At 43.8% G+C, this 139,168-nt stretch overlaps 2 protein-coding genes across 2 annotated transcripts in view; one reads left to right on the top strand and one right to left on the bottom strand.

Moving 5' to 3' along the window:
* Nucleotides 1-30,280, bottom strand: part of LRRC49 (leucine rich repeat containing 49) — a 208,775-nt gene extending 178,495 nt beyond the window's left edge. The window contains exons 1-4 of the mRNA XM_073650816.1: nucleotides 30,066-30,280; nucleotides 23,984-24,046; nucleotides 12,643-12,727; nucleotides 7,678-7,902 (exon numbers count right to left, since the gene is read on the bottom strand). Of these exons, the coding sequence (XP_073506917.1) occupies nucleotides 7,678-7,902; nucleotides 12,643-12,727; nucleotides 23,984-24,046; nucleotides 30,066-30,104 (412 nt within the window). The 5' untranslated portion in view covers nucleotides 30,105-30,280. The remainder of the gene's footprint in view (nucleotides 1-7,677; nucleotides 7,903-12,642; nucleotides 12,728-23,983; nucleotides 24,047-30,065) is intronic.
* Nucleotides 30,281-48,691: 18,411 nt separating this feature from the next.
* On the top strand, nucleotides 48,692-115,967 carry LARP6 (La ribonucleoprotein 6, translational regulator). Its single transcript, XM_073652946.1, has 3 exons — nucleotides 48,692-49,183; nucleotides 110,914-111,124; nucleotides 114,435-115,967. Exons 1-3 carry the CDS (start codon nucleotides 48,933-48,935, stop codon nucleotides 115,473-115,475), a joined length of 1,503 nt encoding a protein of 500 aa, XP_073509047.1. The 5' UTR covers nucleotides 48,692-48,932; the 3' UTR covers nucleotides 115,476-115,967.
* Nucleotides 115,968-139,168: the final 23,201 nt, after the last annotated feature.

Below are 139,168 nucleotides of genomic sequence, written 5' to 3'. Positions count from 1 at the left end.
TTTAAAAACTGCATATTTTGTTTACTTGTGTTATCTTTGTCTAATATTTAAATTTGTTTTGTGATCTGAAACATTTAGGCGTGACAAACATGCAAAAGAATAAGAAATCAGGAAGGAGGCAAATACTTTTTCACATTTTTTATTTTTTAGAGACAGGGTACTCACTGAGAAGTCGCACACAGACCTAGGGAAAAAACAAGTGATTAATTTGTCATCTTATACCCTTAAGCAGGCAGAATTGTCAATTCTAACCAAGGGCCTATTTTTTGTCCTGTCATCGGACTTTAATTTTAACCTTTAATCTTAACTTGTTTTCTAGAAAACTCAAGTGGCGCCAACATTTTTTTAAAAAAGATACAATGACGAGTAATGAACTAGGAATTCCCAGTGATACGTTATCAGATGTTAAACCGTTGAATAGTCTGGCAGAAGGGGGTCCAAACCTTACTGGGGAGGGTCCATATACTGAATTAAAAAAGAAAAGTACAAAAATACCTTAACCTTAGAGTTAAACATCATTGGTGGAGATTTTTGCGAACCTGGTCTCTGCGGATCTTGAGAGATTGGAAGGGTTACATTTATATTCTCCATATCATTGTTCTAAGGAGGAAGTCCGTGCAATTGAGGATCTTGAGCGAAACCACAACGCTGTCATCAAGCCCTCGGATAAGGGGGGCAACGGGGTGGTTTTGGACACAGATCACTATAGTAATATGTGTATGGAGCTTCTGAAAGGTAGAGAAGGATATGGCATTCTCTCCAACAACCCCATGCAGAAGTTTCACTCTGAACTAAAAGCCATTTTGGATGTTGGAATGGATGAGAGACTTATCAGTAAAACTGAATACGAATATCTCCTTCCCCAAAACCGGGTACTGGCTACCTTTTATAGTCTCCCTAAACTACACAAAGGGACTAAACCCCTAAGAGAGAGACCGATAGTATCAGGGGTGGAAAGTCTATATCAAAACATTGGGCAGTATCTGGATAGGGTGTTAAGACCGTTTGTCTCGTCTCTGCCCTCGTATACAAGAGATACTAAGGCTCTTTTACGTAAAATTGATAACATCTAAATGAACGAAGAAAGTATTTTGGCCAGTATTGACGTAGAAGCGTCATATTCTTCCATACCGCATAAAAAGGGATTACTAGCGGTAAGACATTTTTTATCCACGAGAGGTGTACAATTTGAAGTTCATAACTTCATAATGAGGCTGATGGAATTTTGTCTTACGAGAGGTTTTTTTTGTGTTTGACCATTTCTTTTACCACCAGGTCAGGGGCACAGCGATGGGGAGCCCGTGTGCCCCCACGTATGCGAATTTGCTCCTGGGCTGGTGGGAAGAAATAATGGTCTTCACTGGAGATGAGGATGGAGAATGTATGACTGAGAAAATTGAAATGTGGGCCCGATATTTGGATGACATTCATCACATGGCGGGGAACCACAGAAGAGTTTGCCATCTTTGTTAACAATTTGAATAAGAATACAATTGGACTACATTTTATCTATGAATTTGATCCTGTACAATTGGCCTTGTTGGACCTGTTAATTAGGAGAAATGAGGATGATGGATTAGACACGTGCATCTATAGAAAACCCACCTCGACAAATTCCATTTTGAGTTGGGATAGCAGTCATCTGGTTCCCCTGAAAAGCGGTATACCGAAGAGTCAATACATGAGACTCAGATGAAATTTTTCAAATGATGTATTATATAGACAACAGGCTGATGAGATGCTGCTTAGATTCCAACAAAGAGGGTATCCAGATGGGGTGTTGAGAAAAGCTTATCAAAATACGAGGTCCCTGTCCAGATCAGAGATGCTATGCCCAAGAAATGACGATGGAATAATTAAAAGTGATGTGATGAGATTCATTACTACTTTTTCTAATGGCTCGAATGAGGTGAGGAATATTCTATCTAGGCACTGGTCAGTCCTTATATTGGATTATGATTTGAGAAATGCCCTAAGGTGATCGTCCACAAATAACATACTGTAGGGGTAAATCCTAAAGGATAGACTTAAGAGCCACTTCACGATGAAAAAAGAACTGACCAGGCTTAATCATAATGCCCAAGGGTGCTATAGATGTGGAGGAAACTGTATTGCATGCCCACATCTTGTACAAACTAAAAAACATTTAGATTTAGAGAATCCGAGGAAGAATTTCTGATCAAAAGCCTCATCAATTGTAAGACACAAGGAGTGGTGCCCATGGCCGTATGTGATTGTGGACTCCAATATATAGGGAAAACAAGAAGAGAGCTTAGACGGAGAGTGGGTGATCACCTAGGTGACATTGAGTACCAAAGAGATAGCCCTATAGCCAAGCATATCAATGGGGTACACAGTGGCTCCAAGAAAGCAATAAAATTCCTCGTGATTGATAAGGTGGAAAGGCCAGTGAGAGGGGATACTGGGAACGGTTGATCCTTCAAAGAGAGACAAGGTGGATATATCGCCTTAAAACGGTTTCCCCCCCTTAAGTCTGAACGAGCAGTTGAATTTTGGATGTTTTATATGAGTGTCTTCCTAAATATACCCTTTGATCTATTGTTTGGATTATTCTGTAATTAAACCCAATGACTCTCCAACAAGTTAGAATCTTTCAACTTATAATATTGATAATTTTATGGATATTTGTTTTGGTAAAAATATCAGTGGTTAAAGCATTTCTTGGTGTTATTGATCTCCATTTTTAATTTTTTAATTGTCCAGTCTCTTTTGGGAATAGATGAGAAATAACCTTTAATTGGTGCTGTTCCTGGTAAATACACATGTGGTCAAAATTGTAGGTACCCCTCGTTTAATGAAAGAAAAACCCACAATGGTCACAGAAATAACTTGAATCTGACAAAAGTAATAATAAATTAAAAATCTATGAAAATGAACTAATGAAAGTCAGACATTGCTTTCCAACCCTGCATCAACAGAATTTTTAAAAAAATTAAACTCATGAAATAGGCCTGGACAGAAATGATGGTACCCCTGAAAATAGTGTGACAAAAGGGACATGTTAAATCAAGTTGTGTCCACTAATTAGCAGCACAGGTGTCTACAATCTTGTAATCAGTCAGTGAGCCTGTATATAGGGCTACAGATACTCACTGTGCTATTTGGTGACATGCTGTGTACCACATTCAACATGGACCAGAGGAAGCAAAGGAAAGAGTTGTCTCAGGAGATTAGAAAGAAAACTATAGACAAGCATGTAAAAGGTAAAAGGTTATAAGACCATCTCCAAGCAGCTTTATGTTACTGTGACTACAGTTGCACATATTATTCAGAAATTTAAGATCCATGGGACTGTAGCCAACCCCCCTGGACGTGGCCGCAGGAGGAAAATTGATGACAAATCAAAGAGACGGATAATACAAATGGTAAAAAAAGAGCCCAGGATAACTTCTAAAGAGATTAAAAGGTGAACTTTAAGCTCAAGGAACATCAATGTCAGATCGCACCATCCGTCGTTGTTTGATCCAAAGTGGACTTCACGGGAGACGACCAAGGAGAACACCATTGTTGATAAAAAAATCATGAAAAAGTCAGACTGGAATTTGCCAAACTACATGTTGACAAGCGACAAAACTTCTAGGAGAATGTTCTATGGATAGATGAGACAAAAATGGAAGTTTTTGGAAAGGCACATCAGCTCTATGTTCACAGACGGAAAAATGAAGCATGCCAAGAAAAGAACACTGTCCCTATTGTGAAACATGGAGGAGGCTTTGTTATGGTATGGGGCTGCTTTGCTGCATCTGGAACAGGGTGTCTTGAATCCGTGCAGGGTACAATGAAATCTCAAGACTATCAAGGGATTCTAGAGAGAAATGTGCTGTCCAGTATCAGAAAGCTTGGCCTCAGTCGCAGGTCATGGGTCTTGCAACAGGATAATGACCCAAAACATACAGCTAAACACACCAAAGAATGGCTAAGAGGAAAACACTGGACTATTCTGAAGTGGCCTTCTATGAGCCCTGACCTAAATCCTATTGAGCATCTTTGGAAAGAGATGAAACATGCCGTCTGGAAAAGGCAACCTTCAAACACGAGACAACTGGAGCAGTTTGCTCATGAGGAGTGGGCCAAAATACCTGTCAAGAGGTGCAGAAGTCTCATTGACAGTTACAGGAATTGTTTCATTGCCTCAAAAGGTTGTTCACCAAAATATTAAGTTAAGGGTACGATCATTTCTGTCCAGGCCTATTTCATGAATTTAATTTCTGTGGAAGCAGGGTTGAAAAGCAATGTCTGACTTTCATTTGTTCATTTTCAAAGATGTTTATTATATTACTTTTGTCAGATTCAAGTTATTTCTGTGACCATTGTGGGTTTTTCTTTCATTAAACAAGGGGTACCAACAATTTTGACCACCCATGTGTGTATATATAGGATAATTTGATGTATTAAAAGGAACCTGTCACATCCTAGTTGCTATGTACACTGCCCCCATTGCTTTGTTAGTGATGCAGTGTGCATCACTAATAAGCTTTTTTCATTAAAATCGGTGGTAGTATAATGATTTTATAGCATTATATACACTTTGTCCTACCTGCTCGTATTCAGTCATAGGGGTGTGATTCTCTCATTCAGTCACTGCTGGCGCCGCCCATGTATTTGAATACTGCTCCCGGCAAGGTTGCGTCTAGATCGGAGGTGATTTTTTTGTGCTCCTCACTTTACCCTCCGATCTAGATGCTTCACCGCTGAGGAGACTGCATCGGAGTTGCTGGAGTGAGGGCCTCAGTAATCCCCTCCGCTGTAGACAGTTCAGCACTGACACCACTAGATCAGAGTGGATTCCAGGATCCTCATACTCACTGCTGTCTAGTCGCCTCTACTGGCTTTTTATTGTTTTTCAGTGTAAAAATACATAAATTATATAACAGTGTAAAAAAAAATCATTTTTTGACTTGTAATGTTTACTCCATTAAAAACATGAGCAATTGCATAAAAAAGCATAAGAAAAACAATAAAAAGCCAGATGAGGAGACTAGACAGCAGTGAGTATGAGGATCCTGGAATCCACTCTGATCTAGTGGTGTCAGTGCTGAACTGTCTACAGCGGAGGGGATTACTGAGACCCTCACTCCAGCAACTCCGATCCAGTCTCCTCAGCGGTGAAGCATCTAGATCGGAGGCTAAAGTGAGGAGCACAAAAAATCACCTCCGATCTAGACGCAACCTTGCCGGGAGCAGTATTCAAATACATGGGAGGCACCAGCAGTGACTGAATGAGAGAATCACACCCCTATGACTGAATACGAGCAGGTAGGACAAAGTGTATATAATGCTATAAAATCATTATACTACCACCAATTTTAATGAAAAAAGCTTATTAGTGATGCACACTGCATCACTAACAAAGCAATGGGGGCACTGTACATAGCAACTAGGACGTGACAGGTTCCTTTTAAGTATATTGAGAAGGATGATGGTACTAGTCCTCAATAGGACTGGAATATAACTCTGGATGAATATTGATTAGTGTGCACTAGTTCTTCAGGTGTGATGTAAAAAATGGCCACTTGAATATTAGGCTTGATATATAAATTTGACGGTGAATCTCTAATAGCTATTTAAGAATAACTGAACCTGCCAATAATGCGGAAAACACAATTGAATAGGTTACATTAATGAAGAGTGGGACCGTGAGAAAAGCACGGCAGTCTATGTAAATCCTCCTCGGCAATACAAGGTGTCACCAGTGTATGTTCACGAGCGTTGCAGTCCAATAGACCGGATGTGACACGTAGGATGTGAGGTAAGAAGGAGGGGCTTTTTGGACTTCCGAAACCGTAAGTGGTGAATGTGCTCCATGTATGCATTGGGAATGAATGCCGTGCGTTCCAGCTGCATGAATGCACGTGGAGTGGACGCAGGAAGCACAAGGTAATACCTGGACACACTGATTGGGACGAAAGGTATTTAAGACATGTGTTGTTAACATTTGATTACAGCCAGTAACATGTCACAATTACCGCCGGCAAGTGGGGCAATTTTTCTGAATAATTATACAATGTGCTTTATAGCTCCCCTGAAGAACCGAAATGGGAAACGCGTCAGGCGACGCACGGTGTTATGTTTTAGGGCTGTTCACAGAAAAGGGCTAGCTGTGGACTCCCTTGCCAGCAGGGCTATGGAGTCGGAGTCATGGATTCGGTGCCCATTTTGGTGGAGTCGGAGTTGAAGTCGGTATAAAATGGGCCGACTCCTAAAATATATAATAAATTGGGTACAGTAGTTCAATGCAGTTTGTGAGGAATATTTTTTCATAAGAATTTGGGAAAGTTATGAAATGTCCTATAAATGTCTGTCCTATTCCTGATCTAAGGGTCTAGACTTTTAGCTGAGATGAATCTGTGTTACAGTAAATTTATCACTTAAACATGAGCCAAGTATGAGGGAGTCAGAGTCATGGAAATTGAGGAGTCGGGAGTCGAAAGTTTGGCTTACCAACTCCACAGCCCTGCTTGTCAGGGCGGGAGATCTGGGGTTGAGGGACATATTAGCACTCATAGGGCCTTATAGGGTCTTCCCGTATGTTCCACCTGACTATAATCCTGCTGGCAATAAGAAATTGTATATAGGATGCTTGGACTGTTGCTCCCCTCTGCAATACTACTGAAGACTATGGGTGAGATTAATTATTTATTATATACACACACATATTGTATGTATGTATGTATGTATGTATGTATGTATGTATGTATGTATATGTATATATATATATATATATATATATATATATATATATATATATATATATATATATATATATATATATATATATATATATATATATACACTGGTTGCAGAATTATTAGGCAAGTTGGATTATTTTTTATTATTGATCAACAACTATGATCTCAATCAACCCAAAAGACTCATAAATATCCAAGCTTAATATTTTTGGAAGTTAGAGTGTTTTTTTTTTTTTTAGATTTGGCTATCTTAGGAGGATATCTCTTTGTGCAGGTAACTATTACTGTGCAGAATTATTAGGCAACTTAATAAAAACCAAATATAATCCCATCTAACTTGTTTATTTTCACCAGGTAAACCAATATAAGTGCACAAAATTTAGAAATAAACATTCTGACATGCAAAAACAAAAACCAAAAAAATTAGTTATCAATATAGCCACCTTTCTTTATGATGACACTCAACAGCCTTCCATCCATAGATTCTGTCAGTTGCTTGATCTGTTTTCATATATACTGACCGCTGTCATTTTGCATCTTTTTTGGAGGATTTCTGGTACTAGTCGTTATCCATATTGGGGTAGCAAAAAAATGTTTTTACCTGAATAGGTCGATTGCTTTTATATCTATTTGTGTCCATGTTGTTGGTATGCATGGATTTTAGTAATACCAATTTTAAATAAGTACTCTTAAAAGTTATATTTTAGGTTCTCATTCTATGTTGCTTTTGTCTAATTAAAATTGAGAATTGGAGGAAGTGAGTGGCATTCTACTGGACATTTTTTGTTGCTGGCTGGCAAGTATACTAGCATCAGGTTACTTCGATTAGTAGTACCTCTCCAATGCTGAAATAAAATTTAAAAAAAACAACAAACAAAAAAAAAAGGCTGGAGTGGTGCTTTAATAATCACATATACTTCAAAGCTTTTTTCCCCTTGTATAGAAGCACCAGGTACTCTTCACCTACCTTTTGATTGATGCACATCCTCATTGTTGTTATTGGGACTTGTACAATGGGGGACAGATCTGGATCTGCTTTTTCTGACTACATGGCCTGAAAGCTCTCCTAACGCTCCCACTGATACAGGGTCCCTGCCATATCTTGATGCAGAGCCAAAAACATCAGTGATATTAGAAGATAAAGGAATATATGGCTGCTTATTCCGACTCAGGGGACTTGAAAGTCTTCCATCTAGTAGGGAAAGAAAAAACATTACAGTAATTAGTGTACAGGTATTGAGAAAACAACTATACGGAAAAACGCAATGGCAGATGAAAAAACGCACATTGCACTTTTTCCCGCCGCAAAAAAAAAAAAAAAGCTTGAACATCACAAGGTAAATTTATCTATAAAATAAAGTGTGTAACGAAAACACTTCTACTAAATCATCAGAAAACAAAGACCAAAGACCAACCCTATGGGATAACACCAACATATTAGTGAAGACGTTTACTTATTAACTTAAATATTAATCTTACAAAATGTTTTGTTTGAAAGGGCGATGTGTTGTGGGGACAGGGACAGAATAGGGACTGGGTCCCTTCTTTGGTTGGGTCGTTTTATTTGTTTCGCTGTTGTGTTACAAAAAAAGTATTAACAATAAAAAAATATTTGATTTAAAAAAAAATATTAATCTTAAATATAGTTTAAGGGGTCTTCCTATCATCTGCATGTATTATCACTGCACCGTCCAAATTCCTCCTTACCATAATCTTGTAGGAGAGAGGGAACAGGGGACATTCATGTGACTGATGAATGTCCCAAAGTTGGAGTCACCATTGATCAAACATGTGCTTGTTAACAGATATAATTAGGAAAATTCTTACTTCTGAGAAAGTTAAAAAGTGTGAGGGGAAATATTCGTTTGAAGATGCAGTACAAAAATGAAGCACTATAAATAAGATACTGCCCACAGGCAGCAATATAGCTAAAATAAATATATACTCACCCTCTCTACAAGCCATTACAGTGCCGGCCGCATCCTCAATGCTTCCCACTCAGCTTCTATTTATCATGGTTGCAGATCTCATATCCTGTATATCCCTTGTGACTGTTGCAGGCAGCAAAGGGCTCAGCAGTATTTGGCCTAGTGGTTAGCTGCAGGGTTAGGTGGGGAATACAGACTATCAGCAGCAGCCAAGGTAAACAGAAGACAAGCAAGAAGCATCAGGGTGGCAGTGCTAGAACAGCAGGGAGTACAAGGGATAGTATATGTTCTTTAATCATGTTGGATTTATTGTTGCCTGCGGGCAACTTTTTTTTTTTTTTTTTTTTTTTTATAATGTAATGGAAAAAAAATCAGGAGATGGATCTTTAAAAGAGGTTGCCATATAAAATAAATAAAAAAAAAAAAAAAAACACACAAACCTCCTGGACCAGCAGCAGTCTGCTGATTGGCTGCTCCCTTCACACTTCCACTAGACAGAAATATTCTGTGTGATAAAAAGTGTGAAGGATATAGCCTAGTGTGATATACAGTGCCTACAAGTAGTATTCAACCCCCTGCAGATTTAGCTGGTTGACACATGCGGAATTAACTTGCCATTGTGACATTTGTACTGTAGATCAGCCTGGAAGTGGGAAATGCACTGCAGCAAATTTTTTTTTTTTTTTTTTTAAAACGTTAAAAGTTAATTCAGAGTGTCATTTATTATTCAACCCCTCAAACCACAAGAATTCTGTTTGGTCCCCCTAAAGTATTAAGAAGTAGTTCAGGCACCAAGAATAATGAGCTTCACATGTGTGGATTAAAGATCTCTTTTGCCAGCCTTTTCTGACTATTTAAGACCCTCCCCAAACTTGTGAACAGCACTCAGACATGGTCACCATGGGAAAGACAAAGGAGCATTCCTAGGCCATCAGAGACAAGATCGTGGAGGGTCACAAGGCTGGCAAGGGGTACAAAACCCTTTCCAAGGAGTTGGGCCTACCTGTCTCCACTGTTGGGAGCATCATCCGTAAGTGGAAGGCTTATGGAACTACTGTTAGCCTTCCACGGCCAGGACAGCCTTTGAAAGTGTCCTCCCGTGCCAAGGCCAGGCTTGTCCGAAGAGTCAAGGCTAACCCAAGGACAACAAGGAAGGAGCTCCGGGAAGATCTCATGGCATTGGGGACATTGGTTTCAGTCAATACAATAAGTAACGTACTCCACCGCAATGGTCTCCGTTCCAGACGAGCCCGTAAGGTACCTTTACTTTCAAAGCGTCATGTCAAGGCTCGTCTACAGTTTGCTCATGATCACTTGGAGGACTCTGAGACAGACTGGTTCAAGGTTCTATGGTCTGATGAGACCAAGATCGAGATCTTTGGTGCCAACCACACAAGTGACGTTTGGAGACTGGATGGCACTGCATACGACCCCAAGAATACCATCCCTACAGTCAAGCATGGTGGTGGCAGCATCATGCTGTGGGGCTGTTTCTCTGCCAAGGGGCCTGGCCATCTGGTCCGCATCCATGGGAAGATGGATAGCACGGCCTACCTGGAGATTTTGGCCAAGAACCTCCGCTCCTCCATCAAGGATCTTAAGATGGGTCGTAATTTAATCTTCCAACAAGACAACGACCCAAAGCACACAGCCAAGAAAACCAAGGCCTGGTTCAAGAGGGAAAAAGTCAAGGTGTTGGAGTGGCCTAGTCAGTCTCCTGACCTTAACCCAATTGAAAACTTGTGGAAGGAGCTCAAGAATAAAGTCCACATGAGACACCCAAAGAACCTAGATAACTTGGAGAAGATCTGCATGGAGGAGTGGGCCAAGATAACTCCACAGACCTGTGCCAGCCTGATCAGGTCTTATAAAAGACGATTATTAGCTGTAATTGCAAACAAGGGTTATTCCACAAAATATTAAACATAGGGGTTGCATAATAATTGACCCACACTTTTATGTTTAAAATTTAATAAAATTCAACTGAGCAACATAACTTTTTGGTTTGTAAGATTTATGCTTCTGTTCATAAAACCTACTCTCGTTTGCAGTTTGAAGGCTCTAACTTATTTGCATCTTATCAAACCAGCTAAATCTGCAGGGGGTTGAATACTACTTGTAGGCACTGTATCTGCTGGGAGACATGGCGCCAACATCACTGGAAGGTGTTGGTCCCTGGGACACCGTCATGTTATCTTGTGACGGCCTCTTCATGGCATTGCCCATGTGGTCTCCAGCCCAATTTTCTGCTATCACTGCATGTAGGACAAAAGCAAAACTTAGCTCTGAAGAGGACAGACCTCTATTCCATCCCCCAATGCCACCTTGCTCGGCACCATGATAGCCTTTGAGAGCAGTGGTTTGAGGTCAATGGAACATCTATAGGTGGACATCTGGCTCGTAGCTCAGTGTCTTGCAAACACCTTTCCATTATGCTTGATGTTTTAGGTCTAGTATGTGATGTCTAATTTCACTAGCAGTACAGAATTGACAAGACCACGTGGACAACACCATGTAAAGGGTCACGGGGATACCGTGACAGAGTGGGGTCAGACAATTGCAGCGTCTGGTGACACATACACCTGCTTTAGTTAGAGCGCCTTTAGCGTCCTATTAGCAGTTCTGGCTTTCTTTGCTCTGGTGCTACAAGGTTTAAACTGCTGAATTGGACTCCTGGAGTTCTCTGTCTTCGGTTGTATCAGCTGTTCTGAAATAGTTACTCCCAGCAGGTATAAGAACCCTCCTCCTTGCTTCTGACCTTGCCAGTGATAGTTACCACTACCTGGTTTGGAGATGAGGGAGAGAGTTCAGTGTTTGGAGTAGGCGGTTGGAGAGTTTTTCAAGAGATTGCTGTGAGGAGTTGATTTGCATGTTTATCCTTATCCTCTCCCATTTGGTTTCTTCCTTCCTATTCCTCCCATTTCCCACTCTGTTGTTTTGTGAGTATTTGTATGGTTGTAGTTTTCTTTTATCCCTTAATGTTTACACCTGTCTATCTGGTTAGTGTTTGCCTATACACTTCGGACCCACACCTCCCTGGGTTGGGGAGGGAACAGATAAGGGTACGATAGGAGCATAGCAAGGTACGAGACCCCGGCATCTCAACCATCCAGTGTTATCCAGGGGACAGGATAGCCTAGGGTGCCCCTGGTTTGAGGGATCGGGTAGGTGCCCACAGTCCCTTGTCAATAAGTGACAGAAAGGTTCATAAAGGGAATGTTACACTAGTCCTTTCTCCCAGGATTATGGTGTGGAGGGGCATAATCTAGGGTCACCAAACCTCTCTAGTCTTCATTCCAGGTACACTAACACCTCAGCGTTGAATCAATTTTGCAGTGGAACCAGAGGTAAAGCAATTACTCCAAAGTGTCTCAGTAGCAGTTTTTCAACACGACAATGCCAGGCAGCATGTTGTTTGTGCCTCTTTGAGAAGCCTGAATGACCTAAATGTGATTCCATGGCCTGCTGTGTCTCCGGACGTGTCTCCGGACTTGTCTCCAATCAAGCACATCTAGGACGTCATTGGTCGGCAAATGCAAAGTGAGCTGTCAATATCAGATCCTGATGATTTGCGCGCCAAGTGCATTCAGTGTGGCAGAGCATTCCTCAGACCTTTAATAACCACACTGATAACACGCCAAGACAAATAAGTTTGTGAATTTCTGCACATGGAGCTCATACTCGATACTGAATAAATCAAGATCTTTTGAAATTTTGGTTTACTTTTTTAATCATCATATCATTAACAAGGATGAGAGGACAATTTTGGGGTGAGATGGAGGTCTTGGCACACTGCAGTTGCGACATTGCAGCGTAATGCAGGTGAATGGGGAGTCCCTAGAGTACCGTGACAAGTGAAAAAAAAAAAAAAATGGTTCCAACTTTTTGCTACTTGCTTGCAATCTGCAGTAACACAGAGACTGCAGAAATTTGTATACAGTACCGAAAAGCCCTTTGGAAGAGTTCGAATATCAGCAATCCAATCCATTTGTAGCTCCTCATACCTTGCCTTCCAGTAACGTTCCTTTCCAGGTCATGCTGAGGTCTGTTATTCAGGGGCGCTGTATCCTTACTTAACCTGAAATCAAACTGCAAAGAGCAGAAGAGTTTTATGAAAACCACACAACATCAGAGCATTGGCTGACGTCTTATTCCAGCTCATGGACACCTTTTGTTCCCATGTTTGAACATAATGTATTGTTAATTTTGTTAGGAAATGCTTATTATATGCAATACCATGCAAGAAGCCAAAATGTTATCCTCTATTCAGGGAATGCTCCTTATCTACGGCACGTCTACATAATACATGAACAATGGCTGTATATGCAGCAATCATAAATTCATATATAGATGCATGAATATTTTATTCACATTATCCTTTAATGGACAAAATAGAAAATCTATCGCCCTGGAAACTCCATTTTGTCATTACAATATCTGGAATGAATTAGTTTAGCAAAAGGTCCTTAAAAGGTATCGCCTATATTATTTTGTAATAATTAAAGAGGTTGTAGACATTGATGACCTATCCTTAGGATCAGATGAAGTGAAACTCTCAGCACCCCCGCCAATCAGCTATTCTCCATGCCGACGGCGGCCGGAGGAGCTCAGTTACGGAACGGTTGTCTACTGATGGTGGTCGCGATCGGGTACTATTGATTTGAATAGGGGGTGGATGTGCACGACCACTATCAGTAGACAGAGCAGCTCTGTAACTGAGAACTTCCAGCCGCAGCCAGCACCAAGAAACAGCTAATTGGCAAGGGTGCTGGGTATCGCACCACATCGGATAACACATTGATGACCTATCCTAAAAGGAGTGGTCATCAATGTTAAAACCATCGTTAATAAGTTTCATTGTATATTTTTTATCTTTTGGCAGTGTATAATTATGGGGGGCTGACATCTTGCCTGAGCTTCTTTTAACTGCATGTAGAGATAAGGCAGATGGATCATAAACAGCAACAATATGATCTGACTGATAGATTTCTGGGGAAAGTGTTCTAGGCATGCTCTATGATCTGTGCAGATGTCACTGTGCAGGGAGGGGGAGAAGATGTGACCATGGTGTATTGTGAATAGTGGATCCTTAGTTATTTATATACGGTTAGGTCCATATATATTTGGACAGAAACAACATTTTTCAAATTTTGGTTCTAGACATTACCACAATGAATTTTAAACAAAACAATTCAGATGCAGTTGAAGTTCAGACTTTCAGCTTTCATTTGAGGGTATCCACATTAAAATTGGATGAAGGGTTTAGGAGTTTCAGCTCCTTAACATGTGCCACCCTGTTTTTAAAGGGACCAAAAGTAATTGGACAGATTAAATAATTGTAAATAAAATGTTCATTTCTAGTACTTGGTTGAAAACCCTTTGCTGGCAATGACTGCCTGAAGTCTTGAACTCATGGACATCACCAGACGCTCTGTTTCCTCCTTTTTGATGCTCTGCCAGGCCTTCACTGCGGTGGTTTTCAGTTGCTGTTTGTTTGTGGGCCTTTCTGTCTGAAGTTTAGTCTTTAACAAGTGAAATGCATGCTCAATTGGGTTGAGATCAGGTGACTGACTTGGCCATTCAAGAATATTTCACTTCTTTGCTTTAATAAACTCCTGGGTTGCTTTGGCTTTATGTTTTGGGTCATTGTCCATCTGTAGTATGAAACGACGACCAATCAGTTTGGCTGCATTTGGCTGGATCTGAGCACACAGTATGGCTCTGAATACATCAGAATTCATTCGGCTGCTTCTGTCCTGTGTCACATCATCAATAAACACTAGTGACCCAGTGCCACTGGCAGCCATCACACTGCCTACGCCGTGTTTTACAGATGATGTGGTATGCTTTGGATCATGAGCTGTACCACGCCTTCGCCATACTTTTCTCTTTCCATCATTCTGGTAGAGGTTGATCTTGGTTTCATCTGTCCAAAGAATGTTCTTCCAGAACGGTGCTGGCGTTTTTAGATGTCTTTTAGGAAAGTCCAGTCTAGCCTTTTTATTCTTGATGCTTATGAGTGGCTTGCACCGTGCAGTGAACCCTCTGTATTTACTTTCATGCAGTCTTCTCTTTATGGTAGATTTGGATATTGATACGCCTACCTCCTGGAGAGTGTTATTCACTTGGTTGGCTGTTGTGAAGGGGTTTCTCTTCACCATTGGAGATTATTCTGCGATCATCCACCACTGTAGTCTTCCGTGGGCGCCCAGGTCTTTTTGCATTGATGAGTTCACTAGTGCTTTCTTTCTTTCTCAGGATGTACCAAACTGTAGATTTTGCCACTCCTAATATTGTAGCAATTTCTCGGATGGTTTTTTCTGTTTTTGCAGCTTAAGGATGGCTTGTTTCAGCTGCATGGAGAGCTCCTTTGACAGCATGTTTACTTCACAGCAAAACCTTCCAAATGCAAGCACCACACCTCAAATCAAGTCCAGGCCTTTTATCTGCTTAATTGAGAATGACATAACGAAGGGATTACCTGTCCATGAAATAGCCTTGGAGTCAATTGTCCAATTACTTTTGGTCCCTTTAAAAACAGGGTGGCACATGTTAAGGAGCTGAAACTCCTAAACCCTTCATCCAATTTTAATGTGGATACACTCAAAAGAAAGCTGAAAGTCTGAACTTCAACTGCATCTGAATTGTTTTGTTTAAAATTCATTGTGGTAATGTCTAGAACCAAAATTAGAAAAATGTTGTCTCTGTCCAAATATTTATGGACCTAACTGTATAGGTGTTACAATTCATTGTAATCCCTCCTGTGTTGATAAAATGAATACTGAAAGAGCAAGCACCCCAACATTAAACTTAGGGGTTAAAGTAATAATAGCAGAACTGCAAAATATCAGGGTTTTTTTTAAATATAGAGGATATGAAAAAAAAAAAAAAAACTCCAACATTTGTACTTTATTTCATTTATACAATTGGTCATTTTCAAAACACACTTTACCTTTAAGAGTGCTGCTGTAAACAATATGTAAATCATGCTTACAGAGGCTCAGGCAAGATGGCTGCCCTAATAAGTATGTACATAAAGTGAAATAGAAAGAATCTACAAATCAGAAAATAAAAACAGAATTCTGGCTTGAATTGTTAAAAACAAAAAATATGTCTCGCTGGATTTATAGGAAAAAGATATATGCATAAACTGCCCCACATTCATGTTTCAAAACCAATTCATACTGTCAGTGGCATAACTAGAGTCCGATGGGATCTGATGCAAAAGATGGACTTGGCCCCTCCCGCTTGCATGTTGGTCAGATGTAAGGGCCCTTGTAGCGTTCTAAATTCTATAAGAACATGCGTATTGCCCCCCTCCCCAACTATGTAGTAATGTCCCCCGTCCTGTACTAATGTACCCCATCCTGGGCCCCTTCCAGGTATATAGAGTGGGGAAAAGTATTTGATACTCTGCTGATTCTGCAAGTTTTCCCACCTACAAAGAATGGAGAGGTCTGTAATTTTTATCATAGGTACACTTCAACAGACCTTAATATTTGGTACAGAAACCTTTGTTTGCAATTACAGAGGTCAGACGTTTCCTGTAGTTCTTGACCAAGTTTGCACACATTGCAGCAGGGATTTTAGCCCACTCCTCCATACTCACTCCAAAGATTTTCTATTGGGTTCAGGTCTGGAGACTGGCTAGGCCACTCCAGGACCTTGAAATGCTTCTTACAGAGCCACTCCTTAGTTGCCCTGGCTGTGTCGCGTCATTGTTATGCTGGGAGATCCAGCCATGACCCATCTTCAATGCTCTTACTGAGGGAAGGAGGTTGTTGGCCAAAATCTCACAATACATGACCCCATCCATCCTCCCTTTAATACGTTGCAGTCGTCCTGTCCCCTTTGCAGAAAAGCACCCCCAAAGTATGATGTTTCCCCCACCATGCTTCATTGTTGGGATGGTGTTGTTGGGGTTGTACTCATCCTTCATCTTCCTCCAAACACGGTGTGTGGAGTTGAGACCAAAAATTTATATTTTGGTCTCATCTGACTACATGACCTTCTCCCATGCTTCCTCTGGATCATCCAGATGGTCATTGGTGAACTGCAAACGGGTCTGGACAAGTGCTGGCGTGAGCATGGGGACCTTGTGTGCCCTGTAGGATTTTAATCCGTGATGGCGTAGTGTGTTACTAATGATAATGTTTGAGACTGTGGTCTCAGCTCTCTTCATGTCATTGACCAGGTCCTCCTGTGTAGTTATGGGCTGATTCCTGACCTTTCTCAGGAGCATCCTTACCCCACGAAGCAAGATCTTGCATGGAGCCCCAGACCAAGGAAGATTGACAGTCATTTTGTGCTTAATCCATTTTCTAATAATTTTGTCAACAGTCCTTGCCGTCTCACCAGGTAGCTTGTCAAACAAAGAATGCAGAGGACGAGCAGATGATATACATTTCAATTTATACACATTGTTGTTGGTAGGAATTACCCACTTAGTGAAGATGTACAGTACAGACCAAAAGTTTGGACACACCTTCTCATTTAAAGATTTTTCTGTATTTTCATGACTATGAAAATTGTACATTCACACTGAAGGCATCAAAACTATGAATTAACAAATGTGGAATTATATACTTAAAAAAGTGTGAAACAACTGAAAATATGTCTTATATTCTAGGTTCTTCAAAGTAGCCACCTTTAGCTTTGATGACTGCTTTGCACACTCTTGGCATTCTCTTGAAGAGCTTCAAGAGGTAATCACTGGAAATGGTCTTCCAACAATCTTGAAGGAGTTCCTAGAGATGCTTAGCACTTGTTGGCCCTTTTGCCTTCACTCTGCGTTCCAGCTCACCCCAAACCATCTCGATTGGGTTCAGGTCTGGCGACTGTGGAGGCCAGGTCATGTGGCGTAGCACCCCATCACTCTCCTTCTTGGTCAAATAGCCCTTAAACAGCCTGGAGGTGTGTTTGGGGTCATTGTCCTGTTGAAAAATAGACGATGGTCCAACTAAACGCAAACCGGATGGAATAGCATGCCGCTGCAAGATGCTGTGGTAGCCATGCTGGTTCAGTATGCCTTCAATTTTGAATAAATCCCCAACAGTGTCACCAGCAAAGCACCCCCAAACCATCACACCACCTCCTCCATGCTTCACGGTGGGAACCAGGCATGTAGAGTCCATCCGTTCACCTTTTCTGCATCGCTCAAAGACACGGTGGTTGGAACCAAAGATCTCAAATTTGGACTCATCAGACCAAAGCACAGATTTCCACTGGTCTAATGTCCATTCCTTGTGTTCTTTAGCCAAACAAGTCTCTTCTGCTTGTTGCCTGTCCTTAACAGTGGTTTCCTAGCAGCTATTTTACCATGTAGGCCAGCTGCAGAAAGTCTCCTCTTAACATTTGTTGAAGAGATGTGTCTGCTGCTAGAACTCTGTGTGGCATTGACCTGGTCTCTAATCTGAGCTGCTGTTAACCTGTGATTTCTGAGGCTGGTGACTCGGATAAACTTATCCTCAGAAGCAGAGGTGACTCTTGGTCTTCCTTTCCTGGGGCGGTCCTCATGTGAGCCAGTTGCTTTGTAGCGCTTGATGGTTTTTGCAACTGCTCTTGGGGACACTTTCAAAGCTTTCCCAATTTTTCGGACTGACTGACCTTCATTTTTTAAAGTAATGATGGCCACTCGTTTTTCTTTACTTAGCTGCTTTTTTCTTGCCATAATACAAATTCTAACAGTCTATTCAGTAGGACTATCAGCTGTGTATCCACCAGACTTCTGCACAACACAACTGATGGTCCCAACCCCATTTATGATGCAAGAAATCCCACTTATTAAACCTGACAGGGCACACCTGTGAAGTGAAAACCATTTCCGGTGACTACCTCTTGAAGCTCATCAAGAGAATGCCAAGAGTGTGCAAAGCAGTCATCAAAGCAAAAGGTGGCTACTTTGAAGAACCTAGAATATAAGACATATTTTCAGTTGTTTCACACTTTTTTGTTAAGTATATAATTCCACATGTGTTAATTCATGGTTTTGATGCCTTCAGTGTGAATGTACAATTTTCATAGTCATGAAAATACAGAAAAATCTTTAAATGAGAAGGTGTGTCCAAACTTTTGGTCTGTACTGTATATCTGCTAATTAGATTGAATATACCAATCAGAAAGAAGCAACAACCAATAAAAAATGATCCGATAGATAGGTCAGATGTGATTCACAATAAAACACCTTTATTTATACAATAGGGTACGTGGTGGCAAAGAAAAGGACAGCACACACACATGGTAAAACAGTAACAAATATCAGTAAGAAAAAATAATTACATATATCAAATATAGGGAGGATAACAGGGATAGGTAAAAACAACCGGTAGTAAGGGTAATATTGGTATGGATGTCAATAATTAGATTCAAATTAGTACACACACACACACACACTAGACTTAAACATCAATCTAAAATTGTAAAGGAGCATCAGGTAAAGAAAAAGGCCATATATGTAAGTATATGAGTAAAAGAATGGTAACTGTAAAAATATACACATATCCCTAGGCCGATTTTAAACCAATTTATCAAAGATTGTAAATATATGTGACAGTAGAATCTATAATCGTCACTACTCATGCTGTAGGCTCACTATACATGTATATACAGTGGGTACGGAAAGTATTCAGACCCCTTTAAATATTTCACTCTTTGTTTCATTGCAGCTGTAGCGTCCCGAGGGTTCGGTTGCTACAGGGGTATTGCACCTCAACCAGAGGTGTGATATTCCACTCCCAGGTAAGGATGGAGTGTGGACCAGGGCTCAGTTAGCTGCATACACACACTCACCCCATTTCGGGGGACAGCTCGACGGTGCTTCCATTTATGCAGGCACAACTGACCATGTCCCTGGCTGGAGTGGGGAGGGGGGAGAGAACCCAGTGATGTAAGAGCAGAAGGGGACGGTTTCTGGAGCATAAGAAGGAGCTCATTGGGTGCAGGTCACCTGAGCTCAGCACAGAGAAGCAGATAAAAGGTGGGAGCCATCTTAGGAGTTCAGTTCAGTGGAGAAAGGAGAGAGAGCCGACAGGGAGCTGCGGCTCAGCCTGAGCTCAGCTCCACGAGGCAGGCCTAGAGAGAAGGCCGGGGCCAGAGAGGAGAAGAGAAGAAGGAGAAGGAAGGAAGGAGAAGAGACAGAGGAGTAGAAAGGCTCCAGAAACAAGAAGGCAGAAGGGACCCTAAGAGAGAAGAAAGGACAGCAACCGTTGCAAACCCGCGTTATAACGGGTGAAGGGTCAGGCAATAGAAGGGTACCGGATTCCCAAGTTGGTGGAGGTAAATCATCCCTCAGCCAAGAACCGGAGGTCGTGATCATTTATTGGTGCGACCCCCCCCGCCAAACCTGCTAGGAAGGCGCCATATAGGATAGTGGGAAGCGGAGGCCAACGCTTGCCCGACACGGTCCGCGGTAGTGGGACAGAAGTTGGTCACTGGTGGGGCACGAGAGGCCAGAGAAAGGACAGAAGGGGGTCCTGTGCCATACTCCTGAATTGTCTGGGGGTTGACCGAGCTCCTCACCTGGTGGACGCAGCACGGCTCGGGCAGTCCTTGCAGACGGAAGTGACTTGGAAAGCAACTGTGAGTAAAAGACCTTGGACTGCATCATTGGACTCTGTGTGATTTCTGCTGCGCCTGCACCATCACCCCCAGCATCCATATACACTGCCCTGAGGCTACACTCTTCCTGTGGGGAGTTATCCCATCCCTGCGCTGCGCATCAACACCAGCCTCAGTGGTCTGCCTTGCAGCGGCGGTTATCTCTGACCGCAATCCACGGGTGGCGTAGTCGGACATTCAAAACACTGATAAATAGACTGCCACAATTTGGTCTGACCCCCCTGAGCCACGGGATCGGGTTGCCACTACTACCCCCATGAGCAGCGTACATAAGAAGGCCCGGTTCCGGGTACCCCACGGCCCAGGGGGCGAGTCACAGCCATTTGGCAAATTCTAAAAAGTTCATTTTTTTTTCTCTTTAACCCCTTTCCGACGTGGTACATAATAATACGCATCACATCTGACCTATCCGATCATTTTTTATTGGTTGTCACCAAGTAGCTTGCCTATTGTCCGGTAGCTCATCCCTTCCTTGTGCAGGTCTACAATTTTGTCCGTGGTGTTCATAGACAGCTCTTTGGTCTTGGCCATGTTGGAGAGGTTGGAGTGTGATTGACATGAGTGTGTAGACAGGTGCAATTAATGCAGGTAATGAGTACAGAGGAGGAGAGCTTCTTAAAGAAAAACTAAAAGGTCTGTAAAAGCCAGAATTCTTGCTGGTTGGTAGGTGATGAAGTACTAATTTCATGCAATAAAATGCAATTTTATTATTTAAAAAACATACAATGTGATTTCCTGGTTTTTATTTTTAGATTCTGGTTCTCACAGTTGAAGTTACCTACGATACAAATTACAGACCTCTCCATTCTTTGTAGTTGGGAAAACTTGCAAAATCAGCAGTGTATCAAATACTTATTTTCCCCACTGTATGTCCCCCATCCAGGGCCCCTTCCTGGTATAAACGTCCCCTATCCCGGTATATATGTCCCGCATCCGAGGCCTCTTCATGGTAAAATGTCCCCCATCCCGGGCCCCTTCCTTGTATGCCTCCCATCCTGGGCTCATCCTTGTATAAATGCCCCCATCCTACGCCTCTTCCTGGTATATATGTCCCCCATCCAGGGTCCCTTCCTAGTATAAATGTCCCCTATGCCGGTATATATATGTCCCCCATCCTACGCCTCTTCCTGGTATACATGTCCCCCATCCTGAGCCCCTTCCTTGGAGGTCTCCCATCCTGGGCTCATCCTAGTATATATGCCCCCATCCTGGTATATATTTCCCCCGTCCTACACCTCTTCCTGGTATACATGTACCCCATCCTGGACCCCTTCCTTGTATGTTCCCCATCCTGGGCCCATCTTGATATACAGTACAGACCAAAAGTTTGGACACACCTTCTCATTTAAAGATTTTTCTGTATTTTCATGACTAATAAAATTGTACATTCACACTTAAGGCATCAAAACTATGAATTAACACATGTGGAATTATATACTTAACAAAAAAGTGTGAAACAACTGAAAATATGTCTTATATTCTAGGTTCTTCAAAGTAGCCACCTTTTGCTTTGATGACTGCTTTGCACACTCTTGGCATTCTCTTGATGAGCTTCAAGAGGTAGTCACCGGAAATGGTCTTCCAACAATCTTGAAGGAGTGTCCAGAGATGCTTAGCACTTGTTGGCCCTTTTGCCTTCACTCTGCGGTCCAGCTCACCCCAAACCATCTCGATTGGGTTCAGGTCTGGTGACTGTGGAGGCCAGGTCATCTGGCGTAACACCCCATCACTCTCCTTCTTGGTCAAATAGCCCTTACACAGCCTGGAGGTGTGTTTGGGGTCATTGTCCTGTTGAAAAATAAATGATGGTCCAACTAAACCCAAACCGGATGGAATAGCATGCCGCTGCAAGATGCTGTGGTAGCCATGCTGGTTCAGTATGCTTTCAATTTTGAATAAATCCCCAACAGTGTCACCAGCAAAGCACCCCCACACCATCACACCTCCTCCTCCATGCTTCACGGTGGGAACCAGGCATGTAGAGTCCATCCATTCACCTTTTCTGCGTCGCACAAAGACACGGTGGTTGGAACCAAAGGTCTCAAATTTGGACTTATCAGACCAAAGCACAGATTTCCACTGGTCTAATGTCCATTCCTTGTGTTCTTTAGCCCAAACAAGTCTCTTCTGCTTGTTGCCTGTCATTAGCAGTGGTTTCCTAGCAGCTATTTTACCATGTAGGCCTGCTGCAGAAAATCTCCTCTTAACAGTTGTTGAAGAGATGTGTCTGCTGCTAGAACTCTGTGTGGCATTGACCTGGTCTCTAATCTGAGCTGCTGTTAACCTGCGATTTCTGAGGCTGGTGACTCAGATAAACTTATCCTCAGAAGCAGAGGTGACTCTTGGTCTTCCTGTCCTGGGGCGGTCCTCATGTGAGCCAGTTTCTTTGTAGCGCTTGATGGTTTTTGCAACTGCACTTGGGGACACTTTCAAAGTTTGCCCAATTTTTCGCACTGACTGACCTTCATTTCTTAAAGTAATGATGGCCACTCGTTTTTCTTTACTTAGAATTTGTATTATGGCAAGAAAAAAGCAGCTAACAGTCTATTCAGTATGACTATCAGCTGTGTATCCACCAGACTTCTGCACAACACAACTGATGGTCCCAACCCCATTTATAAGGCAAGAAATCCCACTTATTAAACCTGACAGGGCACACCTGTGAAGTGAAAACCATTTCCGGTGACTACCTCTTGAAGCTCATCAAGAGAATGCCAAGAGTGTGCAAAGCAGTCATCAAAGCAAAAGGTGGCTACTTTGAAGAACCTAGAATATAAGACATATTTTCAGTTGTTTCACACTTTTTTGTTAAGTATATAACATGTGTTAATTCATAGTTTTGATGCCTTCAGTGTGAATGTACAATTTTCATAGTCATGAAAATACAGAAAAATCTTTAAATGAGAAGGTGTGTCCAAACTTTTGGTCTGTACTGTATATGACTTCCATCCTGCTGCTGTTCTTTAATGCATAAAAAATAAACAATTCTACTCACCTTCCCCCACTCCCAAGATGCGGGGTGTCCTCTTCTGTAGCTGGCGCAGAAGCTGGCAGCTGACTTCAGTGGGCAAGTGACAGACAGCGCATGACTTGCACGCAGACGTAAGTTGCCAGCCTCTGATTGGCGAGCAAGCTTGTATTGCGGGGGAGGGACCAGGCGAGTCACTGAACCGCAATGCTACAGCTGAGATAGAGGCTGGTGTCGACAGGACCCTCTCCCGCACAGGCCCAGAAACAGTCTCACTTTTTGCAACCTGGATTGTTACGCCCCTGCATACTGTAATTCATAAAAAAAAAAAAAAACACGAACAGAGGACAACAGTGTTTGCCATGTGGAGCCGGTGATGCTCTGTACAATGAGGTTTGTTAATGTGGAGCCGGTGATGCTTTGTACAATGAGGTTTGTTAATGTGGAGCCGGTGATGCTTTGTACAATGAGGTTTGTTAATGTGGAGCCGGTGATGCTTTGTATGATAATGTTTCTGCGTGTTCGGTGTGTGCCGTGTGGAGCCGGGGATGCTCGCGAGTGTGGAGCCGGGGGACGCTCGCGGGCGTGGAGCCGGGGGACGCTCGCGGGCGTGGAGCCGGGGATGCTTTGTTCGATGATGGTTGTGGGTGTGCAGCTGGTGATGCTATGTGTTATGATGTTGTTGGCGGTAAATTTATAAATACCAATGGATAGATGGATGAATGAGAAATAAGTACTTTAGCCATACTCGCTGGTTTTACCTGTTTATTTTTTTCTGTTACAGGGGAAGCTTGTAAGACCAAGTGAAGGCCGCAGTTATTGACCTGCAGAAGGGAACAGAAGTATAGTATTAATGTGTCCAAAGGTAAATTAAACTGGGATCATATAGTTGCTGCTCACACTGTGACTATGATGCTGCTGTAATCTACTTTTCAGTACCAGAGTTATAAGACAGATACAACTGTAATAAAACATAGATGGGGTCAATCTGAACTAACAGCAGTCTATGGCTAAGATGGGTCCATCTGAACGCCGTTTTTTGGGGGAATTGAGACAGACTGCATATATATGCACAGTGAACAGGACCTTAGAGACATTTTCGGTTGGAGATGCTTTCAGATAGTCACACTGATAGAGGATGGACCGCCATAGTCAGCAGTTTGCTGGGGCCTGCAACTCCAATCATTGACCTGAAAATTGACGTTTCTTACAATGTAATGGATAGGAGAAGCTGGGCAATTTATTTAATTTTTCATATGATAAAATCACAGGTGTGACACTGATGGTAATATTGACCCTTTGACTTTTAGGATTGCTACTTCCTGTAGGTGGCACTAGAGTTCTAGTCCTCTTCCTCTCTGAAGAGACAATTTACACTGATGGTAAAAACAGACACGCTGACCAAACTCTGTTGACACTTGGCCCTTTTATGTTTGTGTATGTAAAAAATCTCTGACATCAGAGAGAGCCACAAGAGACATCCTAGAAAGGGGTCTTACTACTTCCTAGTATCCCACCATTATAGCTCATCATACACATTTATGGCTTATAGTATGGATTTATAAAGAATAATGTCACATCGGTGAATATCTGACCACAGGCGCTGATAGAGGAGAGAATGCAGCACATCATCCATCTACCAATGTTCTGCCATTACTGACGGACCCTGTACCGATGACCATAGAGTACACATTGCTCTACCGCAACCAAACGTTATTAACGATATGCTGCCAGGTAGGCCCGGCAACAGCACCTGGCGCACCCGGGCAAGTGCCGGGGCCCTGAGCAGGCGGGGGGGCCCACTCGTCGTCGGGCACCCCGGCGCGCTATGGGACCCGTGAGCGGAGGAGAGTGGTGCCAGGGCCCGCGCTCCCCGTCTGCTTGCTCAGGACCCCGGCCAGTACAATATTTACCTCTCCCCGCGACTCCACAGCAGCTCCAGTCTCCTCTGCGGCTGCTGCCTCCGACGTCTCAGGTCAGAGGGCGCGGTGACTTCTTTACACCGCGCCCTCTCCTGAGCCGTCACAGGCAGCGCAGAGCGGGAAGACGCTGGCGACGGGGAGGGGGCGGGGGGGAGTGACATCCTGCATGGGGCATTATAAGGGGAGGGGGGGATGACATCCTGCATGGGACATTATATGGGGGAAGAGCGGTTATCCTGCATGGGGCATTATATGGGGGGGGGGAGAGGGGTGACATCCTGCATGGGGCATTATATAGGGGAAGAGCGGACATCCTGCATGGGGCATTATATGGGGGGAGAGGTGACATCCTGCATGGGGCATTATATGCGGGGAAAGGTGACATCCTGCATGGGGCATTATAAGGGGGAAGAGTGGTCATCCTGTATGGGGCATTATATGGGGGGAGAGGTGACATCCTGCATGGGACATTATATTGGGGAAGAGCGGACATCCTGCATGGGGCATTATATGAAGGGGGGGGGGGGGGAGGTGACATCCTGCATGGGGCATTATATTGGGGAAGAGCGGACATCCTGCATGGGGCATTATATGGGGGAAGAGCGGATATCCTGCATGGGGCATTATAAGGGGGGAGAGGTGACATCCTGCATGGGGCATTATATGGGGGGAAAGGTGACATCCTGCATGGGGCATTATAAGGGGGAAGAGGTGACATCCTGCATGGGGCATTATAGGGGGGGGGGAGGTGACATCCTGCATGGGGCATTATATTGGGAAGAGCGGACATCCTGCATGGGGCATTATATGGGGGGGGGGGGAGAGGTGACATCCTGCATGGGGCATTATATTGGGGAAGAGCGGACATCCTGCATGGTGCATTATATGGGGGAAGATCGGATATCCTGCATGGGGCATTATAAGGGGGGAGAGGTGACATCCTGCATGGAGCATTATAGGAGGGAAAGGCAACATCCTGCATGGGGCATTATAAGGGGGGTGACATCCTGCATGGGGCATTATAAGGGGGGTGACATCCTGCATGGGGCATTATAAGGGGGGGGTGACATCCTGCATGGGGCATTATAAGGGGGGGTGACATCCTGCATGGGGAATTATAAGGGGGGGTGACATCCTGCATGGGGCATTATAAGGGGGGTGACATCCTGCATGGGGCATTATAAGGGGGGGTGACATCCTGCATGGGGCATTATAAGGGGGGGTGACATCCTGCATGGGGCAGTATATGGGGGGAGAGGTGACATCCTGCATGGGGCATTATATGGGGGGAGAGGTGACATCCTGCATGGGGCATTATATGGGGGAAGAGTGGTCATCCTGTATGGGGCATTATATGGGGGCGAGAGGTGACATCCTGCATGGGGCATTATATTGGGGAAGAGCGGACATCCTGCATGGAGCATTATATGGGGAGGGGGGGGGAGGTGACATCCTGCATGGGGCATTATATTGGGGAAGAGCGGACATCCTGCATGGGGCATTATATGGGGGAAGAGCGGATATCCTGCATGGGGCATTATAAGGGGGGAGAGGTGACATCCTGCATGGGGCATTATATGGGGGGAAAGGTGACATCCTGCATGGGGCATTATAAGGGGGAAGAGTGGTCATCCTGTATGGGGCATTATGGGGGGGGGGGAGGTGAAATCCTGCATGGGGCATTATATTGGGAAGAGCGGACATCCTGCATGGGGCATTATATGGGGGGGGAGAGGTGACATCCTGCATGGGGCATTATATTGGGGAAGAGCGGACATCCTGCATGGGGCATTATATGGGAGAAGAGCGGATATCCTGCATGGGGCATTATAAGGGGGGAGAGGTGACATCCTGCATGGGGCATTATAGGGGGGGAAAGGCAACATCCTGCATGGGGCATTATAGGGGGGGAGAGGTGACATCCTGCATGGGGCATTATGTGGGGGGAGAGGTGGCATCCTGCATGGGGCATTATGTGGGGGGAGAGGTGACATCCTGCATGGGGCATTATGTGGGGGGAGAGGTGACATCCTGCATGGGGCATTATAAGGGGGGGTGACATCCTGCATGGGGCATTATAAGGGGGGGTGACATCCTGCATGGGGCATTATAAGGGGGGTGACATCCTGCATGGGGCATTATAAGGGGGGTGACATCCTGCATGGGGCATTATAAGGGGGGGTGACATCCTGCATGGGGCATTATAAGGGGGGGAGAGGTGACATCCTGCATGGGGCATTATATGGGGGAAGAGTGGTCATCCTGTATGGGGCATTATATGGGGGCGAGTGGTGACATCCTGCATGGGGCATTATATTGGGGAAGAGCGGACATCCTGCATGGGGCATTATATGGGGGGGGGGGGAGAGGTGACATCCTGCATGGGGCATTATATTGGGGAAGAGCGGACATCCTGCATGGGGCATTATATGGGGGAAGAGCGGATATCCTGCATGGGGCATTATAAGGGGGGAGAGGTGACATACTGCATGGGGCATTATATGGGGGGAAAGGTGACATCCTGCATGGGGCATTATGTGGGGGAAGAGTGGTCATCCTGTATGGGGCATTATATAGGGGGGGGGAGAGGTGACATCCTGCATGGGGCATCATATTGGGAAGAGCGGACATCCTGCATGGGGCATTATATGGGGGGGGGGGGGGAGAGGTGACATCCTGCATGGGGCATTATATTGGGGAAGAGCGGACATCCTGCATGGGGCATTATATGGGGGAAGAGCGGATATCCAGCATGGGGCATTATAAGGGGGGAGAGGTGACATCCTGCATGGGGCATTATATGGGGGGAAAGGTGACATCCTGCAAGGGGCATTATGTGGGGGGAGAGGTGACATCCTGCATGGGGCATTATGTGGGGGGAGAGGTGACATCCTGCATGGGGCATTATGTGGGGGGAGAGGTGACATCCTGCATGGGGCATTATAAGGGGGGGTGACATCCTGCATGGGGCATTATAAGGGGGGGTGACATCCTGCATGGGGCATTAATTATAAGGGGGGGGTGACATCCTGCATGGGGCATTATAAGGGGGGGAGAGGTGACATCCTGCATGGGGCATTATATGGGGGAAGAGTGGTCATCCTGTATGGGGCATTATATGGGGGCGAGAGGTGACATCCTGCATGGGGCATTATATTGGGGAAGAGCGGACATCCTGCATGGGGCATTATATGGGGGGGGGGGGGGAGAGGTGACATCCTGCATGGTGCATTAAAAGGGGGGGGTGACATCCTGCATGGGGCATTAAAGGGGGGGGGTGACATCCTGCATGGGGCATTAAAAGGGGGGGTGACATCCTGCATGGGGCATTAAAAGGGGGGGTGACATCCTGCATGGGGCATTAAAGGGGGGGTGACATCCTGCATGGGGCATTAAAAGGGGGGGTGACATCCTGCATGGGGCATTAAAAGGGGGGGTGACATCCTGCATGGGGCATTAAAAGGGGGGGTGACATCCTGCATGGGGCATTAAAAGGGGGGGTGACATCCTGCATGGGGCATTAAAAGGGGGGGTGACATCCTGCATGGGGCATTAAAAGGGGGGGTGACATCCTGCATGGGGCATTAAAAGGGGGGGTGACATCCTGCATGGGGCATTAAAGGAGGGGGGGTGACATCCTGCATGGGGCATTATGTGGGGGGATGACAGCCTGCATGACGCATTATGTGTATGGGGAGGGGGGGGGGGGGCAGCCGGCATGGGGCATTATATGGGGGCCAGTATTCTGTATGGAGCGTTATATGGGGGCAAGTATTCTGTATGGAGCATTTTATGGGGGCCAGTATTCTGTATGGAGCATTTTATGGGGGGCAGTATTCTGTATGGAGCGATTCGCCGGTTTCTGAGCTATTGTGGAATTTACAATAGATATCGGTCATGTAATGTAAGAAGTGAAATCTTTGTGTATATTATATATATATATATATATATTATATCTGCTGCATCTGTGCATCATGAATCGTGGTATGTGTTAAAGGGGCCACTGAGACTCTTTCGCCTAGGGCTCACAAAAACCTGGAGCCGGCCCTGCTGCCAGGTATACCCTCCACCATATAATAATAATTATACATCATATACTCTATCATATAGTAATAATTATACATCATATACTCCGCCATATAATAATTATGGTATACATTATACCCTCCGTCATAATAATAGTAATAATTATGCATCATACCCTCCGCCATAGTATACACTACCAATCCACCATAACTGCCCGGTGTGGCACGTTACACCTGAGCGCAGGTGCCTGCCATACAGCACAGCACCCCCCCACCATACAGCGCAGCACCACCCCCCACCATACAGCGCAGCACCTCCCCACCATACAGCGCAGCACCTCCCCACCACCATACAGCACAGCACCACCCCCACCACCATACAGCACAGCACCACCCCCACCATACAGCACAGCACCACCCCCTACCATACAGCACAGCACCACCACCACCATACAGCACAGCCTCACCCCCTACCATACAGCACAGCACCCCCCACCATACAGCACAGCATCCCCCCACCATACAGCGCAGCACCACCCACCATACAGCACAACATCCCCCCCCACCATACAGCACAGCATCCCCCCCACCATACAGCACAGCATCCCCCCCACCATACAGCGCAGCAACCCCCCACCATACAGCGCAGCATCCCCCCACCATACAGCACAGCATCCCCCCCCACCATACAGCATCCCCCCACCATACAGCACAGCATCCCCCCCCACCATACAGCACAGCACCACCCCCACCATACAGCACCCTCCCCCAATAGAGCACAGCATCCCCCCCACCACCATACAGCGCAGTCACATCCATGTCCACAGCTCTGCCCACTGATGCACAGATCCACTAGTGTCCCCGGTGATCAGTGCACACACACGGCCAGCACTCACATTAGTCACCACCTGTCCCCGGTACTTGCTGGGCAGCATGTCGTCCTCTCCCCGGTAGTGCACGGCCGGCACTGCAGGACTCCGGTCACAATGGCATACAATCACTGTGCCTCCCCTTACCGATGACTGGCAAAGCTAAAACCCCTCACAGACAATACGAAGATGGTCTCTCCCACATGTCAGGCGGCGCTATTTGTTACCATAGAAACCGCCGGCCCCCAGTTCCCCTTCACACCAAAAGCCAATGAGTCGGCTGCTTGCCGGTCGCTATGGCAACTGTGTGTCGCTTACAAAGCGGCCATATTGAGAGAGAAGTGTGCGCATGCGCGTCAGTGTAGCGTGCACTAGTGTACCAGTGCTGATATAATGTGTAGGCAGTAGTGAGGGGAGCAGTCAGGTCACACAGTGCGGTATAAGGACCGACTTATCTGTCCTGTCACCACCTAATGGAGGACTCTGCAATACTACTGGAAACAGTCCTATCTACAAGGAACCAAGAGGTGATGGCGAGTTCCCCACCTGCTGCCAGTGGTGCAGCGGCTTCACTCCCCTGTGGAAGACATACCGTATATGGCCAGGCCTATCCACACCGCTCTGAGTGGGCATTATGGCGTGGATCTGCCTCTGGTGGGTCTCGTGTTTTATAAGAGGATCCACAGAAGAAATCGAAGGCGGACACTGGTGGATGAGCCGTCTACGCACCGCGGCCGGGCATGAGGATTGGCCCAATGTCATCCATTGGTTCTAATCAGCGGCTTTTCTGTCACACAAAAAAGTTATTTTTTGCAGCTTGGAGAAATATCCTACATTTTTCCAAAATCTGTAAATGGGGTTACACGCCGTTCCCCTGCATTGATGTTAGAGCTTTAAGGCTAAGTGCCCACGATGCAGAAATGCTGCATATTTTTTCCGCTTCTCCTTGGCAGGAAAAACGCATGCGGATTTTACATGCGTTTTTCCCGCCAGGTAGAAGCGTTTTTGCATGTGTCTTCGCATGCGGGTTATCAAGCGCTTTTCCAAGCGATTTTAGCATCACTTGGAAAGTGCATGACAACTTGGTCACACTATATAAATCCATGCAACCGGCATGGATTTATATAGTGTGACCAAGTAATAGTAAAAAAAAAATAAGGCTGTGTGCCCATGATGCGTTTTCTAAGCGTTTCCGCAGCGGCAGAAACGCTTAAAAAACGCATGGTAGAAGGCCTGCCATGTTCCCCAATGATAATCGGCATGTGCTGTGCACATGCTGCGGAAATTTCCACTGTGGATTATCATTGCAGTAAAAAACGCAGCACTACAAATTATTTTGCGGAAGTGCTGCGTTTTCGCTGCCATTGACTTGCATTAGATCGTATGGATTACGTATCACTGTATATGTAGATGCGCCTTCCATGCGTTCTAATGTGCGGATGGTACCCGGGTTTAGAGAAGAGGAGACTCTCCTCCGGACCCGGGTACCATAGAAAACTGTAAAAAAAAGAATAAAATAAAAACTAAATATGATACTTACCTTCTGACGGCCCCCGCTGCGCTCGTCCTCCCTTGCCAGCAAATCGCGATGGACTGAAGGACCTGCGCTGACGTCATAGTCATGTGACGGGTCACGCCACGCTGACGTCGGCAGGTCCTTCAGTGCAGTGTACCGCGATCTGCTGGCAGTCAGCACCGAGCGAAACAAGACTGCCGGGGCCATCGGAAGGTAAGTATAGATTTATTTTTTGACATTCTCTCGGGTCATACTATATAAATCCATGCCGGTTGCATGGATTTATATAGTGTGACCAAGTTGACAAGCACTTTCCAGGTGATGCTAAAAATCGCTTGGAAAGCGCTTGACAACCCGCATGCGGAAATGCATGTGAAGAACGCTTCACTTCCGCTTGTCCCTGGCAGGAAAAACGCATGTACAATCCGCATGCATTTTTTCTGCCAGGGAGATGCAGAAACGTTCAGGAAAAATCCGGAGCATTTCTGCATCGTGGGCACATAGCCTTAGAATGGTAAAAAATAAAGATTATACTCACCTTCCGATGTCCTCCCGGTGTTTTCTCCACTCCGTCCGGTGTCTTGGGCGGCTCGCGGTGGTGCGAAGGACCTGCGGTGACGACTCAATGACGTCATGGCAGGTCCTTCACAACACCGCGACCCATACAGCAGACCAGATGGAGAGGAGAAAACACCGGGAGGACATCGGAAGGCAAGTATAATCTTTATTTTAAAATCTTTTTTTTTTTTACAGGTACTATGGTACCCGGGTTTGGATGAGAGTCTCATCTTCTCCAAACCTGGGTACCATCCGCACATTGAATTGCTTAATATCCGCATGTGCTGACACTGATATTAAGCAATTCAATGCAAGTCAATGGCGGAAATTACGCTGCGTGTCCCCAATATTAATGGACATGCTGCGTATTTTTCTGCAATGATAATCCGCAGCGGAAATTTCTGCAGCATGTGCATAGCACATGCGGATTATCATTGGGGAACATGGGGCACGTATTATCAAGCGTTTTTTAAGCATTTTCGCTGCGGAAATTCCGCGGCAAAAACGCTTGAAAAACGCATAGTGGGCACGCAGCCTTAGTTAGGGTATGTGGGGTATCAGTGAGGTGTGAGAGGGAACTAAACATCTCCACGGAAAATACACAGTTATAATAATGCATCAAAAACTGACAGAACCAATTGTTTTACTGAAATTTACAAATGTAAATCGCACCCAGAGAATTAACACAACCTTTTTTTTTTTACCACAAATGGAAAAAAACAGCCCCATATGCACGATAGCCGTGTTTTCCGATTGAAACATATGACACTTATTAAAAGATTAAGTATTTTTTATGTGGATTTTGGAGCAGAATCTGCTCCAAAATCCTCATAAAAAAACATGAAAATACTCTTGTATTACACCCAGATCCCTATCAATTCCCCGATATGTGGACCTACAGTATTGTGCATATATTTATCCGACCTTCATATACAGCAGTGTTTCCCAAACTCCATTCCTCGCGGCCCCCAACACACCATTTTTTCAGGGTTTCCTTAGTATTGCACATGTGATGGAATTAATATCAAGGCATCAGAAATTGCAACAGGTTCTCTCACCTCTGCGACACTAAGGAAACCCGGAAAATCTGATGTGTTGGGGTCTGCAAGGACGGAGTTTGGGAAACTGATATACAGGATGTGATAGAGTGGAGAACTAGGTGTTCATATACACTGCCAATTCTGAAAGTTTCCCCACTTACAAAGAATGGACATGTCTGTATTTTTTTCTCGTAGGTACACATCACCTGTGAGAGACAAAATCTTAAAAAAAAAAAAATCACATTGTATGATTTTTACATAATTAAATTTGCATTTTATTGCATGAAGTAAGTATTTAATACAATAGAAAAACAGAACTTAATATTTGGTCCAGAAACCTTTGTTTGCAATTACAGAGGTCAGACGTTTCCTGTAGTTCTTGACCAAGTTTGCACACACTGCAGCAGGGATTTTGACCCACTCCTCCATACAGATCTTCTCCAGATGTTTCAGGTTTCGGGGTCGTCACTGGGCAACATTGAGTTTCAGCTCCCTCCAAAGATTTTCTATTGCGTTCAGGTCTGGAGATTGGCTAGGCCACTCCAGGCACCTTGAAATGCTTCTTACAGAGCCACTCCACAGTTGCCCTGGCTGTGTGTTTTGGGTCATTGTCATGCTGGAAGACTCAGTCACGACCCATCTTCAATGCTCTTACTGAGGGAAGGAGGTTGTTGGCCAAAATCTCGCAATACATGACGCCATCCATCCTCCCTTCAATACGGAGTCGTCCTGTCCCCTTTGCAGAAAAACACCCTCAAAAGTATCAGGGCTGTGGAGTCGGTAAGCCAAGCCTCCGACTCCTCAATTTCCATGACACCAACTTCGACTCCACGACTCCCTCATACATGGCTTATGTTTAAGTGATGAATTTACTGTAGCACAGATTCATCTCAGCTAAAAGTCTAGACCCTTAGATCAGGAATAGAACAGACATTTATAGGACATTTCATAACTTTCCCAAATTATGAAAAAAATATTCCCCACAAACTGCATTGAGTTGGTCCATTTTATACAGATTCCGACTCCATCAAAATGGACACAGACTGACTCCACAGCCCTGCAAAATATGATGTTTCCCCCACTATGCTTCAAGGTTGGGACGGTGTTCTTGGGGTTGTACTCATTCTCCTTCTTCCTCCAAACACGGCGAGTGGAGTTGATACCAAAAAGTTGTATTTTGGTGTCATTTGACCACATGACCTTCTCCCATGCCTCCTCTGGATCATCCAGATGGTAATTGGCGAAGTTAACACGGGCCTGGAAATGTACTGGCATGAGCATGGGATCCATGATGGTGTAGTGTGTTAGTAACAGTAATGTTTGACACTGTGGTCCCAGCTTTCTTCAGATCATTGACCAGGTCCTCCAGTTTAGTTCTGGGCCGATTCCTGACCTCTCTCAGAATCATCCTTAACCCACGAGGCAGGATCTTGTATGGAGCCCAAGACCGACGAAAATTGACAGTCATCTTGTGTTTCTTCCATTTTCTAATAATTGCGCCAACAGTTGTTGCCTTCTCACAAAGCTGCTTGCATATTGTCCTGTAGCCCATCCCAGCCTTGTGCAGGTCTACAATTTTGTCCCCGGCGTCCATAGACAGCTCTTTGGTCTTGGCCATGGTGGAGAGGTTGGAGTGTGATTGAGTGTGTGGACACGTGTCTTTTATACAGGTAACGAGCTCAAACAGGTGCAGTTAGTACAGGTAATGAGTGAAGAGTAGGAGGGCTTCTTAAAGAAAAACCAACAGGTCTGTGAGAGCCAGAATTCTTGCAGTAAAATGCAATTTAATCATACAATGTGATTTCCTGGATTTTTTTTAGATTCTGACTCTCAGGCTGTGTGCCCACGTAGCGTTTTTCAAGCGTTTATGCTGCGGAATTTCCGCAGCTGAAACGCTAGGTAATCCGCACCCCATGGTCCCCAAGGGGATTCCGCATGTTCTATGCACATGCTGCGGATTTTTCCGCAGCGTTTATGCTGCGTACAAAAATCCGCAGCATGTCATTTAATTTTGCGGAAGTGCAGCGGAACTCAAGCCATTGACTTGCATTGAGACGCACAGAAACCGCGACTGTACATTTTTACAAGCGGCTTCTATGCGTCTCTATGTGCGGATGGTACCCAGTTCTGGAGGAGAGGAGACTCTCATCCAGACCTGGGTACCATTGTACCTGTAAAAAAAGAATAAAATAACAAATAAAGTTTATACTCACCTGTCCGGCGTCTTCTCTCTGAATGCCAGCAGCGCTGAAGGACCTTCGGTGACGTCACAGTCATGTGACCGCAGGCCCTTCACCGCTCTGTCTCGCGATATGCCGGCAGCCGGGAACCAGCCAGGAAGCAGCGCTGCAGCCACGCCGGGGCCTCGGGGGTGAGTATAGCTTTATTTGTTTTAATTTTTACGGTTCACACTGTATAAATCCATGCTGTTTGCATGGATTTATACAGTGTGACCTAGTTGTCAAGCACTTTCCAAGTGATGCTATCGCCTGGAAAGTGCTTGTCAATCTGCATGCGGAAACGCATGTGAACCCGCATGTGGATCCGCATGTATTCTGCAGCAAAAACGCATGCACAATCTGCATGCGTTTTTTTCTGCCAGGGAGATGCAGAAATGCTGCAGAAATTTTCTGCTTCATTTCTGCATCGTTGGCACATAGCCTCACGATGCAGATTTGAAGCAGAAATTTCCTGAGCGGTTTTTCCTCTCCCTGGCAGAAAAAAACGCATGCGGATTTTACATGCGTTTTTTTAAGCGTTTTTACATGCGTTTTTTCAAGCGGTTTTCCCAAGCGGTTTTGAGCATCACTCAAATGCATTTGGAAAAGGACTTGACCATAAGTTGGTCACACAATATAAATCCATGCAACTGGCATGGATTTATATTGTGTGACCAACTTATGAGGAGAGTTCTGCTTTCAAATGGTGCATCTATACAAAAAAAAGAATTAAAAAAGTAAAAAGAAAAACCCTATACTCACCTCTCCAGCTGCCCCAGGTCTCCTCCCGGCGGCGATCCGCTTTCCTCTGCGGCCCGCGGTGTACTGGCAGGACCTGCGGTGACGTCATTTAATCAGCTGATGGTCACGCGACTATCACCTGACCTCTGACGTCAACACTGCCAGAGAGCGAAGTATGAATTTTTTTATTTTTTACTTTATATTCTTTTTTTTTTTATAACTTGCGGGCTGGTACATGGTACACGGGTTGGAGGAGAGTCTCCTCTTCTCCAGACCCGGGTACCATCCGTGCATTGAACCGCATAAAGTCCGTATGTATAAAGCTATACATGCAGATTTTATGCGGTTCAATGCAAGTCAATAGGCGCGATTGAGCCGCGAAATCGTGCCCAAATTGGTTGTGCTGTGGATTTTTCCGCAATGATAATTGGGAAACATGGCAGACATCTTAACAAGAGATTTTAATGCATCTTCACGGCGGAAATACCGCTGCGGAAAAGCATTAAATCCGCATTGTGGGCACACAGCCTCACAGTTGTGTACCTATGATAAAATTTACAGACCTCTCCCTACTTTGTAGGTTGGAAAACGTGCAAAATCGGCAGTGTATCAAATACTTATTTTTCCCACTGTACGTACCAGGAATACTCCTAATAGGTCTCGGTCCCGTTCTAATAATCCATGTGTCCTTTTGGCACATCTTTGGTGGTAACCAGCTGCACAGCATTTTGGATTTGTAAGTGTAGTAGACTTTTTACTAATGCAACCTACAAAGAAACATATGTTGTATAATACGTGATCCTATTGGAATTGTGTAGGATGTACAGTTGCACACATCACTATATGTTTGGTACACGCTGGCTCTATGCTGAGCATAAGCCAGAATTGTGATGCGCACAGAGCTCAACACAATGCTGTTCAGAGGGGTCCTCCAAATAATACTGCTTGGATTCTGGCTTAAAGAGAACCTGTCAGCATGATTTTGTAAAGTAAAAGAAAGACATGGCTGTAATGGCGCTGTACAGTAATACTGATTACAATTACCATATACCCTTAGTGAAGAAATCCACCTTGTTGTTCTTCTGTAATCAGAATTTGAAGTTTTCTGCCAATTAGATTTTGGTGCACAGGGGCTGGACTGTATTCTGGGTCTTTTCCTCCTCCCTTTCTATAATTCCCTGGCCCCTCCGCCTGTCTCCGGTCTCTGAATGACAGATTACTGCTGAGATTTCTAACATTGAAGGTAGATCATTCACAGACCGGAGGCAAACAGGGGGGCCGGGGAATCACAGACAGGGAGGAGAAGACCCAGAGTACAGTAAGGCCCCTGTGCACCGAAATCTGATGAGCAGAAAACTTGAAATGGTGATTGAAGAAGAACAAGGTGGATTTGCTCAGTAAGTGTATCAATATACACTGTGTTCCAAATTATTATGCAAATAATATTTTCTCAGATTTTCCCAAATTACCTATATGAATTGCAGTCATTGTAATTTTCCAGTCAAATAACTATTAGAGTACAATTGAAAGGTTTTTGTACAAGCTGCCTATGATAACAGTATATTTTTAAAAAAATAAAAAACTCAAACTGCACTCAAAATGCATGTTCCAAATTATTATGACAGCAGAGTTTTCAACCTTTTCATTTTAATAAAGAACAAAAAAATGGTCATTTTTGAAATTATAAGCATTAGCAGGTTATTAGAAACTGAAATCAAACAGTTTTCAACTCAAAACTTTATTCTAGGTGATGTTACATTTGCACATAGGACCCCTTGTTGGAAAGGAGCTTCTGAACTCTCTCGTCCATTGAATTTGTCAGGTTTTGGATGGTTTCTGCTTTAATTGTTTTGCATGAGGACAGAATACCCTCCCAGAGCTGTTGCTTAGATGTGCACTGCCTCCCGCCATCATAGACACTCCTTTCGATGATGCTCCAGAGGTTCTCAATGGGGTTGAGGTCAGGGGAGCATGGGTGCCACACCATAAGTTTGTCCCCTTTTATGCCCATAGCAGCCAGAGATGCAGATGTGTTATGTGCAGCATGAGACGGGGCATTATCATGCATGAAAATGATCTTGCTGCGGAATACACGGTTCTTCTTCTTGAACCATGGCAGGAAGTTCTGTTTGAGAAACTCAACATACATTATGGAGTTCATCTTTACCCCTTCAGGGATCCTAAAGGGGCCGACAATCTCTCTCCCAATGATTCCAGCCCAAAACATTACTCCACCTCCTCCTTGTTGGCGCCGTAGCCGTGTTTGCATGGGGTGTCCATCAACCAGCCATCCTCCACTCCATCCATCTGGACCATCGAGCGTTGCACGGCACTCATCGGTGAACAAAACAGTTTTGAAGTCAGTCTTCATGTATTGTTTGGCCCACTGGAGCCGTTTCTGCTTGTGTACAGTGGATAGTGGAGGTCGACAGGATGGCTTACGCACAGCTGCAAACCTCTGAAGGACCCTGCATCTTGTTGTTCGGGGGACGTTGGAGGCACCAGCTGCTTCAAAAACTTTTCTGCTGCTATGACAAGGCTTTTTTGCCGCTGCTCTTTTAACCTGGCGTAATTGCCTGTAGGAAAGAGTCCTCAATTTTCCCTTATCAGCACGCACACGTGTGTACTGTGAATCAGCTACATACTTCTTGATTGTGCGATGATCAGGATGAAGTGTCATGGCAATGTTGATTGTAGTCATGCCTTGACCTAAACACTCCACAATTTGTTGCTTCTCAGCAGCCGACACATCCTTTTTCTTTCGCATTTTGGCAGAAAATGTAGGCTGCTTAATAATGTGGGACAGCCTTCTTAAGTAGTCTTGCCTTTCATTGGACACACCTGCCAAACTAATTAGCACAGGTGTCTGCAATTGCTTACAGTGATATAAAGAGCCCTGACACACATCACCATCAATGAGTTTAACTGACAAACAAACAAATTCTTCCCTTATCACTCCTAAACACTTTTTGCATAATAATTTGGAACACAGTGTAATCAGTATTAGGCCACGTTCACACATGCCGTATTTGGTCAGTATGTTACCTTAGTTTTTGTAAGTTAAAACCAGGAGTGGGTGAGAAATACAGAAGTGGGGACGTGTTTCTATTATACTTTTCCTCTGATTTTTCCACTCCTGGTTTTGGCTTACAAATACGGATGTAAAATACTGACCAAATACCGAACGTGGCCTAACACCACCATTATAGCCATGTCTCTCTCTGGTGCTGACTGGTTCTCTTTAAAGCGAACCTGAAAGCTGATTCATGCACTCCAATCAACGGGCACTATGTATCAGATGCCATACACTGCATGATGGGTTTGTGAGTTAAAGATCCATGGAAAAAAAACAATGTGCACTATAGGTACATTTTCCTATTCAAATGAATGGCAACTTTATTGCAAGTGGATTTGAAGAACTTTTTTTTCTATGTGGAATTTGACGCAGTTTTTTTTTTTTAAATGATGATTTTGATAAAGATCTGAATGAAAATCCATATAAAAACTGCTTTAAATAATAATCTTTGAATAATCTTCCTATTGATCTTAAATGGGAAATCCACATTTTTTTGTTAATGTGGATTTTTCTTTTTTCAGATGAGGTTTTGAAAACCTCAAAAGAAAAAAAAGAAGTGACATTTACTTGCAACCGGACACTGCTGAGTTAAAGGGTTGCAGAAAAAAATGCTTTAAAAACGTCTTCAAAACCACATCAGAGCCAAAACCCCTCGTCAAAAACCACATGAATTACTTACAACCACGTCAAATTTATCCTCCTCAAAAAAAAGAAAACCTGAATAAACCTTAAATGTACTAGCATAAATGGGACAAAGTGGCCCGACTCAAAGACTGGCACTTTGTATGCCAGACTTGATGTAGGGTGCGCTGGAGTAGGATGCGCCAAATACCTTATAATGAATGTGGGGCATCTTTCAGCTGCTGTGTCGCTACTAAGGGACTAGCATGAATTTCTGTTGTAATTTACACCACTTTTACATTTGAAGCAGATTTTTTAGCCAACAGTAGTTTTTAAGGGTTTCTTTGAGCATTTTTGTGCAGTCTTTTTAATGGCATTTTCCAAACTTTGTTTTGTTTTAACTCCATTCATCAATGAAGAAACCGCTAGTAGATTTTCAAGCAAAAACTCTGGTTAAAACGATCAAAAAGACATGTGGGCATCTTTTGAACCTTAACGTTGACTTGTATTGTAAACTACAGAACATCTCCAGGGCTGAAACCACCATAAGAATGGTCAGCCACCACGATAACAGCTGATCGGCGGGTTGCCGGACCCCCGACCAGACATTGATGGCCTATCCTAAAGATAGGCCATCAATATAAAAGTAGTGGTCAACCTTTATGGGGATCTGTATAAAACGTATGAAAGACAGAAGACATACCTTGTACTTTTGAATTTCATCCATTCCCAAGAGTCAATGGATAAAAAGTTCAGACATTTTTTCACTGAAGCAGGTAGACTATAACAGATGCAACTAGGATGACATCTGAGAATGAAGGCGCTGCGTTCCTCTAGCATGATAACACTCAGACGGATGAGTGAATGTAGGCCAAGTATTAGGATGGGGTCAAATATAGCCTAAATCCCTTACTGAACGTGGTTGCAAAATGTTAACATGGATTCACAAGGTAAATTCCACAACAAACATTCAATGTGTGAAAGCGTATTGTAAGAGCCGCATGGATCCAGTGTGCTTCTGTACAGACGGATATACATGGTCCTGCTAGGTGCATCAGACCTGAGGGCGAATACAGACGTCCATGACTCATTGGCGTGTTAGGACAGTGATGCACAGACCGGCCGTGGGTCTACTGACCCAAACTTGACAGGCTCAATAGCATATACAAGGCGGTCAGTTTCGGGCCAGGAGACACACAACCAGTCCATGCGTTGCAGTCAAACCCTGATACACGGATGTCTGACTGGTGCCTAAAGGTAGGGCTCCACAGAGCGGCATTGACGTGGCCAAAGCCACCATGTGCCACCGCGTGTTTTAAACTAAATGTTCAATGGCTGCACAATTATGCAGTTAAATAGCAGATTTACCAGCAAAACTGTGCGGCCATTTAACAATACATTTAAAAAATGCAACAGCCACGTGTTGCAATGGTTTTTGGACATATTAATGACACTCCATGTGGCGTGTCCCTTAAGGCTTCATTTAACACTTCATTAATGTCATAGGGCCCTTTTACCTTGACATGTTTGTATGTAAATATTGCATCTTTCCACACATTAGGCACTTTAATAATGCACACATCTTTTTTTTTCTCATTTCACCATGGTGATTGATGGGGAGCAGATATCTAGACCACGCAGACTGGTGAGCATAAAGCAGATGCTAGAAGAAGTATTTGCTCAGAGGTGACTAATGCCAAGTACACATATTACTTACAATACACCGAGCAGAACAAGCACATACTCCGCCAAGGCTGCTGCTGCCGATGGCGTCTCTAAGGCAAGTAACGCACAGAAGAACGTCACCCGTGTCAGGCGCAATATGGAATGACATGGGCTCGTCACAGCACAAGAAGTCATTCGGTGCTCATTTAGCGTCCCACTCACAGAGCCAATGCAAACTGTATAGGGACAAACTACAATTGCTCGGTCCCTATACAGTTTGTATGTAGTTGGCATGAGAAAATACAGTGGCGTGCGAAAGTATTAACCCCCTTAGCATTTTTCATATTTTTCTACCTCTCAACCTGGAGTTTCACGTTTGTTTGTTTTTTTTGAGGGTTTGCATCAGTTCATATAAAGATCATGCCTGCAACTGTGAGCATTTAGTTTTCTTTTTATTTCAAAGCAAATAACAAAATAGGATAAAATCACTGAAAACTTCAGTGTGCATAAATATTTACCCCCCTAAAGTCAGTACTTTGTATTGCCTGTTTGTGCTGCAATTACAGCTGTAAGTCACTCTTGCCCCTGCGATTTTTCCCCAGTCCTCAAGGCAAAACTGCTCCAGCTTCAAGTTAGATGGTTTCCTCTGGTGAACAACTATCTTCAAGTCTGATCACAGATTCTCAATTGGATTAAGGTCTGGGCTTTGACTCGCCCACTCCAAAACATTTACACGTTTCCCCTTAAACCACTTGAGTGTTTCTTTAGCAGTATGCTTTGGGTCATTGTCTTGTTGGAAGGTGAACCTCCGTCCCAGTTTTCAATCACTGAGACTAAAACAGGGTTTTGCTCAGGAATCTCTCTGTATTTTGCATCATCCATCTTCCCCTCGAATTGGATCATTTTCCCTGTCCCTGCTGCCGAAAAACATCCCCACACCATGATGCTGCCTCCACCATGTTTCACTGTGGGGATGGTGTTCTTGGGGTGATGAGTTGTGTTGGTTTGGCACCAGACATACCGTTTACCTTGGTGGCTAATAAGTTCAATTTTGGCCTCCTCTGACCACAGCACCTTCCTCCATACATTTGGGGAGTCTCCCACATGTGTTTTGGCAAACTCAAAACAAGTCTTACAATTTTTGTGTGTAAGTAAAGGCTTTTTTCTGCCCATTCTTCCTTAAAAAGGCCACCTCTATGGAGTGTACGTCTTATTGTGGTCCTATGGACAGATATTCCAGTCTCTACTTGGGAACTCTGCAGCTCCTTCAGGGTTACCTTTGGTCTCTGTGCTGCCTCTCTAATGCCCCCCTTGCCCGGGCTGGGAGTTTTAGTGGGCGGTCCTCTCTTGGCAGGTTTGTTGTGGTACCTTGTTCTTTTCATTTGATGATAATGGATTTGATAGTGCCCCGGGGATCATCAAGAGATTGGGATATTTTTTTTTTTTTATAACCGAACCCTGACTTGTACTTCTCAACAACTTTGTCCCTGACTTGTTTGGAGATCTCCTTGGTCTTCATGGTGTTGTTTGTTTAGTGGTGCCTCTTGCTTAATGGTGTTGCAGCCTCTGTGGCCTTTCAGAAAAGGTGTGAATATATTGACAGACCATATGACACTTTGATTGCACACAGGTGGACTTCCTTTCACCAAACATGTGACTTATGAAGGTAATTGCTTGCACCAGAAATTTTTAGGGTCTTCATAGCAAAAGGGGTGAATATATATACACATGCCATAAATTTAAGTTTATGCCTATATTGTTCTCACTTCACTTCAACAACTTAAACTATTTAGTGCTGATGCATCACACACAAATTGGAGTATAAAAATATTTAAACAGGTTGTAATGTAGCAAAATAGATAAAAAGGCAAGAGGGTGACAACTTTCGCAAGCCACTGCATGCTTCCACTAATGACAATATCTAGGGCCCACATCTAAGATGGGATCATAAAATGATGGAGCAGTTGCTTGTTTGTCACTGATCATGGCCATGTTTGCTTATGCCATTGATGGAGGATGCTCGCTCAGCTGATTAAGGCCTTTAGACCGGCTTGTCCTGGCCAGGTGACTACCCATGCTACTGTAAAAGTCAGCCTTCTACAGATATTTTACTTTAGTTTAGCCAAAGGCCCACTGTTAAGGCCACAGCTTACCTATTCCCATACCTCGCTCCGATATACTTTATCACCGGAAAGTTACAAGTATGTTTCTTCATCAATGGTAGCCAATAGAAGAGATTTTTTGCACATGTTTTACTTGACATTAATACTAATGGGGATACTAGGCCTGGGAGACAAAATACCGCATGTCACATTCTTCATCCAGGGTGCGGCAGGCAGTCTCATGACAGAAGGATTGTAAAAAAAAAGCTCCAAGGTAAAGCTTCTGAGGATAACACAGAGCTGTGGAGGGATGGTAATAGGAACCGTATGTGAAGGAGATTCCTGCCCCAGCCTAATAAATCCACAAACACGTGCACTCGCTCATCCAGACAGCCACGTTCCTGAAGGCTCATGAAGGTCACAGAGTTCTGACTGTAAAGTTCATGAAATGTATGTTTTTTGTAAAATGGGCCTATATGAGGGCAAACTATCCTGTCAGGTGCACAGAACTTTAGGACACCTTTGACTGTACTTTACTGATTTACATTTGGTGAATGTATCAGACACGGCAGCGGGCTAGCGCCAAGTGCCAGACACGACAGCGGGCTAGCGCCAAGTGCCAGACACGGCAGCGGGCTAGCGCCAAGTGCCAGACACGGCAGCGGGTAGTACTAAGTCTCAGTGCACTATGTTTATGCCCCGCCCTTACAGAGTCACCGAGAGTAACTTGAATGTTACATACAGCCAGCAACCTGATGTGATGGCCGGGATTTGAGCCAACTCAGATTCTGGCCTTTTTACTCCTTAGATACCTCTGGGAAAAATGACCACACAATCAAAAGGGTTTAGCTGATAGAGTAACAGGGGAACCCCCGTCCATCAGTACCCTTTGACTTGTACACGCGGAGAGGCTGATAATGGATTATCATGGCAACCATCTGTCTGCCATCTTTATTTGCCTATTAAACTCAGCGCTTAATAAGTTAACAGTAACTTGTAGGAATACACTGCAGTACAGGAGTATTGCACTTCGTTACTGCAGATTACACCGTCATGTCCCATAGTGTGGAAAAAAAATCCCCATGTAGCACTAATATAGTACTATAGACATAAATATACACTGCTCAAAAAAATAAAGGGAACACTTAAACAACAGAATATAACTCCAAGTAGATCAAACTTCTGTGAAATCAAACTGTCCACTTAGGAAGCAACACTGATTGACAATCAATTTCACATGCTGTTGTGCAAATGAAATAGACAATAGATGGAAATTATTGGCAATTATCAAGACACACTCAATAAAGGAGTGGTTCTGCAGGTGGGGACCACAGACCACATCTCAGTACCAATGCTTTCTGGCTGATGTTTTGGTCACTTTTGAATGTTGGTTGTGCTTTCACATTCGTGGTAGCATGAGACGGACTCTACAACCCACAGAAGTTGCTCAGGTAGTGCAGCTCATCCACATCAATGCGAGCTGTGGCAAGAAGGTTTGCTGTGTCTGTCAGCGTAGTGTCCAGAGTCTGGAGGCGCTACCAGGAGACAGGCCAGTACACCAGGAGACGTGGAGGGGGCCGTAGGAGGGCAACAACCCAGCAGCAGGACCGCTACCTCTGCCTTTGTGCAAGGAGGAACAGGAGGAGCACTGCCAGAGCCCTGCAAAATGACCTCCAGCAGGCCACAAATGTGCATGTATCTGCACAAACGGTTAGAAACCGACTCCATGAGAGTGGTATAAGGGCCCGACGTCCACAGATGGGGGTTGTGCTCACATCCCAACACCGTGCAGGACGCTTGGCATTTGCCACAGAACACCAGGATTGGCAAAGTCGCCACTGGCGCCCTGTGCTCTTCACAGATGAAAGCAGGTTCACACTGAGCACATGTGACAGACGTGACAGAGTCTGGAGACGCCGTGGAGAGCGATCTGCTGCCTGCAACATCCTTCAGCATGACCGGTTTGGCAGGGGGTCAGTAATGGTGTGGGGTGGCATTTCTTTGGAGGGCCGCACAGCCCTCCATGTGCTCGCCAGAGGTAGCCTGACTGCCATTAGGTACCGAGGTGAGATCCTCAGACCCCTTGTGAGACCATATGCTGGTGCGTTTGGCCCTGGGTTCCTCCTAATGCAGGACAATGCCAGACCTCATGTGGCTGGAGTGTGTCAGCAGTTCCTGCAAGATGAAGGCATTGAAGCTATGGACTGGCTCGCCCGTTCCCCAGACCTGAATCCGATTGAGCACATCTGGGACATCATGTCTCGCTCCATCCACTATCGCCTCATCCATATTAACATGAATAATAAACCTAAAATGTTAGTTATACTGCTCAGTGAGTGGCGAAAAAAAAAGGAACAAAAAATAGCAGGATTTTTTTTCTCATTAATCCCTTTTCATACAAAATTAAAGAGGTTTTCTTATCGTCTAAAACGGGTACATTTGCAAATTGACTGTAAAAACTTGCAGATATGCAAATTTACATATTAAAATGTGTCCCTGTTCTCCCCGACTGTTTAATTTTATTGTTTTTGGCAACAAGTAGAAGGTACATGGCAGGTGGCCAAAAATGCTCCGTGCTCCCAGAATCTTTCACAGTGAGCTTGTAAGCACTGCAAAGCTTAATGCGTGATCCAGGAGGAGAGAGCAGGTTATTTTGTTTTGTGCTAGGCTGGCACCGGTGTGTGCGGACACGGCTCTGTACCAGGCTGGCACCGGTGTGTGCGGACAAGGCTCTGTACCAGGCTGGCACCGGAGTGTGCGGACACGGCTCTGTACCAGGCTGGCACCGGAGTGTGCGGACACGGCTCTGTACCAGGCTGGTACCGGTGTGTGCGCGGACACGGCTCTGTACCAGGCTGGTACCGGTGTGTGCGCGGACACGGCTCTGTACCAGGCTAGCATCGGTGAGTACGGACACGGCTCTGTACCAGGCTGGCACCGGTGTGTGTGCGGACACGGCTCTGTACCAGGCTGGCACCGGTGTGTGTGCGGACACGGCTCTGTACCAGGCTGGCACCGGTGTGTGTGCGGACACGGCTCTGTACCAGGCTGGCACCGGTGTGTGTGCGGACACGGCTCTGTACCAGGCTGGCACGGCTCTGTACCAGGCTGGTACCGGTGTGTGTACGGACACTGCTCTGTACCAGGCTGGCACCGGTGTGTGCGCGGACACGGCTCTGTACCAGACTGGCACCGGAGTGTGTGCGGACACGGCTCTGTACCAGGCTGGTACCGGTGTGTGTACGGACACTGCTCTGTACCAGGCTGGTACCGGTGTGTGCGCGGACACGGCTCTGTACCAGGCTGGTACCGGTGTGTGTGCAGACACGGCTCTGTACCAGGCTAGCATCGGTGAGTACGGACACGGCTCTGTACCAGGCTGGCACCGGTGTGTGTGCGGACACGGCTCTGTACCAGGCTGGCACCGGTGTGTGTGCGGACACGGCTCTGTACCAGGCTGGCACCGGTGTGTGTGCGGACACGGCTCTGTACCAGGCTGGCACCGGTGTGTGTGCGGACACGGCTCTGTACCAGGCTGGCACCGGTGTGTGTGCGGACACGGCTCTGTACCAGGCTGGCACCGGTGTGTGTGCGGACACGGCTCTGTACCAGGCTGGCACGGCTCTGTACCAGGCTGGTACCGGTGTGTGTACGAACACTGCTCTGTACCAGGCTGGCACCGGTGTGTGCGCGGACACGGCTCTGTACCAGACTGGCACCGGAGTGTGTGCGGACACGGCTCTGTACCAGGCTGGTACCGGTGTGTGTACGGACACTGCTCTGTACCAGGCTGGCACCGGTGTGTGTACGGACACTGCTCTGTACCAGGCTGGCACCGGTGTGTGTACGGACACTGCTCTGTACCAGGCTGGCACCGGTGTGTGTACGGACACTGCTCTGTACCAGGCTGGCACCGGTGTGTGTACGGACACTGCTCTGTACCAGGCTGGCACCGGTGTGTGTACGGACACTGCTCTGTACCAGGCTGGCACCGGTGTGTGTACGGACACGGCTCTGTACCAGGCTGGCACCGGTGTGTGTACGGACACGGCTCTGTACCAGGCTGGCACCGGTGTGTGTACGGACACGGCTCTGTACCAGGCTGGCACCGGTGTGTGTACGGACACGGCTCTGTACCAGGATGGCACCGGTGTGTGTGCGGACACGGCTCTGTACCAGGCTGGCACGGCTCTGTACCAGGCTGGTACCGGTGTGTGTACGGACACTGCTCTGTACCAGGCTGGCACCGGTGTGTGCGCGGACACGGCTCTGTACCAGGCTGGCACCGGAGTGTGTGCGGACACGGCTCTGTACCAGGCTGGTACCGGTGTGTGTACGGACACTGCTCTGTACCAGGCTGGCACCGGTGTGTATACTACACTGCTCTGTACCAGGCTGGTACCGGTGTGTGTACTACACGGCTCTGTACCAGGCTGGCACCGGTGTGTGTACGGACACTGCTCTGTACCAGGCTGGCACCGGTGTGTGTACGGACACTGCTCTGTACCAGGCTGGCACCGGTGTGTGTACGGACACGGCTCTGTACCAGGCTGGCACCGGTGTGTGTACGGACACGGCTCTGTACCAGGCTGGCACCGGTGTGTGTACGGACACGGCTCTGTACCAGGCTGGCACCGGTGTGTGTACGGACACTGCTCTGTACCAGGCTGGCACCGGTGTGTATACTACACTGCTCTGTACCAGGCTGGTACCGGTGTGTGTACTACACGGCTCTGTACCAGGCTGGCACCGGTGTGTGTACGGACACTGCTCTGTACCAGGCTGGCACCGGTGTGTGTACGGACACTGCTCTGTACCAGGCTGGCACCGGTGTGTGTACGGACACGGCTCTGTACCAGGCTGGCACCGGTGTGTGTACGGACACGGCTCTGTACCAGGCTGGCACCGGTGTGTGTACGGACACGGCTCTGTACCAGGCTGGCACCGGTGTGTGTACGGACACGGCTCTGTACCAGGCTGGCACCGGAGTGTACGGACACGGCTCTGTACCAGGCTGGTACCGGAGTGTACGGACACGGCTCTGCTGTGCAGTTTGCAGCGCGTCCAGCAGGGGGCGCACACGCCGCGCTCGGGTGTCACTACATGGAGCGGCCGCGCCGCCTTCTGGCTGAGAACTTGCAGCGGGCTGCGGATGGTTGGTGGTGGGAGAGGAGGAGGAGGTCTCTTCCTCTGGTTGGAGGGAGGAGGAGGTGACCAGAGCCGTGTTCTCAGCAGCAGGAAGGGGCTATAACGGGCTGCAGTGTGTGGCAGTGCCAGCGCCCGCTCCTCGGAGGGTCTGGCAGGCTCTGCATTGACACCTACCCAAGCCCTTAATCTCCATCTACGAAGGAGGCCAATGTCTCAATCTGTGCAAGCCACGGAGGTCCTGTCACTGCCGGCACCCTGTGCTCCCAGCGTGGACTCACCTGCGGGGGCAGTGCCAGTGGGGAAGGCTGTTGGCAGCGGATGGGACCTGGGCACCCAGGTGCAGATCAGGGTGGCCATAGAAGCCGCAGAGGATGATGAGCCGGACACTGTGGATTATAGAGGGGGCCTGGAAGGAGGGAGCTGCAGCGAGGATGACTTCAGCCGCAGCGACAAATACAGGTACTGCCAGCAAGGGGTTAATGCCCAGCCGCCCCTATGGGGCCACGGGCGGCGAGGGGTTAAACCCCTGGAAATATCACACTCCCCCCGTGTCAGATGTTGCACGTGTAGGGCAGGCACGTACAAAACTTGCGCGATGTCATTGTTGCATCAGACACAGATTGCGTGCGATTTCTTCATAAGGATGGAGCCGGGCCCCCTGCCCAGTCCTGCCCGGCTCCCTGCCTGGCCCCCTGCCCAGTCCTGCCCGGCTCCCTGCCCGGCCTGGCCCCCTGCCCCGTCCTGCCCGGCTCCCTGCCCTGTCCGGCCTGGCCCTCTTAAGGATGGAGTTCTGTCTCCCAGTCCTGCCTGGTTTCATGTGCTGTCCTTCTGGCCCCTTTTACTGCATATCCTCCTATCCTGTTTGTCCTGCCTGTCCCCCTGTCTTATCCCCCTGCCCTGTCCCTTCACCCTGTCCTGCCTGTTCCCTGCCATGGATCAGCGCCTGCCTATAATGACCTTATACTGGTGATGGTTGGAGCCGGCCCCTCTGTCACTGTCTGCCCATCCTCCAGCAGTGACGCAGGTGCCAGCTGACAATGCCCTGTGAATAACAATGCTGCATGCACAGGGGTCATCATGCCAGTATCAGACATGTCCGCCCTGTTTTAGGGACATGACATAGATAATCTGTGGGATGTCGCCAGCATGGGTAACACTGAAAGGCTTATGAATCACCCAGAATATATTATATATGAGCACCAGATACAATTTCCTAATATACTGCTCAGATAAAGCCACCAAGTGCTTATGGGGGCACGGCTCTGGGGCAGAAGTAACACGCCCTCTGAGGCTATAGCCCAGATAGCACTGTAGCCAATGTATTTAATCATATTCATAATATATACTCATACATATACACATACATACATACATACGCACACATATATACACACACACAGATACATACATAGACACGAAAACTTGTACTTAGAGTGTGTATAGATTCTTTTGTAGCATGAACTGGCTCCAGGACACGTGCTAAGGCCACTGCCCCACTATCAGTATTTGGTCAGTATTCGGTCAGTATTTTTTCTCAGGAGTGGGAGCTAAAACCAGGTGAGGAATAATCAGAGAAAAGGTATAATAGAAACAAGTCACCAATTCTGCATTTATCACCCACTCCTGGTTTTGGCTCCCACTCCTGAGAAAAAATACTAACCGAATACTGACCAAATACTGATAGTGGGACTGTGGCCTAAGAGCAGATATCTTGGGATAAGATATTCTCATTTTATCTTCACCCCTCTCGCCCAAACCGTGGGCAGCATGGATCAGTGCCTGGATAGTGTAAAGATCCGGGCAGCTAGTCGCTGTATTCTCCCAGAGTTGCTAGAGGTGATTGAGAGATCTCTATCACCTGCAGTGCTGGGAAAAGCAAGTGACATCACTGGAATCAGGGTCTCTGTCTCTACACCATGCTGCTTTCAGATTAGGTAGCAAAAACCTCAAGACAGATTTCCCTTGATGTCATTGAAAGTCTGAAGTCTTCAAAAGGTCTAAACATGAACCGCAAATGGTGTTTCTACAAAAATGAATGGGAAGTTTCTATTGAGCAATTTATGCGCGCTTTTTCTAGCATATTTCAGCGTAGATTCGCTAAAAAACAAACAAACCAGAAATACATAGTGTGAATATACCCTTTGGGGCTTTATAGGCCCCCAATGATGAGAAGTGCTGATGTTTCTGTAGAAAGCATGCATCCAAGAGAACCTGTCAGGACACCTGTAGTACTGAGACCAGTGTTATGGCTGCATGGGTCTTGGTAATACAAGTGATACCTGTTTGGTAGTAATCCGGTGAGCCAACGTGGAGAAGCCTCATGAAAAAGTGATTGGGGGTGTGCATGCACTCTGACTGCCCCCAATACACTTCCAGGCTAATTTGCATGTGTTTGATTTTCAGTGCTTGCACATCCAATTACTACAGAATGGGTATAATTTTTATTGTGTAATAGGGACCTGTTTAGCCATATCATTAGTTTCAGTAGTCCTACCAAACACGGACTTTAAAATCAGTCTCAAGTGCAACATACAGGTGCATCTCACAAAATTAGAATATCATCAAAAAGTTTATTTATTTCAGTTCTTAAATACATAAAGTGAAACTCATTATATAGAGTCATTACAAACAGAGTGATCTATTTCAAGTGTTTATTTCTGTTAATGTTGATGATTATGGCTTACAGCCAATGAAAACACAAGTCATTATCTCAGTAAATTAAAATAATTAACAAAAAACACATGCAAAGGCTTCCTAAGCATTTAAAAAGGTCCCTTAGTCTGTTTCAGTAGGCTCCACAATCATGGGGAAGACTGCTTACTTGACAGATGTCCAGAAGGCAGTCATTGACACTCTCCACAAGGTCCCAGAGTTCCAATTTTCATTTGGAAATCAAGGTCCCAGAGTCGGGAGGAAGAGTGGAGAGGCCACAATCCAAGCTGCTTGACGTCTAGTGTGAAGTTTCCACAACCAGTGATGGATTGGGGAGCCATGTCATCTGCTAGTGTAGGTCCACTGTGTTTTATCAAGACCAGTCAGCGCAGCTGTCAACCTGGAAATTTTAGAGCACTTCATGCTTCCCTCTGCCGACAAGCTTTTTGGAGATGGAAATTTCATTCTCCAGCAGGACTTGGCACCTGTCCACACTGCCAAAAGTACCAATACCTGGTTTAAAAACAACAGTATCACTGTGCTTGATTGGCCAGCAAACTCGCCTGACCTTAACCCCATAGAGAATCTATGGGGTATTGTCAAGAGGAAGATGAGAGACACCAGACCCAACAATGCAGATGAGCTGAAGGCTGCTATCAAAGCCACCTGGGCTTCCACAACACCTCAGCAGTGCCACAGGCTGATCTCCTCCATGCCCCGCCGCATTGATGCTGTAATTGATGCAAAAGGAGCCCCGACCAAGTATTGAGTGCATTTACTGAACATACATTTCAGTAGGCCAACATTTTGGATTTTAAAAACATTTTTCAAGCTGTTATAAAGTATTCTAATTTACTGAGATAATGACTTTTGTGTCTTCATTGGCTGCAAGCTATAATCATCAACATTAACAGAAAGAAACACTTGAAATAGATCACTCTGTTTGTAATGACTCTATATAATATATGAGTTTCACTTTGATTGAAGAACTGAAATGAATTAACTTTTTGATGATATTCTAATTTTGTGAGATGCACCTGTAGTTGCATGCGGTTCTAGAGTTGTTTTTTATATATGATCTTATGTAAGTGCAAAATATACATATATCTTTATGAAGAAAAAAACACTACAATCATTACAAAAAAAGACTGATAAAAAGTGAGAAACCACAAAGTGGGGACACCCACCCACAGGGGTAGCTATTTAGGGAGATAATCCCATTGTGCTGTTAAACTAGACAAACAATCACTTCAATATACTCTAATGCACTTGTCCAAAATCTCATTAAGAGCAGGGTAATAAATATAGAGAAGCACATGTGGTATAAGTTCTTACCTCCTGTGGGTGGTGGTGCTGCCTACTCCTGATGCGCGTTTCAGCACACTGCCTTCTACCCCTTTAACATAGTTACAGAGAGTTGAAAAAAATTGCCCATCAAGTTTTCTTAATGGATTATCCAGTTCTTTAGAACAACTTTAGGAAAGACAGGCCATCGGTATGAGATTTTAGGAAAGACAGGCCATCGGTATGAGATTTGTGGTCCTATTCTCTGCTCCTTAGCTAATCAGCTGTTCCCTGGGATCTTTATCCTATGCTAACTTCTAAAATCCCAGCATGTACTGTAGTATAGCACGGTACCTCTGCCCCCTCACACAGCCGGTCCCCTACCAGTCTGATATATTGAGCCATCCAAAATACGTCAGTTCTATAGAACCGTCTGTTAGTAAAGGTTACGTTTTAGATGACTTGTGCTGTAAACTCTTATGTATATAAATTCTAATCATTGTGGACAGGTCTGCAGCTTTGTAATAAAATATGGAGAGGTTATGTTTAAACCTATGACAAAGTAATGATCTTTTTCCTAACATCCAAATAAAAATATTTTTGTGCACATGTTCCAGAAGCTGATCCTCTATCCAGACCTTTACCTGTTCACAGCCCATATCTGAATCCATACGAGTCCAAAGAAGACCTCCTCTGTGAGCTGTACACAATGGTAGAATCATCCTGACCCTTAGCGACAGTATTGGCGCAGGTGTAAGACTTCAGTCCAGACACTACAGCTCACAGAAGATGGTCTACACTGGAGAAATTAATGGCAAGCTCTCAGTGCGTTAATCCTCCCAACAGAGACGTAGCTAGGGTTTTGGTTTGGGGGGAGAGGGCAAAACTTCTGAGTGGGCCCCTAACCAGATAACCCTGATTACAAAAATAGTGGCGCACCCAGATAGTGGATGTAGGAGAACCTCAGCAGATGACAGCGCTGTTACTGAAAAACCGGAATTAGTCTTACTGGTAATTATGTTTCCAGAAGTCCATCCTGACGGCACTATGGAGGTCGTCCTTCCTATTCTGTACAGGGACAGGAAATGCGAGAGGTTAAAAGCCCCCTCCCACAACCCTCTCCTCAGTATTTTTTCAAGTACCACACCTGGAGGGATGCTAAATCTTGTTTATTTCATTTTTATACATTTTTAGGATGAACATTGCAATATACCAAGAAGGGAGGGAACTAACTGTGCCGTCAGGATGGACTCCTGGAAACATAATTACCGGTAAGACTAATTCCGGTTTTCCATTACGTCCATCCTGACGGCACTATGGAGAATACCAAAGTATGGCAACTCTAGGGAGGGACCACAGCCTGTAAAACTTTTCGGCCGAACCCCAACTGATGACCTGAGACATCTAACTTCTAATGTTTACAAAAGGTGCTTATGTTCGACCATGTGGCTGCACTACAGATTTGCTCCACCGAAGCCCCTGCTCTCTCTGCCCAAGAGGTGGAGACTGCTCTGGTGGAATGAGCCTTCAGTTCCATAGGGGGAGATCTATTTTCTGAAATATAGGCCCCCGAGATGTATTACTTCTATCTGGCTATAGTCTGTTCTGAGGCTTTCTTCCCCCTATTCTTACCCCCATATTGGAGAAATAAATTTTGGTCCTGTCTCCAACCCTTAGTTGCCTGAAGGTAATTAATTACCCACTGTCTCACATCCAAGGAATGGAGAGACTGTTCCTTGGGGTTCCTAGGGTTTTGACAAAATGAGGGAAAAATTACTTGCTGATTAAGATTTTTGGTGGAGACAACCTTTGGTCTAAAAGCTGGGTTAAAGCTAAGCACTATACAGTCATCTAAGATACGAAGATAAGGATCCTGAATAGAGAGGGCCTGTATTTCCCCTATTCTCTTCGCCGAAGTTATCGCCACTAGAAAAGCCGTTTTAAGGGACAGATTTGCAATAGAAATATCTTCCGCTGGCTCATATGGGTGTTTACATAGAGCATTAAGGACTAAGTTTAGATCCCACGGAGCAAAAGATTTCCTAATTCTGGGTGTTAGCATCTCATCCGTGGGTGGTCAGATTCCTAAAAGTCATCCAGAGGCTAAGGGATAGTCAAAAAATACCGTTAGGGCCGAAACCTGAACCTTCAGCGTACTGGGTCTCAACCCCTTATTAAATCCCGCCTGAAGGAAATCTAATATTTTAGGAATATTGGGGTGGGAAGAATCTATTTCTGCATTGCCACTCTCAGTACAGAACCTTCTCCAGATCTTCATATAGATTGCAGAGGTGACTGGTTTTCTGCTTGTCTGCATCGTGGATATTACTTGGTCCGAGAGACCGCGAGCCTTTAGGATCTCCCTTTCAGGATCCAGGCTGATAACTGGAGTCTCTTCAGATCGTGATGAAATACTGGGCCCTGGTTGAGGATGTCCTCTTTTAAAAGGCAGAAGAATGGGTTCGTCCTGCGCCATCCTCTTCAGCAGGGAAGACCAACTCCTCTTCGGCCAGTAGGGTACTATTAGGAGGACTTCTGCTTGGTCCTCCTGAATCTTCCTTAGAGTCCGTGATATTAATGCTATAGGATGAAATGCATAGGCTGAACTCAGGCTCCAACTGTGATTCAAGGCATCCACGCCCTCTGGTCTGTCTGCTGGATTTAGGGAATAGAACCTCCTTTGCATTTTTCCTTGTTGCAAAAAGGTCTATTTGGGGAAATCCCCAACGGACACACAACTTCCGGAACACCTCGCTGTTTAGCTCCCATTCCGTTGGTAAGATCTTCTGTCTGCTTAGATAGTCTGCAGTTATGTTTTTGGTTCCTGCTAGATGGACTGCCGAAATGGATCAGATCGTTCTTTCCGACCAGGAAAAAATCCTTTTGACTAGGTCCTGGAGCTTTGGGTGCCTTGGGCCCCCCTGGTGCCGTAGGAAGGAAACTGCAGTCATGTTGTCTGCCAAAATCTTCACGTGCTGATTCCTTAACCGAGCTTGGGTGCGCTTCAGCGCCTCCCCGATCGTGCATAGCTCTCTGTAATTTGATGAGCATGCCTGGATTTCTGTTGGCCAAAACCCTGAAGAAATTCTCCTTGTAGATGTGCTCCCCATCCTGACCTGCTTGTGTCTGTAGTAATGGTGACACAAGGGGATGTTATCCACGGGATCCCCTTCTTCAGATTTTGTGGTTTTAACCACCAAATTAGAGATCTCCTTACTCTTGGGGATAAGCAGATCTCTCTGTCTAAGGTTACCTGCCTTCTGTCCCAGGTGAATAAGACTACTTGCTCAAGATCCCTTGAGTGGAACTGGCTCCAGCGGACACAGAGGATGCAAGATGTTAGGGTGCCCAGTACCCTCATAGCCATTCTGATGGATTTCCGTCCTTTTAGAAATCCCTGTACGCTGTCCCTTACCGCCCTCTGCTTCTCTTCTGGCAAGACAGATATTCTTGCTTCGGACTCCGGAAGTACCCCCAAAAATATCTTCCTGTTTGCCGGCATCAAATTTGATTTTTCCAAGTTGATAATCCAGCCTAGGTCCTGAAGAGTCATGGCTTTTATGTTCAGATGACTCCGAAGTTCTTCTTCTGAGCTGGCTATCAGAAGAAAGTTGTTCAGTTAGGGTACTATGGTGATGTCCTTTTTCCTCAGGAAGGCAACAACCTCCAAAATCTGCTTCGTGAAGACTCTCGGCGCCGACGCTAGGCCAAAAGGAAGGCACTGAAACTGAAAGTGGCAAGTTCTTCCCTGAACCCTTACTGCAAAACGGAGGAATTTTTGACAAAGGGGGTGAATGGGAACATGGTAATCCGCATTCTTTAAGTCTATTGTACACATGAATGCATCTTTGTCTATTAACGGGATAGTTGTCTTTATTGACTCCATTCTGAAACGCTTGTACCTTATCCAGTGGTTCAGGGGTTTTAAATTTATTATCGTTCATGACTTTCCCGGGGGGGGTTCTTTATTGTAAACAATGTTGAATAATGCCCTCGACCTATCTCCTGTGGGGGAACCAGTACTATGACTCCCAAATCCAAGAGGTCCTGAACCTCTGTCTGCATGGGGCCATTTAAAGAATGGTAGTAGGGGTCTGTTAAATTGAACCTTTCGGGTGGTGGTTGAATAAATTCTAGGGAATAACCCTGGGAAATTATTTTTAGAACCCATGGGTCCTGAGTTATCCCTGCCCAACTTCTGGCAAAGTAACTGAGACTCCCCCCCAGGTTCATGGCGTCATTGCCTTTTGGACTCAAGCTGGAACCAAAGAGAGGGGCTCTACCTCTACCCCCTTTAGAGTAGCTCCATCTACCAGTTTTTCCCTTCCCCCGATACTCCTGTCCCTGGGGCAGGCGGGATTTCTGAAAGGGCTTCAATCTTTTAGGTTTTTCCTCAGGGAATCCCTTTTTCTTATTGGAAGCCTTTTCCAAGATATCATCTAGGATTGGCCCTAATACCCTTAAACCTGAAAATGGGATGGCACATAATTTATTTTTTAGATTGAACATCCCCCGACCAAGTCTTCATCCAGATAGCCCTCTGGGCTGCATTAGACAAAGAGTTGTTGCGGGCCGCGAACCTGACTGACTCGGTGGAAGCGTCCGCCATTAACCCCGTGGCCAATTTTATCAATGGTAAAAAATCTATTATGTCCTCTCTAGGAGTCTTATTTCTGACATGATCCTCCAGTTGGTCGATCCACAGATACATGGATCTCGCTACTGAAGTGGCAGCTATGTTTGCCTTTATTGTTGCTACCGACGCTTCCCAGGCTCTTTTAAGTAGCCAGTCCGCCTTCCGATCCATCGTGTCTTTTAGACTCGATGAATCCTCAAAGGGAATGGATGTCTTCTTGGCTACCTTAGCCACCGGAACATCAATTTTTGGAACCTCGTCCCAGGTCCTGATGTCCTCTGGTTCAAAGGGGAGTCGGAGCCTGAAATCTCGGGGCACCACTAACCTTTTTTCTGCTTATTCCCATTCCTCCAGGATCATCTCTCAGATATGGTGGTTTACAGGAAAGACTGTGTCTCTGAACCCGCAATCCGCCAAACATCTCATCCTGTACCGACTGATTCTTCTGGGTTTCTTCAACCTGCATGGTACTTCTTACCACCTTCAGGAGTTTATCCGTATATTCTGACGAAAGTAAGTATCTTTTCCCTATCTCTAGAGTATCTGACACCACCTCCCCTTCTTCCTCTGGATCCGAGGAAGGGGCCAGAACCTCATCTTCAGAACTTGCTTCCATCTCCCATCTGGGTCGTTTGGCGCGGGGACCCGGCTGAGTTGTAGGAGCGGGAATTAGGCTGGAAACTGAAGCCTGCACCTCCTCTCTAATCTTGGATCTCATCTCTGTTAGAAAGGTAGATCTTTCTTCCCTAACGATCTTTGAGGTGCAGGTTGTACATAGAGGCTTGCCGGAGTCGCCAAACTTCTTATTACATATAGCACATCTCCTAGGCTTCCCTGATCCTTTCTCCTTGGATGGGGTAGGTGTTGCCATGTCCTAATATCAATATAGGCGTATTAGTCTCTATGCGAATACTCCCCAGCCCCCTCATACGCTGTGTCTTACTCACAGATACCGGGGACTGCTCCTTTGGGGCCTCAGACCTAGCTGTATCCGCCATGGTGCAGCTTTCTGGGATTTTTTCCCCCCTTTACAGACCCCAGGTAGCTTTTATCCTACCTTGGGTCCTCATGTCTCCAAACCGCCTTGCGTTCCACCCTGGAACGCACGCCGGGACCGGAAGAGGCTAGTCGGCGCTCCCAGGTGACGTCACTGGAAGTGCGCCTAACTTCCGCCGGCCACTCTGTGCATATGAGCGGCGTCCCCGGCCGGCGCAAGCAGAGAGCCCCCAGGAGCTCCTCCGCTCAACTGGGCCATGGCTGAGTTACCCCCCTTGGGGGGGTGTCGGCCACCGGGCTTCTTCACAGGGGAAGGAGAGGCCGGAACCCCCCGATCCTCCTGGGCCCAAGTGAGTTTTCTTTTTTCTTACTGCACTCTCCTCTTACACACCTGTCCTTTACAGGGACAGGAAAAATACTGAGGAGAGGGTGGTGGGAGGGGCTTTTAACCTCTCACATTTCCTGTCCCTCTAAAGAATAGGAAGGACTACCTCCATAGTGCCGTCAGAATGGACGTAATGGAAATAATCTCTATACAAAGAGCAGCACTGCTATTACCGCCATATGGTGACATATTGCTAGATACCAGTCCTGCAGAACATATAAGAGATCACAGCACAGTTATATATAGTAACTTACAGCTGACGTTCTTTCTAATTAAATTGTTCACTTTTCCAGTCTTTTCCATTTGACCCAGAACGACACGACGACTTCTCCATCCAGGACTCAGAGTCTCAGGTCTGCATAGATCACAACAAAGACACATTTGACTCCTTACACTTCAGGCCCCGTCCCCATCTATTCCCAACCTGCACAAACACCTCTTCCTGCTGATACCCAAATACTGAGCGGCTGTTGCTGTACGTGTCCATATTACTGCACCTACTGTGTGCTCTCAAGATGGTAAAACAACCCTCTAGAATATAGTAATGCAGTGTGCAAGTGCCCTAGAAAACAGAGACCACATTTTGCCCCCTAGAAAGTAATACCCTCTGTGTGCCCCTCTAACAGTCACAATAACCTGAGTTCCCCTATAACGATAACTGCCCACTTAACATTTAATAATGTCCTGAGTCTCCCCCCCCGTGTGCAGCTCCCCTATACACAGTATAATGCCTGTTCACTGTATAGTACAAAACATACAGTATACTGACCCCTTAGTAGCCTCCAAACAGATGTCTCCAACACTGTATGATGGCCCCCACACTGTGCAAAGACCCCACATTATCTCCCACACTGTATGATGGCGCCCACACTATACAAACACCTCACATTATCCCCCACACTTTATGATGGCCTCCACAATATACAAAGACCCCACATAATCTCCCACACTGTATGAGCCTAACTGTAATCCCCACACTGTATAAATAACCTCCATATAGTATAATGCACCAGATAGTCCTCAATATAGTATAATGCACTCCCCATAGGCAGAGTCTGTAGGATAACCCCCCCATAGGCAGTGTATAGCATAATCCCCACACCCCCCATAGGCAGTGTGTAGCATAATTCCCCCACCTCCCCATAGGCAGTCTGTAGCATAATCCCCCCACCCCCCCATAGGCAGTGTGTAGCATAATTCCCCCCACCTCCCCATAGGCAATCTGTAGCTTAATCCCCCCCCATAAGAAAAAATAAATAAGCACACCTCTCTCTCCTCCTGGTTTCTCCGCTGCTCTGAGCACCCGGCCCGCACACATCTCCAGCACAGCGGGTCGGGCGCCAAGTGATGACATCAGACACAGAGGGCACTATGGGGACTGATGGGAGAGGTTGCGGTGAATGGTGGGTGGGGCCCAATGCTGGACCCAGGGCCCCCCCTCCTGCTCAAGGGACCCATAGCGGCCACCAGGCAGTGCAGGGACTTAGAGTCCCCCTGCTCTGCCCGGAGTGTAACTAGCGGCGTGCTGCTCACGCCGCTACAGCTACAATAGTGTAGCTCCGGGTGGGCCCCTTTAGAGCGCGGTGCCCAGGGCGACCGGCCCCCTCTGCCCCCCCGGTAGCTACGATGCGGCGCCCCAAGAAACCCACAACATTATTACTGCATCTGTCACCACCATTTTATACAGTGCAGCTCAGCTTGTGGTCCTCACACCTATACTCGTTCCACTGAGCATCCACTGGTCATCCTAAAACCAGGGGTGCACAATTTTTTGGACCACATTGCCAGATTGAAACCACCCCGTAGGCTGCAATTAGATATAAAAAAATCAAATGGGTGCAGATTCCATTTTGGGCACTCCCACCTATCAGGACCATAGAGGTCCTCTTCTCAACCGTTCACAATGCAGAAAGGAATAGATCATGGATTCAGCTTTCTTCATTGTAGTTTATACGAGACGCTGACAGTCAAGTGTTTCTCTGCTCCCATAGACTAGAATGACTATGGCAGAACTTGCGTATTTCTATTTCTTCACCTGTACTTGGTTTGAACAGTCATTCTGTGCTGATAGAGTCCCTTTGAATTCCCCACCTCATTTCCTGGTCCACCTTCCCACCAAAATGCCCAATATTGTTTACTTTATACCTGGGGTTGGCAACCATGCAGCAGCTGCCTTATTAGCCCCTTTAATTCCTTTATTTATCCCCCACACCATTTGTTTGAGAGCCGCATGTCTCCCCCTTATTGTTCTTAGTGGGCATCTAATGCCCGCTCACCACTTTTTAGATCTGTACAGGCTTTCAGGCTCTTGATGTACATATATTACCTACATAGTGGTGCCATAGCATAGGTCTTCTTCACTATGCCCATGAAGAAACTCAGAATAAATAGCTGTACCAGCACAGGAATATCACACCACAGTTGTCCATACCTTTGTAGCCACCATTTCTTCGCATAATATTTTAGCAGCTACATCCCAGCTCTTCTAGTCTATACAGTCAGTGGTCACTTCAGACATGTTGGTTATAAGGGACCACAGATTGTTGCAGTGTGGGAATCCATATCTCACATGGGGTTATATTTAGGTTCCCGTTGGCATGTGTCTCCTGCGCGGCAGCGTTCCACATTCTAGTATAAGAGAGCACGGACGATAGAAAGTGGTGATGTGCAATATGCTTATCAAATCAGCTGCACTTTTTTGTGCGACTCTTCTGAATTTCTATCAAAAAGGATATTCCACATTACCATAATGATGCTGCAAGCAGGGCTGTGGAGTCGGTAAGCCAAACCTGCGACTCCGACTCCTCAATTTCCCTTACACCGACTCCACGACTTCGACTCCCACATATATTGCTTATATTTAAGTGAAAAATGTATTGTAGTACAATGTGAACATCAGACATTTAATAATTTTTATGATACAATAATCAAGATATTTAGATAGAATATAATGATGGATGGATAGATAGAGGGATGGATGGATAGATAGAGAGAGGGATGGATGGATAGATAGAGAGAGGGATGGATAGATAGAGAGAGGGATGGATAGATAGAGAGAGGGATGGATGGAGGGATAGAGAGTGTGATAGACAGATGACAGCTACAGACAGCAAATAGTACACTGCACATATCGCACATATAGTTCACACACATTGTACAGAGAGCACATAATAATCACCTACAATATTAGCATTAGTTACCTTCCTGTGACAGAGATGAGCAGTAGTACTTTCACTTTCTCCAGCTCGGGGCCCAAGAATCGGATCCTGTGCAGGGCAGGCACCCCTCCCCCTCCTCTCTCTGGTGAAGACGGCAGAAGACAGGACAGAGGAGGGGAGATTGCCCCCTGCAGTCTGGAGCCAGTGCAGGATGGGAGCACTGCAGCATACGAGTGAGTTTTGATAGGTGCTTGCCCCTGCCTCTGGGGGGGGGGCAGCTGCCCCTCCCTGGCTACGGCCATGATTCACACACAGCGCTTTTGCGGATCCTTTTTTTTGCAGTGACTCTGGGCATCCCAGCAAAGTCAATGGGTTCCAAGATATGCCATTCAGACACATCGTTTTGTGAGGATCCGTTTTTGTGCTCAAAAACGGATCCTTACAAAGAATGAGCGTTTGTTCGGCGTTTTTCTAATCTGCTTTTGCTATTGAAAACATTATCTAGGAGCTCAAAAACCTTTCAGGTGATGCGGTTTTTTAAAAAGCTGATCTGCTTTTGCAGCTGAAAAACGTGTCCTCAAAAAATGCAGCAAAAACGCTGTGTGTGAATGTAGCCTTAGATCAGGAATAGAACAGCCATTTATAGGACTTTTCATAACTTTACCAAATTTCTATGAAAAAATATTCCCCACAAACTGCATTGATCTACTGCACCCAATTTATTATATATTTTAGGAGTCGGAGTCGGTCCATTTTATACCGACTCCACAGCCCTGGCTGCAAGTCTTGGATTCCACACAGTACAAAGATCTGTCACCAGATTTCAAAATGTATACAGTGGGGAAAACAAGTACTTGATACGCTGCCAATTTTGCAAGTTTCCCCACCTACAAAGAATGGAGAGGTCTGTAATTTTTATTGTAGGTACTGTTCAACTGTGAGAGACAGGATCTAGAAACAAAAATACAGAAAATCACATTGTATGATTTTTACATAATTAATTTGCATTTTATTGCATGAAATAAGTATTTGATACAATAGAAAAACAGAACTTAATATTTGGGAGAGAAACCTTTGTTTACAATTACAGAAGTCAGACTTTTCCTGTAGTTTTTGACCAAGTTTGCACACACTGCAGCAGGAATTTTAGCCCACTCCTCCAGATCTTTCAGTTTTCGGGGCCATGACTGGGTAAGATTAAGTTTCAGCTCCCTCCAAAGATTTTCTATTGGGTTAGGTCTGGAGACGGGCTAGGGCACTCCAGGACCTTGAAATGCTTCTTACGAAGCCACTCCTTAGTTACCCTGGCTGTGTGTTTCATGCTGCAAGACCCAGCCACGACCCATCTTCAATGCTCTTACTGAGGGAAGGAGATTGTTGGCCAAAATCTGGCAATACATGACGCCATCCATTCTCCCTTCAATACGTTGCAGTCGTCCTTTCCCCTTTGCACCACCAAAGTATGATATTTCTCCCACCATGCTTCATGGTTGGGACGGTGTTCTTGAGGTTGTACTCATCCTTCTTCCTCTAAACACGCCAAGTGGAGTTGATACCAAAAAGTTTTATTTTGGTTTCATCTGACCACATGACCTTCTCCCATGCCTCCTCTGGATCATCTAGATGGTCAATGGCAAACTTCAAACGGGCCTGGATATGTGCTGGTGTGAGCAGGGGGACCTTGCGTGCCCTACAGGATTTTAATCCATGACAGTGTACTGTGTTACTAACGGTAATGTTTAAAACTGTGGTCCCAGCTCTCTTCAGGTGTCATTAATCAGGTCCTCCCATATAGTTCTGGGCTGATTCCTGACCTTTCTCAGAATCAACCTTACTCCATGAAGCAAGATTTTGCATGGAGCCCCAGATTGAGGAAGTTGACATTCATCTTCTGTTTCTTCCATTTTCTAATAATTGTGCCAACAGTTGTTGCCTTCTCACCAAGCTGCTTGCCTTTTGTTCTGTAGCCCATCCCAGCCTTATGCTGGTCTACAATTTTATCCCTGGAGTCCTTAGACAGCTCTTTGGTCTTGGCCATGTTAGAGAGGTTGGAGTGTGATTGTGTGGTAGGTGTCTTTTATAAAGGTAATGAGTTCAAACAGGTGCAATTATTACAGGTAATGAGTGCAGAGTATGAGAGCTTCTTAAAGAAAAACTAACAGGTCTGTGAGAGCCAGAATTCTTGCTGGTTGGAGGATGATCAAATACTTATTTCATGCAATTTAATTCTTATTTAAATATACAATGTGATTTCCTGGTTTTTGTTTTTAGATTGTCTCTCACTGTTGAACTGTATCTACGATAAAAATTACAGACCTCTCCATTTCTTTATAGGTGGGAAAACTTGCAAAATCGGCACTGTATCAAATACTTATTTTCCTCACTGTACATAACATAAAAGTCAGACTTGATGAGGTTGGTGTACTTACTTTGAAAAATCAGTGTCAGAATATCTGTATAATACTGGTATAAGAAGAGCATTTTAGGCGTTCAGCTACAGAGTGAACTAGCTCATGGGTACAAATATATTCAGTCTCCAGCGTCCCAGACTGACTGCTAGCTGCAGCTTGTACTGAGCAGTGTGAGATCTCAGCAGCAGGAGGGGCACAGAGGAGCTGTCTATTAGGCGAAGTGAGCTGAGATTGAGTAAACCTTCAAAAGACTTACACAGCCATTTTGACAGATTTTCAAAGCGAGTACCACATTTTCATCAGGTCTAAGACATCCAATTACTCATGTATGCACATTATATTGTAAAGTCCAGTGACAGAAGCAAAATAAGATGACAATAGGGATGCTGGTTTCTGAATGTATCTGGAGACTTACTTAGAACTGTGAGGCATTTTAAAGGTCACAGACATCACTCAAACTATCCATAGCATTTGCATATTATCAAAACATGTCTTTATAAAATTAATACAGATTGTGTTCAGCTAGCTTTCTGGGTGTGCCTCCACATGCAACATACGACAATAGGTCATTAATTACGGATATACCATCCATAAAGAAGATGGCTTATTCTAGATCACCTGCTAGCCTGGCTTCACCTGACAGCCGTCACAGAGGGGGGAGAAGACAACGAGAGGGTCCCGACAGAATGCTATGATTAGGGGTCTTGTGGTGCAGGGAAAACACGTCAGAGGCACTCCTTGTGGCTTCCAGTTTATGTCGAGTATAGGTCCCAAAAGAGAAGGATATATGAAGCTTTGCACGGAGAGAGAATTACCCATCAATGGCCCATGGTGGCTTCTAGAAAATGTAGGCGTATTGAAAAGAATCTGTCATGTTTACGACCAAGGTACCATCACACAGTCCATGTAGTAGGAGTGTCTACATTAAACTGGTGCTCAGTAATGCAGCCCCTCAATGTTTTGTACTGTGAACCCCAGAGGCCAGTCATTGGCTGCAGCGGTCACTGGCATGTGATTGGTGCTGTAAAATAAAGAAATATTGATGTGGAGGATCTGAATGAAGGTGCTGGAGCTGAGGGGTTGTCAGAGGAGTAATGGGTCTTTTCATATGTTATGGTATTTTCTCCCTTTAGCCATTATTCTCCTAATCTTGGAAAAACCCCTTTTAAACTTGGCATCTCTGTTAAATCATTGATTTTTTTTTATATGTGGAAAATCCCTTTAATGCAATTCTTAGTTCTCCTTTTTCCAACTCTGATCTGAACGATTAGGTGGTAGGGTTACATGGCCTTAAGAGCCAGTAAACTATAGCTTAAAGAGGAGCAGGCTGAGCCGTGGCTCCATTCACTTGATCCATGTCATTTGCATGTATAAGTAGCATCTTCTCGGGATATACTACAGCGATCGACAGCATCTATCACAGGCTGCCTTTTGTCAAGCCGCCAGTTAGAGGAAATTATAGATCTGTACCTTATGTGAGATCTGGCTTTTAAACAAATCAATGGTGGTGTATGGCTGCACACAGACAAGATTATCTCAATTGCCAGCTATTTCTAATTTACTGCGCAGTCAGAAATGCTGAATTGCTCTGATTTCTATCTGACCAGTAGATGCAGCTTGTGGAAAAGATGCTGGATATTGGTGTACACCTCTTCCCTGATGGAGTAACAATGACTAGAGATGGATACGACACTAACCTGATTCATCAAGAATGGTGTGTTGTATGCCAGTCTGGATTCAGAGTGCATTGGAGTAAGAGGTGTCAAATCCATTAAAAAGCATGATCCTCTGGATGGATTTTGGTACGTTTCAGCTGCCATTTTTTACTGCAAGGAATCCTTTCTAGTCATGGACTGGAATATATTTCTGCCCTAATTTATGCCACTCAGTGTAAATTATGATGAATTTGCCATCCATGCTTGCCCAGACCCCATCTCAAAAGTTCAGTACCCAGGACTGGCATAAAATTTTTGCAACATTTCAAAACAGTTTTATACCAGAAATCTGCCAAAATCAGACAAATCGGACAATAATTTTTGTAGCAATGGGAACTAGAGAAAAATTTTTAACTGTCATTTGAATGAACACCATAATGCTAATGGGATTGTCCAGGACTTAACAATCGACAACCAAAAATTTGTGAGGGTCTGACACCTAGCAGGCCCACCAATAACCTGAACGCTTCTCCATCAGCGGCCACACATGAGAGATATATGTGCTAGTACACAGCAGCTCCATACATAGCTTACACTGAGCAGCTATACTTGGCAGCGGCCATTAGTGTACAGGGCTGCGGTGCTCCACCCCAAACATCGCTTATGCCCAGATGATGCCAGAGCAGATTTCAGCTGATTGGTGTAATTGTTAGTTGTTGGACCCATAAATTGGAAGTAGAAAGTCCTGTAACCACTTTTGTGGCACTAAATTTCGGAAAAAGACAATCCACATTTGAGCAAAAAAAAAAAAAAAAAGCCTTTAAAAGGGGTTATCCACTGTCAGTAAAGTAGACCCCATGTGGTTGCAGGCATGTAAACTAACAAAGCCAAATGGTACTCCCTTTCCAACTCTCCAGGCTTGGGTGTCTGCCACTGCAACAGTGAAGTCATGTCGATAGTGCTCAACACCACTATGCTCAGTGATTGGCTGCAGCGGTGATGCACTCTGTCTACTTGACATCTAGACTGCAGTCAAAACACAGATTTTGGAACAGTGATGTAGAGCCAGCGCTGGAGTGGGAAAGTTTCTAGCTTTGTTATTTTAGATGCCTGCCAGCATTTGGGGGTCTACTTTCCTAATCGTGAAAAACCCCTTCAAAACAATTCATTTTCCCCAAAAATTTGTCAAACCATCCTAAGAGTTTGAAAAAAAAGAATGGAAACAGCTTCTATTGGATATATATGTACAGCTCAGCTGCCTCGATTGAGTCCTAAGGATATAAATATTGTCTCTTTCTACTTTCCAAGTTTCCCCAAGTTTCATAATGACATATGCCTTTTACTGAAATACCCCTTAAAACCCACTCATTCCTTCTACCTATAAAAAAAATAAAAAACATTTACGTTTAGGACATAATGGCCTTTATTGGCCTAAACTGACATTTATTGCATCGGTGAATAAAACAAGTAATTTGAGTGACGAGATCCTCTTAAACTCGGGCGGTGAGGAAATTACTGTAGTCCATTTCCTTTTAGGCTCCACAATAAATCTGGCGTAATCTACTCCTTTGGAGACAATGCCCACTTTTCCTGTTATTGGTCACATTTGGAAGGGCACAAGAAAAGGCACAATTTTCACCCCTTAAAAGGTGATTGCTGGCCACATTTTTGTGGTTCCATTTACTCTAAAATCTGCTGTAAACTGATGAATAAATGTGGACCATCGTGGTTAGAATGCTAATAGTGGCTTTTAATAAAAGTTCATTGGATTGTCTAGACAAAAAAGAATACAGAAATAAATGTTAAATACAAAGTTATATACATTATACTCTGCTAGTAGAGCCTGTCCTTGGTACTGACAGCTTCATTTCTGGTACTGTTCTCTTACACCAAAGCAGTGTAAAGAGGCCTGACTGACAGCCTGTTCACTGTCCATGAGGCTGTAATACAGACGGGGGCAGGTTTAGCTGTTGAAATGAGGTAGTCTACCCCTTTAAATTAATATGTATCTTAAACATAATGGGTATACCGCTAGGCTAGATTTATGGAATATAGACATCTCCCTCTTTGAGGCATCTGATGGCCATCTAGTTGGGTACCTCATGTACTTTTTCTATGCTGTGTTTTCCAGCCATTGTTTGGGTACATACATAAATGTTTTTTGTGCTTGGACTTTTCTAGCTGTAAAAGTCCATATGGAAAAAAAAAAATGCATGTACAACCTCTGCTCAATTTTTCTTAATTGGGATTGCGGAGTGGTAGAATCATTGACAATGCTTAACAGGTCACTCTCCGCAAGGAGAAACGTTACCCCTAGATACCGGTCCGACGCCTCTCACTCAGCCAAACCAGATCCCACACTTTGCACTGACGAGGGGCAGTACCCCGAAACACAGTGTCTGCAAATTGAGATTCTGGTTCTGGCTATTACCCTAAGTCATGTGACAAGGTTCGTTAGAGAGTCGATTTTGACTTTTAGAATTGCTACTTCCTGTAGGTGGCACCAGATTTCTAGTTCTCTTCCTCTCTGATGAGACAATTTGCATATTTCCCAGAGGAACATTGCGGTTTAAAAGTCTCCTCACCTTGACATGCTTAACATGTCACTCTCTGCAAGGAGAAATGTTACCCCTTGGAAACCATTGACAATGAATGGAGTAGAGGCCGCTCTTGTGCACCTCCATTCCGTTTAGAACAGGGTTGCAGAACACTAAAGCCCTGATCTCAGAGACTTCTTGCAATCTGCAAGTTATGCCTTATCCAATAGGTAGGGAATATCTTGTTTTTTGGGAATAACGCTTTAAAAATATATTTTTTAGAGCATTTTTTTTTTTTTTAATTTATTTGTATGTAGTGTTTTTTTTTTCTTCAGTAGTCAAGTTTGGAGTATTTTTTTTTATCTTAACTATCTCCATACTTATGTATATGTCACAGAGAGGACACAAGTCATACAATTTGATTTGGGGGATGGATTATAGAAAATCTTAAATTAGAAAGAAATGCCTATGGTAAATATAATTTCTCTCAGTACATCATGGGAAAACCACCACTGAGAATGAGAATTTATCTGCATCTGGCTACATAAAAGAAGCATCTCCTAGTAACAAGACTTCCGTCCACAGGTCCCAGGAGAGTCATTTCTTGTAATCCATTTAGATTGCCTGCACAGAAAGCCGGTCCACAGCTTTATTATTGCTTTAGTTCTCCCTTAAGTTTTTCCTTTGCCCCGCATACCGTTTTGTTCTTAAATGAAAACTTACTGTAGTTATCACCTAAATCACTTTACACTTTATGCCCAAGGTGGTTTGCACGTTAATGACCAGGCCAGTTTTTACAATTCTGACCACTGTCACTTTATGAGGTAATTGCTCTGAAACTCTTCAATGGATCCCCCTGATTCGGAGATTGTTTTTTTCGTGACATATTGTACTTCATGATAGTGGTAAAATTTCTTCGATACGACTTGTGTTTATTTGTGAAAAAAAATAGGAATTTGGCGAAAATTGTGAAAATTTTGCAATTTTCAAACTTTTAATTCTTATGCCCTTAAATCCGAGAGTCATCTCACACAGAATAGTTAATTAACATTTCCCACATGTCTACTTTACATCAGCAGAATTTTTGAAACACTTTTTTTTGTTTTTGTTGTTAGGGAGTGATAAGGGTTAAAAATTGACCAGCGATTTCTCATTCTTACAACACCATTTTTTTTTTTTTTCTTTTTCTTTTAGGGACCACATCACATTTGAAGTGACAGACAGTAAATACCCAAAAGTGACACCATTCTAAAAACTGCACCCCTCAAGGTGCTCAAAACCACATTCAAGAAGTTTATTAACCCTTTAGGTGCCTCACAGGAAGTTTTGGAATGTGGAAGAAAAATGAACATTTAACTTTTTTTCACAAAAATGTTACTGTAGACCCAAATTTTTTTATTTTTCAAAGGGTGCCAGGAGAAAATGGACCCCAAAATTTGTTGTGCAATTTTTCCTGAGCATGCCAATACGCTATATATGGGGGAAAACCACTGTTTGGGCGCATGGCAGGGCTCGAAAGGGAAGGAGCGCCATTTGACTTTTTGAATGCAAAATTTGCTGGAATAATTAGTGGACGACATGTTGCATTTGGAGAGCCCCTGATGTGCCTAAACAGTGGAAACCCCCAACAAGTGACACCATTTTGTAAACTAGACCCCTCAGGGAACCCCCAGGTGCTTCACAGAAGTTTATAACCTAGAGTTGTGAAAATAAAAAATATACCAGTACATATTTTGTCCAACAAAAATGTTGTTTTAGTCCCCAAATTTTTTCACTTTCACAAGGATAGCAGAAGAAAATGGACCCCAAAATTTGTTGTGCAATTTCTCCAGAGTACGCCGATACCCCATATATGGTCAAAAACTACTTTTGAGGCACAGGGGAAAGTTCAGAAGGGAAGGAGCGCCATGTTGGAGTTCATATTTTTCTGGACTGGTTTAACGGTGCCATGTCACATTGGCAGAGGCCCTAAGGTGCCAGAACAGCAGAACCCCCCCCATAAGAGACCCCATTTTACAAACTATACCTCTCAGTGAATTCATCTAGGGGTGCAGTGAGCATGTTGACACCACATGTGGCTCACAGAATTTTACACCATTGGGCGGTGAAGAATGAATAAATAAATTTTTACCACCAAAGTTTTGTTTTAGCCCCAGATTTTACATTTTCACACTGGGAAATGGGTAAAAATGGCACCAAAATGTGTCACACAGTTTTTGCTGAATGTAGAAATACCCCATATGTGGCTGTACTGTCCTGCTTAGCCGAACGGCAAGACCTGGGAGGGATGGAGCGCTATTTGCCTCCCGGAGCGCAGATTTTTCTAGAACAGTTTGCTTACTCCATATACAGAGCCCCTAAGTACTAGAAGAGCAGAATCCCCCTCAAGTGACCCAGCTTTGGAAATTATACCCCTTTGGGCATTTATCTAACGGTATGGTTAGGATTTTAACTACATGGGTGTTTTCCAGAAACAAGCAGCAGTGGATGTTGAGTGAAAATTGCAAACTGCAGTTGTAGTGACCAGTACATTATGCCCAGCTCGTGCTTCTGGAGACATGCACCCGTAAATAATGCGGGCTCTCATCACTACAGAAATGCCAAACATGTGGACGCCAACTGCAGTTTAGGCACACTGTGGGGCTCAGAAGGGAAAGGGGCATTTGGATTTGGGAGCACAGAATTTGCTAAATTTCATCTGAGGGGAAGCCCCCTGTATTTCTGTTAACAGATGACTGACCTGAGTGGAGACTTGCTTTTTTTGTGGATTGAGTCAAAGCTTTTATTGTGATCCAAAATGTTATGTAAAATGATCCCATTTATCCTGCGCTTTACGCTGAGCACGGATATCGGGGTTTCCATTTAAATCTCTGAGTGACGTGATTCAGATGAAACCCCCGAGGGATCCATTCACTATAATGGGGCAGCAGAATTACTCTGGACTCCATCTAGCCTCTCTTCAGCAGTGTCCTTTTTTTCCCCAGAGGTGCACAACATGTCCAACAGCACTTTTATGCACCCCTAAAAAGACAGACACCGCCGGATCACAGGTCAGATGGCGTCCACAGTGTCCCCATCTGCCTCATTATAGGGAGTCTTCCGCTGGGGCTTCTGTCTGAATCACGTATTGCAGAGATTTACATGGAAACCCCGGTGTAAGCGCTCAGCGCAGAGCGCATGATAAATGTGCACCTAGCCATACTGCGATCTGTGAGAGGCAGAATGAACAAATCAACAGCAGGTGAAGAATTGGTTTTATTTATTTTTTACCTTGTTCCTTGAGTGGTATAAGTGATTAGACGACTTTATTCTTCGGGTCGGTGTGATTACAGCAATACCAGATTTATATCGGGTTTTTATGTTTGGCTGCTGTGTCACACTAAAAGATGCTTTTTGCATCACCATATTTTGAGAGCTATAATTTTTCCATATTTCGGCCGACAGTCATGCAAGCGCTTGTTTTTTTGCAGAACGAGTTGACTTATTTATTGGTTCCATTCCCAGGCACATGACCGTTTTTTATTGCTTTCTATTCTGATTTTTGGGAGGCTGAACAAAAACCAACAATTCAGGAATTGTTTTTTGTTTTTGTTTTTTTTATGCCATTCCTCGTACGGTAAAATTGATAAGGCAGCTTTATTCTTCAGGTCAATACAATTACAGCGATATCCCATTTATATAGTTTTTTGTTTTGTTTTGGCACTTTTATACAATAAAAAGCTATAACTTATTTTTCAGCTGATGGATCTGTATGGAAATTTGTTTTTTTGTGGGACAAGATGTCGTTTTCAATGGTACTGGCATTTATTCCACTTTTTGCTTGGCGGTAGGATGATAAAGTATCTATGCCTTTTTTTTTTGGGGGGGGGGGGTGTTCACTAAAGGGGTTAAATAGTGACAGTAGCGCCAGTGTTATAGGTTGGGTAGTTCCGGACGCGGCGATACCAAATAGGTGTACTTTTATTGTTTTTTTCATAATATTTATTTATGGGTACAATGTATATACACAATATTATTTTGTGATTTTTTTAAAAAATATATTTTTACAATTTTTTTTTTTTTTTTTTTTTACTTTGTCCCACTATGGGACTTTCAATTTTTGCAGTCTGATCGTGGTTATAAGGCATAGCAATTCTGAGAACAGACACTGCACTTCTGGGTTTCTTTCGGTGCACAAGTAGGACCCCAATCACTAAATAGTAAAAGAAGAACTTGGCTCTTGTATTCTTCATGCAGAACAAATGAATTTTTAATGGTTCAAAGAAATTCCAGAAATAATAAGACCTTTCCGTCAATCAGACCTCCAGCAGTCATCTGGAGGTGATTGTACTGCCTGCTGCAGCGCTAGGGAGAAGTCTGCTGTATCCATTTGAGGTGTGATCACTGAACCATCAAAAGTTTTGCTGCAAATAGTCAACAGGGTCGCAAAAAAACATGGTGAGAAAAAAAATGACAAACCTTAACGGCCAAAGATTTGAGAAGAATCAAACGTGAAGTGACCAGGAACCCATTATCGCCAGTGCTGTCATACTCCACAGCTGCATCCTTCCAGGAGAGCCCAGATGTACAAGATGTTCAGTGCTCAGAGACATGGCCAAGGTGAGGAGACTCAAACACGACCACCAATCAACAAGACACAGAAGTGGAAATGTCAAGACTGGGACAATAAACAGCTGGCAAGAAGGAGAGACTTCACTGCTTGCAATGGAGCATTGTCCTGCTTAGAAATCATGGTTTTCTTGAAAGATGCAGACTGTTTCCTGTGCTGCTGCTCGAAGAAAAAGGTCTTCTTCAAACTAGCAATAGGATTGGCAGTTGATTTGGAGTCCAGCTTCAACCTGAAAAGGTCCAACTAGCTCTTTGATAATACAAGCCCATAGCAGTACCCCACCTCCACCTTGCTGGCATTGGAGTTAAAAATGGAGGTCTGTGGCCATTACTGATCCAGCCACGAGCCCATCATCTGATCCATCAAGAGTCACTCATCTCATGAGTCTATAAAACCTTTGAAGAATCTGTCTTCAGATATTTCTTGGCCCAGCCTTGACATTTCCACTTCATTGTCTTGTTTAGTGGTAGTCAGGTTTCAGCCCTCCTTACCTTGGCCATGTCTCTGAGCACTGAACACCTTGTACTTCTGAGTACTCCAGGGAGGTTGGAGTTCTAGGATATGACAGCACTGGCAGATAATGGGTTCCTGGTTTGATTCTTCTCAAATCTTTAGCCGTTAATTTGCATACCCCCCACAACACGCTTTTGCCACCCTGTTGACTATTTGCAACAAAACATTTGAAGATTCTGTGATCACATCCCAATATCTTAGCAATTTCAGAAATGCTGCATCCCTCTAAGACTTTTTGACTTTTCAGAGTCAGATAAATCTCTTTTGGCCCATTTTAATCGAGGAAATTAAGCTGCCTAATAATTCTGCACACCTTGATAAAGGGCGTTGATTTTCCTTAGGCTTCACCCTCCTCATTACACAAAAACACATCACCTGATCTGCTTCATCCAATAAGCATTCAAGTTTATATACAGCGCTTAGTTGGGAAATCTGCATAAAAATGATGATATATCTCATCATACACACACATACATTATATATATATATATATATATATATATATATCTATATGTATGATGAGATATATCTATATCTATATTTTATATGCATGCGCAGCACGGTGGTTCAGTGGTTAGCACTGTATCCTTGCAGTTTTAGGGTCCTGGGTTTAAATCCCACCAAGGACGACATCTGCAAGGAGTTTGTATGTTCTCCCCGTGTTTGTGTGGGTTTCCTCCGGGTTCTCCGGTTTCCTTCCACACTCCAAAGACATACTGATAGGGAATGTAGATTGTGAGCCCCAATGGGGACAGTGCCGATAATGTCTGTAAAGCGCTATGGAATTAATGGTGCTATAGAAGCGAGTTAAATAAATAAATAAAAAAATAGTCAAAATACTCACCTGACTAATAATTCTGCACAATGTGTATAGAACGCCTTACCGTATTGCAGCCATTACCCCTCACAGATCTATTACTTATAAGTTTTCTCAGCGTCTAAACTACTTCTGTAAACAAATAGTGCCGATTCCCATCATGTACGGCTACCCTTTTCAAATGTCCATTTTTTTAAATTTATTTATTTATTTTTTTTAATTTAAATTTATCTGTCTTCCCCATTTACATACATTCGTTTTTAATGCGTAGAGCCGAGTAAGTCACTGAAAGACACTTCTGCTTCAGCTTATCGCCCAGGAAAACAAACAGATTGGAATTTTGCTAAATTCCAGAGTCTCCCCTGACATATGAAGTTGGGGGAAAGTCAGAGGTCTCATGCACATTAGATAGAAATGTTGCACGGTTTGCCTCCTATAGCCGCTGTATTACCTCATTCTACCTCCAGCAATACAGTGTAAAAGGTCGGCCGCATAATCTTTACTTTATCACATGTGTTGAGGACAGGATTTGTGGCACTTACTGTTATATAGGCATGACAGGTTCTCCTCCTGATCTTGTTAGTGCAGCTCTACTGTCCATACAATGGCGACTGGTTGAGGAACATGTGACCAGACCTGTCCATCAGTCTCCTCCAATAGAAAACCTCACATGAGCAAACTGCTTTTCTATTGGAGGAGACTGATGGACAGTGAGCGCATCTGATAAAATAAAGATAATGTGGCTGATCTTGTTACTTCAGTCTGCCTCCAGCAATAGACAGTGTAATACAGCCGCTATAGGAGGCAAATGGAGCAAAATTTTTAATGAAACACTTGCAAAAATGACAACCCCTTTAAGGGTTTTTACTTGGATTTGTCTGGCTGACAGCATTGTTAAAAATGCTTAAAAAAATAAACAACATGGTATGCGGTTTGTCGAGTTGCTTTTTCCACGTCCAAATTGAAATTAATTTGAAGCTTATTCAAAGAGAATTTGAAGATTTTTTTTATGTACATTTTGGAACAGGACTTACACTGGAATCCCAGCAAAAAAACTCCAGGCCCTTAGTAGAGGAGTTGGAACTCGCAGTTCTCATGCATCTTGCAGGTCCGGCATGGCTCAGTGTAAGGGACGTGTCATCCTTGCTATGAGGCTAGAGATTTGGGCCTGGAGACCCAAGATCAGCCTGGTATTGTGGTTTACACATGGACCATGACCGTACTCTGTTCTCTGCACGAGAAATATGCAACTGTCGTAACAAGAACATCTACAATATTGGGAGTGTGACACGTCAGCCATGTCTGACAGCTGCGCAGAATGACGTAAAGCCACAAGCGGTGCACCTTACTCCACATTTAGGGAGGGGGTGAGCTACCATTAAAGGCAAGAACAATTCTCAGTCTAGTTGAACATGAAACAATACAGTATAGATGGTTCATGTCTGGTGAAATCATATATCTTTTTGAAAAAAAAACATTTTACACACAAAAAAATATCTATATGGGAGGTCAAAATTAAAGGCCCTTCCAAAATAATAAAAATCCCCCCCCAAAAAATAGAATTAGACTTACCAGTAATTCGGTTTCTAAGACCCTCCACGACAGCACCAACAGGAGGTTGCCTCCCCATCCTAATTAGGGACAAGAAACACAGAGGTTAAATAGCCCTCCCCTTCCCTCCATCCTCAGTGTTTTCGAAGGACCACACAGTATGGGGGCGGGGGGGGGGATTACCCGTGCTGTCGTGGAGGGTCTTAGAAACCGAATTACCAGTAACTCTAATTCTATTTTCTCTAATCCCCTCCATGACAGCACCAACAGGAGTAATGCCAAAGAATATCGTTAGGGAGGGACTATAGCCTGCAGAACTTTTCTGCCAAAGGCTAAATCTTTTACAGACATCAAATCTAATCTTTAATGCTTGGTAAAGGTATGGACCAAGGACCAGGTGGCAGCTTTGCAGATCTGCTCGATGGAAGCGCTGGCCTTTTCGGCCCATGAGGCTGACATGGCTCTGGTGGAATGAGCTTTTAGCGACACAGGAGGAGGCAGGTCTGGACTTTTATATGCCCCTGTGATTGCTTTTGTGATCCAGTTAGCTAGAGAACTCCTGGAGGCTTTCTTCCCTATGTTTGGTCCCCAGTACTGGACAAAAAGGTTCTGATCTTTTCTCCAAGGCTCCGTCTGTTGTAGGTAGTAAAGGATGATTCGGACATCAAGAGAATGGAATTCAGATTCTCTGTTGTCTTTTGGATTCTGACAAAACGATGGGAGAATTATGTCCTGGGACATGTGGAAATGAGAAGATACCTTTGGAAGAAAAGAAGGGTCTAGGCGGAGGATTATTCTGTCATCCCGGATTCTCAGATAAGGATCCCTGATGGAAAGGGCCTGGATCTCGCCGACTCTTCTTGCCGTTGTGATGGCTACTAATAGAGCTGCCTTCCAAGATAATTTGTCCATCTGAGTTTGAGACATAGGTTCGAAGGGCGGGATAGTTTGACCCTTTAGGACTATATTCAGGTCCCAGGTTGGAACCATGATGGGCCTTCTTTGACATATTCTAGAGGCTGCTGTCATGAACCTCTTTATCCACCGGTGGTCAGCCAGGTTTGGTCAAAGAATGAGCTTAGAGCAGAGACCTGGACTTTCAGGGTACTGGGTTTTAATCCTTTAGATAGACCATCCTGTAAAAAGTCCAATATCCCGGCAATATCAGGATAAAAGGGATCGATGGGAGTAGACCCATACCATGTGGAGAAGGTCTTCCATATTTTTAAATAAATGGCATTAGTGACCGGCTTCCTGCTTTTTTGTAGGGTGTCTATTACAACATCCGAGAGACCTTTGGATTTCAGGATTAAGGCCTCAGAAGCCAGGCTGCCAAGCATAAGCTGTGGGGAGCTGGATGAAATATTGGACCTTGACGGAGTAGATCGCGGTCCAGAGGCAGGATAAGAGGGCCCTTTGGGTTTAGGAGGTTCAGAGCCCCAAACCAACTTCTCTTTAGCCATAGAGGGGCGATCAGAATGGTCCTAACCCTGTCCACTCTGATTTTTTGTCAGGTCCTCGGTAGCAGTGGAATTGGAGGGAATGCGTAGGCCAACACGAAGTTCCATTGGTGAGAGAACGCATCTGTCCTTGAATGGGTCTCTTTGGGGTCTATGGAGAAATCTTGATTCACCTTTGTATTCTGTCGACTTGCAAACAGGTCTACATCTGGGTGACCCCATTTCCTGGTTATTAGCTGAAACATCTTTGACTGAGGCTCCATTCTCCCGGATTTATTTGCGTCCTGCTTAGGAAGTCTGCCTGAATATTGTCGGCTCCTCTCAGATGAAGGGCTGATAGAGACAGGAGATTATGTTCTGCCCAGAAGAAAATTACAACTTCTCGTAGGCTTCTGAACATTGTACTGCCCTGATGACGAAGATGGGCCACTGTTGTCATGTTGTCGGAATAAATTATGCCGCGAGTTCCCTGGAAAATTGGACCTGCTGCCTTCAGGGCCTCATCTACCGCTCTCAGTTCTCTAAAATTTGAGGATTGGTCGTCCATCTCTTTGGGCCAGATGCCCTGGAAGATCTTCCGGGATATGACTGCTCCCCAACCTCTTTTGCTGGCGTCTGTTGTTAGAGAAGAGATTGGGTGCTGAATCCACAAAATACCCTTGGTCAAATTTTCCGGGTTGAGCCACCAGTTGAGAAATACTTTGACATGCTGGGGAAGAGATATTTTTGAGTTGAGCATCTCTGGAGATTTGTCCCAGCGAGAGAGGACAAAGTTCTGAAGGATTCTTGTGTGAGCCTGGGCCCAGGGGACCGCCTGGATACATGCAGTCATTGATCCTAGAACCGACATGGCGAACCTTATGGATACCGTCTTTTGGATCTTTAGTATCTGGACCCTTGATCTCACATTTAATTTTTTGGATGTTGGTAGCAAGGACCTCTGATCTTGAGAATCTAAGAGAATTCTTAAGAAGACCTTTTGTGTTGGTGGGGTAAGGTCTGATTTTTCCCGATTTATGATCCAGCCCAAGGACCCCAGGGTCTGTAAGACTAATTGAAGTTGCTCTTTGAGGATGGGAGTAGAAGGAGCCATGATGAGGAAGTCGTTTAGTTAAGGTATGATGCAGATATTTTTTCCCCTGATGTATGCGACTACTTCCGCCATAATTTTTGGAAAGGTCCAGGGCGCTGAGGAGATGCCAAAGTGAAAGACTCTGAACTGGAAATGGCATACCGTCTGATTTAGTGAGACCGCAAACCTCAGATATCGCTGGTAATCTGGGTGAATGGGCACATGGTAATATGTGTCTTTTAGGTCTACGTTAGCCGTGACAACGATTTTTCCGATCAGTGGGACTGTGGTTTTTACTGACTCCATTTTGAATCTTTGGTAAAGAATGTGTTGATTTAGCCGCTTCAGGTTGATGATAACCCGAAGGGATGAGTTTGCTTTTTTTACCAGGAATAATCTTGAATAATGGCCCTTGCCCTGTTCTGCTTCTGGCACGGGAACAATTACTGCTGAAGATAGCATCTGCTGGAGTTCTGATGTTAGAACCTTCTGGAGTTTTGCTGATGGGAGAGATGTTACTTACAGTCTCTGAGGGGGAAAGGTGGAAAATTCTATTTTTATTCCTGACCTGACCCATTCTAGGATCTTGCGGTTTGATGTTATTCTCCGCCATTGCCTGAAGAATCCTGAGATTCTGCCTCCTACCTGTCTGTCGTCATTGCCTGTCAGAACATTGGGATTGAAAAATGCTTCTACCTCTTCCTCCTTTGGGGTAGCTCCAGCAACCCGATTTACCCTTTCCTCTGTATGAGGGATTTTGTGTCTGAGGAAGACGAAATGGCCTCTTTTTAGCGTTTTTGTCTCTGGGAGAGACTTCTTTTTAATCGGATACTTTATCCAATAAATAATCCAGTGCCGGACCAAAGACGTATTCTCCCTTGAAGGGTATGTAGCATAATTTGGTTTTAGATAGGATGTCACCGCTTCACATCTTTAACCACAGTGCCCTTCTTGCGGTATTGGAGAGAACCGAAGTTCTTGCTGCAATCCGGACGGATTCAGCGGAGGCGTCCACCAGGAATCCTGTTGCCTTTTTTAAGAGGGGCAGGGAGGCCTGAGAATCTTCTCTCAAGGTACCACCCTGGATATGATCCTCTAACTGATGTAACGAGCAGAATAGGGTTCTTGTGACGCAGGTGGAAGCGACATTAGTCTTCAGGGCGGAAGCTGACGTCTCCCATGACTTCCTAAGTAGACTATCCATCTTGCGGTTAAGTGGATCCTTAAGCTCAGAAGAGTCCTCAAAGGGTAAGGTAGTTTTCTTCCCCACTCTAGCCACCTGGATGTCGACTTTAGGTATGCTGTCCAGCATTTAGAGACGTCCTTATCTAAGGGAAAATGATCATTAGGTCCGATGGAATGTTCAGCTTCCTTTCTGGAAATTCCCATTCATCTAGAATTAAAATTCTGGACGTTGTCATGAATAGGGAACACCATTTTCTTCCTTAATTTCAATCCCCCAAACATTTCGTCCTGGACCGTGCGAGACGTTTTCTCCTCTTCTACTCCCATTGTATTTATGACAGCGAGTAGAAGTTCTTCAAGGTCATCCGAGGAGAAGGAAAACTTCCTATCATCCTGATCAGTATTATGGCCAGGAGTGACTTCACCTTCCTCTAACCATTCCTCAGGGGCTGAATTTTCTGCCTCTGAATCTGAGGTATCTTCTGGGGCGTACTTCCTCTTCCTGGATACTGAGGGACCCCCAGAAAAGATTGTGAAAAGGTGGCCAAGGACGATTGGATCTCCTGGCGTACCATTTCTCTGACTTCATCCATTAAGGAGGGTTGCTCTTCACGGATGATTTTTTCGGTACACGACTGACAGAGCCGTTTTTGGGCGGATGGGAGCTTCTTACTACAAATGGTACATTTGCCACTTGTAGGTTTTTCTTTTGGTTTTGGTGCAGGATCTTTGTCACCCTAAAAGACAAGGGGAAGACATAAGGATGGATCCTGCACCAAGACGGACCTACCCTTTACCAGATATACTCACTGGGCCAGGGTTTGCGCTGGGCTCTGCAGAGGCTTTAGGGGCAGACACATCCATCATTAGAACCTCAGTCCTACCTTATGGAGTCTTCCATCTGGGTCCTATTTGTACAGGAAACCCCGAGATCCAGCGTCTTTTCCCATCCAATAGGATGAGGCTCCTCCTCTCCAGACATCAGGTCCAGCTACTATTTATTTATTTTTTTTTAATTTTCAAATTGCCCGCCAAAATGGCGGTGCGTTCCACCGTGAACTGATGACGTGCCCATTGCAGTGCCGGCGCGCGTTACTTCCTGTGTGCGTTCTATGCTGCCGGCGAGGCTCCGGAGGAGAGCGGTAGCAGGGAGAGGGGGTTGGGGGAGACCTTTATAACTGACTATGGAGCTTCCGGAGGCCCCCAGCCGTCTCACCTCATCATCCAGCGTTGCCGAAGCGCCGGAGGATGGTGCGGTCCCATCGTGAGGCGGGAGCAGCAGTGTGGAGGAAGACCCGGGGTGATCGTTCCACGGCCGCCCGGCTAAAGTATGTGAGCTGGGGGGGGACGACGACTGCTCGCCGGCCACAGCCCCAAGAGGGAAACCTCTTCATCCCATTAGGGACAGGAAAACACTGGGGATAGAGGGAAGGGGAGGGCTATTTAACCTCTTGTGTTTCCTGTCCCTAATTAGGATGGGGAGGCAACCTCCTGTTGGTGCTGTCGTGGAGGGGATTAGAGAAAAAGGAAACACAAAATGCCCAAAAGTCAAAAAATAAATATATTAATTGAAGCCGAAAATTCAAGATAAAAAAACATAAAATGGAGAGTATGAAACAGAATAAACTCCCCCTATCCCGCCCAAGTCTCCATAAGTACATATAAGATAGGTATAGTGGTGCGTATGAGATATAGATATATCTATATCTATCTATATACACACACACAGTCTAGATATACAGTCTAGATCACGTGAAGTCATTATCGGACTTTACTCCTCTTTGGTCAGACCTCATCTGGAATACTGCGTCCAGTTTTGGGCACCACATTTTAAAAAAGACATCGACAAACTGGAGCAAGTTCAGAGAAGAGCGACCAGAATGGTGACCGGTCTGCAAACCATGTCCTATGAGGAACGGTTACAGGATTTGGGAATGTTTAGCTTGCAAAAAAGAAGACTGAGAGGAGACTTAATAGCTGTCTACAAATATGTCAAGGGCTGTCACATTGTAGAACGATCATCTTTATTCTCATTCGCACAAGGAAAGACTAGAAGCAATGGGATGAAACTGAATGGGAGGAGACACAGATTAGATATTAGAAAAAACTTTTTGACAGTGAGGGTGATCAATGAGTGGAACAGGCTGCCACGAGAGGTGGTGAGTTCCCCTTCAATGGACGTCTTCAAACAGAGGCTGGCCAGACATCTGTCTGAGATTATTTAGTGAATCCTGCTTTGAGCAGGGGGTTGGACCAGATGACCCAGGAGGTCCCCTCCAACTCTACCATTCTATGATTCTATGAAATGGGGTTGGGACCATCAGTTGTGTTGTGCAGAAGTCTTGTGGATACACAGCTGATAGTCCTACTGAATAGACTGTTAGAATTTGTATTATGGCAAGAAAAAAACAGCCAAGTAAAGAAAAACGAGTGGCCATCATTACTTTAAGAAATGAAGGTCAGTCAGTGCGAAAAATTGGCCAAACTTTGAAAGTGTCCCGAAGTGCAGTTGCAAAAACCATCAAGCGCTACAAAGAAACTGGCTCACATTAGGACCACCCCAGGAATCACACAGGTCCTTTTGCACACAGAAGGTCTGAACACATGTCTGTGACATCAGCTCAGGTCCTGTGGGTGTTCTCTAGCAGATATAAAAACCCTGGTAGTTTGAAACAAGGGAGCTAGTGAGAGGCCTAGTGTGTGCTAGGCGTGAGGCCTGTTCTCATGTGGGACACCGTGATACAGAGAAGCCTGGCAGCCTGAAAGGTCGAGGCTGGATCCTGTGCGTGGATGCCAGTGGCCTTGGAGGGAAAGCCGGCTTGAAATACAAGAGTCCTGGAAGGCGAAGGCTGGATGTTGTGTGTGTGAAACATACCAGTAGCCTTGGACGGGACGACGGCTAGAGACCCCCATCTGGGAAGCCGCAAAGCCACAGTGGTGGCAAACCAACGGGACTGAAGCAGCTGTAACCCGTCATAGGTAAAGACACTGCTTATTGTGGACATTTAAGTTAGTACTTTGCTGAAGGCTGTAACTTGGGCCAATTGGGCCTGTCTGCTACTTGATGTTAAGTGTGTAATCATGCCGGTGATAAACTAAGATGGACTGTGTGATAAGCAGTTTATGAAGAGTAATAAACTGCAGCATTGTGAAATACCGGAAGGACATTGCATGTGTGCTATATACATACATACACCCACACAGTACAGACCAAAAGTTTGGACACACCTCATTTAAAGATTTTTCTGTATTTTCATGACTATGAAAATTGTACATTCACACTGAAAGCTTCAAAACTATGAATTAACACATGTGGAATTATATACTTAACAAAAAAGTGTGAAACAACTGAAAATATGTCTTATATTATAGGTTCTTCAAAGTAGCCAACTTTTGCTTTGATGACTGCTTTGCACACTCTTGGCATTCTCTTGAGGAGCTTCAAGAGATAGTCACTGGAAATGGTCTTCCAACAATCTTGAAGGCGTTCCCAGAGATGCTTAGCACTTGTTGGCCCTTTTGCCTTCACTCTGCGGTCCAGCTCACCCCAAACCATCTCGATTGGGTTCAGGTCTGGTGACTGTGGAGGCCAGGTCATCTGGCGTAGCACCCCATCACTCTCCTTCTTGGTCAAATAGCCCTTACACAGCCTGGAGGTGTGTTTGGGGTCATTGTCCTGTTGAAAAATAAATGATGGTCCAACTAAACGCAGACCGGATGGAATAGCATGCCACTGCAAGATGCTGTGGTAGCCATGCTGGTTCAGTATGCCTTCAATTTTGAATAAATCCCCAACAGTGTCACCTGCAAAGCACCCCCACACCATCACACCTCCTCCTCCATGCTTCACGGTGGGAACCAGGCATGTAGAGTCCATCCGTTCACCTTTTCTGCGTCACACAAAGACAAGGTGGCTGGAACCAAAGATCTCAAATTTGGACTCATCAGACCAAAGCACAGATTTCCACTGGTCTAATGTCCATTCCTTGTGTTCTTTAGCCCAAACAAGTCTCTTCTGCTTGTTGCCTGTCCTTAGCAGTGGTTTGCAAGCAGCTATATTACCATGAAGGCCTGCTGCACAAAGTCTCCTCTTCAACAAATGTTATGTGTCTGCTGCTAGAACTCTGTGTGGCATTGACCTGGTCTCTAATCTGAGCTGCTGTTAACCTGCGATTTCTGAGGCTGGTGACTCGGATAAGCTTAGCCTCAGAAGCAGAGGTGACTCTTGGTCTTCCTTTCCTGGGGCGGTCCTCATGTGAGCCAGTTTCTTTGTAGCGCTTGATGGTTTTTGCAACTGCACTTGGGGACACTTTCAAAGTTTGCCCAATTCTTCGGACTGACTGACCTTCATTACTTAAAGTAATGATGGCCACTCGTTTTTCTTTACTTAGAATTTTTATTATGGCAAGAAAAAAGCAGCTAACAGTCTATTCAGTAGGACTATCAGCTGTGTATCCACCAGACTTCTGCACAACACAACTGATGGTCCCAACCCCATTTATAAGGCAAGAAATCCCACTTATTAAACCTGACAGGGCACACCTGTGAAGTGAAAACCATTTTCGGTGACTACTTCTTGAAGCTCATCAAGAGAATGCCAAGAGTGTGCAAAGTAGTCATCAAAGCAAAAGGTGGTTACTTTGAAGAACCTAGAATCTAAGACATATTTTCAGTTGCTTCACACTTTTTGTTAAGTATATAATTCCACATGTGTTAATTCATAGTTTTGATGCCTTCAGTGTGAATGTACAATTTCCATAGTCATGAAAATACAGAAAAATCTTTAAATGAGAAGGTGTGTCCAAACTTTTGGTCTGTACTGTATATATACACACACCTGCGTATGCTGATATGGAAAGGTAGCGTTAATCTGTATACTACAGAGCAGACATAGGTAGATAAGCGAGATCTGATCAATATAATATTAGAGAAAATAACAGCATAAATCCAAGTGGGTAGAAAAAGGAAATAAAACAACCTGATAGTTACAGGGAGGCGGGGGCGTAGGACCCCTAGTGTTTTACACACGTAATAAATAAGTCTAAAACTAGATACTGTAGAATTTGGCACATTGTTTGCTAAACTTTACACGTCAGAGCAAATCTGCTATTCAGTGCATGTAATCATTGTAGAATATTCCCGATAGTGGCCGTGTAAATTCTTTGCAGACTTTGATATCCAGTCGAATTTATTCCTAATCACAATCCAAATATTTAAATTTTAGGAAGCATACTGTTATACCACAATTAAAGAAAGTCTCTATAGACTAATACTCTAATTATAGAGGTCTGTGCACACAGGAAGTTATTCTCCCCGTGAGGAGGATATCTATTCCAGCAAACAAATGCCCTGAAGGGAACAGTAAATCTGCAGAAGAGCTGTAATTGGTCCCTTGGAATGACTCAGGATTTATAAGCTGAATTCTAATAGGAGTTATTCATCTGTAAAAGCTCGTACTGAGCTTGGAAGGGTTAAACCGTTCTACTGGAGAAAAGGGATATAACATGGCGAAGTATCCACACACAATGAGGACGAGCGTTGGCGGAAGGCTTGGATGACGCCATGGGCTCTTTATAAGTTTATGCTGCAGAAGTGCACAAGCTGCAGGCGCTGGCGTTCATAGCACTGGATGTATAGGGACTTGCTGCTGTGACTGCCTGTGTTACCAGGTTATTCTGTACCATCAGTCCTATTCCAGGACCTGTGGAAGAAACACACTGATAGATAAAAGGGAGTGCTCATAGCAAACAGTCACACTTGTGCCAAAAAAACAGCCTAGTCTGACTGATTGTTATGGGCAAAATCGCCACTTTTTGTTTGCTCCAGTTTTTATTCATTTTATTTTTAAAGGGACCTTCCCTTTACAGTTTTTCCTGTGCACTGGGACGTTCCTGGCCACTCTTTGGAGTATGGCTGTAATCAATCTCCCCGCACCGCCATGTATCTGGGACTGCCGCTCTGCAGGGGAATCGTAGTCAGACCCTGAGCGATCATTAAGTGACGGGATAATTGATATGCCATCTTTTACTAAGATGGTAATTCACCTTTAAAAAAAATCTCTGTACCAATAGGGCTGTAATCACACATGCCACTGTTGAGCCAAAGTCTATATGCAAATATACTGAGTCTACTTCTGACTTTTGCCCCCCAAAAAATGCATGAAAAACTGATGCGGAACGTGTTTATGTGGTTTTAGCCTAAGGGCAAACGCTGCAAAATATTATCATAATGCACAGTAATGTATAAACAACATTGCTGTGCATATGTGCAGTCATTTGTTGCTTTTTTTTTTAAACCGCTAAAGGGTTCAGAAATTGTGAAGCGACTAAATGAAATAGCCACTAGTTAGTTATAGTTAAAACCTTACAAGTCCGTGGCAGGGGGGAGATTTTGGGTCAGGAGGTGAAGAGGGGAATGATAAATGCAGGGACAAGAGACTTCCTGTTTCTACATATTACAGAGAAAAGAGAAGAATTAGCTGGGTAGAAAGGCAAAATGAGCAATTGTAAGTACACAGTGCGGTGTAATATGATTGCAATATATTAAGAGAATAAAAACTGATGGGAGGAGGAGTGCTTCTTTAAAGGTAAAGACTACAAAATATAAAAATAGCAATACCTTTAGGTCAAATAGTCATCAAAAATGTGGCCTTTGTTCTATATTTTGAAATACTTGTATAGTTTAGAATGCTAGAAGAATATACTGTATAAATTCTTCATAAAAAAGGAAGAACAGCACTGCATAAAAAGCAACCTCTGAGGAAAATGGTGAATATGCATATAGCGTTTCCTTTTCGATAGAAAGCCAGTGATATTCATAAAAATAACAGATTAAAATATATAGAGAGAGGTATAAAAAAGAAGTACTCGTAACGGGACTGAACCGGCCCCTTCAGGATAACAATGCGGAGACACAGATAAGTAGTAGTTCCATATAAAACTTTTACAAAAAGGCGTCAATTCATCACTGAAATACAGGTAGAAGTATAGATGAATAAACCAATGGCCAAATATGGCTCGGAGCCGATACAGCCGGTATTTTCTAAGGCATATAGAAAATGGCTTAATCCGGATAATGGCATCGGCACCTTGTTACCACTGGCTGTTTCCACTGAATCATGATATACATGAATATGATGCAGTGCCAATTATCTTTAGTAATTATGAGTTCCAAAATTAGTAATCTCCAAAAGCACCAGATGTTCCATTAAATACATTCAATTAAAAAATGCCTAAAAAATGATAAGTAAATAGTTGCCATCATTGGTCATCTTACAGTGTATAGTTCAGTGAGATACCGTATTGAAAAATAGAAATCTAGAACAATTTACCTACAGAGGTAGAAGAATAACAGAAGTCAAGATTTCCCACCTAATGTCACTATTAGTGCAGTTAAGTACAAGCAGTACCTGAGTTATATTTCTGGAGCTAATATCAGCCAGTACTCCATCCCCAAACCCTGCCACAAAGTATTCCCCCATCAGCATTTACATCACAGAGCCACGCACTGCATGGACTCAAATTCAGCTCTGGATTACAAACAGCAGCCTTTTTCCACATATGTCACAGGCCTCTTGTTCTATCTGTCACCAGGTTTTTGCAACGTAATTTGAAAACAGCATGATGTAGAGACAGAGACCCTGATTCCATCAGTGTGTCACTTACTCGGCTGCTTGCTGTGGTCTTGATAAAACAGTGTTTTTATCAGCAGGAGATTATCACTAGAGGACTCGTACACCTACTGCCGGGTAGTCCTCTATATTCATGAGCTCTGTATAACCCCGCCTCCACCACTGATTGGCAACTTTCTGCCTATGCACAGTGTACACAGAAAGCTGCCAATCAGTGGTGTGGACAGAACTCAACATTCACAGAACAGGTAGATCGGCAACAGATAAAACATGAATTTTATGAAACTACAGCGAGCAGCCCAGTAAGTGTTACAACGCTGGAATCAGGGTCTCTGGCTCCACATTATGCTTCTCTCAGATGGGGTAGCAAAAAGGGGGTTGTCTGTGCTTGGGAGAATAGTCTTTAGTCACTTTATTGCAGACTGCCGCTGTCATGATCCCCCTGTACAAAGCGGGCGGTCCCGTGACTGCATGTATACGATTTGCACACTTCCAGTGAAATGCCAACAGGACACTTTGGGCTTCTCACAATGGAAGTGAATTGGGAGAAGCTGGATGAGTGGAATCGGCACATGAACACAAATTACATACATGTTACCGCCTGCTCACCCCGCGCATGAGTCAACAGTTTACAGTCACATAATGTGACTGAAGATTTTGTCCTAAGCCTGGACAACCCTTTTAATGGAAAATCTAATGATGTGCATCCAATTACCTTGTGAAAAACATACCTGTATATCAATCATAGCAATGCCAAAAGTTGGGGAGTAACATGAGGTCCTGAAATCACCAAGAGGAGCACAGACTTTCAGAAAGCCATGCTGGACATGTTGAGTTTCATCTGATATCAGATATGGATTATACTAACATGGATAAATACAAAACTGTTGAGGGTTGTTGGATTGCCAAGAGCCTGGATATACAGTTTATAGATTGCAGCCGTGCCGTCTGTTCAGTACTGTATACACAGCTCGGGATCTGAGTAGTGTGGGGATGGAAGCAATGTCTACGCTGGTGCCAAATGCAGGCATTCTACATGTGTGTTTGTGCATTTTGGCCCATGCTATGTTTTCATCTTGACATTTGTAGAGTTTAGTAATTTTACATTGCTCTCTTCCAGTGCCAGATTTCTAAAGTTGGAGATCAGCCATCACGTAGCCAGTACTGACACAGACCACACCACAAGAACATTAAATTAGTGAGTCACGGACTCCTCCAGCAAGAGCTTCACTTCTATAATAATGACTACTGAAAGAGGAATGGTTCTAATTTAAGGAAAACAAGCGCAAAATATCTGACTCATGTTCTTTGATACGGACTACCACAACCAATAGTAACCAGCACTACTACTCCCACTGGAGATGGATATCCAATGAAAGATTTTCCGATCGGTGTTATACCAGAATTCTTTGCCCCTCATCCTTATTACAGGTGAAGGCTGCACATTGTGTCAGATATGTTTTGCCATCAATATTGTTAAAGGGAATCAGTCACCAGGTTTTTTTTTTCTACCCCATTTGAGAGCACCATAATGTAGAGGCAGAGACTCTGATTCCAGCGATGTGTCACTTACTGGGCTGCTTGCTGTAATTTTGATAAAATCCCTATTTCTTCTGCTGCAGATCTAGCAGTTCTCTGACTGCTGAGCTCTATTTAACCCCACCCCCACACTGATTGGCAGCTTTCTGCTCAAGTGGAGTGTACACAGAAGGCTGCCAATCAGTGGTGGGGGCGGGGTTATACAAGGTTCATGAATATTCTTGACTACCTGGCAGCAGGTTTAATAATTCTCTAGCTGATAAAACAGTGATTTTATCAAAACTAGAATAAGCAGCCCAGCAAGTTCTGTCTGTAGATTATGCAGCTTCCTTAGGTGGATGGATCAAGATAGAAATCCACTGAATATTCTTAAGAAAAAAAAAAATAGAAACTAATATCCTCTTTTGTATATTTTCTTTTTAGTTGCACATACCGTATGTACCACATACTGGGACATATTTAATTTAAAGGGACTCTGTTAATTGTTTTTTTGCAATTTAATCTTAGAGTAGCATGTTGTAGGGGCAGATACCCTTATTCCAGTTAGGTGTCACTTACTGGGCTGTGTAACGCTGTGTTCAATAAAATCAGTGTTTTATCAGCAGTAGATGATCACTACAGGACTATGCTTCTCATGCCTACTAGTCAACTGCTCAGTGTAACCCCGCCCCCACCACTGATTGGCAGATTTGTGTATACTGTACAGTAACAGAAAGATGCTAATCAGTGGTATGGGCGGGGTTATACAGGGCACAGCATTCAGAGCACTGCTAGATCTTCAGCTGGGAAAATGGTGATTGTATCAAAATGACACCATACAAACAAGCGTCACATTGCGGGAATCAGGGTCCCAGCCCTTACGTTATGCTACTCTCAAATTACATTGGAAAAACCTGGAGACAGATTCCCTTCAAAGTAAAGTACAGTTGATCACAATTTTTATCTAGATTCTGTGCTCACTACCATGATGTGAATATTTTTTTTCTGACACACTCAACTCCAATTCTTCTGCATATTGATAGAGGCAAATAGTAAAAGTCTTATCTGCCAACACCCACCACTAGAGGGCATGAACTTGTGTGCAGTGTTCTCCAGAACTCCCTCTAGTGGTGGCTGAAGGTAGACTGAATATTTTCATTATATGGGAAATTCGGAACTGTCAAATATAGCTTTGACCAATCAAAAGATTAAAGGGGTTTTCTAGTCTTAACTTTTCTTACTGTATGTACTTGGAGACTGCTAGTATATTACACTGAGCTCTTAGTAAACCTCCCGCGTTCCAGCAGTGTCTGCCCTCCACTGCTCTAGTCTTAGTTGCTCACCTGCAAGTCTACAGGGCTGCAGCCAGTCACAGAACTCAGTAGCCTCTGCTGTCTACACCAACAGAGCCAATAAGTCCCGTGATTGGCTGTAGCCAATCAAAAAAGAAACAAAACAGTAGATATGGAGTGGTATCACTGGGTCCTGGGAGGGTGAGTAAAAGCTCAGCTTGTTATGTTGTCAGTCTGAGCTCATGGAGTTAGAAAAATTATAACAGGACAACCCCTTGAAGATGTAACGTTGTGCCGGGTGGTAGCTGTGGGCGAGGTGCTAGTCTCCTCCACCCCAGCACGCTACATAAAAGTGGGGGTCCTGGCTGGGTGTGTGGACTTGTACTCTGAGGGCGTTACGCCTGTGCAGGCCACATGTAACCGATGTTGCAGGTTTGCCAGGACCAGATGTTTCATAGTTCAGTGAGGGAGACCACCATTCAAAAATAAACTCTTCTGAATGATAACTTGATAAGGGATATATATATAAGGGATAGCGGGTATACAGTCTTATGAAGGTTTCCTTTACAAGTTGAAGCATTTTCCACACAGTTTCCTTCCACTGTAGTCTAGTGCCCACTATGGCCACTGTTTTGCACTACTTCACCACAACCCGGATTTTACACTACAGTCCTGAATAATAAGTGTCATTTACTTGTTCTGCGGTTTCGGGTCCTCCTTTCCCCTTTAAGGTGCCAGTATGGGTCTTAATGCTGACTCTTTAGAATTCCCACCTGAGACACTTTGCTTGTCCTACGTACTCAGTCCTTTTTTAGGCCCGTTACCTTCCAGCGCTATAAGTTCGGCGTGCATTGGCAAGGCGTCCTCACCTAGGACCCGTTTCCAGAAGGTCACTCTCTCTTAGTCACTTATGCTCCGGATGTCGCTATCCCTTTTGTTCAGTCTCCTCTCACTTAAGGTCTCCCCAGAATGTGGTACTGCTCACATTGGACCTTTTGGTCCACTCACTATGCACTCCAGGCCCTATCTGACTGATAGGAAATTGTCACTTTCCCTGTAACTCAGCCCCTCTCACTCTGGGCTAGTTCCAAACATTAACTAACTATCCCTATGGTCAAACAACACATATTACTGACATTACTAATACACATTACAATTCACATCAAACAGTAAAACTTGTTTCTTCAGAGGGAAACGTGGGCAGCATGTCCATATCCTTACATTGACAAATCATAGAATGTAATATAGAAATGTTCACAAATAGTGCCACCAGACCCCATAGCAAACTATGGGATCTGTATGTTTGCATTGGGCTTTTATATACTAGAAATGCTGGAAAGAAAAGTAAGTGCATAGTTGGATTCATGTGAATAGGCAATTAGAACCATGACAGAGTAACATTTATACATTGACATGCAGGTTCGCTGCACAATAACGCTGGCTGAACTCACCTATAGTCAGTGGACCGACCAACAGAAGATCTAATGTGTATGTGATGCTCCGATTCTGCCCCCATTATCTGGGATCGGACAGGTGATACCAGATAATGCGGGGCAGAAAAGCTGCCAATAGAGATGTCTGACAGCACCTTGATCCTCTCTCCCCATAAAGAATACATGCATGCTCAGCCAGCCACCACCTGATGTATATAGCCACAATGTCCGAAGAAGATACAAAAGGAAACTGAATGATGCCGCAAGCAGTATAAGAGGCAGCACTTGCAACTGGCCATTGTTCCCAACATGCAAAGGCTGCATGTGAGACTATAAGGTCGTGCTCACGTGTAGCTTAAATAGGGTTTTTTTCTACTGTTTTTTATCCGCATGTTTTCTGCAGGTGCTTACTCCAAATTATGAAATAATCTTCTCTTGAATACAAAAAGGTATTTTGTGCATTTCCCCCTTTATTTGATGCATTTTTAGTGCAGATTTGAAGCATTGTTTTTAATGTGCTTCGTAGTACAGAAAAATGTTGATTCTGCACTAAAAAAGGAACTGTCACAAGGTCAGATGTGAGCAGTTTTTTTAATCTAATTTTATTCCTGCTGCTGCTATTAGTAAATCATTGTTTTTTTTTTTTTTTTTCAAATCCACTATACGGCTCCAAAGAGATGACCCTCTTTATTTAGTGCTAATTTTTATGGTTTATATCAATGGGGGAGGGGGGGATGTTACAGGATCCTCTGGGGCGTGTCTGTACACTTCTCTGCATTGTTGCTCTGTGAGCCACGCTCTCTCGGTGAAAATCATGATAAGTAGCAGGGCCGTGGAGTCGGTGTCCATTTTGGTGGCGTTGGTATAAAATGGACCGACTCCAAAAATATATAATAAATTGGGTAGAGTAGTACAATGCAAAATGTGCTGTAAATGTTTTCAGAAGAATTTGAGAAAGTTATGAAATGTCTGTTCTGTTACTGATTTAAAGGATTTAAAGGGGTATTCCCATCTCCAAGATCTTATCCCAATATGTAGTAGGTGTAATACTAGCAAATACCTCCAATTACAGTTATATGAAAAAAAGTTTGGGCACCCCTATTAATCTTAAGCTTAATGTTTTTTAAAAATTGGTGTTTTTGCAACAGCTATTTCAGTTTGATATATGTAATAACTGTTGGACACAGTAATGTTTCTGCCTTGAAATGAGGTTTATTGTACTAACAGAAAATGTGCAATCTGCATTCAAACAAAATTTGACAGGTGCATAAGTATGGGCACCTCACCAGAAAAGTGACATTAATATTTAGTAGATCCTCCTTTTTCAAAAATAACAGCCTCTAGTCGCTTCCTGTAGCTTTTAATAAGTTCCTGGATCCTGGATGAAGGTATTTTTGACCATTCCTCTTTACAAAACAATTCCAGTTCAGTTAAGTTTGATGGTCGCCAAGCATGGACAGCCCTCTTCAAATGATCCCACAGATGTTCAATGATATTCAGGTCTGGGGACTGGGATGGCCGTTCCAGAACATTGTAATTGTTCCTCTGCATGAATGCCTGAGTAGATTTGGAGCGGTGTTTTGGATCATTGTCTTGCTGAAAGATCCATCCCCTGCTAAACTTCAACTTTATCACTGATTCTTGAACATTATTGTCAAGAATCTGCTGATACTGAGTGGAATCCATGCGCCCCTCAACTTTAACAAGATTCCCGGTGCTGGCATTGGCCACACAGCCCCAAAGCATGATGGAACCTCCACCAAATTTTACTGTGGGTAGCAAGTGTTTTTCTTGGAATGCTGTGTTTTTTCGCCGCCATGCATAACGCCTTTTTGTATGACCAAACAACTCAATCTTGGTTTCATCAGTCCACAGGACCTTCTTCCAAAAAGAAATTGGCTTCTCCAAATGTGCTTTTGCATACCTCAGCCGACTCTGTTTGTGGCGTGCTTGCAGAAACGGCTTCTTTCGCATCACTCTCCCATACAGCTTCTCCTTGTGCAAAGTGCGTTGTATAGTTGACCGATGCACACTGACACCATCTGCAGCAAGTTGATGCTGCAGCTCTCTGGAGGTGGTCTGAGGATTGTCCTTGACTGATCTCACCATTCTTCTTCTCTGCCTTTCTGATGTTTTTCTTGGCCTGCCACTTCTGGCCTTAACAAGATCTGTCCCTGTGTTCTTCCATTTCCTTACTATGTTGCTCACAGTGGAAACTGACAGGTTAAATCTCTGAGACAGCTTTTTGTATCCTTCCCCTGAACAACAATGTTGAATAATCTTTGTTTTCAGATCATTTGACAGTTGTTTTGAGAAGCCCATGATGCCACTCTTCAGAGGAGATTCAAACAGGGGAACAACTTGCAAGTGGCCACTTTAAGTAGCTTTTCTCATGATTGCATACACTTGGCTATGAAGTTCAAAGCTCAATGAGGTTACAAAACCAAAAAAAGTGCTTTAGTAAGTCAGTAAAAAGTAGGTAGGAGTATTTAAAACAAGAAAATGATAAGGGTGCCCATACTTATGCACCTGTCAAATTTTGTTTGAATGCAGATTGCACATTTTCTGTTAGTACAATAAACCTCATTTCAAGGCAGAAACATTACTGTGTCCAACAGTTATTACATATATCAAACTGAAATAGCTGTTGCAAAAACACCAATTTTTATAAAATATTAAGCTTAAGATTAATAGGGGTGTCCAAACTTTTTCATATAACTGTAGAAATGTAGTATAGTTCTTCTTATTCGCAATGTCTCTTTCCTTATTTGCAGGACCTTAGGTATCTATGGTTATGACCACTGATAGAGTGATAGTTAGTTAGCTGGTTGCTAGTGGTCGTAACCATGGATACCCAAGGTCCTGCAATGCCTGCACATGAGGAAAGACATAGCAAATCAGAAAAACTATATTACATTTCTAATTGGAAGTATTTGCTAATATTATTTATTATTATTCATACTGCATATTGGGATAAGATCTTGGAGATGGGAATATCCCTTTAAGCTTTTAGTTGAGATGAATCTTTGCTGCACTTTATGTACATGCTCAGTAGTGAGGCCGGGCTGTGGAGTCAGGGAAATTGAGGAGTCGGAGGTTTCGCGTACCGACTCCACAGCCCTGATAAGTAGCACTATACTCAGGAGAGCAATGGTGATAAAATAAGATAAAGAAATGGCCACTTTAATGAAGCAACTCTGTTTTTAATATGCATTATTTGGGCTCCCTATAAAGCCTACACTGGAAAAAATGGACCAAAAAATGCACAGTTCAACAATATAATTAATCGCACAGTGGACATGAATTTTCATGTCACATCCACTTTGCTTCGAAAAATTGCCGTATTTATGCTACGTGGGAACACGGCCTAAGGGGGAGCACAGGAGACTCCACGACTAGACTACTGAAAGGTCACGTGTAGAAGAGAGGAATCCAATTTCCCCGTACTGTGGCGCGGCTCCCGGTTGCTTTGTTTTGCCCAGTCTTACAGCTGGCGTTCTGCGCTAAATAGACACCTATGATTTAGTAAATGAAATATCTTGAGGGATGATGCTGGGACTAGAGACAACACTGCAGATGAAGTGGAATCTGTTGCTAGGGAACTGATAATCAGATTAGTGTCTCTTCTGCACGCTGATCATAATCTCTGCAGAATAGTCTGGCGCAGAAATGCAAAGTCATATTGACATAATGGGTTGAGAAAAGTGCTCTAATTAAATGACAGCAGCCTGTACTGCGCAGTCCAGTGGTACGGAGGGTTTACTGCTTTATCTCCAGTGTCATGTTGGAGAACAGATGTTCAGAAGCCTCTTCTCACAGTGTCTCCAGGTAATATTATACCCTTCTGTACATAGTCCATGTATCAGGGAAGGCATCCTCTATTGTCCACAGACGAGAGGCCTAAAGCCTCTCGTGTAAAATACAAGAAGGACAAGCTTGAGAGTTCCCATATTCCTGCTTGTCCATCTAAGGGTTGCATTAAAAATCTTGCACCGTTTGCCTTCCACAGCCTATCTGTTGCTGGGTGCAAATTGAGTTAACTGAAAATTCATCAGTGAGCTCACTCTGACAGTCTTTTGCTGATTTATGACCACAGACCACATTAAAAGTTGAATGTGCAGGAAAAAAAGAGCGTGAAAAAGCCAAACTGTGAACATTTTTAATCAAAGGCAATTCTCAAAATTATTTCTAACCCCAAATACATGCATATAAGAAAAAAAAAATTGTTCCAAAAAGTGACAACCCCTTAAAGTTCTTAATCTATAGACTATATTGTAAATGTATACATGTATAGTAAATATGGTACATCGAGTGTTGATCAAAGAAGAGAACTGAAGGCGTTAAGAATTTTTCTTTTTATATTCACTAGAGAATTATGAATGTTGCCCAAAAATATTTGTTTTTTTTCATGGCAGGTCTGGTTACTCTTCAAGGAATCTACGAACAATCATAATTAAAGGGACGCGGTCAGCACAGAATGACTGTTCAAACCAAGTACAGGCGCTCAGTGCATCACAGCCGGGCCAATCATTTATATACACCTTCCCTCTCTCTCCACCCTCCTCTACTTTGATTGACAGCTCTGGCTTCATAGAGCCAGAGAATGGCTGAGATAGATGGAAAATAAGCAGGACATGTCACACAGCTGGCACAGTACAAATTTATCTTGCAAGCTTAGCCATCCTGAATACACATTAGTAGTTTCCCACTTGTGGCATTATGAAACTACAACACCCAGCATGCCCTGACAAGCTGCAGCATGCTGGAGAGTTAGGCTATGTTCCCATGATGAGTTTTTGATATTGCAGATTGTCTGCACCTATTAAGTAAAATAGGTTACTTATAATTTTTTTTTGTAAAAAAAAAAAAACACACTTCAAAAACTCATGTAAACTTAGCCCTTCAGATTAGGGATCACTGCCAGACAACACATTTTACCTTGTTTTGCTGCATACTTTACATGGATTCCCAGGCGAATATCTCACGCATTAATTGTTTAGATTCAGAAATTGTCAGAGAAAGAACAGAGCAGATGTGAAACAAGTCAAAGCCTTTCTGAAGAGGTGCGCAGCATCCACACACTGGACAGACGGCCGAACACGCAGGTTCAAACAAGTTCACATCATTCTGGCGTCATCACCCCAGATGTTAGTCTGCTGCAGGCCAAACTGGGTGATATAGTAGCCATTTCCAGGATTGTTTCCTAAAGCTTAGTTCCGAAGAATGAAAAATATTGGCTGTGCCAGGTCTGTCACATGGACGCAAGAGCTGCCCGATTTTAATGGGGTCTGAGTAGCTTGCATCATGGGGTCTGTCATTTTTCAAAAAAAAAAAAAAGCTCAGCATGCTGGATTATTTTTAACAGGTGTTAAAGGCTTCAAAACAAGTGTAACATGATGGGAGACTAAGGGCTCGTTCAGAACATTGTGTTACACACATCCATATGTAGAATTGGAAGTATACAGACAGCACCAAGACCAATGGAAGTTAATTCATATGAACAGTTGTTGGACAAATATTGCATGTAAAAAAATTATATAAAAAATAAATAAATTGTAGCGTGCACTACTTTAAGGGTATGTTCCCACGATCAGGAGCCGCTTCGTGTTTATGCAGCGTCAAACCCGCAGCGGCCAGATGTTACAGCATAGTGAATGGGATTTGTAGAAAACCCATATCCGCTATGCGTGCATCTGTGCCTGCGGATCACCCTCGGACACGGACATGCGGCACGTCTTTCAGACCCGCAGCATGTCAGTTTCTCATGCGGAGTTGCTAGTCTCCGCAAGAGAAATCTGATCAGTGCAATGTATTGATTGCACCGACCACCACAACCCCTTTGTTTTCCACACCATTGCCCTTCCCCCATAACCTCCCTTCCCAACATCACGGAAAGAGACCTTACTCGCCTTCTCTCCAAATCACACCTCACCACTTGTGCACTCGACCCCATCCCACCTCCTCCCCAACCTCACCCCCACACTCGTCCCATCCCTAACCCATCTCTTCAACCTATCACTATCCTCTGGTACTTTCCCTGCTGCCTTCAAACATGCCACAATCACGCCCATCCTCAAAAAGCCATCCCTCGACCCATCCGCCCTGTCCCATTTGCTTCCAAACTCCTTGAGCAACACGTTCACGCTGAACTTTCCTCCCACTTTTCATCTAACTCTCTCTTCGACAAATGACAATCCGGCTTCCGCCCCCACCATTCCACCGAAACTGCCCTTACCAAAATCACCAATGACCTACTTACAGCCAAGGCTAACAGACAATTCTCTGTACTCCTTCTTCTTCACCTGTCCTCTGCTTTTGATACAGTTGACCATTGCTTCCTACTACAGATCCTCTCTCCCTTTGGCGTCAAAGACCTTGCCCTATCCTGGATCTCCTCATATCTTTCTAACCGCACATTTAGCATCTCCCACTCCCACACTACCTCCTCACCCCGCCCCCTCTCTGTTGGAGTCCCTCAAGGCTCTGTCCTAGGACCCCTACTCTTCTCAATCTATACCCTTGGCCTGGGACAGCTCATAAAATCCTATGGCTTCCAGTACCATCTGTACGCTGATGACACCCAGATCTACCTCTCTGGCCCAGACGTCACCTCTCTGCTGTTCAGAATCCCAGCATGTCTATCGGCCATATCCTCCTTCTTCTCCTCCCGCTTCCTCAAGCTCAATGTAGACAAAACTGAACTCATCATCTTTCCCCCATCTCGCTTATCTTCCCCAGCTGATCTTTTTATCACAGTAAATGACATCACTCTTTCCGATGTACCGACAATCCGCTGCCTCGGAGTAACCCTTGACTCTGCCCTGTCCCACATCCAAGCTCTCGCCACCTCCTGTCGCCTGCAGCTCAATTTATTTCCAGAATCCATCCTTTCCTCAACCCCAACTCTACTAAACTGCTTGTGCATGCCCTCATCATCTCCCGCCTCGACTATTGCAACATCCTCCTCTGTGGCCTACCTGCTAACACTCTTGCACACCTCCAGTCCATCCCCAACTCTGCTGCACGACTTGTTCATCTCTCGCCTCGCTACTCCTCTGCTACCCCCCTTTGCAAATCCCTTCACTGGCTCCCATTCCCCCAGCGTATCCAGTTCAAACTGCTAACACTGACCTACAAAGCCATCCATTACCTCTCTCCTCCTTACATCTCTGAACTAATCTCCCGATATATTCCCTCACTTAACCTCCGGTCCTCCCAAGACCTCCTTCTCTTCTCCACACTTATCCGTTCCTCACTCAATCGCCTCCAAGATTTCTCCCGAATATCCCCCATCCTCTGGAATCCTGTGCCTCAACACGTCCGATTATCCACCACATCTGGATCCTTCGGACAGAACCTGAAAACCCATCTCTTCAAGAAAGCTTACAACCTGTAATGACCACGCTGCCTCCTCAACACTGGAGCTACTGCAACCCCCCCAACCTACTTTCTACTCCCCATTCCTGTAGAATGTAAGCCCGCAAGGGCAGGGTCCTCTTCCCTCCATACCAGTCTATCAGTGTTAGTTTTGTTTACTGTAAGTGATACTTGTATTTTGTATGTAACCCCTTATGTACAGCACCATGGAATCAATGGCGCTATATAAATTAATAATAATAAATAAATAAATAGATTGCGGTGAATCCACATGGTTCAATCAACACATGCAGATTCACTTGCGTTTATATAATGCAGCATAAAGTATGTTGTGTCCAAAGCGCTGCCTGTACGGATCGTGTGCACATACCCTTATCCATGTTCCGGATTCGACTCGTCCATTATAAATCAATAAATGCGCATAAAAACAATCACATATGGGTTACCATCCATATATATCATATGCGTATTTCACTGATTCATTACAACCATTAAGGAACTATACTTTACCTTTATTATTAAATTGTTTATGTATAAACTATTCCCTACACATGTAGAAAGCAGACATACGGACGTAAAGAAACGGACACACAGGTGCAATATGAATACGAACATACGGAACACGATACGGATAAAACATCAGTTTTATCTGGCCGAAAAACAGATAATTTTGCCTGTGCTCCTCTGAACCCGTCCTAAAACTGTACATTGCCCCTACATACAGGGCAGCTCTCTTCAGATCTATGGTGGAGACTCACTCACAGATTATGACAGAAGAATAGCGCAGAATGACGCAATATTTTATTATTATATGATTTTATAGACACTGAAAGGCAGTTCTACACATCTGTGAAACACTGATCGTTCTCAGAAGACCTGGCCCAATCATCAGGTCTCTCCGCCTGAGCCAACCGCTTCATATATGGCTGTGAAGGTCTGCCAGCCAGGCCGGGTCTTCAGACGCGAGAATGGTCCTTAGGGCTCAGTCAGACGGCCGCATAACATGGACGACAATCGCATGGCAGTGCTCGTATTGGCCGGCGGCTCTCCTGACCCGAGCGTGGCAGCTTGTATTTCTAGGCGGCTGTCACGCTCAGGGCCATAATGTTGCTCCAGTTTCTTAATTTTTGTTTTCTTTTAAAGCGAAGCCCCTGAGTAGAAAAGTGAGCAATTCAGATTCATTTCTGAAGTTGGTTATATTAAAAACAGAGGGGCTGGTTTACTAATCTGCACCTTGTTTGCAGCATGTTAGACAAGTGGGTGTGGTCTAGACGGATATCAGGCTTTTTTTTTTTTTTTTGTAGAGAAGCATATCGAAAATGCATGAAAACAGCAAAACTTAAAAGAATTTTCCCCATTAACTTGAATGAGATGAGGAATATCCCGAGCAAAGAAATGCATATGCGCTTTTAGTGCATCTCCATAGCGAAAATGCATTAAAAACGCATATAATCTAGACATCACTTTATCAATAAAGTTTTATGTAAGCTAAGTAACAGGATGTATCCATAAAGCAGTTTTATTGAAAAACATGACATACGAAAAAATGCAATAAAAACACATGTAAAAAAAAAAAATAGTAGCCCATTTCAGCTAATTGGTGGAGAAAATCTGCAACAATAAGCCTAAATCTCTGTATTAATCAACAGATAAGTTTCCTAGTACTTATTAAGATACATATAAAGCACAGAGGATACTCTATAAAACATAACTTTAATAGTGTCAATAAGATCAACCTCACAATATCAATCTCCAGAGGAGAGAAACCACTCATTCACCCCTAGACTTTCATAACTCCAAACCTATAAAGAAAAAACACAAAGTATATGCATACATTAAGACCCTAGTACATGGTCTACTAGCGTTCACTAATCAGCGGTCTGACCAAAAATTATTAGCCAGCAAACTGACAAAAAGACCCCCAAATAAAGTCCACTTTATACACCACTAAATAAAGTCCTTTATATAAAGTGTCATAGTGCATAAATAATAAAGACGTGTATATCTCACCCATTGTAGCTGCAAGTGAGTCCAAAGGGAATCCATTCGTAGTAGTTGACTGGATACGGTTTTTCTACCCTGTCATGCCCCTAGCAATGACTCCCGTCCTAACAATGGCAGTACCCAAGTGTGGTTCTCATATTACTGCCCTCCGACGAATTTCTTTCTCAGTGAGAAGAAGTCATCAGGGGAGTGTACTGGATCAATCGGGAAATGCCATATGATAGAGCGCTAATGGTGTGAGACCCAGATTGCTAAATATCACAACTCAGCAAAAGGTGTCTCAGTGCCCAAAAAACTAATATAGAGCTCCCACAGTGGTGGGTATCTCTCTATGGAGATGCAGAGTGCCGCACTCTGCTAATACAGAAAAAGGGGAGAGTATTAGGAGAGTGCGGCACTCTGCATCTCCATAGAGAGATACCCACCACTGTGGGAGCTCTATATTAGTTTTTTGGGCACTGAGACACCTTTTGCTGAGTTGTGATGTTTAGCAATCTGGGTCTTTTAATACCTATTAAAAGTTATGTTTTATAGAGTATCCTCTGTGCTTTATATGCAGAAAATCTGCAACAACAGAGCCGCACCAAATGCAGCGGCAGTTTAGTCAAAGGCCACTGCCCCACTATCAGTATTCGGTCAGTATTTTTTATCAGGAGTGGGAGCCAAAACCAGGTGAGGAACAATCAGAGAAAAGGTATAATAGAAACAAGTCACCAATTCTGCATTCATCACCCACTCCAGGTTTTGGCTCCCACTCCTGAGAAAAATTACTGACCGGATACTGACCAAATACTGAAAGTGGGGCCGTGGACTAAGTTAAGTTCCAGCAGGGTGTCTTATTTTAGGAGATTGCCTCTCATTGTGGGTGTTTATGGCTGATTCATCAATTGTAACTTATTAAAAAGTCACAGAATTTTTGCAAATGTACTCCATTTTTCCCCAGAGCAGTTTTATGTACATCACTTGCAAATTTTGGCTAACATTTTTTGGTAAATTTTTAGCAGAGCATGCAACTATATTTTGCACAAAGAAGAAGTTGCAAAAAAAGGTTAAAGCCAAAATAAAGAGCATTTCTGATTGTGTTCAAAAATCATGAACCACATTTGCGAAGTCCACAATTTTTGTTAAACAGTGACTTCTAAACCCTCCCCACCCCCAACAAATGATGAATTTGGCCAAGTTCACATTGCATTTTTTTAGACATAAGCCCAGATGGTGCCACTAATGTGGGGATCAGACGGGATACGTACATAGCCTTATTTAAATACTCCTATACTATTTAACATGTTGTAACAGTGTAACTTTTATTCTTCATTATTCATCCTGTGTTTTTCCAATTGGACAGAGAAGAAATGGCAATCATAAGGCTGCAGGTCTGTGGATATATTCAGGTGTGGTTAGAACCTCATTTAAAAGAAAAAAAAAAATCATGTTTTTCTGCCATGTATGATCTGGTTCCAGCACAAAGAACTGCAGTAATATCAAATGCCGTTTTACCTGCAACTCAGTGGCTATTGTGAATACTCTCTTGGCGCTAGTATCTGAACAGGATTTTTGAAAAATCCCATTTGGAGTAGGTTTACTACTAAATATGCAACTTAAACCTATTTTACAGCTTACTTCTGCCGTTTTGTGATGTAGCGTTAAGCTGTGCCTTTTTAGGCTGTGTTCACATGTTGTGGCCTTGATACATTTTTTTTGCCAATTTTTCAAAAATTGCTGCAAAAACACTTTTTTTTTTTAAACCACAAACGCAAAATGTGAATACGGTCTTACAGGTGAAACATAACAGAAGTAATGAAAGAAAACAGGTTTTATTGTGTTTTTTACTGTGTGCTCAAAACCATTTCACATAATCATAACCTAACGAAGACTGGACATTTGATTGCCGCAGTTAAGTAGGACAACAAAGGAACGCTTGACCCTTCCACCTTTCTGCGTCTCGCTTATTTATTAGGAATGTGCACAGTAATGTATGTAACCTGGCAGAAATAGATATAAGAAATCCTATACCTTAGAATGTAGGACTATCACCCTGGTGTCAAGACGCGTGTCTTCTCAGTTGTGGGCAGCAGACCTGATTGTGCAGGGAGTGGTTGATGAATGGCTGAGACATTCACCTGTGATTAACTCACTTCACTTGGATGAATGTGAGAAAGCAAACAAAAGGGTTAAGGATCCTACCTGATATAAAGCAGAGCTGGTATAGGGCTGAGCCCTTTCACATAGTCAGACCAGGGCCGTGGTCAGTGCAGGGTTATATTAGTGAGGGCCACGTTCCGGATGTATCAGCTAATGAATACATTTGTCCGCTGCTTTTTAACTCATTTGCCTTTCCCTGTTCAAGATGTAATATGGCCGGGGCAGAGGAGTGAGATTAAGTGGTTTGGTTGTCTGTGCGGAAGGAAAAGGGGATCGCTGTGCTGTCCTGATGAAGTGGACCTGGCTGCCAGTGGACCACATGCTGGTCGTTTTTCAAGTGTTGGCCCAGTAGCCATTCTCTGGGGAATAGGTACTTGGTTCTGGGCAGTCTGGCAATCTGTGGACTGGCACCTTTTCTCTCCATTTTTTTTGCAGACTTTACAGAGGAGCCTAGGTTTCCCAAAGCCATTTAACCATTCAGGTGCCATAATGCAGTCAGATACAAACGTCATGGAAAATCATTGCTCTAATGCTGAATTGGGGTTTGGATTCTCGACTACAGTAGACTCCACAGTTGAGTTTTCAGAAGTTAAAGAGGAATTTGAGCCTCCTCCTCAATTAGAGGATGATCTTTTTGGTGGTGGTTTGGAAACAGAAATGCCAGGGCAAGAACCAGATCAGTTTTTTGTAGATGAATTTGAGTTTAGCCCTGAAATTCTACTAGAATCTTCAATGTGTTCAGGAATCGATTTAGACCAAACCTTTGAAGATGACTTATTAACAGTGTTTGAACCAGAAAGTGGTTCCTTAGCGGTTGGGGAAACGCAGATGGAGGAACTGAACAGCCTCTTTGGATACCTGGATGAATCCGTGACCTCTTCTATGAATTTTGGTGGGTCTATTGAATCCGATGTGTGGCTTCCTTTAGGACCTAGTAAGAAAGTGGCTTCTGTGGGATGGTCAGAACTTCAGCCTGGGCTAGGACCTCTTCAAGTTGATTTGGGCTTTGGCACATTCTCTGGGATGGAATGCTATGGCCTTGGAAATCATTTAGGTCGTATCATAATCAATACTGGGCCAGATAATGGTGACCAAGAGAATGGAGTCACAGAAGGAGGCAGCTGCAGTGACGAGGACTACAGCAGGCATGAGAAGACCAGGTATTTTATGTTTGACGGTTTAGAACATTATCACTATAGTGTATTGGGTAATAAGATGTCATATGTATTGGCTAATTAATATTACGCTGCCTTTCTCCACTGCTTCATAATCAGGATGAACACTGTTTAATACAGGCTGTGGTTAGTTTTCCTTTGTACAATGGAAACATTGAGAAATGGGGAAGGTGGGGGCTGTATAGTCTATAAAGTGTCTCAATGTTTATTGCATTCATTCCTGGCCCTGGCTGCCAGATCACATGTAAGACTACCTGGGAATCAACAGCTTGTGACTCTACTTCTAGCAGATGTCGGTGTTCGGCTCACAGAATAACTTGTATGTAAGTGATCTTCTCAGGGTGGTAAGCATAGGTTATATGGGTACACCATGAGAGAGACTGGCTAAGACCGGGGCCCCATGTGAGCACTGTGCCAGTCTATGAAAGTATTGAAATGTGCACCACTCTGAGTATCAGGTTCAGCATGGCCTTGTCTTCCCAATAGAAAACCTTACTAAATCCAATATAACCTAAGGCCATGTTCACACGTTGAGTATTAGTTTTTCACATCAATATTTGTACGCCAAAACCAGGAGTGGAACAATCAAAGTATAATAGAAACATGTCACCACTTTTGGCTTACAAATACTGATGTAAAATACTGAACATGTGCACATGGCCTAAGTGTTATATGTGAGAAAAGCCCTAGGACGCCATATATCTTCTTCTTTTTTTTTTTTTTGTAGTGTTCAGAAAATAAAAACATTGAATTTATCCCACGTGTCCAGAACACGTATGACTGGGTTTTGGATATGACAGACCACCTTAAACATTTAGACAATCCTTTAGGGGACTTGGGCCATTATAAATAAATCATACTTTTTGTTTTGTATAAAGTTTTTATTAGATATGTAAATGAGGGGGCTCTGACGCATCCTTGGCGTGGGCAATGGCACAGTACTGTTCGCCACATCAATTACCATCCTCCACACCTCTCCTTATGGTGATTGACAAACTCTCGCCTTAGACCGCTGCCTGATCAAAATCCCCAGCCCTGCAGTGTCAGTGTGCAGGTGCGTTCATCTGTCTCCTGTCAGTATCGGCCGCCCCCCAGCTGTGTGATCCTATGTGCAGCGAGCAGCTGCTACACACAGGGGAGACTCACACTGCAGGGGCTGGTCGTGTGCACGCTGTGTTCTTGTGTTCCTGCACGGACTGACACTGTGTGTATATTCTCTGGCCTCGCAGGGCTGGGGATTTAGATCAGGCAGCACTACAAACCGAGTACTGTCAGAAATCATAAGCGGAGGTGTGGAGTATGGTAATTGAGGGGGCAGAATGGAGCACGGAGCCCTTGGTTCCTCCTGGGACCCCTCATTTACCTATCTAATTTTTTTATGTATAAAATGAAATTAAAATCTACAGTACAAGTTTTATTTTTATAGGGGCTATAGTTTCCTATATGAATATCTAACTAGTCAAACATATAAATGTGTGTATGTGGTTTCATTAAGTATTTTATGACCATAACTGATCTTTTACAGGCTTATCTGTTGGAATCCCCACAAATCTAGGGAAAGTTTTTGGGGTATATTCAAACTTTTAAGAAAAAAAAATAGGAAATGTATTTAGTGTGTTCATATTGCGTCTTTGCTGTGGATTTTGGAGCAGATTCTGCTTCAATCTTCATCTGGAATTCCTCGTTGAATAAGCTTCATTTCATTGATAACACACTCCAAGGGTACAGTATGTGCACACATCTTTCAGGTGGATTCTGCCTGAGAACGCGCCGCAAAACTGCTGCAAAGAATGAACACAATGCACAGCAGTGTAAAAACGACATTGCTGTGCACGTGTTCAGTCTTTCGTTACTACTTTTAACTGCTTCAGAGTTTGGAAAATGAAGAGGTTAAAAGCAGTAGCGAGTTCATTCTTGAGGGGCTTCGCTTGGAAGCCGCTCACTAGTTATGGTTTAAATGATAGAAAAAAGACTTTGCATAAAAACAATGGCTAGACCGCCAGCGAAGCTGCTTTAGGAAAGACTACCGGCATCTTCCTGAAGCGGCTTTTCCTAGGAAAACGTCGGCGGTTCACCTGGTGTCTGTCGCTGTGTGCACATACCCTGGGAGTGCACCTGATGTGGTTTTGCTTTCCACATGGAAAAAGAACATGTCCATTTTTGAAGCTTTCCAAATTTTGACTACACAAAAAAATACCCAACCATGGAGAAACTGCACTTTGTAAGTTTACCTCTATTGTTTATATTAAGTTTCTCCCCGCTATATTGATGTCCTATCTTTGGGCTAGGTCAGCAATATAAAGAGAACAACACCTTAAGTTTGTTGACTTTTTTCTTAGTTATACACGTTTTTCAGAAAGCTGGGTGACATCTAGTTTTGTGCAAGGCTGTGCAGTCGGAGTCTGTGTCCATTTTGGTGGCATTGGAGTCGGTATAAAATGGACCGACTCAGACTCCTAAAATATATAATAAATTGGGTACAGTAGTTCAATGCAGTTTGTGGGGAATATTTTTTTCATAAGAATTTGGGAAAGTTATGAAATGTCCTATTCCTGATCTAAGGGTCTAGACTTTTAGCTGAGATGAATCCGTGCTACAGTAAATTTATCACTTAGACATGAGCCATGTATGAGGGAGTCGGAGGTTTGGATTACTGACTCCACAGCCCTGGTTTTGTGACCATTACTGTTCACCCAGGGGCTGTATCCCGGCTTTAAAGTGGTCAGACAGGGGTATTTGATACTTTTATCTTTGAAAGGTTTAGAAAAGATCATATTCTCTGTGGGAGTGATAATGACTACCAATTGGGTTGTTGGCCAGCAGTCCTAGTAAGGGCTCAGTCTATATGGCAGTGCAGGGCTAGATGGCATCAGTGTACTCTGCCCGGAGCAGCTTTATAACAGTATTTGCCATTGTTCCCATTGAAAATGCATAAACTCTCAGCAACGCCTGAGTTCATGAGTATATGGGTGGTGGGGATTGGGAAAAATGGTTCTAGGCTGAATAAGCATTTTTTTTTGGTCTGGCTTACAATCTAATGCGTATTGTGGGGCTCCAGATTCTCCTCTAACAGATGTTGGGTTGGGGGGAGAAGGATCAGATGTGTCGAATTTTAATGCCTGATTCTTTTTCTCAATCTCAGATTAGTCACAACCAGAAATATTTGGGATCTGCTTATTTCTTTCCATCCTGATTATACATGCACGTTGTCGCCTCCAAAAAATACTATTTACCTGCAGATAATTTTCTCCAGGTAAATGGTGTTAAATCATGCCTGGCAGGTTTATTGAAAGCGCCGCTTAAAGGAGAAAATAAAACTTTATTCTCCATGCAGCCGCTTGCTTCCTGTCAACGGGAGGTGCAGGGAGTGGTTACTGTCCCCGCGCGCTATACAGTGACTGCACTGCAATCTTCCGCACATTGGTTGGCAGCCTGCTAGATGCGCACACACTGCAGAGCAGTCTGCCAACCGATGTGCTGTTAGTGTACAGTGCTGCTTCTACAATAGGGCACACTGACATGATTTAGCTGCAGATTATACCCCCATTTCTGCAGATAAATGGCACTTTCAGAGGTAACAGGTTCCTTGTAAATGTATTTTTTAGCTTTAGTGAGTATTTTAGGAACTGAATGAATAGTTAATCTGAGTGCAGTGCAACTCGCCATGTGCATTATGTATCCTTTACATCCCCCAATGTATACATTCCATATCTATGAATACAATTCATGGAAATAAACACTGGTGCGGATACAAATTCTGGCAGACTGAGATGAAGTAGAATCCGTAACTTATTTCCAGAGGCATTTAACTTTTCTGAATTTTTTAAAGTCACGATTTCAAGGGATTTATACTTTATATATGGCAGATTTATAGAATGGAAGGAAGCCTTGATTCAGTTTCTGGTTACTAGGGGGTTTTAACTATAATAAACTATAAGGTCAGTATGCCCTGTATGCCTTCTACATTGTGATTCAAATGAGAAAGGGCATGCAGACTTTCCATAGTTTTGCATTATGGTTATTGGCATTGAGGTAATTTTATGATAACACATTCCACTAAAAAAAAAAAAAAAAAAGTTTAATGTTTTTTTTTTAATGTGTTTATTTTTATTTATATCTTTTTCCCCATATCTCAATCTGTATTAAAAAAATAAAAAGTTTAATCTTGCAATATTCACACCGGCCACTAGGGGCCGTCTTGGACTCATATTTGCCTTCCTTTCATGAAGTGTTTTCAGCAGACTCCTCATCAGAGACAAGGTTACAATGACAGGTAACACTTCTATACACAGCTGGTAACACAGGATCCACCTATCACAATAGTTGATGTCACAGCTGACCCTGCTCCCCCTCCACTATGACCTTTGCACACGCTCATTAGATGCTTCAGTACAAAAGATAGTCTGAGTCAGTCCAGTTTATTGCTGCTGATGTACATGTGGATTTCTTTAAACAGTCTAAATTAACACAAGTGGCCTGTGAAAATAGCAAAAAAAAATTTCTTTTTTAAATACAGATTATGATATGGAAAACAAACATTGCAAAAATGTAAAAATATATATTTAAAACAAAAATCACTAAAACCAGGATCTCCAAGCCCTACTTCAAACTTGTCACAATTTAGTGCTACGTTCTAGTGATTGGTATGGGTCCTAGTATTGGGATCCCAGGTGATTAGACATTTATCACCGTTCTTGTGGATGGGGGATGAATTTTGTGTGAATACGTCAAGATCGTACATCACCAACTCCATTTCTGCAAAGGGTCCATCAAAAGGAAGGGACACAGTAGTCTGCTAAACACTCCTGCCCATTCAGCTCTATCATTGGGGATTTCAGCAATTTGACCCCGTACTCAAAATTTCCAAAGATGTTGGAAGTGACATTTATGTTAATTCTGTTTTATGACTATTGTTTTCATCGATAGTTGGGTAATGCTTTTCCTTTGGGTTGTGTAACATTGGTTTCCAATAAATTTATAATACTACTTCTAAAACGGGATACAATGTTTTCACACTCAAATAATTTCCCCCATAATCCCGGTATGAGGGGTAACGCAGGAAGCAGAGATTGTGGACCGTGCACGATGTTTTCACAGGATTTCACAGAAATTGAAGAACATTGTGTTACAGGAATGTGCTACCCGAGTGTTCAGAGAACGAGACCTAATCCTTGTGGCAGACAAGTCGGAACATGGAATGTGCATTGTAAGAGCTGCTTTATACAAAATCCCAAATTCTCAAATAGTCATAGATGGTCTTTTCATGCCTTTAAGTACAGCCTAGGTCTCATAAAGCAGTTAGTCCTGTTTTTCATGTTGAGTGTCTTTTTACTATAAAATGCACTGACCGTGTTTGTGCAACAGCTTCGATAGTGTCGTTTTTGCATTTGTAAATCTCGATCGGTTCTCTAATGTAATATCTTAAGAATATCATCATTTTGGCAGCTTGTAAGACTGGGAAGTAATTCAGATCCCCTTGTTGCCTTATGTAGACTCCTAGCACATGACAGCAGGATTTGACTATTAAAGAGGTTTATTCCAGACACCAACAATTATAATGAAATTGGAGCTAAATGTTTAGTCAGTGGGGGCCCAATCACTGGGATCCAAGAGTTTATTAGAATGAGGACCTCTATCTCCTGTAACTCTCCAGTAGCATGTCCTACGAGCAAAGGAGTTGTGTGCAGTATATCCTTTGCAGGTTAGCACCCCTGTTAAAATTCCTGAGACCCAATGTAAAATACTTGTTATATCCTATAGACAAAAACAGGCTGCGCTTTGTGTGAATACCAGCTACGTGTAGGCACCCATCTTTCCTGTGTTCCTGCACTCACCTGTTCGTACTTGAAAAAGAAGCGATTCAAGTGATGGCTTTACAAGATGGAATTGTAGTAAAGCAGCTTTTAGATCAGTACTTTATCTTAAAAGGTTACTCCCAAAATCACAAGTTATCCCGCATTCTATGGCTAGGGGATAACTTGCTAAATGCTGGGGGTTTGACTGCTGGGATTCCCAGGAATCCTGCAAATGGGGCTCTGGAACATTTAGAACAGGCTTTACAGTCCCTCCTTGAATGGAGTGGGGGTGCACATGCTCAACCTCAGCTGCATTGTCAATGGGACTGCTGGAAATAAGAGTACAGCCCTCTGCTTTCTATGCCAGTCCTATAGACAATGAATGGAGCAGGGGCTGAATATCTGCACCTCCGCTCCTTTCAAGACTGGGCTGTAGGGGTTCCAGAGCTCTAATCTCTAGTTTGCTGGAGATCCCATTTGTTGTACCCCCATGCAAACTGCAAGATATCCACTATTCTGTGATTTTGGGAAAATGACATTAACAGACTCCTCCGCCTTTAACAGTATAGGCTTACTACAAATGTGTATTGGGTGCTCAGCCGGTGTTAATGCAGTAGATTTCAGAGAGAAAAGTGATTGGGCATGTAGAATTATGGTCTATTTTAATGTTTTGTTTCAATTCCTCCAATGGAAGCCTTGGATATAAGCCAGTGCATATATTAATGATTGGTTCCCATACCATAACAGTAAGCTGCAAGTGTTTGTGTTAATTATGGCTATAGGCTATTTTTTTATTTTTGCTTACACGAATGCCCTAACTTGCATAACTGTGCTCATGAAATGTGATCTGTCTTCTATACCTCAATTTTCTGGAACTTTATGCTCTATTTCATGTTTTGCAGTGGAGCAGCCACAAGTGGGGGAGAGAATGATGGAGATGAGCTGGACCAGGACTGGAAGCCCCCAGACCCTGAACTTATCCAGAAGCTTGTTGTACAAATAGAGTACTACCTCTCTGATGAGAATTTGGAGAAAGATGCTTTTCTATTGAAACATGTGAGAAGAAACAAGATGGGATTTGTCAGTGTTAAACTACTTACCTCTTTTAAAAAGGTATTTTAAGAATAGTTTTGACATTATTAGAAGTATGTCCTAAATGCAGTAAAGTATTGCCTTGGGTTTGGCTTTTAAAACTTAAAGGTGTTTTCCCACAAACAAAAGTTAATTTTAATCAATAGATCTTAAAATAATAAGTTCCACAATTGCATGTATTTCAATAAAATGTTCCTGTGCTGAGATAATCTTATAAATGTGCTCCCGCTGTGTACTGTGTAATGTCTGTGTCTGACCCTACAGGAACATGGTCTGATCATACCACAGCTCCTGGGCAGGGGAGGACGCAGAAGAGTATATAGACATTTCAGCACAGGATTGTGTTGTAATGTCTGTATACTATTTTGCTTCCTTCCCTGCCCAGGAGATGTGGTATGATCAGACCGTGTTCTGTACACACACAACCATTACACATGAGCAAATTTATAAGGTTATCTCGGGACAGGAACATTTCATTTAAACGCATCAAATTGTGTAAGTTATTCCAAGATCTGTTGATTAAAATTAACTTTTGTTTGTGGGCAAACCCCTTTTAAGGGGTTGTCCACTACTTGGATAACCCTTTTCAATCCCTATGTTTTCCCCTTGTAAAATGACACCTATACTCCCCTCCGATGTTGCCGCCATTCCAGTGGTGTCTGCACAGGCTCTCCCAAGGATTGCATGACATTGTTGCGTCATGCGATCCCTGCAGCCAATCAGCGCTGCTTCTCTCCCCTACTTCAGACAAATTTCATACATCTGGAGGAAATGAGAACTGCTGCATTTTGTCAATGTGTCAGGTGTCTTCTTTCAAGAATTACAGTACAGACCAAAAGTTTGGACACACCTTCTCATTTAAAGATTTTTCTGTATTTTCATGACTATGAAAATTGTACATTCACACTGAAGGCATTAAAACTATGAATTAACACATGTGGAATTATATACTTAACAAAAAAGTGTGAAACTACTGAAAATATGTCTTATATTCTAGGTTCTTCAAAGTAGCCACCTTTTGCTTTGATGACTGCTTTGCACACTCTTGGCATTCTCTTGATGATCTTCAAGAGGTAGTCACCAGAAATGGTCTTCCAACAATCTTGAAGGAGTTCCCAGAGATGCTTAGTACTTGTTGGCCCTTTTGCCTTCACTCTGTGCTCCAACTCACCCCAAACCATCTCTATTGGGTTCAGGTCTGGTGACTGTGGAAGCCAGGTCATCTGGCATAGCACCCCATCACTCTCCCTCTTGGTCAAATAGCCCTTACACAGCCTGGAGGTGTGTTTGGGGTCATTGTCCTGTTGAAAAATAAATGATGGTCCAACTAAACCCAAACCGGATGGAATAGCATGCCGCTGCAAGATGCTGTGGTAGCCATGCTGGTTCAGTATGCCTTCAATTTTGAATAAATCCCCAACAGTGTCACCAGCAAAGCACCCCCACACCATCACACCTCCTCCTCCATGCTTCACGGTGGGAACCAGGCATGTAGAGTCCATCCGTTCACCTTTTCTGCGTCGCACAAAGACTCAGTGGTTGGAACCAAAGATCTCAAATTTGGACTCCTCAGACCAAAGCACAATTTCCACTGGTCTAATTTCCATTCCTTGTGTTCTTTAGCCCAAACAAGTCTCTTCTGCTTGTTGCCTGTCCTTAGCAGTGGTTTCCTAGCAGCTATTTTACCATGAAGGCCTGCTGCACAAAGTCTCCTCTTAACAGTTGTTGAAGAGATGTGTCTGCTGCTAGAACTCAGTGTGGCATTGACCTAGTCTCTAATCTGAGCTGCTGTTAACCTGCGATTTCTGAGGCTGGTGACTTGGATAAACTTATCCTCAGAAGCAGAGGTGACTCTTGGTCTTCTTTTCCTGGGGCGGTCCTCATGTGAGCCAGTTTCTTTGTAGCGCTTGATGGTTTTTGCAACTGCACTTGGGGACACTTTCAAAGTTTTCCCAATTTTTCGTACTGACTGACCTTCATTTCTTAAAGTAATGATGGCCACTCGTTTTTCTTTACTTAGCTGCTTTTTTCTTGCCATAATACAAATTCTAACAGTCTATTCAGTAGGACTATCAGCTGTGTATCCACCAGACTTCTGCACAACACAACTGATGGTCCCAACCCCATTTATAAGGCAAGAAATCCCACTTATTAAACCTGACAAGGCACACCTGTGAAGTGAAAACCATTTCTGGTGATTACTAGTGTTGAGCGAGTATGTTCTATCAACCCTTTCGCCGAGTATGCTCGGGCCGAGCTCCGAGTATTTACAGCTGCTCGGTGATCAGGTTAAATCGCTCCCGTGTGCATGATTTGCAACTGTTTGACAGCTTTATTACATGTGAGGAATGTCTATTTCTTACATATTCCTCACATGTAATAAAGCTGTCAAACAGTTGCAAATCATGCACACGGGAGCGATTTAACCTGATCACCGAGCAGCTGTAAATACTCGGAGCTCGGCCCGAGCATACTCGGACAGAACATACTCGCTCAACCCTAGTGATTACCTCTTGAAGCTCATCAAGAGAATGCCAAGAGTGTGCAAAGCAGTCATCAAAGCAAAAGGTGGCTACTTTGAAGAACCTATAATATAAGACATATTTTCAGTTGTTTCACACTTTTTTGTTAAGTATATAATTCCACATGTGTTAATTCATAGTTTTGATGCTTTCAGTGTGAATGTACAATTTTCATAGTCATGAAAATACAGAAAAATCTTTAAATGAGAAGGTGTGTCCAAAATTTGGTCTGTACTGTATATATGTGTATACATATACATACACACCACTCTTTATTTTGTAACTTAGATTTTATTTGCACATGTCAGGTGACAAAATTGTCCTGGCTACCTGAAGCTCAAAATGTTGAAAAACACCCTGGCTGCAAAAGGGTTTAGTAATGTTCTGCACATTCGGCACAGATTTAGATCCCATCTAACTTTTTCCTTAGTTATGTTTGTATAAGACCAGGTTTGCTTTATGAACTTAAAAAATCAATGCAAAGGGTAAATGTACAATATGTCAGGCAAACAAACACGTTGGATGTGGTTTGATCAGTTACATAACAGAGGTGGTCTTGTATTTTGCAACCAATCAGTGCTCAGCTTTTATTTATTAAACTACCCTAAAAAAAGTAATTGCATTGGAACTGGTTATGGGCAACAAGGCTAGTCTTCGTTATTTTTTTATAAACGAGACTAATTGCCTACAAAATTGATATATTTATGTAGAAAAGCCAATGCTATGTAACACCAACATGAATAATATTGCATAGTTTCCAAGGCTCAGGATATTCAGGGTTAATACAAATAATGGTGTGTTCTTTTCAGGTAAAGCATCTTACCCGTGACTGGAGAACCACTGCCTACGCTTTAAGGTATTCTGATATACTTGAATTAAATGAAGATAACAGGAAGGTGAGACGAAAAACTCCAGTTCCTGTCTTTCCTAGTGAAAACCTTCCCAGCAAAATGCTCTTGGTTTATGACCTTCACTTCATTCCCGAGCTGCAGTGTTTAAATAAGGAGCAGGAAAATGGTGGGATGCAAGAAAAGATAATGGAACAGCTACTAAAGAGCTTTGGAGCTTTTGGAAGCATCTCCTCTATCCGCATCCTGAAGCCTGGTAGAGATCTTCCATCGGATGTGAAGAAATTCAGCAGTCGGTACAGTCAGGTTGGAACGAAGGATTGTGCAATAGTTGAATTTGAGGAGGTGGAGGCTGCAATAAAGGCACATGAAACCCTTAATACTGAAAGTGACACAGATGATGGTATAAAGGTGGTTCTAATAGGCATGAAGCCACCAAAGAAAAAAATTCAGAAAGACCGAAGCAAAGAGGAGGATGCAAAAAATCTTCGTAAGAATAGATCTCTCAATAAAAGGGTCGAAGAGTTGCAGTATATAGGAGATGAGTCTACAGGCTATAGCACCTCAGAGCCTGATAGCAATCCCAACTCACCAATGGTGGGTCGAAAGATTCAGTCATCCAATAAGCTGAGCCCTTCTGCCTACCCAAATAACCACCTGAGTCCAAATGCTTCACCTAGAAATAGCCCCTGGAGTAGTCCTTGTGGTCAACGTAAAGGGCTCAAGCAGTCTCCTCTTGCTGACAGCATGAGCCCTGAAGTTTCGCGGAGGTCTACAGAGTACTCCTCAGACAGCAGCATCACACCATCCAGTAGCCCTTGGGTTCAGAGAAGAAGACAAGCCCAAACTGTTACACAGGAAAAAAGCCCAGCATGTAGTCCGATGCTTGGGAGGAAGATACAGAATGCAGATGGACTGCCACCTGGGGTCCTGAGACTGCCAAGGGGTCCTGATGGTACGAAAGGCTTCCATAATGGAACAGAAAGAAATAAACTTGCGTAGAATCTATGAATTCCATGCAACCTTATGGGACTTGCAATTCTACCTGTCAACACCAGCCATTAGTACTGAAGTCTCATGTATGCAAGACCGTGCATGTGGATCCTCCAGTATTCCAGGGCTGGAAAAAGCTTCTACCTGGGAAGAAATGGATTTGTAGAAAGACTGATGAGAAGTCTGTATTTATTATTTTTTTATCTGATTTTTCATGGGTACGCATACTTTGTACAGTGGCAGCAATTATGCTGTATTATATTTTTATTTTAATATTTTCTTTGTTAAACTCTTAATTTCTATGTCAGTCTTACTGGGTATCTGAAGCAATTGCTATTCATTGATGCTTATCTAAATATTAAGGCCAGGAACGCAACAGGTTGCATAATCTCCAAAGCCTATTGGCAGCTATTACTAGTTTATCCAATAGGATGTTGTCAATCTTTCTGCGGAGCTCATTGGAAGTGTACAAAGACAGACGTGTATAAAGAATGTATATTTTCCGTGCTGTGAATTAAATGAACTTCCATAAGCATTGACGTATCTTGTCTTTTGACTTCTTGCTAGCAAAGGAACCAGGTGTAAAATATTTGGTTAGGAAGTCCTAAAAATGTTAAGGATCTGTCAAGCCTACAATATGGTCATTTACCTGACCTGATATGGTGATAAATACTGTATAGATAATTTTCTAATACACCTACAGCCACTCCTCATATTCTAGGCTTGGCATCATGGTTTGTCACATCTTTATCACATGACTATTTCCTAGTTAAGGAGACTTTCAAAGCATCATGTAGCTCTTGGTACATTTTTAATAGCTGTGAAGCTGAAAATTGCTACATATTGCCAAATCCTTGAAGGTAGGTGTAGTAACCTATATGCTGCCCTCATAGCGGGAGTAAGAAAAAAAAAAAAGTAATATCAGGTGTAGTTAAAGGGTTGTCTGGTCCAAAACTACAATTCTGCAGTCACTCTGACTGCATCCCTGTGAATCCTCACATCATGCGCACTGAGAATTCTCCTGTGGAAGCAGCAAAAATCATCTGACTGCAAGTATGCGATTTGCAAACTTTCAGCCACATTCCACTTCCATTGAACAAGGCAGGATACAGTCTAGTCAGCATGTGACCACACGTATGCAAATTGCATACTTGCAGTCACACACCCTCTTCTCCCAGTGCCAGCAATGGGGAATCCTCACAGAATGCAGTGTGTGATGTAAAGATTCACAAGTCTGCAGTCAGTGACTGCAGACTTGCAGTTTTAGACCAGACAACTCCTTTAAATGTCCTAGAAGAATTGCATGGTGACATCCTAAACAAAATCCTATTGATTTATCCGGGTTGCAGCATGAAGACATTTTAAGGAGTTGTTCATTTTATTGTTCTTTTTAGATGTGTTGGGGACATGATTTTATGCCAATTAATAGTACAAGTATTATAGGTTCCTCTGCTGCTCTTGTCAGGGTTGCCCTTCTCAGACTGCACAGGGCGCCTATTCTCAAAATATCTACTGGTGGAGGAGCATGTGACCAGACCTGTCCACCAGCATCCTCAATAGAAAATCTGCTTTATCACGTGAAGTGTTTTTCTGTTGAAGGAGGCTGATCTACAGGTCTGGTCACATAACTCTCCACCAGCAGCTATTTTGCATAAGGTCAGTGAGATGAATGGCACAAGAGATCCCACAGAATCTCACTGCTGCCACCACTTGTGATGAATCCACACCTCGCCACCCTCCTGACGTCACAATTACATCAGACAGATCACGTGATAGGGATCTGCCCTTTGCACCAATGTGACATTCCATACCACCTCGGGTACGCGTAAGGTCAAACTGGTACAGTTCTACACAGACACCCTCTGTCTACATGGGTACAGGAAGGCACCGGGAGTGAGAAGAGGTGGCCCACACTCGTTCACACCCCTGAGAGGCCCCTTCACTAGCCTCAGTGAAACAACCTTGTAGGCCTGGTAGAGCTGCCACCAGTTTCTATTAGATATAATTCCCGCTAGGACCGGGGGATTATATCGGGCCAGAAACCAGCCCGGTAACGTGTTCGTTGAACAGAACGGACGTGAGGATTCGTGGATTGAGATAAGAGCAGCCCAAGGTTAAATTATATACTAAATCGCCTTAAGGGTGCACTAGACAATACACTAAACATATAAGGGTTATACATACATAATGGTCAGAGATGCAAACACAATAGTAGTGGTACAAAAGATATAAGCAGTTAAGACTCAGTTACCAGTCAGATGGAAGGCCTGGCTTGCAGGGGAGGGGCTGCCACATGGGAAGCTTGTGGTCCCCTTTGCCAGACTTCTCCCACATGGTGTCGTCGCGACCTCCCAGGAAAAAAGACACTGAGCTAGGGCTACTGGAGCTCTTAACCCCTCTGGGTCACTACCCCTCCTGCCCCCTGGCTGGTCCTAAATCTCCACCCCTGACCCTTCAGCTAAAAACTCCAAAAACTAAAATGGGCTATCTTCCTTAATGGACAGTCCTAGGGAGCCGGTCCTGGTGTCATCGGATCCAGCCAGGCCCCTGCTACGCGTGGAGACCAAATACAGTGGCCCTAGGGGTTTCCAAAAGGCTGTGCCAGGTATCTCCTCATCCCTACTTGCTGGACGCTAGGGTGACATTCCTCCTGTTAGTGTGATTCCAAAAATTTATTTGGTGTATCGCTGGGATGCATTGTATTCCCATAACTCTGTATTGAATTATACTTGTCTGACACAAAGGACATGCTGCATGGCTTGGATCCACAGGGGGTCTTCCTGTGGCAGCTCCACAGCAGAAGGTGGGGGTTTTGCCACTCACTTTCCCTCAGCCTCCTCCCCTCTTCTTTAGCTGCAGAAGTGTCTGATTACAGCTGTATATTGTAAACCTCTATTATCCCCCGCCAAACAGGGCTCAATGATTGATATGGGATTCTATTTTCATTATTCTTCAGTCGTTTTTTTTTTTAACCATTTCATGACCTCATCATTGTAAATATTAACTATAGTTTCCTATCATTTTTGGACCTAATGATTGCGCACAATATATTAAGACACTCAGAACTGATGAACTGCTTCCTTTGGACACTTATTTATTCTTGGAAATTCTGGAACCTGGAAAAGTTTGTGTATAGTTTTTCAGAAACTGCACTTAAAGTTATGGCTCCACCTCCAACAATCCACAGACAGATTTAACATGCTACAGCTTTAAGGCTATGTGCGCACGTTCAGAATTTGAAGCAGAAATTTCTGTAGCGTTTCTGCATCTCCTTGGCAGGCGAAACACTGTGGAAAAAACATACGTTTTGCTGATTTATTTATTTATTTATTTTTTTTGTGTTTATTATGCGTTTTTTGAATTTTTTTTAAGCGTTTTTGTACTGAAATGCATGCTGTTGGGAGCTAAAGTTATTTGAAATAAGAATGTGGGACATTGTTTTAACCTTTTGATTACCATTAGAACTGGTGTGAGTATATTGGTTAATTTAAGAATGTGTGTTGTATTTCAGAGTGTTTGCTCTGTGTGTTTATTTATCTCTTTACTTTAGTTTAATTAGGTTTGGTAATGAAAGGGTCTGATTGACACCTTGTCATCACCAAAAAAAAGAGCTAGTGTCAGCTAATCCCATATATCCAATCTCATTAGCATTCCCATTCATGTAATTTCTGGGGCAGCTGAGAGTTGCTATTTTTAGTCTAGGAAGGTGCCATTAGGCAAACATGGTCCCTGGCTACTAACAGCTCATAGCTGTTTTGTTGGCCACTACGTCCCCTGATCAGCATCAAGTAGCGCTTTGGACGCAGCGTATTTTTGCTGTGTCCAAAATGCGGTGTTCTAATGCCACACTTTTGTTGTCGGTACATGTGAATCCACTGTATATAATGACACTTCAATCGGTCAAAATCTGACATGCTGCGGGTGAGTTTGGGTACATGGCCATCAAACCTGCATCATCCAGATGTTACAGCATAGTGGATGATATTTCTAGAAATCCCATGTTCACTATGCGTGCATCTGAGGCTGCGGATCACCCGCGGACACTGACATGCGGCTCGTCTTTCAGGACCGCAGCATGTCAAATTCTCTTGCGGAGTCGCTAGTCTCTCTGTAAAATAATTTTGACTACTAGAATGTAAAGAATGTGGTAAATCTGCATGATTCAGTGAACACATGTTTTTCCTGCATTGAATAGAATGCAACGTTTTGGACGCACCAAAAATATGCGTCCAAAGTGCTGCTAAGGCTATGTGCCCACGATGCAGAAATGCTCAGGATTTTTTCTGAGCGTTTCTGCATCTCCCTGGCAGAAAAAAACGCATGCGGATTGTACATGCATTTTTCCTGCCAGGGACATGCGGATGTGAAGCGTTCTTCACATGCATTTCCGCATGCGGGTGTCAAGCGCTTTCCAAGCGATTTTAGCATCACTTGGAACGTGCTTGCCAAATTTTTGACCGTAAAGAATGGTTAAAAATAAAAAAATAAATCTATACTTACCTTCCGATGGCCCCTGGTGTATGGCTTCTCTCCGTCCCGGCTGCCGGCAGATCGCGGTACACTGCACTAGGACCTGCCGTCACATGACTGTGATGTCAGCGCAGGTCGTACAGTCCACCGCGATCTGCTGGCAAGCACAGAGAAGGAGTCAGAAGGTGAGTATATTTTTATTTTTTATTTTTTTACAGGTTCTATGGTACCTGGGTCTGGAGGAGAGTCTCCTGTCCTCTACACCCGGGTACCATCCGCACATTGAAACGTTTGAATTCCGCATGTACAGATGCAGTGATGCGGAATCCAAGCGTTCCAATGCAAGTCAATGGCGGCGACTACACTGCGTGTCCGCAAAATTAATGGACATCCTGCGGATTTTTGAGCGCAGCATAAGCGCTGCGGAAAAATCCGCAGCATGGGCACTGACATTGCGGCTTGTCATTGGGGACCATGGGGGACTGATTGCCAAGCGTTTCCCAAGCGTTTACGCTGCGGAAATTCCGCAGAATAAACGCTTGGAAAACGCATAGTGGGCACACAGCCTTAGTCTGAATTGTGGGCACAGAGCCTAAAACTTTAAAAAAAATAAAATAAATAATGGCATTGGCTCTCGCGTCATTTTTATAACCAGCAGAGGGAAAGCTGACCGCTGGGAGCTGATATTAGTAGCCAGGGAAGGGGCCATTAGCCAACAATGTTTCCTGGCTATTAATAACAGCTCACAGCTGTTTACTTAGACTTTACTGGCTAGATTACAGGGGGACCCCAGAAAAAAATTGACATAGGGTCCCCCTATAAAATTGACCAGAAAAGGCTAAACAGACAGCTGTGGGCTGATCTTAATAGCCAGGGAAGGGGCCATGCATCCTGGCCTTCTCCGTGGCTAATATCACCTCTCAGCAGTCCTACAAATGGCGCATCCATAAGATGTGCCAAATCTGGCACTTAGCCTCCGCTCTTCCCACTTCCCTGTAGCGGTGGCGAGTGGGGAATGGGGTTGGGGTTCATGTCAGCATTGTATTGGCAGCTGACAAAGCCCAGGTTAATCTATAATACGCCCCCATTACTAACCGCATAGTTAAGTTTTCTACGCTTTTTCAATAAAAGACATGGCCAGAATAAAGTATTTTATTGAGATAAAATTCCCAGTTTTTTTTTTTTTTTTATTATACGCCCAGTCCCCGAATCCCTCAATCTTCTGGGGGGAAAAAACAAAAATAAAAAACAACCATATCCCTCACCTGGAAGCCGTCACGACGTTATCCAGATTGTCCCTCGGCGATCCGGGTCAATTCTACAACAGTCACATCAATCACTGATGTGACTGCTGTAGAAGACCGCACTCTGTACACTGACAGGAGTGTGAAATCATTTCTGTCAGTGTACATTGCTGCTGCAGGGGTGAGGTCACTTGGTTTCATCAGTTGATCAGCCCAGGTGACCTCATACTGTATCAGTGCAAGAATATTCCCATGCAGCACCGATGCCCTAAACTAAGTTCCTGGAGCTCATCAGGTGATCTTCAGCTGATGACCTCACGTGAACTCAGTCCCGGCAGCAGTGATGTACACTGCCGGGAGCGAGCGCGCTCCCGTCAGTGTATCGCTGGGCTGATCGCATCGCCGAGGGATGCCGGACAGGTGAGAATAGTGTGGTTTTTTTACTATTTTATTTTTTTTTACGCACACAGGTGCCTTGGCTGAAAAGTCTACTCGTCTCCTCAGCCGCGCCGCTCTCGCTGTTATCAGCGGGAACGGCTGTCGGATGATGGGAGAAGCAGTCCTCCCCAGCCAACCCGGGTACCATTGTATGTGCGTTTTTGCAGCGTATTTGACCCATTGACTAGTCAAATCCGCTGCAAATCCGCAGATATAGTTATACCTGCGGGTTTGCTGCGGTTCAATTAAAGTCAATGGGCGGGAAACGCAGAATACAATGGACATGCTGCGTATTTAAACGCGATGACAATCCTGAGTGGAAAATTCTGCATCATGTGCACAGCACATCAGGATTGTCATTGCATTAGATGGCAGAAGGATTACATAGCATTTTTGATGCATTTCTGGGTGAAAAAATGCAGCAAAAACGCATCAAAAACGCTACGTGTGCACTTAACCTAAAAGCGCAGATCAGTTTCTGTATAGAATTTATCCACAGTGAGTGAATGAGACTCTTGAGATCTCATTCACTTTGCTAATACTGTAATGTTCTGCAAATTAATCTAAGCGCCATAAATCATGCAGATTTCCACATTCACAGAATGATTTTTTTTGTTGCAATGCAGACAGTTTGTTGCATACATTGTGGAATATAATGGTAGCTCCATGGTGGAGTAAAATCCCAGCAGGCCAGGGTTCTATTGATCTGTGCTACAGCATGACCACATATAGTTGGTATATGCAATGTGACTTTGTGACAATGTTCCAAAGTAGCTGTGTAAGGCTAGCTGAAATGAATCCATCCTATTACTTAAAATGCACTCTTCCAGAACAGCTGCTCACCATTAAGAAACCTACTTGTTAGGGTATGTTGAGTGCTGGTCTGGTCTGACCTATGGACTAACTAGTGCATATACAGGCAGTTCCTATACCCATCTGATATGTGGATGAGTGCACTTTGATTCACCCAGAGCCATACTAGTCAAAAAAAAAAAAAATGCTGCGTCCAGTGTGAATGTAGCCTCTGAGTAAGGCCACAGCCACATGTGGTTCACAACATGCTCATTTTAACAGTATTATTTTACAGCATTTTGTTGTGCAGGATTATTACCACTTGTTTCATGTTGCTTAAAGCATACCTGTCAGCAGGATTGTGCTCAGTAAACCACATACACTGTCAGGTGGGTGACATGACACTGCTTAAAATACCGTGGTTGATAATCTGTCCTGTGGTTCTTGTATAATCTTTACTTTCAATTTGGAGATAATATGCCTGTGCTTTGGGGCAGCCGCGGTGGGGGGGGGAGGTGCGCGCGCGCGCTCGCTCGCTCTATCTGGTGCTGTGCTTACATATTCATCTGTATGCTCTTATGACAGCTCACTGTGCCTTTACTGACCTGCCTCCTATTTTACATAATGCACCTAGTAGTGGGGGGCTAGGTAAAATAGGCGGCAGGTCAGTGAAGGCACAGTGAGCTGTCATAAGAGCATACAGATGAATATGTAAGCACAGCACCAGATAGAGCGCCCCCCACAGGCCGCCCTGAAGCACGAGCATATCCTTTCCAATCTGAAAGTAAAGATTACACAAGAACCACAGGACAGATTTCATCAACCAAGGTATAATTTTAATCAGTGTAATGTTGCCCTCCTGACAGTATATGTAGCTTACTGAGCACATTCCTGCTGACAGGTACGCTTTAAAATGGGCTATTAAATTTAAGGCATGTAGTGAGAAAAAAAAAAAAAAATGCAAAAAAGCATAATTTATGAAAAAACAGCAATAGACTTTGTTTAACATAGACTGCAGTGTATTTATAAGACAAATCTTAAAAGACACCGGACGGAGAGGACAAAACACCGGGAGGACATCGGAAGGTGAGTATAATCTTTATTTTAATTTTTTTTTACAGTTTCTATGGTACCCAGGTCTGGATGAGTCTCCTGTCCTCCAGGCCTGGGTACCATCCGCACATTGAACCGTGTGATATCCGCTTATCCACATGTAGTGATGCGGATGTCACGCGGTCCAATGCAAGTCAATGGCGGCAATTACGCTACGTGTCCGCAAAATTAATGGACATGCTGCGGATTTTTGAGCGCAGCATAAATGCTGTGGAAAAATCCGCAGCATTGACATTGCGGCTTGTCATTGGGGACCATGGGGGGCGGATTACCAAGCGTTTCCGCTGCGTAAATTCCGCAGCATAAACGCTTGGAAAATGCTGCATGGGCACACAGACTTACTTCATTGCAAAGAGTGAAATCTGTCAAAATAAACCTATTGCTTGTGCAGATCATCTGAAAACCCAGTTTGCCCTAAAATACGTACATATATTGTGATTTTTCCGTTGCAGAAATATCTGTAATGCAAGTCTACCCTAACTAGAGGAGGCCTGCATCATGCTGAGCTAGTCACAAGGGCTGAACTTTGATGTGTTTATATCTGCCCAGAAGATCTTACAAAGAGCTGAGCACTACAGGCCTGCCACAAGGTCACTCTTGGACTTCACAGATAACACATTCTGCAGATGACCATGTACTGTGATACATAGAGGCTGTATAAGCCAAAGCTCCAATGTTGTTTTTTTTTTTTAATTAAACCCTGCAGCAAAAAGTTATTTTTCACTCCAAACTACATGTATTTAAAGGGGCAGCTAAGAGTTGTGTATTTGTAAGTACAACTGGGCCAGTCCAGTATTTTAATACTTATATGGAAAATGGACACACGGGGCAGTCATAACTTTCCTTGGCAATCGTTCTTGTTTTCTCTCAACTATGCCAATAATTTTTTTGCTGGCAGTTTTGGCAATATTTGTCTCACAGCTGCTGCCTTCTCGCTGTGTTCTAGCTCTAATTCCCTTCAAATGTCAAGGAAATGTTATGAGAACATCCCAGCTGTTGGCTTTTAATGTAGCTTAGATCAAAGCTACATTTCATAGGAACAGATCTTTATTTTTCTATTGACTGTTGAAAGGACTGCTTGATGATAAAGGTGTGGTCACTTTCTATAAAAATGAATAACTACATGTGTAAAACCTTAAATAAGACAATTACTAAATATATACAACATACCTATGGTGTACTATACGTAGGGAGAGTCTCAGTACTTAAGCAAAGTCCCGATAACCCCTTATTTTTCATATTGGGCCAAGAACTTACCGACTGCTAACTACTGTTCTGCCTGATGCCGATGTCTGCCAGCACAGAGCAGTCACGGACCGCTCCTGCCCTCGATTTTTCTACTTCTGGTGACGTCAGCTCTTTCTCTTACGGTCTGTTCTCTTGATGGGGCGTCAATGTGGATGTTCTGCTGTAGAGAGCCAGCTATCAATCACCTTGACGTCGACCGAGCAGACTGAATGAGAAAGAGCTGCTCTTTTGATGTGAGGTCAAAGGAAGGCAGAGAATATTTGTCTGAGCTGGTCTGAAGGCAGATCAGGCAGGTAGTTGGCAACCTAGCAAAATGGACAAGTAAAAGGATCTGATGGACTTTGACAAGGGGCTAAATTGTGATGGATAGGAAACTGGGTCAGATCATCTCCAAAAAGACAGGGCTTTTGGTGTATTTCCAGTATAAAGTAGTTAGTACAAACTTGGTCAATGAAGAATGTGTGGGCCACAAATGGGTACTGACAGCTCATTGATGGTCCATCTGATCTAACGACACAGAATAGCCACGGATGAACAAATTGCTTAAAGGGGTTATCCACTACTTGGGCAACTCCTTCTTGAACTAAATGTTTGGCCCTGATAAAATAAAAAAAACAATACTCATGTTGGCGCTGTTCCAGCGGTGTCTGCACTTGCGGTCCTGGGAATGTGATGCGGTGGAATGACACGTGTCACCCAATCAGCGCCAGCTTCACTGTCCCCACCTTTGTACTAAATTGAACATGAAGAGGAAGTCCGGGCTGCAGCTGATCTGACTTCCTCTTCATGTTCAAAATGTACACTCGCAACCAAGAGTGCTGACATTGCTGGAACGGCGCCAGCATGGGCGTATAGATTTTATTATTTTATCAAGGCCAAACATTTAGCTCAAGAAGGGGTTATGACTGATGAGTGTCAGAACAGGCAGCGCAGCTTCGTGCATATGGAGCTGCTTATCTGGTCAAAGATTGTCTCTAAAAGAGACTTAAAAGGTGCAGGTTAGAATCAGAACTGGCCCAAAGAGCAATGGAAGAAGGTGGTCTGGTGTGGTGAATCAAGTTATTGTTATTTCATATGAAGAGCTAGGTGTGTGAGGGTCCTTTACCATGCGAAGAGGCAGAATGCACAGTGGGAATAAGAGAAGTTGGAAGGGCAGTGTAATGTTCTACTGGAAAATCGCATGTGTTACTTTGTCAGGTACCACTTCGATGCACAATGCAGATTTAAAGGGGTTATTCAGTACAGCGATATTGATTAGTTAGGTTAGGTCATCACTATCAGATTGGTGGAGTCTGAGGCTAGACACTGGGTCACCCCCACCAATCAGTTGCTATAAACTCTGGTGGCTGGAAGTAAATACACTGCTCAAAAAAATAAAGGGAACACTTAAACAACAGAATATAACTCCAAATAGATCAAACTTCTGTGAAATCAAACTGTCCACTTAGGAAGCAACACTGATTGACAATCAATTTCACATGCTGTTGTGCAAATGGAATAGACAATAGATGGAAATTATTGGCAATTATCAAGACACACTCAATAAAGGAGTGTTGCTGTAGGTGGGGACCGCAGACCACATCTCAGTACCAATGCTTTCTGGTTGATGTTTTGGTCACTTTTGAATGTTGGTTGTACTTTCACACTAGTGGTAACGTGAGATGGACTCTACAACCCACAGAAGTTGCTCAGGTAGTGCAGCTCATCCAGGATGGCACATCAATGCGAGTTGTGGCAAGAAGGTTTGCTGTGTCTGTCAGTGTAGTGTCCAGAGGCTGGAGGCGCTACCAGGAGACAGGCCAGTACACCAGGAGACGTGGAGGGGGCCGTAGGAGGGCAACAACCCAGCAGCAGGACCGCTACTTTCGCCTTTGTGCAAGGAGGAACAGGAGGAGCACTGCCAGAGCCCTGCAAAATGACCTCCAGCAGGCCACAAATGTGCATGTGTCTGCACAAATGGTTAGAAACCGACTCCATGAGGGTGGTATGAGGGCCCGACATCCACAGATGGGGGTTGTGCTCACAGCCCAACACCGTGCAGGACGCTTGGCATTTGCCACAGAACACCAGGATTGGCAAAGTCGCCACTGGCGCCCTGTGCTCTTAACAGATGAAAGCAGGTTCACACTGAATACATGTAACAGACGTGACAGAGTCTGGAGACGCCGTGGAGAGCGATCTGCTGCCTGCAACATCCTTCAGCATGACCGGTTTGGCAGTGGGTCAGTAATGGTGTGGGTTGTCATTTCTTTGGAGGGCCGCACAGCCCTCCATGTGCTCGTCAGAGGTAGCCTGACTGCCATTAGGTACCAAGATGAGATCCTCCGACCCCTTGTGAGATCATATGCTGGTGCGGTTGGCCCTGGGTTCCTCCTAATGCAGGACAATGCCAGACCTCATGTGGCTGGAGTGTGTCAGCAGTTCCTGCAAGATGAAGGCATTGAAGCTATGGACTGGTCCGCCCGTTCCCTAGACCTGAATCCGATTGAGCACATCTGGGACATCATGTCTCGCTCCATCCACCAACATGGATCCATCCACCAACGTTGCACCAGATGGTCCAGGAGTTGGCGGATGCTTTAGTCCAGGTCTGGGAGGAGATCCCACAGGAAACCATCCGCAACCTCATCAGGAGCATGCCCAGGCATTGTAGGGAGGTCATACAGGCACGTGGAGGCCACACACAATACTGAGCCTCATTTTGACTTGTTTTAAGGACATTACATCAAATTTGGATCATCCTGTAGTGTGTTTTCCAGTTTAATTTTGGGGGTGATTCCAAATCAAGGCCTCCATTGGTTAATAAATTTGATTTCCATTGATGATTTTTGTGTGATTTTGTTGTCACATTCAACTTTGTACAGAACAAAGTATTCAATGAGAATATTTCATTCATTCAGATCTAGGATGTGTTATTTGAGTGTTCCCTTTATTTTTTTGAGCAGTGTAGTTTATGGAGCTGGACCTGTAGTGAACGTTCCTGGGTTCAGCAGCTCAGCGCCTATTGAAGCGGATAGGCGCTAAGCCACAATACTCAAAATGGCCACTACACCGTGTACAGAGCCAGATTGATATACCGTCTGCATGCAACTGCTGCCTGAGCTGAGAATAACTGATTGTTGGGGATATCGGATTGACGTATCTGATATTGATTACCAAGCCTAACGTCATCAATATCACCATCCTGGACAGCCCCTTTAAGTAACCACCTTACAGAATGGTATTCCTAAATAGCAGCGGTCTCTTTCTGCAGGATACCGTGCTAAGGAATGTTGTAAGGAACATGGCAGTGGGAGAACCGCAATAAATCACAGCACCGTTTCCATTATTGATACAAAACACAGATTGGAGATTTCCCCTATAAGTTTGTGGGTCAGTGAAAATCCGTGTGTTGTCTGTGATAAACATTGAAATGAATACAAACTTTGTAATTTTATTTATTTTTTTCATGCAAGAAAATTACTGATGGTGTCTGAAAAAAATAAAACCTGACACTGACCTCTGATGACATCGGGACTGTGTTTTTATGTACAAGAAAAATCACGAATGTCTGAATGAGGCATATGGAGACTGGTTATACTCTTATGGCTGCACCTCACAGACACATTGAGAATCTGCATCTATGGTTCTCGGATTTCCCTGATATTTCTTTTGCCCCCTCCTCCCTTCGTTGTAATTAGTATTATGGCAGAGATAAGTCTGTTACATATCCACCTGCAGGATATTATTACATACATGGAAAATCACTATGCAGGTGGCTTGTGCAGTGCAGCAGTATAAACACCATGATACTAGAGCAGTGGTTAGTCCCGCAATCACAGCTCATGGACCACAGATTGACGGGTGTACTGTATGCTAGAGCGTCCTATAGCCTGTAAGAGATCACTATTTCTCAATGGTGTGTGAGCGGTTCAGACATATACCATATACAGTAAGGCACCTCACCGGGGAGAACACAGCGCTAATGTGGCCTCGGATGGCAATGTATTCCAGGCAGATGTATTACATCTGCTATGTATATATTTTCAGGCTGGATTGACTTCTATAAGCGCAAAAAATAAAAAAAACATCCAGTGTATGGATTTCAAAGAAAAGATCAATCTTAGTAAAAAGTAAAAGAAAAAATAAGGTAAGTCTATGAACAAAATGTTTCTGCACTGGACCTTGTAGCACAGCGCCCCCTGCTGGGTGCCACATACCATGCAGGACACCAGAAATGGACTTCATGGAGTTTGCTCTTCTGTATGGCTAATAGATCAGTCAGCATTCTGAACATTGATTTGCTTTTTTGTTGTCTTTATGTAATTTCTCAATATTTCACTTTTCTCACAATTTTAATCTGTCTTCTTTCCCAGGCGGACTAATATTGTGTACATTATTAGGTCATTTAGTACTTAGATCCTAACAGAATTACCCGGCTTTGAAATGGTTAAACTGTTAGTTTTTAACCACACACACAAATAACAATTTGTTACTGATATGAAGCCAACATATTCAATCAACTTGCCCCTGGATCTTAAACAACAACATGTGTCCCGGTTCAAAAGCACAAGCAAATGACGCCATCTGGAAGGCTTTGTAGTAGACCCAGATGTGTTTAAGAAGCTCGGCAGAGTGTGTGGAGGAACCATCCAGCAAAGGTAAATCATGGATACTGGACTTTTTGCCAGGGCAGCATATTTCCGGTCATTCACCTTCCTACTTAAAGGAAGTCGGTCACCAGGTTTTTACTACCTTACCTGAGAGTAGCATAAGCTAGGGGCTGAGACCCTGATTTTATTTATTTTTATTTATTTATTTTACTCACTTATATAGCGCCATTAATTCCACAGCACTTTACAGACATTATGTGCACTGTCCCCATTGGGGCTCACAATCTAAATTCCCTATCAATATGTCTTTGGAGTGTTGGAGGAAACCGGAGACCCCGGAGGAAACCCACGCAAACACAGGGAGAACATACAAACTCCTTGCAGATGTTGATTACAGCAATGTATCATTTATTGCGCTACAGAGTGTAGATTTTAACAAATCATTTATTTATCAGATTATCACTATTGGACTAGTAAACCTGCTCCCAGGTAATCCAACCACACTCTCACCACTGATTGTCAGATTTCTGTGTACACTGTGCATAGGAAAAAAGCTGCCAATCAGTGGTGTGGGACGGGGTTAAACAGAGCTCAACATTCAGAGAACGGGTAGATCTGAACCAGAATAAAGAGCTTTTAATCAAAGCTGCACCAACCAGTAAAATAAGTGACATTACTGCAATCAGAGTCTCTGGCCCTACGTTATTTTTCTTATAGATACAAAACAAAAACATAGTGCCAGATTCCCTTTAAAGAGAACCTGTCAGCAGCATTTTACTAAGTAAAGTACAGACATGGCCATATTGGCGCTGTCATACTTTTTAAAATGATACCTCAGATGAAGAAATCAGTTTTCTTTAATCATTATTTGAAGTTTCCTTGTATTCATATCTTCGTGCATCTGGCGCCATTTTACTGAGGCCAACCATTAGATCAATCTGCGCAAGCAACGCCCGCGGCTAGTACTAATGGTAGGCATTATTAAAATGGTGCTGGTAGCACTGAGCAATTGAGATATATATATATACACACACATACATACATATATATATATATATACACACACACACACACACATATATACAGTACAGACCAAAAGTTTGGACACACCTTCTCATTTAAAGATTTTTTCAGTATTTTCATGACTATGAAAATTGTACATTCACACTGAAGGCATCAAAACTATGAATTAACACATGTGGAATTATATACTTAACAAAAAAGTGTGAAACAACTGAAAATATGTCTTATATTCTAGGTTCTTCAAAGTAGCCACCTTTTGCTTTGATGACTGCTTTGCACATTCTTGGCATTCTCTTGATGAGCTTCAAGAGGTAGTCACCGGAAATGGTCTTCCAACAACCTTGAAGGAGTTCCCAGAGATGCTTAGCACATGTTGGCCCTTTTGCCTTCACTCTGCGGTCCAGCTCACCCCAAACCATCTTGATTGGGTTCAGGTCTGGTGACTGTGGAGGCCAGGTCATCTGGCGGAGCACCCCATCACTCTCCCTCTTGGTCAAATAGCCCTTACACAGCCTGGAGGTGTGTTTGGGGTCATTGTCCTGTTGAAAAATAAATGATGGTCCAACTAAACGCAAACCGGATGGAATAGCATGCCACTGCAAGATGCTGTGGTAGCCATGCTGGTTCAGTATGCCTTCAATTTTGAATAAATCCCCAACAGTGTCACCAACAAAGCACCCCCACACCATCACACCTCCTCCTCCATGCTTCACGGTGGGAACCAGGCATGTAGAGTCCATCCGTTCACCTTTTCTGCATCGCACAAAGACACGGTGGTTGGAACCAAAGATCTCAAATTTGGACTCATCAGACCAAAGCACAGATTTCCACTGGTCTAATGTCCATTCCTTGTGTTCTTTAGCCCAAACAAGTCTCTTCTGCTTGTTGCAGAATAATGAATAGACTGTTAGAATTTGTTTTATGGCAAGAAAAAAGCAGCTAACAGTCTATTCATTAGGACTATCAGCTGTGTATCCACCTGACTTCCGCACAACACAACTGATGGTCCCAACCCCATTTATAAGGCAAGAAATCCCACTTATTAAACCTGACAGGGCACACCTGTGAAGTGAAAACCATTTCCGGTGACTACCTCTTGAAGCTCATCAAGAGAATGCCAAGAGTGTGCAAAGCAGTCATCAAAGCAAAAGGTGGCTACTTTGAAAAACCTAAAAGCCTATCGTCCACGTCTAATTCATGGTTTATTGGAGGATGATCCAGACAGGCGGCTGCAATTTAGTGAGATTATGCTTAACGAAATTGAAGAAAATCCAGTAATTTTAGATAACATTATGTGGAGTGATGAAGCTTCTTTCAAATGATCCGGCCATATTAACAGACATAATTGTATTTATTGGTATAATGAGAACATGCATTTAACAACTAAATGAGCCTGGTGTCAATGTTTGGGGTGGTATTTCAAGTTTTGGTGTTTTAGGACCAATATTTTTTGATGGAACAGTCACAGGAGATAAGTATCTCAAAATTCGAATGAATCAAGTTGTTCCCCAGTTACAGCAGCAGCCTAATTCAAATTACCTTTATTTCCAACAAGATGGGGCTCCTCCACATTATTTAAGAGTAGTCCGCGAGTATCTTGATGAAACACTTCCTAATAAATGGATTGGCCGAAGAGGCCCACTTGATTGGCCGGCACGTTCACCAGACTTGACCCCAATGGATTTTTTATTTGGGGAGTACTCGAGGACAAAGTTTATAGTCGAAAACCAAAAAGTGTCAGTGATTTGAAAAATTACATAAGAGATGCATTTCAAGAAATTAATACCCAAAGAGACTTGTGCAAAAAAGTTTGTCGAAGCGTAAGAGGCGACTTCAAAGCTGTGCAAATTGTAATGGAAAACAGTTTGAGCACCTGCGTTGATAAAATTTATGGGCTTTTGTATTATTGTTCAGAATAAAATTTAATTGTCAATGTTATGCTTGTGTTAGTAAATATAATTTTATATATAAATCAAAATAAATGTTATTATTTTCTGTCCACCTACTTTTTGACCACCCTGTATATATCATACATATACATACATACACTTGTGCTCAAAAGTTTACATGCCCTGGCAGAATTTATCCTTTCTTGGCCTTGTTTCAGAGAATATGAATGATAACAGAAAAACTTTTTTTCCACTCATGATTATTGTTTGGGTGAAGCCATTTATTGTCAAGCCATTTATTGTCTTAATGACAACCAAAATCATCCAAATGACCGTGATCAAAAGTTCACATACCCTGGTGATTTTGGCCTGATAACATGCACAGAATTTGACACAAATGGGTCTGAATGGCTACTAAAGGTAACCTGTGACCTGTTTGCTTGTAATCAGTGTGTGTGCATAAAAGCTGAGTGAGTTTCTGGGATCCAGACAGGCTCTTGCATCTTTCATCCAGCCACTGACGTTTCTGGATTGTGAGTCATGGGGAAAGCAAGAGAACTGTCAACGGATCTACGGGAAAAGGTAGTTGAACTGAGTAACACAGGAGAATTGTTCAGGATGCAAAGAAAAACACAAAAATAACATCAGCTGAAACTCAGGACTCTCTGAAAACTAGTGGTGTGGCTGTTTCAAGATGTACAATAAGGAGGCACTTGAAGAAAAATGGGCTGCATGGTCAAGTCGCCAGAAGAAAGCCATTACTGCCCAATTGCAACAAAGTATCTCGCCTACAATACGCCAAACAGCACAGAGACAAGATTCAAAACTTCTGGTACAAGGTAATTTGGAGTGATGAGACCAAAATTGAACTTTTTGGTCACAACCATAAACGTTACATTTGGAGAGAGGTCAACCAGGCCTATGATGAAAGGAACACCATTCCTACAGTAAAACACGGAGTTGGATTGCTGATGTTTTGGGGATGTGTGAGCTACAAAGGCACAGGAAACTTGGTAAAAGTTGAAGGAAAGATGAATGCAGCACGTTATCAGCAAATACTGGAGGCAAATTTGCACTCATCAGCCCAGAAGCTGCACATGGGACGTACTAGGACGTTCCAACATGACAACGATCCAAAACACAAGGCCAACTCGACCTGTCATTGGCTACAGCAGAACAAAGTGAAGGCTCTGGAGTGGCCATCTCAGTCTCCTGACCTCAATATCATTGAGCCACTCTGGGGAGATCTCAAGCACGGAGTTCATGCTAGACAGCCCAGGAATTTACAGGAACTGGAGGCTTGCCAAGAAGAATGGGCAGCTTTACCATCTGAGAAAATAAAGAACCTCATCCACAACTACCACAAAAGACTTCAAGCTGTCATTGATGTTAGAGAGGGCAATACACCATATTAAGAACTGGGGTATGTGAACTTTTGATCAGGGTCATTTGGATGTTTTTGGTTGTCATTAAGATTTAAAAAGAGAAAACACAGTAGTTTGACAATAAATGGCTTCACCCAACCAATAACCATGAGTGGAGAAAAAGTTTTTTTGTTATCATTCATATTCTGTGAAACAAGGCCAAGAAAGGAAAAATTCTGCCGGGGTATGTAAACTTTTGAGCACAACTGTACATACATACACGTATTTATGAGAAGGTGTGGTTTAAAATGAAATCCTTTAGGCTACATTCACACATTGGAGCTAAGTTATCAATACTGCTTCTTAGACAGTGTAAACCTAGACTAGAGAGTCTTAAAATGCACCAGATTTATCATAGCGGGCTGTGAATTTTGCATCACGCCTTCTATACCTATCTGTTATCTGTTTTGGCTGTGGATATAACCTTTTGCAGTGCAATACATGTGGATTTCAATACAGATTTTCAGTCTAGTTCCCAGGCATACGTTTTACCACTTGTATGAATTAAGCCAGTTTTATCCTATTGTAACATGGGTGCAAATCCTGGCCCTATCATGCGGTCTTATGACTTATTATCATTAGGATCTATATTGGGGATTGTTCAGGCATTAAAGGGAATTTGTCAGCAGAATTTCACACCACAAACTATTTATATGTGCATGTAAATCTTTCAAAGACAAGTCCAGCAATACCTTTACATGGCCAGTCCATTCTCCATTACTGAGAAATTAGAATTCAAATTGATATGCAAATGAGACTGTAGATCTGAAGCCTGTGTCACTCCAGCTCTATTCCCCGCCCAGTGCTGCCTCCTCCTGCTTGACTGACAGCCTCTATGCTGAGTAACTTCAAAAGTTGCGGGGCGGAGAATAGAGAAACTGATAGAAACTTCAGATCTACCATAGTCCTTCAAATTCACTTACATATCAATTCAAAGACTGATTTCTCAGTAACGGAGGAACAAACTGGACATGCTAAGGTATTGATGGACTTGTATTAGAAAGAACATGTGAAATCCTGCTGACAGATTCTTTCTAAATAAGATCAAAAACTTGGAACTCAAATTACTTTGCAATAATTGACCTGTTTCTCTCAATAGGCTAAACTTTCTATCTTTCCCCTTTTGGTTGGGTAACTGAGCAGGATGGAACACTGTAGTCTGAGAGATTGTGATTCTTCCTTTTGCAACACTGTTATTATGTTTCCCACCACAGGGACTGCTTTAGGACCCTATGGTTTTCAGTATCCCTCAATAAGGTGCTCAAGAAAAGGGGAATTTGGTACTCACAGTAATCTCTCTTTCTCGTAGTCTTCAATGGGGATCCTTGTTTGCCCCATTGGGCATGTGCTTGTGTTGTGCTTCTCAGGATGGTTATTCCTTCCTTTCTTTCTTTTGCTTCTCACCGAGAAGCTTGGGGTCGGTACACAAGGTATAGAGGCGGCAACTCTTTTTCTAAGGTGTCCTTAGTGTCAGCCTCCTGGTGGCAGCAGTCTTTACCCATGGCTTTCTGTGTCCCTCAATAAAAGGCTACGAGAAAGTGATTTTTACAGCGAAAACAAAAAAAATCCTCTTTTCATGCAATCCAAATATATACATATGACATTTCGGTCATGAACTCTGACCCTCTTCAAATAAACAGCAGAGAAAAAGGAAACAAGATGGCTGCAAGGAGAAGAGTGAACCTCTTTTATGGGGATTGCCCACTTCTCCTCACAGGCATCCTGTTTTCTCTAGCCAAGTACTGTTTCTACACAATAAGTTTATGTGAAGAAGGTTAGAGTTTCTGACCGAAACGTCATATGTATATATTTGAGATGCATGAAAATAACCAATACTTCAATTATCACAACGGTATTTAAAGAGTAACCATCATTTTAATTTTTATTGCATAAATCAATAGTACATGTGAAAATGAGCAACTTTCTGATAACTTATCTTATCAGAGGGATCTGCTTCTTTCTCTACCAGGACTGATATTTCATTTTCAAAATTCTTTGATAAAATCCGTATTCAGTGAAGACAGATTATTACATTACTGATATAGGAGATGATAGTTAGTACTATGGAGGTGAGGAGGAGCTAGAAGCAGAGCTCCTCCCAGCTCCCCCATGTATAGAATCTTACCAATAGCAACTGTCATCTCCTATATAAGTAAAGTAAAAATCTGTCTTCACTGAATACAGATTTTACCCGAGAACTTTGAGAATGAATAATCAGCCCAGGGAGAGAAAGAAGCAGCGCTCTCTGATCAGATATATTACAAAGTTTCCTATTTTCATTTGTACTATTGATTCAGGAAATAAAAATGTAAACGATGATTACTCTTTAGGAGCGGAGTTCTTCATCTTATACAATGATGGGGGTAGGGCTCTACTTGTGCGCCACCTCTATATGAGTGCCATGTTCAAAACACAGTTTGGGGCATTAATTCAGTGTTAGGACGAGACTGTTTGTGTGAAAGTAGCCATATAGAGGGCCTCTCACCAAAGGTTTCTTGTTGAAATGGGCATATAAGGTAATAGTGGTTGCCAAGTAAACTAAAATATTGTTTTTGGAATTATTTTGCTTCTCCCTTTGCCCAGATATTCACAATCAAAGTATTTGGCACCTAATGAGTTAACTTTTTTAAAATCCAAGTGGGTGTTATCAGAGTTTTCACTTGGGGGTGTACTTTTTTCCCCTTTATGCTGCTGATGATTCATAAGCAGGCAGCAACACTCAAAGGAAAGATCACACCCTTCCCATAGCATAGAGCAGATTTCCATGTGTGAGATTCTCCTGGTCTAACCTCCTGCTTGAGCCAGTGTGGGGTGAGGGGCAGTATAGCTGAATTTACCTGTGTCACATTACAAACCCTTCCATCAGCTCACATGAGTACTTGTGTCAGTAATCACGCTTATGTCTGCTGTGCTGAGACAACATGTACTCGCTCTGCAGTGAGCTCAGCTTGTCATTACATCTCACACAGGAGTTACCAGAGACCGGTAAACTGTCTGAGATGTAATGAAAGCCTGCTCTGCTCTCACCGCAGAGCTATTACAAGTTGAACACAACAGACATAAGTGTTATTACTGATAGATCTCTCTGAACAGGCAGTGTGGGGGAGGGACAGTACAGCAGAGCTGACAGTGCAATGAGAGGAGGAGAGCATATAGAAGAGTTTGTAATAAGATACAGCTAAACTCAACTGCACTTCCCCTCCCTCCACTCTGACTCATGCTGAAGGTTAGACCAGGAGATCAGAGTTGCATCATTACATGCTAAGAAACCTGCTGTAAGCTATAGTGGGAGCATGATCTTTCCTTTAGGTGTTTCTGCCTGCTTTGCTTATGAATGTTGAGCATCATACAGGGAGAAGAAGTACGCGACCCAAGTGAAAACTCTGATAACACCCTTCTTTGACTGCCAATAACTGCGCAACAAAGAGGCACATTTTTTTATGTAAAAAAAAAAAGTGTTTTATTCCACTCTATGGCCACTATTATCGTGTGTCCAGTTCAACAAACATGAAATATTTGGAGAAAGGTCCTCTTTAATAATGTTTGAGCAGCCAATCGTATTCCAGATACCTTTCTGTTACAGGTTATGCATAGATATTCGTTTAATATGGATTCACATTTCTTCTGCAGTAGAAGAGCAGTGTGATGTAGAAACAGAAAGAGAAATGTGGTTTAGTGTCTTACCACACCTAATGCTGGATACTATACTTGGAGAGGATCAGCTTTTCATTGCATTCTATACTTCCTTTGACACCATTATGGCTCAACTTGCTTTGGTAGACCTTAAGACTTTGCTATAAAGGGAACCTGTCACTTTGTTCATTCAGTCTGATCTGTAGTCATCATGGTATAGAAAAGGAAAAGCTGAGCATCCTATATAGGCTTGTTGGAAAAAATAGCAGTGTGTCTTCAGCAAAATGGCGCCGGACAGCACAGTATGGGCACGCGCGTACTCCGGCGCCACACTCCTCCCCCGGCCTCCGGCAGAACAGGACACTGCAGCGCTGGAGCACAGGGAAAAAAGGTGAGTATAAGTGTTTTTTTTTTGTATGTGTGCAGTGTGAAAGGAATGAGGGGTGCCATACATACCAGGATTGGGGGGTGAGGGGGCCACACATACCAGGATTGGTGGATGAGGGGTACCATACAAACCAGGATTGGGAGATGAGGGGTACCATACATACCAGGATTGAGGGGTGAGGGGACCATGCATACCAGGATTGAGGGGTGAGGAAACCATGCATACCAGGATTGGGGGGTGAGGGGACATTGCATACCAGGATTGGGGGTGAGGGAACCATGCATACCAGGATTGGGGGATGAGGGGTACCATGCATACCAGTATAGGGATGAGGGGGCCATACATACCAGGATTGGGGATGAGAGAGCCGAGCATACCAGGATGAGGGGTTGGGTACCATGCATATCAGGATTGGGGGATGAGGAGGCCATACATACCAGGATTGGAGGATGAGGGGTGCCATACATACCAGAATTGGGATGAAGGGTGCCATGTATACCAGGATGAGGGGTACCATACATACCAGAATAGGGATGTGGGGTACCATGCATACCAGGATGAGGGATGGGGTGCCATGCATAACAGGATGAGGGATGGGGTGCCATGCATACCAGAATAGGGATGAGGGGTACCATGCATACCAGGATAGGAATGCGGGGTACCATACATACCAGGATTGAGGGATGAGAAGGCCATACATACCAGAATTGGAATGAGGGGTGCCATGTATACCAGGATGAGGGGTACCATACATACCAGGATGAGGGGTACCATACATACCAGAATAGGGATGCGGGGTACTATGCATACCAGGATGAGGGATGGGGTACCATACATACCAGGATAGGGAAGCGGGGTACCATGCATACCAGGATGAGGGATGGGATGTCATGCATAACAGGATGAGGGATGGGGTGCCATACATACCAGGATAGGGATGAGGAGTGCCATGCATACCAGGATTGGGAATGAGGGGTACCATGCATACCAGGATTGGGGATGAGGGGTACCATGCATACCAGAATTGGGATGAAGGGTGCCATGTATACCAGGATGAGGGGTACCATACATACCAGAATAGGGATGTGGGGTACCATGCATACCAGGATGAAGGATGGGGTGTCATGCATACCAGGATGAGGGATGGGGTGTCATGCATACCAGGATGAGGGATGGGGTGTCATGCATACCAGGATGAGGGATGGGGTGTCATGCATACCAGGATGAGGGATGGGGTGCCATGCATACCAGGATAGGGATGAGGAGTGCCATGCATACAAGGATTGGGGATGAGGGGTACCATGCATACAAGGATTGGGGATGAGGGGTACCATGCATACCAGGATGAGGGATTGGGTACCATATATACCAGGATTGGGGGATGAGGGGTGTCATATATACCAGGATTGGGATGAGGGGTGCCATGTCATGCATACCAGGATTGGGGA

The sequence above is a fragment of the Phyllobates terribilis genome, unplaced genomic scaffold (assembly GCF_046119375.1).
Source record: "Phyllobates terribilis strain yellow unplaced genomic scaffold, ASM4611937v1 Scaffold_11__3_contigs__length_659146591, whole genome shotgun sequence".
NCBI classification, from domain to species: domain Eukaryota; kingdom Metazoa; phylum Chordata; class Amphibia; order Anura; family Dendrobatidae; genus Phyllobates; species Phyllobates terribilis.
This window is presented reverse-complemented; position numbering and strand designations above follow the sequence as displayed.

Bases quoted from the DNA above. Each gene is read 5' to 3' on its own strand.
- LARP6 (XM_073652946.1), top strand. From the start codon at position 48,933: ATGTCTCAATCTGTGCAAGCCACGGAGGTCCTGTCACTGCCGGCACCC. The intron at 49,184-110,913 runs GTACTGCCAGCA...CATGTTTTGCAG, and splicing joins AGCCGCAGCGACAAATACAG to TGGAGCAGCCACAAGTGGGG. The intron at 111,125-114,434 runs GTATTTTAAGAA...TGTTCTTTTCAG, and splicing joins TACTTACCTCTTTTAAAAAG to GTAAAGCATCTTACCCGTGA.